The following is a 144,179-nucleotide window of genomic DNA, read 5'->3' as shown; positions in this document are numbered from 1 at the left end:
CAGACTTTCCAACAGTGAGATCCAAACTAGATTAGGTAACTCCATAGTCCAGCAAATTACACTTCTCTATCCAATGAAGTTGCACTTGTTTAGGAAACACTGATTCTTACACAGTACTTATTATTTTAGAACCACACATTCAGCCCATTGTCCATTCTTCAACCTTAGTCCACATCCCAGCAAAAAAGTGGTTTTTGTAACTCTCAAAGTTTGGCCTTATTGCTCCAAAGCAAAATGAAGATTCTTAATTTTTTCTGCAGGCTAGAAGTCAGGAAAGGAGAGAAAAATTTAGTTCCTATTTGCTGTGATTTAGATGTGGGCTCCACGGATTAATGTACTGGAGGGTTGGTCTCTGGAGGCAGGACTGAAGAAGAACCTTTAAGAGGTGAGACCTAGAGAAATGTAGTTAGATCATGGGGACACAGGCTTCAGAAAGAATTAATGCTGTGTCTTGTAGAATGGGTTATTTCCTGCAAGAGTGGGTTGTCATAAAGGCCAAGTCTGGCCCCTTCCTAGTCTTTCTTGATTCCTGTCTTACCATGTGATCTTTATGTACATATAAAACTCCTGTCATGATGCCATCCACTGTGTTGTGATTTAGCCAGAAGGCCCTCATCAGAGCCAAGCAAATGCTGGCACCATGCTCTTGGATTTTCAGAACTCCAGAAACATCTTTCTCAAAAATTAGATTAAGACCTGGCTCTTCCTCAGTTTGCCTCACTTCTCTAGACCTTGATTTCTTTCCTCTGCAAAATAAATAGGCTAAATCTTTACTTAAGGTTCCTTCCAGGCTTGCTAACATAATATATTCTTAGCTGCATGAAGTTCATCATAACTCTGAAGACAAGAGGAAAATAATTGGCTCTCAGGTCCACTGACTTCTCTGCAGCATGAATGGAAACTATTTTCAGAGGACCTTGCAATGTAGTCTTAGACATGGAAGGAGGGTTGTTGTCATCAGAGAAAGCTGTGTTCCAGTCCTGGCATAAGTTCCTCTTGAGAACAGTAGGATCGATAGAAACCAGCAAGACTCTTCCTCTATAAGTATCATCCCTGCCCACAACTACCAGTCCACTTCACTACACATGAAGCAAGCACTTCCATGTAGACTGTTAGAAAGACAAATTAATTAGGTAAGATAATTTTACAAATCAAGCTCACAATATTTGGTAGAAGCAAAGATCCAGCAAGGTAAAAACCCAAGGGTCCTAGCTGAAGAGTCTTCTAATTCTCTTTTCACCTGCTCAGGAAGAAAATTAAGTAGAAATCTGGAATAAAACCTTTGAAATCAGACACACTTGGATTCAAATCTGAACAAATTAATCTTTCTTGCTTGTTTTCCCCATCTTTAAAATGGCATACCTTCTCAAAGCATTAGTAAGACAATACATGTAAAGCTTCTTCACTATCTTTCCACAAGTACATTTTGAAATGGATTTTCCAATCAGTTTGGAAAATAACTAAGATACAATTGTGAGTATAAATGTGGACTCTCTCGCTCATGGATTTTGTAATGTGGTGTTAACATTAACTAGATATTATACAATAAGTTTATAAGCTTAAATAACGATTTGTGTCATTTTGGGTCCTCCCAGGAGCAGATGCAGAAACTGAAGCATGAAAGATTTATTGAGGGTGAATATCTAAGGAAGTTAGGGTGGAGGAGGCAGGATAGGAAATGCTCAGACTGCAATGCTTTTATCAAGGGCTTGGCCAAATCAAGAGGGACTTGGGAACAAGTATTGCCCATTAGAGGAACTTCACATTGAGCAGACATGACCAGGGGCTAGGACCCACACACACACTAGGCCCAGTCATTAGATTAGGGCTGTCTCAGATAAGTGTGGCCAAGGCTAGAAAGCTAAAACAGGTCCTAAGGGAGCCAACATCTTGGGCAGTCAGGCCACTGCAGTCCTTGCAGCTGACTGGCAAGGTCTCTATGGGAAGTCCACTCAGTGTGCCTCCATGGCTGTCCATACTTTGAAGGAAAATCACAAGAGGTTAATGCAGAACCCAACCTAGGCTTCCCAGAAAATGTCATTTGAACAGAGATGTGAAAGAGAAAACAGTGTTAATCATGTCAAGTGTAGATTGGAGTTATGCAGGATAAGAAGAGCATGTGTGAAACATCAAGCCAGAAGAAGGCAGGAAGCTGACTTCCAGAGGCAAAGACTGGGTAGTGGGAAGTAGAGGGAGAAGATGCCAGTAAGGAAGTAGGATTTAGAAAGTCTAGATGATACTTTTAAGAATTTCTCATGTTTCTTCCCCATCTCCCTAAGAAACTTTAGTAAAGACTTACATTGTACTTTAGAATTTTCTGCTTTGGGTTTTCTTTTATTTCCAATGTGTCTAATTTGGTCTTGAAGTAAGAGCTAGATAGCCCATCTCATTGAGGATTACCCAGAAGTAAGATCTCCTGGGATTTTTGAAGGATGTGTATTATAGGTATTAACTTTAGACAAAGAGACAGCTATTTTTCTAGATTTAGAGGCTAAAATGAGAGACAAAAGATAGGAAGGGAAAGGTTTTTTCTATGTTCAGGGAAAAGAAATCTTGAAAGAGCAAACTCGTGTAGAAAGATGCCAGTGCTATTTGCTGAAACTCAAAACAGGGACCTGGACCAGAGGATTCTAAAGAATCCTGAAGTTTATCAAACAAATCCAAAGCCTGAGTCTTCAGGAGACTGAAGAGTAGAGGCTTCGTTGAGGCCACAGTGGAAAGGGAAGAGCCTGAATTGGGCTAAATCTCCACTGTTCTTCATCTTCCTTAACATTCTGCTTATTGACATACCCATCAACCCAGGAAACACACTCTGTCTCCTCACCCTCAAGTTTCTGGTGGCAGAAAAAATAGCAAGCCTTTGTTCAAAGAAGAGCTATTATAACAAAATAATTATAATTAGTGTGATAGTGCAGAGAGATAAGCTCCATTTATCCTGCAGAATCCAGGGCCTTATTTGCATTTGAAAAACAATCTCATTAGAGTAGTGTGTTAGATTATAAGATATTTTCCAGGAAAGTATTTCAGAAGAACCATAGCAATCTTTTGTGTGTGCATGTGCACACATATACATACTTAATGTTGCAATTGAAAGTACATATACAATTTTTCAATTAAAAAGCACTCAAATGGTAAGATAAATTGATCAGCAGATGTTTCTAAATTTAAAGGGGGAAAGAGTTGTGGAGTTTAAAAAGAGTTGGGAGTTAGAGGAACAGGCATTAGAGAAAGCTATATGGTTAAGAGAATTGTGGAATTAATGCTACTTAGAAATAATTGCATTAAAATCTTTCTAATGAGAACTAGTGCATTGCAATGCATTGACTTAGGTGATTATAGAAGTGACTCTTTTTCTTAGGAATTTTAATTGGGCGGTCACAACCAGATACACATGAGGAGTCATTCCTGATTGCTGGAATTGCAATCAGCTTGTTCAATTCAACAATGGGGTTCATTTTTTCAATCGGGACAGCTACTCTGTCCATAAAATCACCCCCTTTAATGTTCCTTACTTTTATGTTCCTCTTCCAAATTTTTTTTACTCTTGGTAAAATCTCTTCACATCTTAAGCTACTTGTCTGCTTCCATTCAACCTCGTCTTTACATCTCAAGACATTTCATAGCTTTTTGTCTTGGTTCGACGATTATAGGAAATAAAACTTCTTAGATTGTAAAGGATTTTAATTATCATCTTGTCATTTGCACCCCATTTTCTGTGTAAGAAAACCAAGACCAAATAGATTAACTTCCCCAGAACCATGCAACTTGAGGAAAGGCATGGTAAAAGGCTAAGAACCCCGTCTTTCTCCTGCAAGTTTCCTACTTACGCTACTTTTTCTTCATTACTCTCATGGAGTAGCTTTCTCATCTTCTAATTTTCCCTCCTGAGAGCCTTGGCCAGCTCATTATGGCTCCTTTCTGACATGGAGATCAATATTACACATACACAATATGTTTGTACAAGATCAATCTCACATGCCCTGGTTTGTTTCCTTAACACATTTTGTGGCCTTTTAGCCTAATTTGCACATTGGGCATATGTCTCACTTTAAGTAGGCTGGCCCAAATGCCTTCCCTCTACAAGAAGGCTTAAAATAGGAGAAAGAAACTCAATAGGAAAGCATTTACTTTTTAAAAAGAAAGTTTAAAATAATACAAACACATAACAGAAAATTAGAAAAGTCATGATCCAAGGCTGGAGGTGTAGCTAGAGTGCTGGTCTGACAAGGCCCTGGGTTCCATTCCCAATACAGCAAAAGAAAAAAAAATCACAATTCCATGTTCTTATCCAACTGTAATTGTTATTATATATTTACTCCTGGCTGTTCTCAGGAGTTCTCACTGTTATCTTTCCTTAAATCTAACTTAGCTAAAACCCAGTGTTGGAATAAGCTGTCTATAAACTGTCTTACCTTTCCGTCCTTAGAATCAACAAGAGGATATCCAGAGAACCAGAGAATACCAATACATTTAGAGGCTCACCTAACACATAATGTTAGGGAATAATGTTTTGGCCCATTCTATGGTTTGTGGGTTGTTACAGAGACAGCCACATGCCTGTTTAGTGTTCATAATATCCTTTTATCTTGCTAAGGGAACTCCATTTTTAAATTTTTGTGGTAATGGTGTTTGAGCTTTGTGCTTGCTAGACAGGTGCTCTACCACTTGAGCCATTCCACCAGCCCTTTTTGCACTGGTTATTTTTGAGATAGGATCTTGCTTTATGCCTGGGCTAGTCTGAATTTTGATCCTCCTATTTGTGCTTCCCCTCATAGCTATGATGGCAGGTGTACGCCACTGCACCCAGCTATTGGCTGATATGGGGTTCATAGCCTCTGTCTTAGTTAGGATCTGTTATATTACACGCAGAAGTGCTGAAAAGATGCAAGTGGAAATCTCAAGATGGAGCATTGTAAGAAACACTGACTGGCTGAGTCAGTTGCTATGCATATGCTCACCCCTCACTCTTCCTTCCTCCTACCCATGTGCTGGATGTGATGGTTGCAGTGCAGCAACTAACTGACCATGATGCAACCTTGGCAGTGGAAATGACATGCTAAAGATGTTGATATCTGAAAGAATAAGGCTGATTCATAGATAATATTGTGATGCTACTATGCCAGCTCTGGACTACCAGCTTCCCAACTTCATGTTATTTAAGAAAAATATATTTCTATCTTGGTTAAGTCACACTTTTATCATATCTTTTTTTACTTAAGGCTGAAAATTAATTGATGCAGGAACCAGACAACCCTGAAATGGTCTCAGGAAGAATTCCCTGGAACCTCTCTTTGGATGTTCTAATTGTTCCTCTGAATCTGAATCTCTTAAGTATCTGGGGATTCTCAGTTTTCTCTACACAACTCTACTTCCCACACTGGTACCTTGTCAAACCTGGAACATCCGCCCTTGTACTCCTGGAGCTTGACTCTCTTGACTCCTCATGTTAGGCTTCTTTCCCCTTACCTTATCCTTATTTCTAATTGCATTCCCTGAAATGTCCTGGTGGTCCCTGGGAAGCTGCTGCTGCTGCTAAAACTCACTCTTCCTTCACTCCCATCCATACCCTAAATTAGTATCTGAGCCCCCTAGGGGTCTTTCTGGCCAACTTTCTACCAAATGCTCAACAGGGGATTTATATGTAATACTTCTTTACAGAACATTCGGCAAGATTTTCTCAAGATGATTTATATCTTAAATTTCTATATTTTCTTTTTCCCTTCTGAATAGTCTCTATCAAGCTCAATGTGTATTAGTTACTTTTAGCATTAGTTTGATTGAAATACCTGACTGAAATAATTTAAGGGAGAAAGGATCTATTTTGGCTCCTAGTTTCAGAGAATCCAGTCCATAATGGTGGGGAAAGAATGGTAGAGCAGCTCATATAATGGTGGGTAGGAAACAGAGAAAAGGGAATATAAGCAGAGAAAATGGAATAGAGGAAAGGCAAGGGCAAGAAATAGTCCCCAAGGACATACCCTCAGTGACTTACATCTACCAACTAGGCCCCAGCTCCTATCTTTCATCACCTCTCAATAAAGCCATCATATTATGAATCCATCAGAAGATTAATCTATGCATTAGGTCAGAACCTTCATGATCTAATTGTCTCTGGGAACATCCTCACGGACATACCCAGAAGTGTGCTTTACAATCTTCTGAGTGTTTCTCAACTCAATCAAGTTGACGAGATTAACCACCACAAGTCAACTCCTTATCAGCTTGACACCCAAGCATATCTCCTTAAGCCATAACATTCTACTTCTGACCTCCAAAAAGACATATGGCTATTTCATAATGCAAAATGTATTCAGTCCATCTCCATGAGTCCAGCAGTCTTAACTGTTCTAACCTTGTTCAAAAGCCAAATTCAAAGTCTCCTCTGAGACTCAAGGCAAATTCTTAGCCCCTCTTAGAGCACATAAAGACAAAAGAAAATTATATACATCCAATATACAATGGCACAGGGTAAATATTCCCATTCTAAAAGGGAAGATTGAGCAAATGGCAAGGAAGGATCAGGCTACAGTAAGACCAAAATCCAGCAGGGCGAACTATAGCTCTATATCCAGTATCTTGGATGTGATATGAGCTCCAATGGGTTTGGGCAGCCCAACCACTATTGCCTTGCCATGTGCAGCCCACAAAGCCTCTCTCTTGGGCTGGCTCCACATATTGCCTATGACTTTCCTGGGCACATGTCCCACATTCCTGGTAATACTATCTGGGCAGGGGGTGTCTGAGCACCTCTTGGTTATAAGTGTTCCAAGTTCTTGGAAAATTGAAGAAAGATTTGGACAAAATGCACAGAAGTAGCAGCAAGCAAAGCATAGATTTACTGGATGTGGAGTACACTCCCAGAGATGGAAGCAGAGCTAAGTGAAGAAGCGCAAGGTCCCAATTATCTATCAGGATTGTAAATTAAGGCCAAACCCTGCTGAAAGGGGCATCCCTTTTAAGATTGAAAGTTTTGGTTGACAGGAGGATGTTACATAATTTATTTTTGACTGTGCATGTCCCTACCCATAATGCACTCTGTTACAATTACAAGCATGAGATGCACTCGGTGTGTATGAAGCTTTAAGTAGGGGTGTATCTCAAAAGGTCATCTAAGGACAGGTTCCCCAGACCTCGGGGCATGTGCTAGCTCTGAGACCTTCCCTTCTGCACAAACATAACATCCTCTTTAATCATGATGTAGCTGTTATTGAGTTAACCACAAAAAGGGGGTCCCAAGGAAGTTCTCAACCAGATGTCTTCTAAAGGGGGCATGTCTTCAGTGGGACTTTTATGACATTTTGCTGATCAGTCTCCACTCCCTCTTGACCACACTATACTTCCCTCTTCTCCTGCTTCACTGGTATCTCCACCATCCTGGAATCTCCATTGTTATAGGGAAGTAATCTTTTTGGTGTGGATTCCCTGCTAGTAAGGCATCCACAAGATAGCTGGCTAATGTGATTTAAGTTAGGTCACATGTGCTACCATTTTCATAGGAGTCTAACTGATACAGAGAAACATGGAAAAGACCACTATGGTTGCTCCGGGGAGAATGGGCCACAGAAGAATGACTTGGAGCTGATAAAGGGCTCTTGATACAAGTGTCTTGGGTTCAACTTTCAGAGATTCATTATTACTCTCAACAAATTGAGAACTGGTATAAAAGGTATCATTACTCTCACAGGAGCAGTTGTAAGACTCAGGACCCTCAGTGAACACTTTCTCTGTCTTTGGAGACTTCTTAGAAGGTCTAATTCAGGGATTAAGTCATTTCTCTCCTGGGGGTTCTTTTCCCTTTGTTATACAGAACAATTTTGCATTTACCCACCTTTGTTTCTATCTCCATATTTTATCCCCATCACCTATGATAACTAGGCAAGCAAAGAGTATTCTCATTACTACGATCTCCTCTCAGATAATGAACAACAACAAAAAACACTTTCTCTTGTATAAAGATAAAAGATAAAATGAAAATAACTCAAAATTGGTTCAAGTAGTGGAGCTATGTACGTTTTTTTTCTTCTTTCTAATTTTAGTCTTCTAATATTTTATTTGATTCTAATACATACTAATGAGTGCAGATATTTCCTGAATGCTGACTCTGGGCCAGGCACTCTGCTAAGTACATTACATATTTTCTCTCTCTTAATGCTCTTTAATAATCTGTGAATTTATAAAGCAAGGAAACTAAAGAAATAAATTAGTGGACTTAGCTACTGCACTTATTTTTATAATTGAAAAGGTATATGTTTGAATCAGATAGGCTGGAGCATGCCTATAATCCCAGAACTTAAGAGGCTGAAGCAGGGAGAGCTCAAGTTCAAGACCAAATTGAGCTACAGAGTGAGACCTTGTCTCAAAACAAAACAAAAAACAAAAGCACAATAAAAACAAAAACCATGCATTTTTTTAAAAAGAGGATCATAAGATACTGAAACTAGAAACTTTAGTTTAGATTTTAGTTTCATTTAGATTTTAGATTTATCTTAGGGAATGGAACTGCTGTAAACGTATACAGTAGTATGGTGGTTAAGAGCCTGGATTCTGGAGCTGGAACTCATAGAGTCCTGTTCTACACCCAGACTCCTCCCTTGCTAGCTCTGTGACCATAAACAAGATATATAACTTCCCTATGCTGTATTTTCTTCCTCTATAAAATGGTGATAATTATAGCATCTACCATTGGGTCATTGTGAAGACTAAATAAATTATAATATGTAAAATACTTAAATAAGTTCTGCCACATAGTAAGTGCTATGAATGCATTTTTTATTATTATCATTACTATTTAAAGGTATTTTAAAGCCAAGCTTGTATTCGCTTGTGAAATGTATATTTGTTCTTCCCCACTTCCTGACACATCTCTCTCAAAACCCTTGGCATCTTCAAAGTGATAAGTACCTTTCTGTATACTCCTGAGATGACTAGCTGAGAATAGGGTGGGGTTGATCCTCAGTAGCCTTGGAATGGGGGCTGGTTGCTAGAGGAACCAACCAAGTGATTACAGGCTGGAACTTTCCACTCTACCCTAGACCTCTGGGGGAGGTGAGAAGGGATAAAGGTCAAGTTGATGAATAATGTTACCAGTAAGTTAGTCAATCATGTCTATATAAGAAAGCCTCTATTTAAAAAAAAATGATTGATAAAGCAGATACCTTAAAAGCAACTGAGGCCAATAGGAAAAGGGGACCTGGAACTAGAGAAAAGGTTAGATCAAAAAGAATTAACCTAGAAGGTAACACACACGCACAGGAAATTAATGTGAGTCAACTCCCTGTATAGCTATCCTTATCTCAACTAGCAAAAACCCTTGTTCCTTCCTATTATTGCTTATACTCTCTCTTCAACAAAATTAGAGATAAGGGCAAAATAGTTTCTGCTGGGTATTGAGTGGGGGGGAGAGGGAGGGGGCGGAATGGGTGGTAAGGGGGCAGGGAGGAGAAATGACCCAAGCCTTGTATGCACATATGAATAAAAATAAAATAAAATAAAATAAATTTTAAAAAATGATTGAGTTTAAGGAAATTCTGGATAACTGAACACATGAAAGTGTCTGGAGGGTAGGGTGGTATTCCTAGAGGAGGCATGGGAGCTCCCATTCCCTTCTTTTTATACCCTGTCCCATGCATTTCTTCATCTGGCTGTTCATCAGTGTCCTTCATAAAACTCTTTATAATAAGTGGATAAATGTAAATACACGCTTCCCTGAGTTCTGTGAGCTGCTCTAGCAAATTAATTTAAATGGAGGAGGGGATCATGAGAACCCCAATTTATAGTTAGTAGGGAAGGATCATAAGGTATGACCTGAGATTTGCAGCTGGCATCTGAAGTAAGGGGCAGTCTCAAGGACCTGAGCCCTCAGCCTGGGAGATCTGATACTAACTTCAGGTAGATAATGCCACAATTGAATTATAGGACACTCAGCTGGTGTCTACTACAGAATAGCATGTGACAAAAGAAAAACAACGTGCACATCTGGGGTCAGAAGTGTGTCGAATGTTCAAGAGTAGGAAAAGTGCTTTGTTTGTGTGTGTGTGTGTGTGTGTGTGTGTGTGTGTGTGCATGCACGTGCTTTGGTTTTTCCAGTCTCTTACAGCTCCTGAAAAGAAATTTGAATTGTAACTCCCTGCTCCTGGATCAAGGATTTTAGAATGAGATTGCCTGTCTTTCCTAATGGGAATGCTTTAAAGGAAGGGAGTTCCAGGACATGGGGCTGAATACACTGCACTTTGCAGGGAGGACATTGGAGTTTGAACTCAGGGCCTTGCACTTTGAGAAGCACTCTACCACTGTACCCATGCCCCAGCTCTTTTTGCTTTAGTGTATTTATATTTCAAGTATGATCTTGCATTTTTTTGCCTAGGGTCAACCTTGGACCTTGATCCTCCTACCTATGCTTCTTGAATAACTGGGTTATAGGCGTGAGCCACCACACTTGGCCCTTTAGTTGGTTTTTTTTTTGCAATACTAGGGATTGTCAGGACTTCGTGCTTGCTCTCCCTCTTGAGAGGGAGGCCCCTAGGCCTCCCAGTATCATTTTTAACATCACAGTCAAGTCTCAGAGAAAAAAACCTCCATATCTTTTTTCTCACATTATCGAAGCTTTGTCATCATTTTTTAAAAGCAGAGAAAAACAGTGTCTAGAAATTGCCAAATGAAGCCCCCAAAATAAAAGCCCAATTTATGGGATAATAAAAAACATTTCTGCAGCAGAAACAATAATTGCTTAATACATGCTCAAAAGGAAAAATAAAGCAAATGGATGAGTATAAGAGCCTGAATTTCTCTGTGGGGAGAATTTCTAAGGACTGAGTTATAGGTTCAGGTGTTACAAAGCAGTGGTCCCTGCTCAGAAAGTCATGAGTTCGAACCCTCAGGCCTGGTTCTTCAGATAATGTTGGTGGCATCCAAATTTGGGATACAAAAATGTATTAGAACTATTAGGTGAAATAAGAGTAGTGAATCCAATCAGGGAAAAGAAGACACAGTGGTGTTTCATTTGGTCCAGAGAATACAAATCAAACTGATACTGCTTCTTTACTTCTTACCTCGCCTGGCCCAGTGAATAGGTCTCCTCCAAGATGGCCATGGCTGTAGTGCTTCTAGATGATAGGAGTTCTTCCAAGAATTATGGCTTTTATAAAAGCTCTTACTTAGGCTGAAGTGAAATCTGCCTTCTACAACTTCTGTTCTTTGGTGTAGCTCTACATACTGATAGGAAAGAACAAATTTATTCTGCTTGTCACACAGGAGTTTTTTTTGTTTAATATTTGCAGACAAAGATCTTGTATTCCTTTGGATGACTATGTTTCTCCCTCTCTAAGCTAAATGGGACTATTTCTATTGCGTTTCCTGATTTCCTGACCCTAATAGCATTTTAATAACCTTATTCTAGTTGGCCAATACTCCTAAGAATTGTGGTAACTACCACAGAACCCAGTACTCCTATGTGGTCTGACCACAGCCCACTGCAGCGGGACCATGGCTGTCTCTAATCTTCACTTCACTTCCCTTCGTGCAGTCAAAGATTAGATTGGTTTTTCTCAGCAGATACATCATAACGTTGGCAAGTATTCAACTTGTGGATAATTAAAGTCCCTAGCCCTTTCATCTGAATAAGCTCTGTCCAAGTAATCACCTCTAGTTAGAATTTATATGGCTGGTTTTCTTTTTACTCTAAATATAGAATCCTGCAATTATTTTTGATATATTCCATCTTATTGAGTTAGACAAGACACTCCAGACTGTCTAGACAATTTCGCATTCTGATTTAGCTTTGTAGCTGTACTTTCCAGCTTTGTGACACCTGTAGGTTTAGTAAAAATGTCATTTTACTTATTGATGCATTGCAAAAGTAAAGCAAACTTTCTGACATTATTGAAAGTGTAGGCTTGAGTACATGATGCAGAATGACTTCTAAATTAGCTGGAGCAATTTATAGACAGCCTTTTTCAATTCTTGCCAACCCACCTGTGCAACATGACGAAGCACATAAAGAAGAAAAAAAAGCCTATTTAATGCCAGTTGTGAGCAGAAAGAAAATGGAAAGAAGCAATGACACTATGTCCACCACCTTCTCCATTCTATGTCTGCTACCAGGATTGGACAGTTTTGTGGTTTGGCCCTGGTATTAGCCCTTGGGAATGAATGAGGTTGATGATGTGTTTATAGCTCCTCCTTGACTCACCCTACCATCCAAATTCCCTGTCAAGGGAGATGACAGACAAGATGGTATCAAGGGATCATTTAAACAGGATGGTTGTGTCAAATGTAGCAGCCCCATTCTGTACAAGAGTCAATTCTTGAGGGGAAGAGGAGGGAGTATACAAACAATGTATACACATATGAGTAAATGTAGAAACGATAAAATTAAAAAAACTTTAAAAAGAGTCAATTCTTTAACAGTTCTCCATCTCCCTATCAGCAACTATCCTGTCCTCCCTTTTCTGTTTACCTCCATGGAATCAGCACCAGCCAGAAAAGGAGTTCTTCTTCTCTTGATTAATTCTTTCTATTTAGACCTCATCAGAGGAAATGAGGTCTAACTTTTATGACCTAATGTAAGGAAAACAAAGCTTACTAATAATACGATGGAACAGAAATAATTTTATGGCCAGAGCCTGTTGACCAGTATAATGTTTTCTCTGATACAGTTGAAATGAAAACACTCTCTGAACCTGAACATACTCATGACTTTTACTGCTCCCTTTCTCAAGGGAGATAAAAAATCATAACAATATAAGCCCCCCTTACTGGGACTGTTACGTGTTCTCCTTTATCCCCATTCCCCCAAGTCAGGTCATTTCAAATGGAACTTTTAATGTCTTATATCATTATCAGATTGCAAGCTATAAAGCAAGAAAATAGAGGATCGGACCATATAAGAGCTGTTTCTAGAACCAGGCCTGGATCTCAGTATTGTCTTCTCCATATTCCAGCCATATGGTCTTGAGCAAATTACTTACTTCTCTGTTCCTAAGAGATGGATAAATAAAAATAGAGTTTATGTGATAAGAACTAATTGAAATAAGTTATATAAACTAGTTATTATAGTCCCTGGTGTACATATATATATATATATATATATATATATAGTGCTCAACAAATATTAGTCTTTAGAAAATAGCCTTTTAATATATGCGTTTGGCTTTATTCCTTTGCTTTAATCTAAAACAATTAAGAAGCATGGTAAAAGTTGTCCCAGGATCTAGAATTCTAATAAGTTGGAAATCTAGTCCAACCCTGTGACAGGTGATGGAAATGAGGTCCAGGAAAGAAAAATGGAATTTCTCATGGTACATAGTGACTCCCAATCCTGCATCTAAGTTACAGTTGTATAACCAAATACGGAATTCACTGCTAGTATATTGTATATGTAAGAATGTTATTATGGAATATATTTTAAAGATGTGTATTTATATATGTAATTCTGCAGAGAGAAATTATGAAAATTATCTACAAATATGTATACATAGCACAATGAAACTCATGTCCAAAATTCCCGCTTCTAATCCTTCATGCCTACTAAGCAGTTGGAATTATGAAAAGAACACAGAACTTTGGAACTGAGTGAGCTTGTATTCAAATCACAGTTCCATCACTTACTGCTTCACTTAATCCTTTTGAGCCTTAATTTCATCTGGAAAATGGGGCTATAAAAACCCATTTCCGTGGTTTTTATAATTCATATAGTCAAATTATGGGAACACAATGCTGGGTATAGAGAGATACCCATCATACACTAGCACCTTTCCTTAGATTATTCTGATTTTCTTCCTTGATTTTGGTGCTCTGTTGGAAGCAAGGGACTGCTGGGTGCTAGTGAGGTGGGAACCATATTCGAGAGGAAAGGCATCTATGATAAGATGGAGGTCATGGTACTTGGAGTTGCCCAGAAGACCATTTGGGAGTATAAGGTTGCTTCCTAGAGCACATTAGCTCAGGAAGTATGCCAAGATCTAGGGTTACTTACCACAGGGACGTTGTCTCTGGATTGTTCAATGTCAGGTCTTAGTTTTATTATCACCTTAAAGCAGCTTTTGCTTTAGCCACAACCTCTTCTTGTTAAGCTTACTTTTGCAGTAGTAGGTATTTATAAATGTTTATTAAAGTGAGGTATTGAGGAAGGAAGGAAGGAAAGAAGGAAGGAAGGGGAGTAGGGGGAAGTAGTGAGGGGAGGGAGGAAGGTTCAAGAATGCAACAATGATTGACCCCTGAGAATTAGGGAACAACATTTTGTTCTGAGAGTTAATCTATATAATCAGACCATAACAGACCATATCAAAATACGCAGTCATTTTAAAATGATAGTGTAGATTCTTAGCGAAATAAGACTTTTATATCAGTGGTTCCTTGACCTGATGATCAGCATCACTTGGGATACTTGTCAACATGTAGATTCCTAGATGCTTCCACAGACCTAATACTTTAGAATTTCCCATAGAGCTAAACAAGTCTGCAATTCTTTACAAGATCTTGGGGGTTTTTGTGCCAACCAGCCTCACACTGCTCAGCAGACTGACTTTGGGACCCACAGTTCCACTACAGGAAGTCTGAACAGGATTAAGATGTAGAAAGAACAATGTGTGGAGGAGAAGTCTATTGGTCAGTAAGGGAATGTGAAGAAAAGGACACTCTTGGCACACTCCGGCTCATGTAAGCATGGTTCTAGAATGGGGCTCTTTACCAGGGTGCCTGAAACACCTAGGGCATCTGGAATATGGATTCCTGTTGAAGATACAGAGGCCCAAGAAGAGGAAAGCCTGATGTTGTTAAACATTTGAATCATCTCACTCCCCTTGTCAAAGTTTTTTGTTCACTGAGCAACCTTCTTATGATCTCCTTTCCCATGCAACTGGCCTATAGGGAGAAAAGGGGCAGATTCAGCCAAATGCTTTCCACTGTAAATTAATAAACTGGCATGCTTATTATATATCAGTTTCTTTGGGTTAGCATGAGTCAGCATCCCTGAGTCTGATCAACCCAGTCTCTGCCAAGATCAATTTCCTGATGCTGCAGAGCTGAGCTTAACCCTGGATCCCAGTGAATTCTTCAGAGCAAATGTGTCCCATTCAGGCCTCCAGAAGCCAGCCAATTAGTCAATCTTGGAGAAGGGAGGTGAGAAGGAGCCCATTTCCCTGGGAAGCACACTGTGGAATACCTTCCTGATACCACGTGTGCTATATTGGGTGCATGGACTGGGGTTGGGGAAGTTTCTTAAAAACAAAGTTCTTTTTTATTTATTTTATTATTTGCAGGGAGTACAGGGGTACATGATGACATTTACATAAGTGCTTATATCTTGATTAGATTCACCCCCTCCATCTTTCTTTTTCCCCCTCCTCCCTTCTTAGAATAATTTCAAAAGGTTTCATTGTTCTATTTTCATTCGTGAGTACATAGTGCTTCCGCCATATTCACCTTCCTGCACCCTTTGCTTGCACCCTCCCCACTCCTGCTGGTACCAATCCCCAGACAGGAACTGGTTTACTGTCATATCCTTCATTTTTTTAAAAAAGACATTTTTGTAAGTTTATGGTAATTATACGAGTGGTTTTGTTGTGACAGTTCATCCTCTCCACTATTCTCCTTCATACCCCAATCCCTTTCTATGATAATTTCAAGAGGTTTGAATATTCCATATTCATACTTGTATAGAAAGTGTGTCAACTATATTCACCCCCTTATTTTCTTCATTTAACCTCCTCCTCCCCTTAGCATGATCTGTTTTACATTCTTGTCCTTCAGTGTTTAAGTGTCTGTTAGTTGTTTAGTGGGATTTTTACCTTGATATTTTACCTGTAAATATATCATGCTTAAGTCAGTCTAACCCCCTGCCACACACACACACACACACACACACACACACACACACTATTCTTCCTCACCCTTTTCCCCCAATCCTGTGTTGTTCAACAGTTTTCTGTGTGAAAAGCAAAGTTCTCTACAAAGCTTTTTCTACTGGGTGTGGTGGTACAGGACTATAATTCTAGTACTTGGGATGTTAGAGCAAGGATGATCTCAAATTTGAGACTATTCTGAGCTACATAGCAAATACCAGGCCAGAAAGAAAAGCTTTTTCTGTTCTCAGAAGGTTCTTTATGTATTGGCACATTTGACACATGCAACAACCTTGGGAGGTAGGTTAGGCATATATTCACATTTTTCTTATATCTTAGATGAGGAATCTAAGCACACAGTCACTTACCTAAGAACCAAAGTAATGGCACCTCTGGGACAAAAACCCAGGTCTTTTGACTCTTACACATATTCTTCTCACTTCCCCTCTCATTTAATAAAGAAAATACCCTAAAAAGATCCCCAAGGGAGCACTAGAAATACCTTAATGGGACAGAGTAGGACCCTGTTTGCATGTGCATGGCAGGGGGACTTAGTTAAGCACACAGATATGGCAGGGCAAGTAGACAGAAGAGCAGAAACCAAAGCAGTACTGGTAATAAGAAAGCACACTCTTGTTATTGTTGTTAACCAAGAGAAACTGGAGACTAATTCAATTTAATTGAACAAATGACTAGTTGAGCACCTACTGTGGGCAAGGCCTCATGTGCTACCAAAAGGAACAGAGCTTAGAAAAGAGCATTTTAAAATTTGCATTTTTGTGTGGTAAGGAGTGATCCTGATACCTTTTTCCTTCTTTAATGGCACCAGCAAAGAGTGCCATTTACAACCATGGCATTTAAGGGGAAGTGAGAAAGGTGAAAGCTGACTATGATGAGGACTCTGGAAGCCAAGACCATTTGGAAATTCAGTCAGTCTTGAAGACGTGTCACCAAGGACAAATTTTTGTTCAAAATCCTTCTTGGGGAATAAGAAAGGATGCAGTGTTCTCCACACTTCCCCATCATTGTATTTTATCTTAGTGCTTTAAGTCCTAGGTGACTTCACTAGTGACAGCTCTCAAAATAAATTGGTTTTTAAAAAATGCTTCATACAATTGCTTGAAAATAAAATCAGGAATTGTGAAAGGGGAAGATCTCTGGACTCCTCAGCCTCCTGCTCTGACATAGGCTTCAGCAGATTCCACAGCCGGGACACAGGGCTCCAGCCAGCCCTCTGTTAACTAGCCCAGATGCTGCCCCATGCCTTGCTTTAGTCGTCACGTTTTGCTAACTGGTCGACTTGGTTTTCTCTTCATAAATCTGTACATTATGGTGTGAGCACACTGAGGTAGCAAAGGGAGAGAGAGCTAGCTGCTTGTTCCTCACCGATGGGTTCATGTCTGGCTGGATCAGCCTCCCACCTCTTTGGCTGATTCATCAGGCTCAGTCTATTCAAACAGATGGAACTTTTATTTGGGTATTTTAATAGCATGTATTTAAGATACCCTATTGAGAATCTGATCTGACAGAGGTTTGACAAAGTGTTGATGTGCTAAAAAGCCACCTCAGCAGGCAAATTACTTCATCCCCAAAACTAGGTAATTTGAATCAACTCCAACAGGTATTTAACTGGGGCCTACTGTGTGCCAGTGTGAATTCAGCACTGAGTTAGAGAGCCAGAAAAGAGAACCGGAAACAGTGGCTTAGGCTTGTAATCCTAGCTGCATGGGAAAGAGAGATAGGAGGAAAGCAGCTGTGTAGGATAGTAGCAAAAACCCATTTTTTTTTTTTTTTAGCAGTAGTGGTTTGAATTCAGGGCCTCACACTTCTAGGCAGACACTATATCACTTAAATGCCCCCCACCCCCTTTTTGCTTTTTGCTTAGGTCTTGTGTTTTTGCCTGGGCTGGCCTTGAACCATGATCCTCCTGATCTCTTTCTCTTGAGTAGCTGGGATTACAGATACATACCACCATGCCTGGCTTGTTTTTGTTTTTTTGAGACAGAGTCTCATTATGTAGCCTAGGCTGGCCTTGAACTCATGATCCTCCTGCCACCACCTCCTGAGTACTGGAATTCCAGGCATGCATCACTACCCCCAGCTCACAACATATCTTTTATATCAAGTCTACATCAAGCAATTCAAGGAAAAATGGCTCTCTATTGTCTCTTGTGATGAGAAAAGTGAAGTGCAAGTGAAATACATTTATTGAGCCTCAATTAAATGTACTGAGTACTCTTCAATGTACTATGATCCTTCTTTACAACATGCTGTTTCTTCTGTGATGGCCCTTACTGCAGTGAGAGCCACTCCCAACTCTGCTATGCTTATTTAACTCTGAGTCTTTTTTTTTTTTAAGATCATTTTTGCTTCTTCCAAAAAGCTTTTGCTCCCAACCTTCAGGCAATAATGCTCTTTTTCCTTCATAGCCTTAACTGTTAGTACCATGCCCTTGGAGTCTTCAGTTCAGTAACTAATAGCATATACTCTCTAGCATTGTTCTTGACTTTCTCAAGTTTGTGAGACTTGGGTATTCAACTGTAAGCTCTCTAAGGCAAGCACAATTTATATTTGTTCAGTTAATCGCTATGTTTTCAGCACCTACTTTGCAGTTGCTGGGGAAACAACTATAAATAAGAAAAGATTCTTGCTCTCACAGAGTTCACACATACATTTGCCACTCTGAAATGGAATATAATCTCTTTCTTTCTGGAAAGTACTTAGCGAAGTGCCAGACTATAGTAACTCTTTATAAATGGATGCCATTGTTACTGATTATTTCTTTTTGACTGATGGGAGAGTGAGAAGTAGAAATAAAATTTGAGAAAGAAAGTTTAAGCTGTCAAGATGCTTTTGGAGGTAGGTAATAGAAAGCCCAACTCAGATGGCTTAAACAACAAAGGTGATATATTGGCTTTCCTACCTGAAAAAGTCCAGAGGTAGGGTAGCAATTGTTTGTGATACAGTCATGGCTTTGGCTTCATTTCTTTGTAATTCTTTTGGTACTATTCTCCCTGTATTTTGGCCCTCAGTCATCAGCAAGATGACTGTAGTAGTAATTCCAGGCTTCACATTTCCATAAGATCCAGAGAAAGGGAGAATTTATCTTTTCTGATGGCTCTCTTAAAAGTGCAAAAACTTTCTTCTTAGAAGCCCCACCAAGGCTTCCTTATCATTTCAGCATACCAAGTGAGTGACAAGCCTTTTTCTCAAACCATTCCTTGGGTCTCAGAATACTCTGGATTGCTCAGCTTAGGCTATGTTCCTGACCCAGGCTATGTTCCTGACCCAGGCATTCATAGGAGAATAAGATTACTCTATCAGTCAGAATGGTCTTCTTACACTGCTGTTAACAGCCAACTTAAAATTTTAGCAGCTTAATACAGCAGAAATTCACTTCTTGCTCTCACTACATGGTGGTGTAAGTTGGCAGGGGGAGCTCAACCATTACACTCACTTTGGGACCCCAGGATGGAAGCTTCATCTTGACACAGGGTTTTAAATCACTACAGCAGAGGGGAAGGGACCTGGTAAATCATACACTGACTTTGAAAGCCTTCTGCCTTGAAATGGCACATCATTTCAATTCATATTTTATTGACCCAAGCAAGTCACATGGCCTTTCCTAACCGCATCAAGCTAGGAAGTACAGTCCTACCATGTATCTAGGAAGAAATGTAGAATATTTGTGAATAATTTAAATTACTACTATAATTACCCTTGGCTCAGTCAGACAACTGTAGGCCTAACTAGAGAGTTAACTTCTCCTCAAGTGCAGATAGTTCCTTGGGAAGGATGTCCCTTAGCAAAAATTAGGTTTTATCAGGAAAGGAGCAATGGATGCTGGAGTAGACAACTAAAAATATTTACTGTAGAAGTTGTATGAAGGCAAACTGATTGCAGACATTAAACAAATGGAGAAAGCAAGATCATGAACATACTGGCAAAGGTCAGGGAGAACAGAAGTAACCACTGTAAGAACCTTCTGGAGAGCTGTATCACAAAAGGGCCCAAGTGAAAACAGGAAGCAAGGCCAATGGCATGTGCATTAGTAGCTTTGCTGTTAGTAGCCCTGGCATGGAAAGGAGTGCATAAAAAGTTATCAGGAAGATATGAAGGGATGATAAGTGACTCAAGGAGCTTTTTGGGAGCTCTTGCATTGTTGAAGTTGGGAGCTGAAGAAGTTGAGTGACTCACATGGGCAGCAAGGCCAAAGTCACAGTACAACCTGGAATAAAAGTCCCAATTTGCACTAGGATAAATCCTCAAGAGGTAACCTATAACAGTACTGAAGACTTGGGGAGTTGGTACAATGAAGTGGAATTCACGTGATGGAAAATGGGGACAGCCAATCTGAAAGAGATATTGAAACAAAGATGAGGCTTCTGCCCCAGTGGGCCCAGAGGTGTTAGAGAAAGGAGGTATCCACAGGAGAAGACAGTGTAAGTTTACATTAGAGCCGTGTTTCCACCCAAGGGAGGCAACACAGTATAAAATAACTCTAGCTCTGCAGTCAGGAATGCTGAGTTTGAGTTTTAGCCGTGACTATAAATAGCAGGACATGTGTTATAAACTTATTTCAACTTGTTTCCTCAGCTGAAGAAATGGGATTGCAATGCCTCTCCTCCCTTCCCAGGAGCCTTATGTGAAGATTGAATGAGATGGGAAAAGCCTCTTCATGGACTAACAAGAAGCCCTAGTGTATGTATGGAATTATCACACAGATGTGGGTCACTGGGAAGAGTTGAGAAGGTTTAGGAAATGAGCGGAATTCTACCTTTAGTTGCATAGAGCCTAGAGAGAAGACAGATGTGAAGATGAAATGGAGATACCAGTGGGTTGATAGGCATTGTTTTGTACAAGACTTAATTGCAAGGGGTAGAAATCCAACTCACATTGGGCCAAGAACAAAATAAAATGTATTGACTCATCTACTTGAAGGAACTTTAAAGGGTATAACATAGCTGCCAGTGTGGCAAGATTCAGGTGTTTTGGATGGAAGTACTTCTCTCTATCTCAAGTCCCTACCTTTCTTGCTTTTGGTTTCATTTTCAAGTAAGTTGTCCTCAAATAGTAACAAAGACTGCTCCCAGAAACTACCAGTTTTGCTCTACCAGTTCAGTAGCCCTTATAGCATTCTCTTATTTATTTTAATAAAATAAATTCTCTTATTTATTTTAATAAAAACACTGAGGTAATTCTCATTGCCTGACCTGCATCATATACCATTCATTGAATCACCCACAACAACAGGCATCAATCTGAGCTGAATCATGTGGACAGAGTAGGAAAGGAAAGGCAAACAGTGGGAAGCAAGTGAAAAACACCCATGTCCACCCTAGGAAGTAAGTTTAACAGGCTGGTTCCAGAAGTGATAATTGTGGAGCAGATGATAGAGGACAGAGGAGGGGAAAGAGCAAGGGAAGATTCAAGGCAGAGGGAAAATACCACTGATAGAGGAAGGCAAGTTTAAAAAAGGAGCTTATCCACTTCCCTTTAGGGATGGGGAGTGGTGTAATGAGACAGGCACCCTAACAGAGATTGGTGAATCGAAGAAGGAGAGGACAATGAGGACATGTTGAAAAATTCCCAAGATGATTCAATACACACTTTGGGAAATAGTTATTTTGGAGGGAAAAGCAGCCACTGTCACATACTTTCATTCAGACCTTTGCTTGTTGGGTGCTTTTGTTCCTGTTGGTCGGGGAGGGTGTGAGGGTGAGGTAATAAGTAAGAAGTAGGAAGGAGCTAGACAACTAGACTGATGCTGGAACCATGAACATAGGTGCCCCAAACACTGCAATAATTTCATAGCTTAATGAGTCTCAGTGGAACAGAGCAGTGAAGAAATTGTCGCAAAAGTTACTAGACATTACAACCTGTCACAGCGATGTAAAATGTGATTGACAGCACCACATGCTAGCTCCTCCCCACCCACACACTAAACATACAGGCCCACCATGTCTTGCCTTTTTCCACCTCCTACATATGCATTATGCCTGCACACAGGCACATAACAGCAGGGAAGGATTCTCTTGGAACACTGTCAGAATCATTCTTCAGACCTCCTAGCTAGGTCACCACCCTGAAATGAAAAGTTGCCAACTTCCCATTTCTGAAGCTAGTGGAAAAGGGCTGATTAAAGCTGACTTCATACTGAGCAAATACTGTGAGAGACAATTTAGTTCCAGACCCATCCTCTGGATGCTAACAATTGCCATCGCTGCCACCCCTGGTACTGGTACAGTTCCAAGCATGTTCAAGCAGAAGGCCCTTACTTTCATGCTTACCAAAGGAGGACACTAGCTCACCCCTGGCCCTGGACGTGAAGGTTTGTGTGATGCAGAACTGGAGCACAGAGATAGTTCCAAATAATGTGCTGGAAGACCAGGATGAGTCCCAGGTCATGATTTAGAGTCTGAACTCTAAGAATGAATAGACAGGGCAATTTAGTAAAGCTAATTCCTTCAGGGAAAAAAAGTCAGAACTTCTGAATTCTTACTTCATATACACAGTTCTTATGAATTGTCCTCCGTCATTATTGCCAGAAAAGTTCCTCCAGTCACAAACCAGAGTTCCCTTGGGATTGCCACATCCAAAATAGACATCTTGTTTACTAGTCCCTGGCTTCTCCCCAGTGAGTGACAATCACTGTTGTACACAGTGCAGGAAGAGGTATTACTTTAAAAAGAAAGAATGCCTAATCACAGTATTACTATAGAGCCCAGCAATTCCCAGGTATATACCCCCAAATTGGAAATAGGTACTCAAATTCTTGTTACACACATGTACATAGTAGCAGTATTCATCAAAAGAGGGAAACAACCTAAATGTCCATCTACTGCTGAATGGATAAACAAATTGTGGTATATACATAAAATGAAATATTGTTTGATCATAAAAAGAATATTGACTCATGTTACAATGTGTACAATCCTTAAAATATGCTAAGTGAGAGAAGCTAGACATAAAATGTCACATACTGTATTTATACAATATACTGTATTTATATGAAATATTTAGAAAAAGTAAATCCATAAAGACAGAAAGAAAACAGGTGGTTGCCATGGGCAGAGGTTCGGGAAATGGAGAATGGAAACAACTGCTTAGTGGGTCCTTAGTTGGGTGGTGACAGCGCAGTATAACCGGGTAGAAGTGGTGGCTACACAATAGTATGAAGACGCCGGATGCCATTGCATCGTTCACTTTCAAGTGCTTAATTTTGTGTCTCGTGAATTTCACCACACACACAAAAAAACGGCAGAGGACACTGACTGAGCTGACATACAATTATCCTCTTTGGGGATGGGACTATAGCTCAGTGGCTCACAACACTTGTGTTGAATGTGCCAGGTCCTGGGTTCTATTCCCAACACACAAAGGAAGAAAAAGAGTTTTCCTTTTACCTTCTCTTCTTTCCAGCTGATAACAAAGGTAGATCAGCCATTACTCAGTAGCACTTGCCAAGGTGGCGGAGCATAAAGATAAAAGGAACTGGGTCTTTGTACCGGCAACCACAGAACCATCAATTTCATTATGAGAAAAATAAAAGCCTTTTGGTTTAAAAATGAGAGACAAGAAATAGCACAATCTTTGTTCTTTACAAATTTAACGTAGATTAAACAAATCTTAACATAGATGAAATAAACAAATTCATGCACATGCCTGGGATTGGATGTATTTGTCAAATATATTTTTGGTTAGGTGGCTTGACTAGTTGCTGGGAAAATGCCCTTTGCTACAGAGATCAGCATTCATCATTGGAGAACATTTTGAATAGAAAGTTCTGGACAGGTAATTAAAATAGCATCTAAGACATTAGGTATACAAATAATGACAGAAATTGAAAAATAGCTACTGCAATCAGTTAAAATTTGTTTTTAAAAAGGGGGAGATAAGAAAGAGTAATAGAGGGGGCAAATTTGATCAAAATACATACTATGCATGTATGGAAACATCACAATGAAACCCCTTTGTACAATTAATTCACCTTAATTTTAAAAATCACATACAAAAAAAATGAAATTGAAATTAACAGCCTTTTATATAGAGGGCCATAGTTCAAGAAGCTGCCACATAATTGCTTATTCATTTGACAAATATGTACTTCTTATGTGCCAGACCTTGAGCTGGGGATATGAACCAGAAAACAATAGTGAGTAAGAAAGATACATTCTAGCAGGGGTAGAGGAGAGAGCAAAGACAGACAGTAAACACATAGCAATTGAATGAATGTGAATATAATACATACAGAGCAACACACTGAGCTTCCTGCTATCCTCAGACTTAACTCTGGCTCTCAGCATCTCTACCTTTGACATGGCTTCACAGGTGCTCAGATTTCTCCACTACCCAGAAGTCAGCAGCTTGTTCAGTATCACACCATTGTTCTCAGAAGTTAAAAAGTCAGTTTTTCACCACCATTGCTACCAGTTTGCCTCCATTCTATTCTAGTTCAGGAAAAAAAAGCAAATGAACAAAACATCCCCCCCCACCCCGATCACCTCCCATTTTGCCCAAAGGGGCAAAAATAAACCAGAAGCAAAAAACCATATGGTTTCCAATAATCAGGAGCCTATACACAAAACAAAGCCTACTTTTCTGGTAGAGAGTGGGAGAGAAGAGGGTGGGAATATAGCATTTCCTCATTCAAAAACATATGAATGAGGAAAAATGCAAGTAATCATTAAGTATAACACATAAGGTTTTGTGTATAACTCTTGAGCCTGAAGAAAATGCCCTTGACTAGTGCTGTCCACAGAGATCTATAACGCAAGCTACAAATGTAAGTTGTTTCTGCATTTCAAATGTTCTAAAAGCCACATTAAAAGAAGTAAAAAGAAACAGGTAAAACAATTTCAATAGTATATTTTTTAACCCAACATACTCTACACTGTTATCTTTTCAAAGCATAATCAATATTAAAACATTAAAATGTCTTACATTCTTTGTTCCCTTTTTGAGTCTTCAAAACTCAGCTTATATTAGTTATAGCACATTTCAACTTGGACTAGTTACATTTCAAGAAGTCACATGTGTCCAGTGACTACTGGTTAAATTCCCTTTTCCATAAACATTAAAGCTAATGGCTTCCAGAGTTAAATCTTCTAGATGTCTAGTTGTGCCCTACAACTATATTCCAGCACCCCCTACTGATAGTCCTGGAGACATAGCCGTAGGTACCATGAATCACAAGTGAACATAATCAACTAATTAAGTACATAATTAACTAATTTGCAGTGCAGGCAGGAATAAAATGATAGCCTTGATGGAAAAAAGGTCATGTTCCCCTAGTGCTAATTCATCTCCATCCATCCATATAACATTTACTGACAGCTTACTATGCAACAGAATTAATTCTATATGCAGTATAATTCTATATGCTAGACTATAAGCCCTCATGGGGGTTATAGTCTTTTCAAGAGAGGAGCTGATAAAAACAATAAATTCTACAGTAAAAAATAAAACAGGAAATACAACAGTGAATGGGGGATTACTTTAGATAGGAAGGACAGAGAGGTGACATTTAAGTTAAGAATGAAGTAACAGAGAGAAGAGTGGAGATGAATGTTATATGCAGACAACACAGCTAGGCAAAAAACCTAAGGCAGGAAAAAGGTTGGCCTACTTGAGGAAGAGAATGTCAGTATGGCTAGAGTAGTTAGCAAGGAAACTAGGAAGAGATGCAGGCAGCTAAAGGCCGGACCATGTAGGAAATGTTGGAAAAGGTAAGAGGTTTGGAAGAAAAATCAGTGAAAGATTTTAAGCAATGGAGTAAGATCATCTGACTTTTATTTAAAAAAAAAAAAAAACTCCCTGTGTGCATGTGGGAAATGGCTAAAATCTTGAATGGAAGTAGGGAGACCAGTTAGGAGGGCTGTTGCAAGTAACTAAGGCAAGAACTGATGTAACTGAGAATAGGGTGGTAGTGGCGGAGGTAAGAAGTTAGACTTACAATCTATTTTCAATTTATCAGCAAGTCCTGTCAGCTCTGCTTTCACAATTATATTATAGAAATTAGATTATATTTTCAGGCTTACAGGACTTGCTGATAAATTTGATGTGCGATGAAAAAAGGAAGGATGGACAACTGTTAAAAAACTTTTGGCTTGAACTTGTAGGCGAAATACAGGTGCTATTTCCTGAATCTCCAACAGGAGTAAAATCTTCTCCTGTGTTTCCGCCCCTGGTGAATGCAGCTACCATCCACTTAGAAACTTGAAACTCATCTAAGGCATTGCCTTATCCAAATCCTACTAATTCTCCTCTTCAAAGTTTTTAAAATCTATCCCCCCATTTTCAACCCCCACTGACTCGGACAGGCCTTTAGAACAAAATACTCACCAATAGTATTAAATGGCCTTAGTAATAGTCAAGTTTAAACTCCAATCCAATATTAATACCACAAATTGTTCCTGTTCTCAATAATCAATTATTGTTATCCAATAATCTTTGGAAGAACAATTCGGCAGTACCTATTTATGTTTAAAGTGGGACATGTCCTTTCCTATAGTTTGAATGAATGTGTCCCCCAAAGCTTCATGAAGGCTTGTCACCTGTGTGGTGGTGTTGAGGCAGCAAAATGTTTAAGGGTAGGGCCTAGTGGAAGGTGGTTAGGTCACTGGGGGGCATAACTGTCAGAAGGGGTTAATGTTGGTCTCAGAAAGAGCTCCTGCAAGAGTAGGTCATTATAAAGCAAGTTCACCCTATGTACTTGGTCTCTTCTGCACATGGTCATTTCCATTTTCACTTCTTTGCCATGTTCTGGCGTGGCCAAGTGGGCCCTGATCTGAGGCCACACAGATGGGGCTGCCTGACCTTGGACTTTCAGTCTCAAAAACTGTGAAGTAAATAAACCTCTTTTCTTTATGAAGTATCCAACTTCAAGTATTTTCTTACAGGAACATAGCAGACTAATATACCCTTTGGCTATTTTGTGTTTATGATTCTATCTTATAGAAATAAAAGAGAATGAAAATGTAAGGGTAAAACTACCGATCATAAGGGAATGAAACAGAAGCCATCAAACACTATTAAATTCTATCTACTCCTCATTTTTACAAAAGCAGATGGTAAAGTATATGATTACAACTCCATTTATGTAAAAATCAGTGTTGTATATCTGGGGGAGTGGGGGCTTAAGACCTAGAAAAGGTCCTGGATGATAGACATTAAACTGTCAGCAATAATAAGTGAGGAAGGGGAGAAGGAAGGGGGTTAAGTACATGTAATAAAGGGGTGAATTTGATCAAAGTGCACTATTTACATGATGGAAATATCACAATGAAATTCTTTTGATAATTTATGATAATAAAAACCACTTATTTCTGCTACAAGGCAGTATCTACATCCTTTGAATGGAGGTTGAATGAAAAAATGGAATTAACTTTAAATAAAAACATTGTACGTAAAAAAAAATAACATTATATGTAGTAGGATGAATAAGCCCAGGTCTAAGGTACAATATGAGAGTGTGATAACTATAGTTGTATTGTATACTGGAAATTTGTTAGGAAAATAGATTTTAAGTGCTGTGCCATACGGGTAACAATGTGAAATGATGGGTATGAGTTGATTTGACTATGTACATGCATATAAACCAAAACATCATGCTGCACACATTAAGTACCTAATAAAAATTATACAAAAATTTGTAAAAAAAACAAAACTATCCAACAATGGTTACCTCAGGGTAGTGAGAAGGGAAGGGCTGAGAACTTTTCAGTTTGACCATCTTATGTTGTGTTATCATGATTCAAGGGCCTGGCACTAGCCCTCTTTCCAGATTAATTTTTCAGACTTACTTACATTAAGTAGGTGAAATGTAATTTCGTATGATGGGAATCATGGGTTGATTGCTGAAACTGGTCATGCACTAGGCTGCTTTGCAACTACAACAGGAAAGGCTGCCTCTGGTACTCAGGACATAGAGCTCTTTCTGAAGAGAAGGTACTGTATTTGGTCCTGCCCTTAAGGGCATGCCAGAATTAGCTCATTCCTTTAGCTTGTGAAAGGAAGAAGTTAAGGTTTCATGACTTTTCTCCTTTTCCAGCCAATTTTGCCTTGCAGGTTTTAAGAGTACCCACACCTATCTTGTTTAGTTTATTTTACTTCTTTTATAGCAGAAAGAACAAAATGGACAGCAAATCTACCACAATGCGTTTCTAATAATCCTCCTCATTTACCCAAGAGAATTTTAGATATTAAAAAGTGATAGCAGCCCCAGCTCTTAAAGACAACACCTATGAAATAGCTTCAGTGAAAACAAAATGCTAAGCAAAAGAAAGTAGAATTACACCAATTCCTAAATTCAGAAGATTTTCCGATTTGTTGTTCTATGTGTGTGCTGGGATTGCAGCATGTATGTGCTGGGCAGGGGCTTTACCACGGAGCTGCACTCCAGCTTCATATTTGACTTTTGTCATTTCCTAGTTCCTTACTTCACACATGGGAATAAGAAGGTATGTCTGTCTCTCCATTGTGGTCCTAGCTGGACATCTAGCCATAGAGCCAACTTGTAGAAGAGAAGAAAATGAACTTTCTCTTCTCAATCTTGATCCTATGAAGTGTCCAATTCTCTCAACACCAACAGAGAGTTATGAAAGATTCCAGTACTTCAGTCACTCAATGACTAGAAGTAAAGAACCTTGGCAAGATGGGGAAAGAGAAACCTAATTAGCTGTTACTTAGGCTGTGGTTTGCTACATCCTCAATCCTAAACCTGCCACTTATACTAATCCTTCAATTAAAATACCCTTCACCTAATCCTAATTACTATAGCACATCAGAAGCCTTTTGGGATTTTACTTATTGGTTGGTTGTTATGAAGCTTCATTTTAACATGTATTATCTACCACTTGCCATAAAATAGAGCTTAATAATTCTTAATAATTGAGTTAGAAAATCAAGTGTTTATTCAAGGAAACATTGAACAAGGATTTAAAAACAAAAAAGGGTTACATCTAAAAATCCTAGCATTAATCTAAAAAGAGCTTGTTTTTGTCACACTGCTATTTCTTCTTTTTTTGTGGTGGCACTGGGATTTGAACTCAGGGCTTCATGCTTGCTAGGCAGGTGATCTTACCGCTTGAGCCACTCTGCCAGTACACTCTGCTATCTCTATAAGTTATTCCTACATGAAATTCATTAATTGTCCACTTGATTTTTTTTTTCCCAAAATGGGAACATCTTTCCCATTGTAATACATTCAGATCACTGTAACTCTCATTCCCAATATTTTTATATACATATACTTACCTCACAGGTTTGTTACAAAAGATTAAATTAGTTTATATATATAATGTAGGATCTGCCACATAGCACTATATGTTAGGCAATTTTTCCTTTTCACACACTCCACCTCATCCCACCCCACTCCCTAGAAAAAAACTAAATACTTCCATACTTAACACATTATGAGTATTTTTTCTTCTCAATATATTATTTTTTGTTTTGTTTTGTTTTTGAGACAGTCTTACTATGCAGCCCAGGCTGGCCTCAATCTCATGATCTTCCTACCTCAGCCTCACAAGTGCTTAGATTACAAGCACCACACCTGGCTCGATAATATATTTTTTTAAATGGCTACATGGTTGCAAGGAAAAATATTTAATTCTTGATTTTCACACATTTAGTGACCCTATCTATCTTTCTATTCTATTTCACACATTCCTGAGATGAGTACCTTTATACTTCTGTCTCCACTTGGGACATTTTTCCATAACACAATTCCACACTTATATATATACATACTCACATAAAATTTTAAAAAGAACAGATAGTTTTACAAATTAACCATGTTTAAAAAATTAGCATCTGGTTATCATTTCATTTAAATTAACCTCTTTCTAGAACTATAAAAGTTTAACAATGTTTAAAAGATGAATAGACTCATGTATAAGAGATACATATATAAAGGTCGTCGTTCTTAAGGCAACTTATTGCCAGAAAAAGTCTAGATCACATACAATTACACCTATTAAATGAAATAAGATGACTAGTAGAGAAAAAAAGTCTTTAACATTTTTTGATGGGACGAGTACACATTTTAATTTTGTTCCAAGATGTTACAAAGCTAGAAATTAACAAGTTTCAGTCAGTATAAAATGGATTTATTCTCAATATTCAGTCACTAATACAACCCAAGTAAATGAAACATCACTTTGTACAAGGCTCAGATAGTCTAAAATACTATCTTAACTTAACACATGTACTCTAAAATGATAAATACTTAAAAATTACAATGCAAGGAAAAATGATACAAAAAATACAATTGTTAGAATTAAAAAAAAATATAATTGTTGCAGACCTTTTATTTTTAAAGTTCTGCCACCAGGAATAATACCATGCCACATACATATCAGAGCTCAAATAAAGCATGTTCTTTGATGTTACAATATTCAACAATATACTGGGTGCACTAAAGTATGTTTGACAACACTCAAGAGACACAAAGAAAGTCTTTAATGATGTTTGAAAGTGAGAGAGATAGTGGAATAATCAATTATTCTATGCTGATCTCTGCTGGAATGGTCTCTTTAATTTATAGCAAGAGATCTATAGAAGCAACAGAAAAAACTGGGACCAATCTCAACTCTACATAAAGGATTTCCAAATCAGAACCCAGGCAGTCATAAGGCACTGTTGCCAATGCTCTCTTATCCTCAGCACTTTACATGGACTCTGTCGTTTGTCCACATTTTTTTCTAATCTCTTCATAAGGATTTACCAAGCATACTTTTGTTTTCTAAAACTCAAAATCTAAACCAAAAAGCATTAAGCAAAACAATAGAATCCACCAATCTGATCAGTTCTAAAGACACAAATTCTGGTTTAGATATTAATCACAAGATTTCGGTATATATATTCCTCTTCTACACACACCATCACCTCCCCTTACATACTGACCCTAACCTTAATTTGAGGGAAGATGAATTGTTAGGACTTTTCCACCTCTTATCAGAGATTTGCCTATTGACAAGCTCCTTTGATTGACAGCAATATAAGGAATTGTTTGGAATACTTGGGTCAGAACAGATAAAAAGGATTTCACTAGCAAATTACCATAACATTCATAGTGGGCTTCTGTAGGCAGGCAAGAAGAATTTACCTTACGGACTTCCCCCAGTGTTTTAGAGGGAGAAAAATGTGTCTTTTAAAAAGGAAAGGAAAAACTGAGATAAGGAAATACAGTAAAATATGAATAGCAGTGGTAACAGGGAAGGGAATGCTTAGTCAACCTACCTTTCTGGGAAGTTTCTGGCATAAAACCCAAACTTTCTCTCCTGTTAGCCTTTGCTCTAGATTAACAGGTGCTTTACATAAAGAGGGACAAGGAGCCACTTAAACACTTTTCTTCAAAGGTAGAGAGTTTCTTTTTGAAATTAGCATTACAGAAAGCAGCAAAATTTCACTCAAAGAGGTCCTCAAACATGCGCTGTCCCATTGCTATGTATGTTTCTTTCTCTTCTGGTGTCATTTGGGTCACCAGCTCTGGCCGCTGGCCCACTTCACTGTAGGAGAATGGACGGCCAGCTACCATGACAATGGGGTCATCTGCTACTTCCTCAAACTCATCGTCCTCCTCCTCATCTTCTTCCCGATGACGCGCAGCTACGGCTGCAGGACGTGGCAGAGAGTCGTCATCTGACTCGCTGGTCTCACTCTCTGAGTCACTGCCATTGGCAGCAGTCACAGGAGCAGCTGCCCCCACTGAGCCAGCTGTGGCAGAGGGAGTCTTCTTCTCATGAATGAGGAGTGCTCGCATGACCTCCTCATTATCATCAGGCGCTGCACGGCCCTCCTCATGCTCCTGAAATGTGTCCATATCTATGCCACCTGGGGGTGAAACCCAGAAAGATCCTTAAATCTAGAAAGCATTTCTTTGTGACTAATGAATTGTATAATTTAATAGATAATAAGAGACACAGCCTTCACTGCTTTCATTCTTGAGTTGCTGTACTATAAAATATTAAAATGTTTCTTGCAAACGTGAGCTTGAGTAGCTTAATGGTCGGTATGTGGGTTTTACGGGTAAAATAGCACAGATCTGATCTGGGCTCTTCTATACTCAAGAGGTACCTACTACGTTGAGCAAGTTATTTAATCTCTAAACTCCCATACTTTTTCTGTAAAATAGGGTAATAAAAGGATGCACCTTACAAGGCTCTGGATAAGAACATATGAAATGATGTCTATGTAGGACCAAGTATAGTAGATGGCAAAAACAGAAAATCAAAATATGGCTCCTCACATGGCTCAGAGGAAAGGTCAAAGGCTTTACCACAGTCTCTATGGTTCTACCTCATCTGGAAGCCCTCCTGACCACCTAACCTCTTACCTATTTCTCCTTTCTCTTACTCATTCAGCTCCAGCTATAGTAGCCTCCACTGTATTCCTTGTATATACCAGACACATTTCTACCTCAGGGCATTGTACAAATGCCCTGTTTCCTCTGCCTGGAATATCTTTCCAAGTCTTCACTCAAATGCCACTTTACCAATGCTCTATTTTTCCCCCCACAGCATTTATTTTCTAACATAATAAATAACTTATGTCTATTATCTTTGTTATCTCCTTTCCAAGAATGTAGACTTTATAACACAGGCATTTGTCTTTTTTTATTTACCGATATCCCATGTGCTGAGATAATACCTGCCACTTGTTAGGCACTAAGTATTTGACGAATGAGTGAGTAAATGGCAGTTTTATTTTCCTGAAGCAAACTAAGCATACTTTGAACTTTTTATAAAAAGGTATCTAATTTCAGGAATAAATCTTCTATCACCACACACTTCCTATCATTTTGTGTGTACATCTTGACTGACATACTGCAGATGAAACTTTTTTTAAGTTTGTATTTTGCATTCTGATAATACCAAACATACTACCATTTAGAATTGATAAAAGGATTAAAATTGGTGCTTGAAATCTGACTCCTTGATTAAATTACTAACACTTATTAGTTGTGTGATTTTAATTAAGTCACATTTCTATTTTCTCAAGTTCAAAAAAGGAAAAAAAATTACTATTTACTTCACTGAATTACTGCGGAGATTAAATGGATGTAAACTGCTTAGAACAGGACTGGCACCTAGGAAAGTGTTATCTACTGTCATCATCAAAAGAAGGCTCAGAAATGGTCAATTTTGGCCATGCATGAAGTGAAATCATCTTTTCATTAACACAACAGCATGTATGAGCCAGAACATTTTGTAAAGAATAGAACTCCTAAGTGAGATATTGGGCACATAAGAGAGAGAGAGAGAAAAAGAGGTCAAAGAACAGAGACTCAAGATAACATAGATGTCAAAATGGGAGTTAAATCAAATTTAACTACTTCAAAACATTGCCAAAGGCAGAACCTCCTCTCCAGAGCTCTTACTGCCATACAGTGTTACAACAACAACAAAAGGGTAAGGAATTGCATGTGAGTCTCTAATCGCTGATGATGCTAAGCAATTGTGGGGGCTCAACAGCTTTCCTACAGCAAAAAGTGCAAGAGGAGCTAAGGTTGTTTAAGGTAGTAGGTTTTTATATAGACAAGTACAGGACAATCTGCTTATAGAAAAATAATCTAAAAGAAGTTGAAAGACATGATCCAAACTATCAGCTGCAGGTTAGGAGAGGGAACTGATAGGTCCTTGCATCTATTAGTGCTAACATGCTTCCAGAACCAAAGCAACAAAGAAAATCAGGTAAAAACCAGCAAGATACAGAAATAAAACTCAAATCACTAATGACTGGTCTATATATAAACACCATGTACCATTTCTAGTCACTAAGTCTCAAATGAAGTATTTTATTAGGATTAGATATGGTCTTTAAAAAGAAAAAACAAAACCTAAGGGTGGAGGTGGCCTTGGGAAAGAGGCCTATTTATAAAGGAAAACAGAATCAAAAGGAATTACCTTTCAGTATTGTATGAGGACATGATTGAAGTGTTTAAAAATTCAAGAATGTATCAATATAAGTTGAAGTACTTCATACATTCATTGGATGGGGCCTATTCAACATCATGAAATTTAACAAAGACAAATCTAAATTTGTCTAGTATTAGACAAATGCTATCCTATTTTATGGAGAGAACTTGAGTAGACTAACTTACTTAAGGTCCATATAAGTCATATTCTATTCTAGAACTGTAAATATCAAATTTAAGAGCTTAACACTATAGAATATTGATTGATCAACAACAACTTTGATTCTTTTAATTTTGTTTCTAAGTTCAAAGTAAAGAAGGTTTGGCAATAAGCCAAGTTGTGGAAAACAAATCTATTAAATAGACAGCCTAACTTCTATATAAAGTAGAACAACTTGAATCAAAATAACTAAACATAGCAAGCTAATTAGTGAGGAGGAGGGAGAGTAAAGTACAGTTGTCAGGGAACTTTTCTTTCTTCCTTGACTGGAACTGAAATATCAAAAAGAGGGCTGCAGTTGTGGCTCAAGTGGTAGAGTGATTGTCTAGCAAGTGCAAGGCACTGAATTCAAACCCCAGTACTACACTTTCTACCCAAAAAATCAATAAAGATCAAAGAGAATCACACTAGAGGTATTATCTGCTTTTACTATCACTACCTAAAACTTCATGCTATTTTTACAAAAAGGTTAAAAAGAAACAATCCCACAAGTGGTTTTTAGTTACTGATTATTCTTTAGCATTAAAGAATCACACTCAGGTAATGTTAGTGGTGATACATAATCTGGAAACAGAGAATGATGAAATCTAACCAGAGGTAGACACTCACTGTCACCTCTGCTTTTCTGTTTCTGAGTAGCCCTTGTCCAGACTTAGCCTCCCATTTCTTTATCATCACCCAAAGTCCAAATCCAGTAACTTAGACTAGAATTTAAAAAGTAAAATCTTGCAGTTTTCAAAATTGTGAAGATGATAAAATTCTCAACCTGTCTGGCTCACAGAGATTTCCAAAATCTTCTAGAATAAATTTCTATCAATCTTTTTGGGCTGTCAGAATGCTCAGTCCTTTATCATGTGGTATTCTTTGCATATATTTCAAGCAGCACAAACTCCTCAGTATTTATAAGGAAATAACATTAAAAAGTTTGGACTACTGTACACTTATGGCTCCCAATTCAGAAAAATAAAATGCATATAAATAAGGCCAACAGAAGATTACAGGAAAGGTAAACTTGGCCACCCTGAACACAACAGACTTTTCCAAGAAATGAAGATAGCATGGCAGTTTTTCAAATCTAAAAATGGAGCTCTAAGTCAAATTCATTTTCCACTGAACCCAAGACATTCATTTTACTGATTCTACTCTTACCTTCCTTCATCTCTTCAGAACTATATGCCCCTTGGACAGTGCTCTCTCTCAACCAAATGGGTCTCTCTTTGGCAGATTTCCCCTCCACAGAGGTGCGATAAACATCTTCTTGGTCGTCCATGTTAATGACAACATTCTGAGTATATAAGTCCTCATAGGAGGGGCCTTTGCTGGTCCATGCTTCCCGGTGGTGCCCACCTGCCAGGCTAGCAGATCCAGCAGTAGTTGCTGCACGGTCCTTGCTATATAAGAAGATTAAAGAATAGGAAGAAGAAAAATTAAAGTCTCGGTGTTAGAAAAGAAGAGACAGCTGGAGTATTACCAAAGTATTATGAATAAATGCTATCTAGCAATCAAGCACACATTCTCTAACAATTCAGAGAGATCTCTTCTTTAACTGAAAAGCTGAAGAGATTAGAACATCATATTTTTTTAAGGTTCTCAAATACTGGTTCCTCTGGTACAAATGACTGAAGTTTTATAGATTGAGAGGTTTTGATAATACTTGAGGCAGGGAAAGAATAATGTGATATAATCCACTTAAAGACACTTGTCTGGCAAAAATAAAAACAAAAAGTGTATCAGTAATATCTTCTACAAGAAATTTGTTAAAAAGCAACAATAACAACATAAAAAGTTTTATTTTTAAAAATATTCTCTTAGCTCAACCAAGAATAATCCAAAGTTCTTCTGTGTGCCAACCATGGAAGGTGTTAGAAAAGCATTCCACAAAGTCAGGCCTCAACTTAGCATTAACATCTTCCTCCTGTCATTCACTGAGCAAGGCAAAGCCTTCTGCACAAACTAGCTTCTTTTCTATCAAGCTGTATCTTTCCATTTCCTTAACTGTCCCCACCCACTATTTCTGTCCCACAAGGACTATGATGTGTTTCTTACTCTGTTTTGTTTTGTTCTCTACTCCCCATAAACTTATTTGCTGTCAGCATGTTGTGGGCCTCATCATTCCTTATCTTTCTCAGGTCACTTAACATTCCCCTATCTCTGTGAGTGAAGCCAAGTTTTCCATCTTTTTGCTGCTTCTTGTTTTCCCTGGTTCTTTCACTTTCAGTCTATTCTAAATTCTTTTGAATATATCTGACTCTCTGTCTGAGCTCATGCCTTTTCTTTCTCTGCCTGCTTTTTTGCAGCAACTTCTACACAGGACTTTCCCTACCTGTTTACACAGCTGTTTTATCCCATAAATTATCTTCATGTTTCCTGAAGTACCTGCTCACTCCACACCTTTTGTTATGCTCTTTTCAGTGTCCACTGACTCGAATACCTTAGCCATTTTTCCCCTTGACTGCTTTCATTTCTCTAAATCTTTTCAATGGATCCTGGATTGTCTTCAGTGTGCAGCCTGTCTCATTCTGAATCTAACTAATACTTCATTAATTTTCTCTCCTCATAAACCAATTACTACTTTTCCTTTATTTTAGCCCCTTGTCTTTTTTGCTTATTCATTGCTCTTCATTTCTTTCTGAGCCCACTTCATAGCTACTTGGGCTTTTTGTCTCATGCTTAGTCATGGTTTCTCTGTTGTGTATTCTGTTTATGTATCTGGCTGGCCCATTATGTCTCTCCCTTACAATACTGTTTCTGGTCATCTTCTGTAAGTAACCTTAGTATTATCCCATTCCTCTTGTCCTACTTCTGGATATCTACTACCCCACTGGTACTTTTGCAGTCAAACAACAAGCTTTCTAGTTATTGAATCCATGTTGATCCAGTCATTTAATCCATGCCTTCCAGCTACTGCCTCTGTACTACCCATGGCTACTTTGTACACCACTCTTTCCCAAATCCTTTTCATCCTGGCATCTGCTCTCTGTTACGTGTCTCAACCATTTCTTTGCCTCTTCTCTGTTTGTCTCCTTGCTCCCATTCTGTACCAGTTCCTCGCTCTCCCACTCTGAGTCTTTCTAAATATATCTAATTCATTTATTTGTCTTGTTATATTTTGAGGTCTCATGCTACAGCTGCAAGTAATTGGTTTCTTTCTACCTTCTATTTCTTTCTGCATTCATCTGATGTTACTTTTTGTACCATTTACAGTGTGTCTCAATTTAACCGTATCTATCCCTGGCCATTATATTTTCTAAAAAGCTATGTGGTTGCCTTCACTGTAATCTGACTCTTCTTACTTAAGTGTATGTTGGCTTTTTGAATTTTGGTCTCCTCAGCATTCACTTCTCTTTCTTTCCTCTTCTCTCCTGGCCTGATATGTTTTAAATGGTTTTGTGCTTTTTCTACACTCTGAGTCTCTCCTCCTTCACCATTTGTCTCCCTGACTCTTTTTCTAGCCTCAGTCAGTATCATTATCCTATGTGCTAAGCCTGTTCACTATACTGTCTGCCTCAAAATGTATCTCCCTGAGTTAGCTGGCCTCATTTGGAAGAGACAAGAAAGGCATGGTTCTCTAGCTCTAACCTCGTCAACAACATCCTTATCTGTTTTTCCTTCATCTGGACTATTAAATGATCATTCACTCTTTCTGAAGCTACTCTGTTTCTTTCTACACATAATCCTGAACTCACAGTTTTCCTATATGCTCTATCTTTAATGTCAACTCTGGGGACTATCCCATGAAAGCATACAACATACTTGTAGACTATAAGAAAAATAAGATTGTTTAGAAGACTTTTGTTTTCAGTATTGTGTTACAGAAATTCAAGGTAGAGTTTACTTCCGTTTGAAACAATACAGTTTATTTTACTTTTTTTTTTGTTTACTATTCTTCTTATTATTATTACAGTACTACCATGTGAGCCATGACCCCAGACCTTTTTGCTTTAGTTATTTTTCAATAGGGTTCTGCTTTTTTTTTTTGTGCCAGGGCCAGCATGGACTATGATCCTTTTATTTATACCTCCCACGTAGCTGGGATTACAGCTACAACACAGCACTCCCAGCTTTTTTTGTTGCGATGGGGGTCTCACTTTTTGCCTAGGCTGGCCTCAAACTGCCATCCTCCCACTCTCTGCCTCCCAAGTAGATGGGATTTCAGGCTTTACAGGTGTGAGCCACCACACCTGGCCTAAAGCAAAAGAAATCTGAACACAAATCAAACAAATTTGAAAAATTTAAAGATGCCATAACCATAGGGATATCTCTACAAATTTTATTTTTACCTTCACTACAGACACAAAAATAAATCACTAGCCAATGTGATGGTGACACTAAAGAAAATGTAGATGAGAGACATGTAAGTTCATTCCTTCTGTCTATTTAAATTTCTTCTATGGAGAGGATATACACATTTTCATTTAAGATGATAAAAATGGCAATTTATGCTTGAATCTTTTCTGAATTATTTAAGAAATTTTTACAACTTTCAAAAGATGAAAATTAAGAGAAAGGATTACTACTTTAAATTAATTTGGGGGGAGGTCAGATGTGCTGGCCTTGTACATGTTAAGCACATTGCTCTGCCACTAAACAATGTCCCCAGCCTTCCAAGACTGATTTTTAAAAGACCGTTAAGGCGAGTGCTAAGAGATGATGGAAAAGAGAAGATTAGGGCAAGGAATTCCTTCAGAAAGACAGTAAAACTTTACCTATCACCAAAGGGCTGACTTGCAAAAAGGCTAGAACTGTCCATCAACTCCTGAGTTAAACTACTAATTACCGCAGAGACAGCCTCTGATTTGGGGATGTTATAATTTAGCTGATTATAGATCAGTAATCAAACTAGGTTAAAATAAAAAAAAAAATCCATCAACTATTGTCTCAGAGTTCTCATACCATTTTTTTTTTTTTTTGGTGGACTGGGGTTTGAACTCAGGGCTCCATGTTTGCAAAACAGGCATTCGACCACTTGAGACTCAACTCCAGTCCACTTTGTTCTGGCTATTTTGGAGATGAATTCTCATTAACTATTTGCCTGTGCTGGCCTCAAACCTCGATCCTCCCAATCTCAGACTTCCAAGTAGCTAGGATTACAGGTGTGAGCTAGTGGCATCCAGCTTCATATCACTTTGGATGCTTCTTTTCTTATCCTTGGGGCAAGATGGGTTATTATATCCTTGAGGCAGGATGAGCTATTACAGAACTTTATGCTCCCATAGTACAAAAAAGCCAAATCAATACCATAGAATGCTATATCCAGGCAGTGAAGCTTGTCAGATGCTTGTTGGGGCCATCTTAGTCAGGGTACCTTCTAACCTAGCTCCAATAGTTTCTTCCCTGACCACATGAAACCACTGTACTTTGTTATAACTGGCAGCTCTAGGAATCCCATTCTGCCTTTCTTGCCTATCTCTCCCCTCCCCCTTCTTAGTGACCAGGATGTTGGGTTTCCTCTTTCTTAATCAGGAAATCCTGATTCTTCTTCACTCCAAGACTCACTATTATTCCTGATGAGAAGGTGACTTGATACAGCATACTGCTGTTGGGCTTGATTGCTGCACCACTAAGACTTGTACCAGTCATGGAGTAAGGGTTATCTAACAAGCTCCTGGAATGGCAAGTGGACTGTGGTAGGTGGGCAACACTAGAGGCAGGATGCCAGTGGTGCTGGTGGTGACTGAATGCTACTGTAATGGAAAGCTTCCTGATAAACAGGACAGATAACTAAAGGTAGAAGAAACAAGGTTAAGTCAAAAAGTACTGAAGCACACTTCAACATAAAATAATACACAGGTGTAGAAAATCATGTTTTTGTAAAATTAATTTTCCTCACAGGCTTCTAGGTTAGAACTACAGTATAAGTTAAGTAGATAGAGGAAAAAAGTATCAAAAATTAATTCTTGATAAGTGACCATGTAACAGTAATAAAAACTTAAGGCTATCTATGAGGTAGATGATAATAGTTTCCTACCAACTGTGGCTCTTTTCTGTCTTGTTTTACTGATTTTATTCACATACAAGAAGACAGTTGGTCCAAAGAAGTCTTGGATCTTCCCCAGCCTTATGGTCAAAGTTTAACTGGTTTCAGCACCAATCATGTGATCTCACTTCTTTTGCCAGATGTTGGCTTAAAAGTTACAAAATAGTGGTAGAGTGCCTGCCTACTAAGTGGGAGGCCTGAGTTTAAACCCCAGTACCACCCTAAATAAATAAAAAGTTATTCTAGCCAGTGAGACACTGGGGAATAGACAGGATAAATGGGCACTCTGGGAAAGCTTTCTTCAGTCTTAAAATAAGACACAGGAAAGGACAGTCCCTTTTTCTACATTTTAATAGTTTCATCTGCAGATAATACTCTAGAAACACATGAACACCTTAGGTTAGTTCCCATCACAGTTCTAAGAGGACAACGAACAGGCTGAGTTCAACAGAGTATAAAAATAGAACAAATCTAGTTCCTTTAGGATATAATTTAGTTATGAAATTAATAAATTCTGAACTGTAATTCCTCAGGGTTTTTTGTCATGGAAGAAGACAAAATTTTTTTTACTGTTCAATCTACTCCTAGTTGGATTTTCTGTTATCATAGACAAAAGCATCCTGTTATACAGTGTTAGATTAGAAAATTCACAATAAGTAATATAGATGCAAATGTTTCTGTAAAATTGGATTGTTTTTAACCATTTGAAAGAAATTCAACTTTCTCAGAACTCACTATTCTGTAACATAAGTACCAGAGGAAATAAAATACTAAGAGAGTCTATTAAAAATTATACAAGTACAACTGGGACTGTTGTGCTCTACAGAAGGAAGTAGATGGGTATAAATTCATCTTGAAAGGAGGAGAGAGAAAAGGTGCATATAAGCTTTTTTAAAAGAATATAACCACTTATTATGGCATGGTAGAACTAAAGTTGCCTCTGGAATTAAAACAATGGAGCACACTGACAAAATCAGGGAGCCACTGTTAGTAGTATTAATCTATAGGTAACACTGAAAATTGCATTTAAAACTAAGGAAGCCAATAATGTGAAGTTAAATGTTTCAAAAAAAAAATTGCTCTATTCTGAAGGATTTGGGCTTTTGAAAATGCAAATATCCCCAAGAAGCACAACCACTTTAGGTTTAGCTAACAACTGGCTGAGTAGCTGCAGGCCCAAAGTGAGTAGCTAAAGTTAAAGCTGACTAAAGTTTTATGCAAACAGCACATACTGTTCTTCATTCAGTACAAATAAATTCCATCACAGGCACTAGTTGGTAAGTGTAGCATGGCTTAGAACCTATGTGACATTAAAGTTTTAAGCTCCTGGTAGGTTACTTATCCACCCTTGCCCTCCAAAGTTAAGACAACTTCAAGTTTAAAAGGACTCTGGGTAAGGGCACAGGGCCTCCACTCACCTCTGTTTCAGGGCTGGAATTTCTGTGGGTTCTGGCTCAAGTATTTCATAGGCCAAATTCACATCCTCCGTTTCTCGAAGCAATGCATAAATGGGCTCAATTTGTTCATTAAACCTTGCCAAAAGTGTGCGTGCATCTTTTTTGGGCATTGCTGATTCATCCTCTTCTACCTCTGTACGGCAAAAAGTACAGTGGAAAGTTCCTACAGAGAAAACAAAAGCCTCAGGTCAGGGAGGTGAAATCTTCCAGCAAGCTGTTAGCAAACAGTTTATATCTCTATCCCTCCCCCAATGTTTTATTAAAACTTTCAAATATACAAAAAAGAATTTTACAGTGAGCATCCATGTGCCTACCATCTAGATTCTACAATTAAGATTTTTGCGGTAATTATCATATATTCATCTATCTTTCCTTGTGTCCATTATTTTTATGTATTTCAAAGTATTTTCACTCCTAATAACAGTTTTAATCATGTTTCTAAGATATTTAAACCTATAGCCAAATTCTTTATACCTTATCACTTTATGAAAACTGACTTCAAACTACTTTAACAAATAACTATCCCTTTTTTGAATTTCACTAAGCATTATAAAATTTAAATTGGTTGTTCCCAAATCAGAAGGGGCGGTGGGCTTACAGAGAGGGAGGACCAGGGAAACTGAGCACATACTACGTCCTGAGCAGAGTGATGGTGGGAAACACGCAACAAAAAGCCTGTTATCAAGAAGTTTAAAGTTTAGTAGAGAAGCAAGGTATCCAGAAACAAACATGATCAGGGAACGGTGCAAAAATATATAAATATTTTAGAGTTCAAAGATGTATGACTTTTAACTGAGGGCACAATGGAAAGCTTATGAATAAGGTATCTATCTGAGGTAGAATTCAGAAGATAAAAGACTGTTATAGAGATCAAGAAAAGGGGTAAAGGGAACTGGACATTCTAGATCATCATAAGAGAAGTAGGTGATTGAAAAATTGTGTGCTAAAAGGCAGTTGCAGTGACTCACAGATGTAATCCTAGCTACCTGGGAGGCAGAGTCTAGAAGGATTGTGGTTCAAGGCCAGCCTGGGCAAAAAAAGTTTGAGAAACCCCATCTCAACCAATAAAAAGCTGGGTGTGGTAGTACACATCTGTAATCTCAGCTATGCAGGAAGTGTAAATAGGAGGATAGTGGTCCAGCCTGGCCCAGGCATAAACACAAGACAACATCTGAAAAATCACTAGTACAGTGCCCAACTAAGAAGTACAAGGTGCTGAGTTCAATCAAAACAGGAATAAAAAAGAAAGAAAAATGGTGCTAACCTGTAATTCACTTTGGTAGGAATATAGTTATCAAAAAGAATGATAAAACCAGGAATTTACAAGATAAACTAGAGTGATCAGAGTGGGTCTTGAATGCTAAGCTTCATTTTGACTCTATTCTTTAATAGTATGAAAGCCACTGAAGGATTTTGGGAAAGAACATGAGGTCATCAAAACTAATAAGTACAAATGCTGATCTGTTTTAGTGGCACTTATACTCAGGCTCTACCCTACAAATAGTGATTTAACAGATCTGGGAGTAGGGCCCAAGAATGTGAATTTTAAAGTTCCACAAGGAATTTTGATGCATACACTTGGTGCAGAATTGCTACTTATGTAATCAATGATAAGTATCCCAACTCTTCCTCTAACTAAATCACTCTGTGAGTTGTAGTCACAGAATTTACTACTCAAGGACCAGAGAAGAAATCAGAATTAAAACTCAGTGCCTTATGCCATCTTTGCCACATACAAGACAAAGATAACCCCAGGTGTGGTAACTCACACCTGTAATCCTAGCTACTCAGGAGTCAGAGACTGGGAAAATCATAGTTTGAAGTTAGCTTAAGCAAAAAATGTTTATGAGACTGCCATCTTAACCAATAAAAGGCTGAGTGTTGTAGTATGTACCTGTCATCCCAGTTACAGGGGAAGCATAAATGAGGGTGGTGGTCCAGGGCAGGCCAGGCATAAATGTGAGAACCTGTTTGAAAAAATACCTAAAGCAAAAAGGGCTGGCATCATGGTTCAAGTGGGAGAGCACCTGACCGGCAAGCAAAAGGCCCTGAGTACTGCCAAAAAAAGAAAAAAGAAAAGGAAAAAACAAAATAAAAGGATCAAAGCAAAAACCAGAAAGAGTGAATCTAAGCCACAAAAGAGAGAACATGCAAGCTAGATCTAGAAATGTGGAAGCAGAGAAAAAATAAAGGTACAAAGATTCTGTACATAAAGCTTGACAAATCATGGGATTAGGAGGAAAAAACGAGTTCAAGGACATTGTATTTGTTTATACTCACAAACTATCGAAGAAGAAAGCTACTTTACAAATATTCCCATGTAATCATCAGAGGCAACTCTGCACTACAGTACTATCTAAATCTGATATACAAGGTAATGAAGACTTAAGGATATTAAATTTATCAGAACACAGCATGAAAACAAAAACCCCTAAACCTGGATTCAAATACAAGTTTGTCTGACTCAAAAGACTAAATTCACTGTACCACCCTGAGTAACACTACCCTTTCTCAACCTATTTTCCTTTCCACCTACAACACAGCAAACTTTCCCCAAGCATATGCTGCAAGTTTTCTTTCTCTTTTTAAAGAAGGAACAGAAAGGGAAAAGAGTTGTACCAAAGAATTTATTAACAAACATCGTTTATTACATGCCTTGAATTTACTTGACTTAGGACTCTTCTAGTGACAATAAGTTACCACTCCAAAGGAGAAGAAATTACACACCTAATTGTGGGGAGGAAGAGGAAGGGAAAAGGGGAAGAGCTCTATATCGTTTTAATTTCAACTTTTTCTCAAAAATGAGAAAACAAAAATGAATTGGGAGTGGAGATATAAACTCAGAACAAAAGAAAAAAATTCAGAAAGCACAGAAGAAAAGGCTAAATATATTTAGCTTATTCTGCTGGGCAAGGCCTTCAAGTTAACACACATGTTATTCATATTAACAAATGTTTGTTTATTCTTTATTCTGGTGATACTGGGGTTGGAACTCAGGGCTTCATGCTTGCTAGGCACATGTTCCATGACTTGAGCATGCCTCCAGCCCACCCAACAAATGTTATTTTAATTATGTGAGTATTCAGTCAGGAAAACAATACGTACATATTATATTATAATAATAAATACAAATAAAGCCAAAGTGAAAAAACTGTTTATCCTCTTCAGTTTGACAAGAAAGTGCTTTGGAAATTTGTAATTGAGAACAAGGACAGATATAAAATGAGACTATGGGTAAAATACATTATGAGTCAAATCTCCAAACAATTAATTTTTTAAGATTGTATTTTTCCCTCTTCATTCCAGTATAGACAATGAATAGACTATCAGCTAATGTCCACAATCCATTGTCACAAGATTTGTCAAGGTATTAGTTCAACTGGAATATTATTCAGCCATTCCTCCTCAACCCTCCCTCCCAACCCCAACACAAAAATCAAAATAAGCTCAACTGCTCTGATACAGCATGGTGCTGCAGTACTGAAGTGGGAGCCATGTTGCAACCCATGTTCTCAAGGCTGGCCAAGGAAATAGGGAGGACCAAATGCCTGCTGCTGCACAGCCCTCACCCTGAAACAACAGGCTTGATATCCCAAGGGATTCTGATGTTCTGCTACCCTAACTTGACAATCTTCTGCTGAGCTGCTTTCCTGGACCTCACATTCTGGTAGAGAACAGTCAAGACCAAAAACAACAATCAGGTGTTGGGGAAGAATTATGGAAAAAAAACAGGGAAAGAAGATAAAGAAGGTGAAAAAAAAAAGGATATTGTTCCATTGTTCAGGAAATTCACAGGAGACCTCTCTGATACAGATATGAATGGAAACTTCAGAGAGTGAAAAAAAAAAGAGAGAGCAAGCTATGATATTTGGGCAAAAGGGAAAAGCATGCAAAGAAGTAAGCAAAGTAAGGGCATGCTTGACGCTCACAAGGCACAAATAAAGTTAACTGCTGCAAACATGGGAGTGAGTGGTAGAAATAAAAGTCTCCCAGGTTTGAAGGTGAGGTGAGAGAATCAATAAAAGACCTTATAAATTCTGTTAAGGGCTTGTTTTCTGAATGGTAGGAGAAACTTTTGAAGTTTTGAAGGGACATGAAGTGACATGACTTGATGTGCTCAGTTTTAAAAGGGTCACTGACTACTACCTACTGTATAAAAGCTTAACAAAGTTATTCTTACAAATTTTGTAACTCAGAATGTCTAAGGGGATATTTATTAAAATGTTAGTAAGTCAAATGTTGAAGTCTCAAAAAGTCAGTCACCTTTTATTCTAATTTTTAAACTTCATTTTCACAAAGCAAATGTCTTTAGTTTAATTGGACAAGGGAAAGATATATGGAAAAAAGAATTAGTATTGTGTAATTGTAAACACATGACAGCAATAGTTGAACATAAAATAAAATTATTTTACCTATAATAAAGAATTTGAAAAACCATCCCTTAATAATTCGCTGTAGAACACATAACATGCAAAAATACTCATATGCATATAAAGACAAAAATAGAGTATGTTTAATAGTTTTGGAAAACAAAAGAACTCAAGTGTATATTAATAAAGTATACAATAAAACCCCAACCCCCAAATTTAATTTATCAATGAAACTGGCTCTGTTCTCCCTCAAATGGACATTTTCTTAGATTACATTTGGTCTAACCATCATGCATTATTGCTAAATTCTAGAACTCATTAAAAAGGAAGGAACTGGGGGCAGGGCAAAGAATGACAAATCAAAATTTGGTACTTGGATGAATACTAAGAGCTTGCAATAAGTTTTCCAAATTAGGCTTAAATCAAATTCATCTCAACAGGTAGTAGGCAGGCAAAAAGTCTGTGGCTTTGACATGAATATTTGAAAGACAATTTTGGTATGCCAGAATCAAAACTAAAAAGCAATTCTTCACAAATAAGCTAGCTTTTTTTCCATATCCAAAAATAACAAAGCCACAACAGTTTTTAAGAAACAGCTGGGCACTGGTGGCTCACACCTATAATCCTAGCTATTCAAAAGGCAGAGATCAGGAGGATCAAGGTGGTGGTTCAAAGTCAGCTCCAGGCAAATAGGCCCTATCCTGAAAATAGACAACACAAAAAAAGTGGCTCAAGTGGTAGAGATCCTGCCTAGCAAGAGTGAGCAAGCATGAAGCCATGAGTTCAAACCCAAGCACTGCCAAAAAAAAAAAAAACAAAAAACAAAGCCCTCAAATTCTTAAGAACAAAAGCTGCAGCCCTGAAGGTTCCAGAGCCAGGAAAAAAGTACATTTGTTCCTTACTTTCCACAACTTTTTTTTGTAGATTCTTTTAACTTAGTCTAATAATCACCCCTTCCACCCTCCCTCCCATCTACCCAAATCCATATCTTTGAGCTTTTGGGTATAATCTTGTAATTGATTCATTCTAGATTCCAAAGACAACAAAAGATTTGGCAATTGAGCAAATAATCCTATATTTCTGTATTTGTCTGTGCTCTCAGCATTTTAGGAACTGAAAATACTGTTTATAAGGCATCTCCTGCCCTAAGTATTAAGAGATGAAGGCAGGAACAAGTAGTCTGGCCTACTAAGGTAAACATCATTAACAAATATTTGAGAGTCTCACAATGTGGGACCCTAATAATTTAGATATCAAGTTTATGTGGATGTTCTACATAACTTAAAACTTATCCCAGGTGGAGGTCTATTCCTACTGTTGGTTATTTTTAGAGTTATTTATTACAGACTTCGTTATGCTAATCCTAAAATCTTTGTCTCTTTTCCAGGAAGTAACACAGGGTGAATCTTCATGAAGGCTATCACATTCTTCCCTAATCTTCACTCTAAAACATCCTAGTAATCTATATACCCCTAGATTTATGTGATTATATTACATTGTAAGAGCCTCCACATTCAAGAGTACAACATAGGTAAGTGAATGTGACACCCACACATAAATTATTTGGTGAGTCAAACTAGATAATCTATAAATTAATAGCTTTAAGATTTTATTAAATACATATTTATGTAATTCCTTTTTTAAAAAATTCAAATTATCTCTTTTCTCAAAGTTTATTTATAATGGGATTATGTGGTCTCTAGTTAAATTGAGTAACAGGGGCTTCCAAACTATTTTTAATTCAAAGACCTAACAATTTTATTGCACTCATAATAAAACCACAGTGCCATATATGCACTTATAGATACTGTAAACACTCATTGACAATATTCCTACTACTGAGAAATCTTAAGGAAAACCTTAAGCAAGAATAAAATGCAATATACAAAGATATTCAAGCATCTTATCTACAACACAGCAAAAAACAGATACCACAAAGTAACAGAAGAGTTTGGCACGTTAAAGAACCAAGAAATCACAAATTATTCTAGACTATGATTACAACTAGAGGTAACATGTAAAATTCTCATGGTTTTATGGGTGAATTTTTTCTTCAAAAATTTCTGACATATTTATGGTTGCATAATTTTAAAATTAAAAGTAGAAAACGTAACGCTATTTCTACATTATCTAACTTTAATGTCTAAAAAGAGAAAAACACATGTTGCTGAACTTAACTTACAGTTGCCATTAATTAAATCACCAGTGGCTAAGACTGCTAAAATAGAAATTATAAGTACAGTTACATAGTCAGAAAGCTTGCTAAATCTAAAACATGCACTTATGAACCACAAGGTGCTATTGTGCTTATTTGAGGAATTTCATGTCATGTTGTCTTTATTTTGATTATATAAATCCCCCATATTTAAAACTAAAATAACTAGTTTTGCCTAACTAGGCTTTTAAAACCAGGACTGGAAGGCAAAGGCTAGGTTTCCATTTTAAGGAAATAAAGAAAGGATCTAGAAATGCCATGTGTCAAATATTTAGAGTTAAACCCAATGCCACCAAAGACAAAATCAGATGGAAAATATGGAGAAAGTCTAAAATCTTTTATGAAAAGCAGAGATGGGTAGGAAAAAGCTGTAAACTGAAGTAGGAAGATCACTGGCCTACACATGAATTAATGCTGGTAAAACAATCCTCGCTGGGCTCAAGTTTGAATCTGTAATTTCCAGGTGCTCCTCAGGAACTTACCTAGAGCTACCTATACACTTGGTGTATCAACTTTTTATCAGAGAAACAGAAGGCTTCAAATTTAATTTCTGAATGTTCCCTGATAGCTAAGATAAACCACAGCTCAATCTAAGAACTGTTGAGAAAGAAATGGAGACACAATCTTATCAGTTATCCCTATTTGGCCAGAAATATCAATCTCCAATATCAGCCAGAAAATAGGATGGGTTTGAACAGAACTGAGGTTAGAATGAAACCTCAATCTACCAATTGAGACAGCGCCTAAGTATTACCAGAAAAAGTTCACTCCTATCTTCTTCATAATGGGGGAAGAGTTGATAAAAACTGAACAAAACAGGAAGGAAGCAAAGAGAAAAAGATAAAGATTTCTGAAGAAAATGTACAGGTAAAGGTAGGTTTAGCAAGGTATTAGTAGTCAAAAAAAACCAAAAACACCAGAATTGACAAGTAGACAATATCAACTCAGCACATTTTGTTTTTAAAGAAATGTTCAATGAAAGCCAAATTATAATCAAATACATTCTCAGAGCCAGGATCCTTAATTATAAATTTTCAATTATGATAACTCATGCTTCTCTGTGTGGAAAGAACAGTCAATTGAGTATTATTATACTTTGGGTTACCCTCCTCTAAGTAACATCAAGGTTAAGTGACTTTTTCTTGCTCTCCAGCACCAATGCTTTCCACCCTCATTAATGACTACCTCATATTGTTCAGACTGGCCATAACAGACCTTTAGCTTTCTTTCATAAAATGTTTCATGCCTGTTATCCTATCTCAACTCACTGGTTCAAATAACTCTCGCTGTATTTGGGTGTTAGGTCAGCTTTTCCACAGGCGATCTGTTGATTATAACTAATTTCATGCAGACACTAATCCTAGGTGAAATTCAAAGAGCAGCATAGATTAATCTCCTACATACTGATATACAAGTAGTGGAATTACCTTTTAGAAAGATTCATAAAATTAAATAAGACTCAAATGATGAATAAATATAGAAGCATATTACTTCTGATTATCCTTTCTGAGAACACCACCTTCCACTGAGGTCAAGAGTGATGAAAACAGGACCACTGTAGTGTCAACATATTCAACAAAACCAAAACCTAGAGCTCCTTTAAAACAATCTACTAGAGTAAATGCCAAAATTAATACGACCTTTCCGGATATATTTTATCATCTTCCTCTAATACACTCAAGCAATTCTTACACTCAAGCAAATCTTATGGTTAAGATTTTCTTACAGCCAAGATCTTACCTAATTAAGCTCTATTAAATAGTTAGGTTCAGACAAATATTTAATAACAAAGAGAGAACTCTTTACATGCAAAATAGCTGTTTTACAGTAAATAAGGAGCACAGGCTCTCTCTAGCTTTTTTTTCATAATAATCTAAATTGACACTGGGGCTATTTCTCATTTTAAAAATTTTAAATTATTTAAAACGTACCATACACAACATACCCCAAAATTAGAAAATGAAGCATGTACACAAATATGTAATTTTTAAACAAAATAGTTCATGTGTTAAATTTTTCTAAAAAATAACCTGTATCTTAAATTCCTTCATAACAAAAGATTATTGTAATTCAAGAGTATCAAGTCCTTCCATAGATTTTTTACCTCTAGAAAATAAGACAAAAATGATCCACGGAACAATTAATAAAACTCGTCTCTTCCAGTTTAAAAGTAACAAGACAAAATAGCCATACAACCCAGCATTTTAAAATTTCTTGTGTTAAGGCCAGACATATTGTATTTTTAGAAAATACTTGTTTGGTAAATTATGTTAATGAAAATCCTTAAAACTAAAGTATTTGGCTAAATGAGACAAATTATACATGTTGTTGACAATTCTCTTATACTAATGAATGGCTAAGAGACACTAAATATCTATCCACTTGTCAACTTGGAAAGGACTCCCCCTCTTATTTTATCCAGCCAACTCTTACTTATCTTTTAGATCTCAGCTGTTACTTAACTTCTTCTGCAGGCCTTCCCCAAATCCAGACTAATCCCAATTATATGCCTGACTTATGTTATGTTACTGTTCGTCTTTTTGATTAAAAAAAAAAACAAAAACATTGCTAACTAACATTTTTGTCCAGGCTAACCTCATACAGTGATCCTCCCATATCTGCTTCCCAGAATGGACTCAAAGGGGTAGAGATGTCAATTGTTCAGATTAGGCCATAGCAGTAAACAAGGGCAGAAGCAAGAGAGCCAGGGTGAGAAACCCCATGGATGAGTATACTCCCTTGTAAAGGAGAAAGGCTATGCAAAAGCTTCTCAAAGTAGTTTGACAACCAACAAAGACAGTAAAAGACTGACTGTTATGTTGACTCACACTTATCCATTCACTTTTAAAATAAGGTATATGGTAGGCTTAAAATTGAGATGAATCAATTTAAGAAAACAGGTATACATTTTATTTTGCTTGATTAGAAAACTGGGTAAGTCTCACCTGTCATAGGATCAAAGAGCTGATTAGCTTCTAAGTCTGTGAAAGTACTACTACAGACAGGACATTTGAAGGAAGCCCGATTGGTTGAATCTCTCTCATCCATTTCAATCCTTCTTCTCATGTGGTCCAATTTGTATTTTACCACATTAACAAGAGTACGATAATTGATAAAATAGTAGTTATGGCGAGTGGTTTTCCCATCTGCAGCAGTCTCTACCCTCATTCTGCATTTGATGAACTTGTCTCCCTTTAAATTATTCAAAACTGATCGAAGTTGCTTCCGGTCAAACTTGAGCAGCTCCAGCATATCCTCCTCTTTCACACAAGGGTTCCGGATCAAGATGTCCAAGGCCAACACATGCTCAATGCCATAAAACCCCCGGATCACATACTTGGCTAACCTCTTCAAGGCTGCCGGAACCTCAGTGAGGACATCTGGGTCTGCCATCTTTAGCAGCAAACTTCAACCTTAAATATACTGAATTTAGAAAACAAACATACAAACCCACAAGATTAGTACACATGAGGACATGCAATAATTTTAAATCTAGAACAATCAACCTGTTACTGGTAGCTAGTAGCTACCACTATTCTTGGAGTATCACAAAGGTACTCAAATATTGTTTTAAAAGACTTCTAATACCCAACAGAGAAGAATAGATTTTCCTCTAGAGTGCATAAAAGATTATACCTAAATAGCTTCACTTATTTCTTAAATGACTACTTTCACAATCAAAGGTGTGCTTGATTTCAAAAAGCAACTTATTATTTATAACAATGATATGTTCATCAAGACCACATTATTTCAGAAAGAGAAACACAAAAATGGTACAAGAGGTGCTCGTTATTCTTAATGATACAGATCTCTGGGGAAGCTAGAAACTTCCTGAGAAAACTAGCAGTTAGCATATTCTTAAAGTGTCTTTATTTCTTTTCTTAAGTAAAAATTTTCTACCAAGATTTTAGGATATTTTAAATAGTCAGGCATTCACAATAAAATCACAACAAATGAACAAACACATGTAATCATCACTTGGGGTATTTGGCAAAAATTATTAACTATTGTTGTAAATCTAAAATAAATTAACACTTAGATCCAGACTGCCTTACCAACCTTAAAAAGTTAAAGCTGATAATTAAGTAAACACCATTCAGTCTTTAAAGAGAAAAGAAGGGAGGAAGGCAGAAAAGAAAAATAGCCCAAGATATCCTGAAATACTGGATTCCTTGTAGGACAAAGCAAAAGCTAAGTGTATTTAATTTACATGCCAAGACCAAGAAAGCAGTCCTCTCAAAGCCTAAGCTGGCATGTGGCTGTTAGACTTACATGTGACTGTTCAAAAAAAATCTGGGGCTTTGGAATTCAGAGTCTAACACAGCCTGTGTTTTGATAACTGTGTGTGTCTGATCAAATCCTATAAACAAGTTCAAACCACACTTTACTCTCTAAGGACAATGGGGGAAGAGAGTTGTTAATGAGAAAAGTGATTAGGACATCCTTAATAACAAGGACAGCTTCTTTATCAATTTAATATGTTCCAAATTAAAAATGGCCAGGCTGACAATACAAACTAAAGTCAGTAAAACTTCCCAATAAAATAGGAAATTTTTGAGACATTCCATTGAACTATTTCAATGAGTCATACTCAGTTATTAATATTAGTTTCAATTGAACCTTTTATTTGAAATCAGGCATTAACCCCTTTTTAGTACCCCTTTTTATAAAAAGTGCTTTTATACACAGTATTATAAATATAAAGAAATCCCTAAATAACCAACCTAGACACATATGAGAGGAGGGATTATAAAGCCTTACCTGTAATAAAAAATTAAAAGGAAAGTCAGTTACAATAAAACATATAGACTGTAAATACCCAGGCATAACTATATATGAGATACCAAGTCGCACCTTGATTTATCTAGATTCAAACCTGTGTACTATTGCCTTTCTGTCACCCCAAAGCTTAAGGATGCCTGGGTTCATCACCAAAGTAGAATCACAGCATGGTACTGCACACATTTTGCTCTCCCTTCCAATTTGGTATATATACTGAATATAACCCAATTTCAAGAGTTTTGTTATGGTGGAGGTTTGTTGTTGTTTTACAGGTTCAACAGTTGGCAGAATACAACATATGGCTTCAGAAACATCCAAAAGACCAAAGAAGGGCAGGTACAAGTCAATATAATCTATTTTTCCAGTATTATCTCCTACTATTGTATTTCCTACCCCATTACATCCAATGCTCCAGACCAGTGGTTCTCAACCCTGGCTGTAAAGCATAATCACCTGGGCAGCATCTTAAGAATACCAACCCTTGGCCCCATTCACAGAAATTTGGCTTCAGCTGGTATAGGAGAGCTAGATTAGGCATGACTGTAATATGTAACAAAAGTCCCTTGACCACTGTTTCAGACAACCTGTGTCCCAGCTATTATACATCCTGCCAATGCACATCCTGCATAGAAAACGCTCTGTGTCACTTGTTCCTTTGCATGAAACACCTTAGGGAGCCCTCAAGATTAGAGCAGGGGAGTAACATGAGGACTCTGCAATCCAACATTTTGGGGTTTGAATTCCAATTGTGTTTCTTAGACTGTAGTCCAAGAAAATTCTCAGCTTCCATTTCTTCATATATAAAAAGTGACTTAATAGTGCCTTCCTCATACAGTTATGTATGAATGAAATGAGATAATTAACATAAAATGTTCTGCCTCCTCCAAAAGGAAAAAAAAAAAAAAAGCAGAAATGCTCACATCCCTGGCCATAAAAGAAATGAAAATCAAAACCATGTTAAGATTCCACTGCTCTCCTGTTAGAATGGATATCATCAACAATACAAACAAAAACAAATGTTGGTGAGGATATGGGGGAAAAGGGAATCCTCATACACTGTTGGTGGGAACGTAAATTAGTATAATCACTATGGAAAACAGTGTGGAGGCATCTCAAAAAAATACCGGCTCCTGGTGGCTCACACTTGTAATCCTAGCTACTCAGGAGGCAGAGATCAGGAGGATCTTGGCTTTCGAGACCCTATCTTGAAACCCCCTTTACAAAAAATAGGGCTGGTGAAGAGGCTCAAGGTGAAGTCCCTGAGTTCAAGCCTCAGTACCACACACACACACACACACACAAACCCCAAAAATAGAACCGCCATATGATCCAGCAATTCCACTCCTAGGGATATACCTGTAGAAACATTAAGTCAGTTTACAATAAAGGCACCTGCACACTCATATTTACTCTAGTATTATTCACAATAGCTAAGCTATGGAAACAAAGATGCCCCACTACTGATGAATGGATTAAGAAAATGTGGTATTTATGTACAACGGAATTTTATTCAGCCATAAAGAAGAATGAAATTTTATTGTTTGCAGGGAAATGGATGGAACTGGAGAACATTATCTTTAGTGAAGCTAGCCAGGTTCAGAAAGCCAAAGGCCATATGTTTTCTTTCATATGTTGAATACAGACCTAATACAAATACAAGCAATATTTTGAAAGACAAGCCACACAAAGGCGAAGTTACATATGAGAGAGGGAGGGTAAAAGAAGGAAGTTAAGGGATTGGCAGAGTGGCTCAGGTGGTAGAGCGCCTGCCTAGCAAGCATGAGGCCCTGAGTTCAAAGTAAAAAGGAAGTTAAGAAGGTGAATAGGGCTGATGTACTTACACAAGAATGAGTGTAGAATTTTTAAACCTATTGAAATCACCATAAGAAGGGGAATAAAGTAGAAAAGAGAAAAATAGAGGGGGATGAACCAATTCCAGTTATAACACACACACACACACACACACACAGATATGTCACAATGAAACACCCTGTATAATTATCTCAAACAAAAAAAATTTTTTTTTTTCAAAAACAGAGAACACGATTGGCGGAGTGGCTCAAGCAGTAATGCCTACCTATCAATTGCGAGGCCCTAAGTTCAAACCCCAGTGCTGCCAAAAAAAAAAAAATTCCATTTGAAACCAGCCTTCCTGACCACTGCCTTCTCTCCTCCACCACTTCCCCACTCATGCTAAACCACCTTACTCAATATCTCTGGATTTCTTAAGCTACTTAGGTCAGAGGTCTAAAACCGCAGTCCATACACATTGTTTCACTCAGAGTGTTTTGAACATTTTCTGAATTGATTGTCAACATTCAAAAATCATGACAGTTCACATAAATTTCAACTTCCAGCTTCTCTTGGCAAATGGAAATATTTGAGCAAACAAGTGAGCCAATGTTCCCACAAGGAAATAATAAGCCGAGCTGAGTAACAGTTGACACTTTTAGAAAAACGGTTTAGCTGATCTCTGGAGACAGGAGTGTGTGTTCTCTCTAAGGGCCCTTGGATCCTTTTTAATCATCATAAGTCATGTCCCAGTCTCACCTACCTCTCTACACAGTCCAGACCTGCAAGTATTCCAGTCACACAAACATTTATGGACTGCTGGGCATGAAGTTGGAGAAACAAAGTGGAAGAGAATTCACTCTGCTGCATTTACAGGTATCCAGTCACACTGGCATACTCTCAGCTGTATGAGCACCATACATGTTCCCTCTGTCCCCAAAGCAAGGTCCAAACTCCTTTCTCTTAATCCTTCAAGTCTCAAGTGACATTTCCTCATGGAGGCCTTCCCAGATTCGTCATAGTAGCACAGAAGAATCTCTTTTCACATGTCACCTTAGATTTTTCCCATTCCTATACTTTCTCCACGTATATCTCTATGACCAGGGACTTTGTCTCGCTTATCAATGAACTTCCGATATCTAGGACAGCCAATCAAGTACACACAAAACTTTCAACACACGTGTTGAAAACGTGTTCTTCCAACATAGCCATCCTGCCAGTTTCCCCACAATTCACTTGCTCCACGCCTGCTTTCACAACAGAAGAAGACAGCTATAAGCCACCTTCGTCCTCAACTTACAATGCTTTGAAGCAGTAGGTGACCGGATCAAATTTGTGATTTTTAAAAAGACTATACTGACCGCAAGGCGGAGAATAAAAGGGAAAGGGAGCGGATGCAGGACGCCCAGTTGGACTATCTCTGTATACTACTATTCCAGTTCTAGAAGCTGGAATGTTACAAATCTAACTGCAGTCTTCTCGGTTACAGCATGGCATGGCACTTTCCACGCCTTTCTACACAAAGCCGCACACTGCTGACGCGGAACCTGGAGCCTGCTGCCCTCCTTCAGGGGCGTTCAGTAGTGTTCCGTCCTCCCCACTCTGGACCCCATACACTCCCTCAGACGCTCCTCGGTGGGCTTGGGCCACAGTAGGCGCAGCCAAGCCCGAGGTCGTACAAGGACCGCTTCGGGGTCAATGGCTCTTTGGGAGACCCAGATGAGGACCAAGGCAACAAGGTGGCCAGAGAGGACAGTTAAGGCACGGATTAAATAGGGGAAACCATGAAATACGACGCCGGGCCAGGGAACTGGAAACAAGGAACAGGGAATAAGTTTACCGAAGCGAATCCTCGAACACTCCCACTACAGCTTCCCTCGGCACCTCAACTACCGGCTTAGACCGGCCCACGCCACTTGTGCGACAAAGAAAACGCCTTATCCCTGCGACTAGTTTGGAAACGACCCGCTGCCTTTAACAAGAACAGCCAATCAGCATAGTGAAGCCTTCAATCAAAACAGTCACACTCCGACCGGCCAATGGCACTAAAGGCTCGGCCCTCTGTGGCCCGCTGATTGGCCTAAAATCCCGGAAGAGGCGTTAACTCCGGAGACGGTGACAAGATGGCGTCCCTGGATCGGGTGAAGGTACTGGTGTTGGGAGACTCAGGTGAGCAGCTTAACCCACCTCTGGGGATCCTGACACTTTTGAGTTATCCAATAACTCCACTCTTCTCACTGTTTTACCCCCGACTTCCTGGTTCTTTGGTTCATGGCTGAAGTTTCTCTTTAAAGCCTTAAGACTACACTTCCCAGAGGAGTTTGCTCCATTTGCCGGAGTGGCGGTGTAGCGCGGGTGGGGGGCACGGAGCCCGGGCCTTCTCCGCCTTCGAGTCCTTCCACGTCAGTCTTCAGGACTACCCGGGCCTGGAGTGTATGATGAACTCCTTTATTTAAAAATATATATATATATACAGACTTTGAGTATTGTATTGGGCGCCTTAGTAAGCACACAGAAGTTAATAGTACCGTGCCTTCAGGAGATTTTGTTCATTTAGTCAAATGTGCACTGAGAAGAATGACACTGACAAGCTATTAGCATACAGTAACTCATTTAAATCTGAGATCAGTCCGTTCTACGGTAAATCTGAGATCAGTCCGTTCTACGGATGAGAAAAGTGAGGTGGAGAGACGTAAATAGCAGAACCGCTTTAAACCCAGAGTCCACGCACCAAAGTACTGAGTTATACGGTGAAATAATGGCATATTGTTTCACTCTTATGAAATACTGCTTTACTCTTACCTGGGCTTCTTGACTTCCTTGTTTTCATTTAATCAGTTGAAAGTCTAGTATGTGCTAGAATGTAAGCAATAAATTAAGCTATGAACCACACTCTGAAGCAGCTAGGATGTAAATGCTGAACCTAGTTTAATTCTAGTGTCATAATCCTTTTGACACTTTGGACATTTTAGAACTGCAGTTGATTAAGTCCACACACACACACACACACACACACACCCCTCCCACCTCATTCCGCTCTCTTTCCCATCATAAACTGCAGTCTAACTCTCCACACACACACACACACCCACCTCATTCCGCTGTCTTTCCCATCATAAACTGCAGTCTGACTCTCCTTCAGAACTTGACTAAATGCAATCTAGATGTGCTTTTCTGTACTTGACTTTTGAGTGTCTCTGACTTGACCTTGTCTGTGCCAAGAGCAAAGACATTGTGCTCAATGTTTGGCGGTAGAGAGGACAAACTCCAAAGAGCTTGGGAACTAGCATTATATGTTGTTACGTTGCCTGAAGATTATTTACATTACAAAATGTTTTATTTCCCTAAGAAAGTTGCACTTGTAAATCTGTGAACATAATCCCAATTTATGTCAACTTCATTTCTTCCATCATATAACTTGAAGTGGTGCTGAAGTCGATTTAATAAAATGGCTCAATTTTACAGATGAAGAAAATTTGGGGGTTCTAAGACACTTGGCAAGAGGATCACCAAGTACCAACACTGGAATGCAGAGCTAACAGTTCTTCATGATGTACAGTTCTTCATTCCACAGTGTGGATGTTCTTTGTCTTCTAGAATTCCATTTTCTTTTTCTTTTTATAGGGGGTGGGGAGATAGTGCTGGGATTTGCACTCGGGGCCTCAAGCTTTCTAGGCAAACTATCACTTCAGCCACACTTCCTTTTCCATTTTTCCCCTCCAGGGTGACCTTAAACCACAAGCCTCCCTTGTAGCTGTGATTACACATGTGTCACCATGCTCTGCCCTATTTTCTGTTACATTATATGTAACATTTTCTGTTACATATAACAATCCCTTCATTCTTATGTACAATTGGAATAGTAAATTTGTTATATTTTTCAGCAGGCACTACACAAGGTGCTAGAGTTGTAACTGTAGAATCAGTGCATTGCATAACAGGTAGAACTGGCTGTAGCATTGGATGTGGAAAAGTGGTTAGGCAATTACTAAGCTTTCTTCTCCCCTTTATGGTTTAGTTGTAAAACAGAAGACACAGCTGTGCCCACCAGGAAAGTAACTGATCCTGCCACACATTCACTGTTAGACTATATGTACAAAGTCAGTTATTGTCTTTTTATTAATCTCCTTTTAGCAGTTATTTTCTATCTGCAGGTTAGAATGCACTTTTTATACTTCACCTTTACAATCAAACTTCAAAGTTTATTTTTGAATAAAGGCTTATTTCCTCCTGTGAAATTTTGAGTTTCACAAATATTTAAAGGAATGACTTGAGTTTAGAAGCTTCTTTTGTTTCCTTAAGGAAACCCAAAAGTCTCAGTAACATACATGTACTGTTTTCTCTTTGTTCTTTCAGAGATTATGGGGTGAGCTTAACACCTACCAATAGCTATATTTGTAGGTGACATTTATTTGATTATATTTGATCTTTTTCCCCAAAGAAATCAAGTGCATTCTTTTGACCTAATTTAGTTCTAAAGGTGAAAACATAACCAGAACCTCCCAAATTCTTTAAGAAATGAGTGGTTAGCAACTATTCCCTAGCACTTCAGTTGTTCTTACTGTTTAGCATTTCATCTAATGTTGGCTAACACTTACACCCAAAGCATTTAAATCACTGCTTAGAGTTGTTTACCCTGACAGGATGAAGCTAAACTCCTGCCAAAGCCTTACATCAGACTGATAACTGAGTGCCTCCAACATAAACCTGAAAGCAAAAATCAAAGTCTCCAGTATACACTCAGGACCATAAGTAAGAGATGCAATGTAATACATACAATGACAAAACCAAACTTTTTTAATAAAATAAACAAAATGATAGATTCATACATAATAATGTGCACAGTCTATGGTCATACCATCCTGAGCACACCCGATCTTGTCTTACAATAATGCTCACAAAGAGATTGTCTAAATTTTTGATGCAATTGATAGTTCTTAAAATTCCCCAACTGTGCTTGTCATAATGTAATCCCAAAATGACATGAAATGAATAAGTGACTCCACAGATGGGATATAGGAGGAAGAGTTCATTCCCTTTCCTCTTCAACTGTATCTCCAAGTACTGCCTGTTAACATTAATAATGATTGCCCTAAGCTCAAGGAGCTAAAAGGAGATAAAGAGCTGCCTCAAAGTAAAGGGCCATGATGTAGAAAAGAGAGTAGAATTGTTTTTACAAAGTGTAAGTCTGAACCAAATGCTTAGCTGCTTTTTAAAAATCATTGTGTATGAGCCAGGTGTAGTGACTCCTGGCTATAATTCCGGCTGCTTAGGAAACAGATAGCAGAATTGTGGTTCCAGGTCAAATCAGGGAAAAGGTTAGTAGGAACACCTGAAGTGGGGGTACACACCTGTAATCTTAGCTATAGGTAAGAGGATCATCTTCTGAGGCCAGTCCAAGCAAAAGTGAGACTCCATCTGAAACATAAAGCAAAAAGGGCAGGGGCATGGATCAAGTGGTAGAATGCTTGTAAGCTTGAGGCCCTCAGTTCAAACCCCAGGACTGCCAAAAAATAAAGTAAACATTACTGTATGGGAGAACTGGAGTGTGGTAGAATCATGACATGATAAGTTTTATCACTGACAAGGCATGGAAGGTGACCTCAACAAGGGTACGTAAAGTAGGAGGATAACCTCTAAGATCTGTTAAGATTCTATAATTCTAAACTAGACTGAATAGATTAAATCATTTTTTAAAAAAGAATTAGTTAATGTGAAATTGCCCTAGACCAGTGGTTCTCAAAGTGAAGCCCTGAACTAGTAGCATCAGTACTACAAGGGACCATTTTGGAATTGCAGAAATCTTTGATCCCATGACAGACCTGCTACATCAGAAAGCCTAGGGGCAGAAATTAGCATTCTACCCTTTAACAAATCCTCTGATTCTCATGCTAAATTTGAGAGCATTCACTTTATTCAGTGGCTTATATTCTTGATATGGTGTGAACACCCTTTTAACAACCATGCTTAAGTGTCATTATTCCTACATAGTCTCAGTCTTACTTTCACCACATCGAGTTCAGTACATCTTATATATGACTAGAGTTCTCGAATCTTCTACAGGTGTTGGAAAGTCTTCACTAGTCCATCTTCTGTGTCAAAATCAAGTGCTAGGAAATCCATCGTGGACTGTGGGCTGCTCAGTGGATGTCAGAGTATGTGTCTTCTGTTACAGTTTTTTATTAATCATACTAAAGATAACTCCTTCAAACTGCATGATCAAATTATAGCATTGTCATCAAGATTAACTAATAATAGTAATTGGGATTGCATAATTAAATTACAATACTGTAGTCAAGATTAAGAAAAAATGATAACTGGGATTTACTAAGCTCCTACTGTGTGCCAGGTACTATGCCAAATATCTTTGCTTATTTAATATTTTTTAAACTGTGACATACAGGTGCAGGAACTAAGACAAAGAGAAGTAACTTGACTAAGTTCACTCAACTCACAAAAAGCTCAGTCAGTATTTGAACCCAGTTTGTCTGACTCAATAGACTTCAGTTTTAATCACTGTGCTATATATTGAGAACTAACCTAACATGTTCCACAAAGAATTGTGCTCACATCCATGCCACTAAGACTGCCAACTTTTGGCCAGAAATACAGCGTTAAACCAGGTTTCTGGAGCCTTCTGTCTAGGTCATCTGTTCTATGTCACATTTAGAAATCAAGTACAGTTTTCACTAAATTAAGTATCGTCCCAGGTATTGCTGGTCTTTGCTGATCTCAGCTAGTTCTGGGCAAATCTGTCATCTGTTGACATACCTTTCACCTTTGAGTAAGAACAAATAGGGAAGGAATGGTAATTAGCTAGATTGACAGTTATTTTCCCTTTGTTTTTTTGAAGCTCTTGTTGTATAGTCTCTGACTTACATTGCTATTGGTTAAAAGTATTCTGTCTGATTAATTATTATTCCTGCTTAAAGTAATTTCTTCTTCCAGCTGCTCTTAAAAGATTTCTTTATCTTTGATGTTCTACAGTTAGGCTAACCTACATCTAGGTACAGCTTAGTTTGTATTCATCATCCTATTCAAAAGTTATTATGCTTCTTCTATCTTCATTTTTCAAAACTTTTAGCCATTGTCTTATCTCCCCCTCATTTCCTTTGTCCCTTTCTCTGAATTTCTATTAGATTTGCCTTCCATATCTTTCAGTTGCACCCTATACATTCTATTCTTTATTTCTCTTTGCCACATTGTGGATGATATACTCATATCTTCCTCCTAGTTACCTAATAATCTGTTCAATTAATATCTAATATGATTTTAAATATATACTCTCAATTTTTCATTTCAACTAACTATAATTTTTAATTTCTATGTGTTCCTATTGGTTCATTTCCAAATGCTACAAATTTAGAAAATGTTCTCATCTTTCATTATGGACTCACTTTCCGCATACTTACTTTATAGTTCTTCTATGTGGTACTATTTTTTTCAGGGATGAGGGCAGAAATCCTACTTGTCATACATGGTATTCTACCTTATGGAAATGTATCTTCTTGTATGGTTAATAATTCTTGGAAAATGTTCATATCTCCCACAAGATTTGTTTCCTTTCTCTGTGGAAGTCCTATATGCTGTGTTGTGAAAATATACCTGTATTTTGTGGCTCTGTGTTGCCAGGACCTTTGGAAATTTCAGTGGTCCTTGTAATTCCTCACCTAAATACTATAAATTTTCTTAGCATCTTAATTGTAGAACAGGCCTGTTGAACAAGCTGGAAAACAGGTCTGGATAAGAAGGAAAACTCCAAGCACCAGCCCCTGAAACTGTATCTCAATCTGTATCAGTTCCTTCTTCTAACTCTGATTTTAAATTTTCTTTATTTCTACCATCCAGGGATATCCCTTTCTTTCTCTTGAGAGTCTCTCTCTCTCTTTCTTTTCTCTCTCTCTCTATTTCTCTCTCTCATATATACAAATGTGAATTTTTATGAATTTGAAGTGGGAAGGAACCTGTTTGTCTCATTTCAGCCTACCATGTTCCTAAATTCTTAGACATGAAGAAAAGCAAGTTCTAGAAAAATTAGTTCAATGGAAACTTTACTTAGGTTTGGGAGACCCAATAGCATATTTTAGGCAAAATTTTCCTTTAGAACTTCTCTTATCTCCTTTTCTGGGAAAGAACATAGCATATTAAAAGGAAACTTAGATTGAAACCGTTACTTCCTGAATCAATTGCTTTTTTCTTTCTTAAAGAGTGACCTTGGACTAATCAGTTTACCTGCTGAGGCTTAGTTGTATCACCTACAAAACAGAAATAGACAACACAGTCCCTGCTTTATCTACCCTACAGATCTGTAGGCAGAATCAGAGAAGCTTAATAGATACAAAGTTGTAGTCTAGTGCTTTACAATTTGAAGTTGAAATTGAACTTTTGTCCAATTTTCTGTCTCTCCTTTTACCCCTGTGACCCCTCTTTCCTGTTCCCACCCAGAGCCTGGTCTACTCATGTGATTCACCTTTCATCTTACTCTTTATCCCCCTTTGTCTTACTGAATCAGCCAAAACTCAGTACAATGTAGAATACAAGTGTCAATAACAAGCATCTTTATTTCATTCTTAATTGCAGGAGAAGTTTTTAATATAGTACCATTAAATAAGGTGATTACTATAGGAGTGTGTGTGTGTGTGTGTGTGTGTGTGTGTGTGTGTGTGTGTGGTACTGGGTATCAAACACAGAGCCTTGTGCATGCTAGGCAAGTACTTTACCACTGAGCTACATCCACAGCCCAGCTGTAGGATTTTTTTTTTGTAAGTACATTTTATTAGCTTAAAGAAATTCCCTTCTATTCCTATTTGAATTAGAGTTTGTATCATGAATGTGTATTGAATTTTATCAGTTGCATTTTCAAAATAATCATGATTTTCCTGCTTTATTGTTACTGTGTGAATTATGTTAGTTGATTTCTAAATGTTAAACCAACCTTGAAATCCTAGAATAAATCTAGGTTGGTGCATTAGTCTTTTCATGTATCACTAGATTTGGTTTGCTAATATTGTTCAGATATTTACATCAAACTTCATGAGAAAGATTAACCTATTACTCTCTGTTCTTCTAATCTTGTGGTGTTTTGGTATCAGGCTTATGCTAGCCTCTTAAAATGGGTTGATAATTAGTATCTTTGCACTTGCTTTTAGCCAAAGACTGAAAAGGGACTCTGTATCCGTTCTCCTAAAGAGTTTATATAAGATTGGTATTATTTCCTCCTTAGATATTTAAATTTACAGGTAAAGTTAACTAATGACCTGAGGTTTGCTATGTGGGACATTTTGAAGTAACATTAAAGAAAATATGAAAATTGCTGCATTTCTTCTTGTGTCCGTTTTGGTGGTTTCTTTTTGAAAGAATTCACTTCAAGTAAATTAACAAAAAATTGTTTTCCTTTCTATTGCCTTTCAGTAAGACAATTGAACAATAAGACTATAACTGAAAATTCTGTGGATTTTTTTTTTCATTTCTATTATGGGTAATTTGTGGCTGTGTGTGTGTGTGTGTGTGTGTGTGTGTGTGTGTAGCTAGAGATCAAACTCAGGGCCTTGCACATACTAGGCAAGTATCTAATCACTGAACTATATTCTCAGCCTCTGGCTTTGCTTTTCTTTCCTTCTTTTTTTTTCTTTATTTTTATGTATGTATTCTTTTTTTATTCATTTATTTATTTTGCATACAGGGGTTTGAACTCGGTACCTGATGTTTGCTAGACATTTAAACCACTCCTCCTGCCCTGGCTTTCATTTTCTTGATCAGTTTTGCCAGAGGTCTAACAAAGACCAGTCCTTAGCTTTGTTGAATTTCTATATTATGTTTGTTTTGAATTTCATTAATTTCTATTCTTTATAATGTCCATACTTTCTTTGGGTTTAATTTTTTCTAACTTCTTTTTTCTAACTTCTTAAAATGAGTAGTTGCTTTAAGTTGATTTTTTTCAGGCAAATTTCTTTTTTTTATTATAAATTATTTATTAGGATATATTTATTATACAGGAGGGGGTTCATGGTGACAGTTTTGATTAGACTTATGTTGTACATTATTTACATTGCCCGCCCCCATCATCTCTCCTCCTCAAACCCTCTTCACCCCGCTTAAAGCAACTGCAAGAGGTTATTTAGTTTTGTTTCATATAGGTTTTTGAAGGCTATCAATCATATCATCACCTCAATCTCCTTCCTTCATCCTCCCCCCGCCACTAGTACTTCCACTCACACACAATGTGCCTGTTTTTCAGTCCTGATTTTCATTATTAATATTTAAGTTGACATTCAAAGGGGTGTCTCAGTGTATGCCCTCTGTGGGTGTGCTTTACTTTGTCTGTTCAATCCCTTCGAATACTCTCCCTTACCCTTTACCTCCCTCCCCGCCATTTTTCAACAGTTTCCAGTACACATCCTTTTATCTCTACCTTTACATCTTATGGTATGCAGTATTACTGATGCTCTATCATTCTCTTTTCCTCTCCCACTTTTCCCGAGTTCCATAAAGTAGTGCCACTGTTACAAACATATTCTACATTTGAGTTTGTATATGCTTATTTTTGTATACATGTTTATCTTTGGATCTGTCTTCCCCATATGAGGGAAAACATGCATCTTTTGTGTGTCTGATCCTGGATAACTTCACTTAACATGATTTCCTCCAATTGCATCCATTTACCTTCAAACCCCGTGTAATTATTCCTTGTGGCTGAGTAATACCTCATTGTGTATATGTACCACAATTTCATGTGGTTCATTCATCAGTTGTAGGGTATCTGGGTTGTTTCCGAAGCTTAGCTATTGTGACTAGTGCTGCAATGAACATTGGTGTACAGGTGTTTCTACTGTATCCCATCTTACAGTCTTTTGGGTAGATGCCTAGGAGCAGTATCACTGGATCAAATGGCAGTTCTATCTCTAGTTTTTTGAGAAATCTCCATACTGCTTTCCATGTGGTTATACTAAATTGTATTCCCATCAGCAGTGTACAAGAGTTCCTGTTTCACCACATCCTTGCCAGTACTTGTTTATTATAATTACAGTTGATTATAACCATTTTAACTGGGGTGAGATGAAATCTAAGTGTTGTTTTGATTTGCATCTCTTTTATAATCAGGGAAATTGAACACTTCTTCATGTACTTACTGGCCATTTGTACCTCTTCCTTTGAGGATTCCCTGTTTAATTCATGTGCCCATTCCTTCACTGGGGTGTTGATTCTTTGGGGGCTGAGTTTTTTCAGTTCCCTGTAGATTCTAGATATTAGTCCCTTATTGGATGAGTAACTGGCAGAGATTTTCTCCCTTTCTGTTGACTGTCTCTTGAGTCTGGTGACTGTTTCCTTTGCTGTGCAGAAGCTCTTTAGTTTGATGCAGACCCATTCGTTCATTGTTTCTCTTAGATGCTGAGCCTTTTGAGTTCTGTTTAGGAAGTTATTCCCTATATCTGTTCCAGTGTATTTCCTACTGCTTCTTGGAGTTGTTTCAGGGTTTCAGGCCTTATATTGAGTTGATTTTGGTACAGGGTGACAGATAGGGATCTAGTTTCAGTCTTCTGCATGTGGATATCCAGTTTTCCCAGCAGCATTTGTTGAAGAGGCTGTCTTCTCCATCGTGTGTTTTGGGCTTCTTTGTTGAAGATCAGTTGGTTATAGATATGTGGATTTAAGCCTGGATCTTCTATAGTGATCCATTGGTCTTCCTGTCTGTTTTTGTGCCAGTACCATGCTGTTTTTATTGCTGTGGCTCTGTAGTATCATTTGAAGTCGGATATTGTGATATCTCCAGCACTGCTCTTTTTGCTCAGTATTGCCTTGGCTATTCGTGGCCTTTTGTGTTTCCTAATGAACTTTAGGATTGATTTTTCAGTCTCAGTGATGATAGTCATTGGGATTTTTAGTAGTTGCTTCAAGTTGATTTTTTTTTTCAGGCTTCCTTTCAGAGATCTAAGGCTCTAAATATTTCTATCTAGTTACAGCTTTAGCTGCATCCCTGAATTTTGTTCATTATCATTCAGTTCAAGATGATAATTTTGAATTATGAATGATTTCCATTGTGATTACTTCTCTAACTCATTTATTGTTTGAAATGTGCCTCTTAATTTCCAAACATTTAACAGTGTTGATTATTTAATTACTGATTTCTAGCTTACTTTCATTGTGTTCAGAGAATAGACACTGTATGATTTCATCCTTTAAAATTAGTTGAAGTTTGCCATATTTTGTGGCCAATTTTGGAATGTATTTCATGTCCATTTGAAAAGAATGCATATTCTGTAATCACTGGGTGCAGTGTTCAAAGTATGTTAATTAGGTCAAGGTTCTTAACTATTTTGTTAATTCCTCTCCATTTCTATTGAGGTATTTACTTTTGTGTTACCTATTCCATCAGTGTTATAATCTTTAGCTATAGGTGTAAATTTGTCTTATAATTTTGTCCGTTTTTGATTTGTGTATTTTGAGGTTATATTAGTAGGCGTTACTATTTTAAAATTATTTAAATTTCCTGAATGATTTAACCTTTTATCATTGTAATAAGACCTTCTCTGTATTGGGTAATACATTGTACCTTGAAGTTTATCTTCTCTGATATTGAAATAGTTAAAACACCTTATTTTTAGTTAGTTTATGTTGTGTATCTTGTTTCCATCTTTTCACTTTCAGTTTTCTGGAAGCTTGTAAGAAGGCACAGGAAAGATGAAATATTCTTATAATGAATACTCTTATAAGGAGCATATAGGTAAATGTTTTGACAATCAGACCAATAATTTTAGTCTTTCAAGTTGGTTCTTGGACTGCCCCCAGACATTCTGATTCAGTTATAATGACACCCAGCAATTAGCATTTTAAGAAGCATCTGATATGATTTGGTTAGAAGAAAATAGTACTTTGAGGGACTCTTGGTAAAATGTGGAATAAGTTTTCTAGGTGAATATAGACATGGTCAATGATAGGACTTAAAGAAGAGATGCAAGAATAAGAATCATATGTTCATAGGAAGCTATGAAGTATTAATACGAAACAATCAGGGAAGGGAGTATAGCTAATGGTCCAGAGCCTCCAAAGAACATAATCATAAAGTAGAAGAATAACACGCAGGAAGTAGCTGTGGGAAATAAGGAAAGCATTTCCTATTTCTTAAACACCAAGATAATTAAGAATGCTGAAGAATGAAGAACACCTATCTGAGACAGCATAAGAAAAAGTGTGGTTTTCAGGCTAGAGGCAGGTATTAATTAGTTAATACAATGAGTGTGAGAATAAGATGTAAAGGAATTTTGTAACCATGGAGTAAGGTTCCAAAGGAAAATGGAAGTATTTGGAGGAAGGAAACAATTGGGGAGTTGAATGATGAGTAGGGTAAGCAAAAAGATTAGAGACAAAAATATAAGATACCATTTAAGGATCCAATATGTATGATAAATGAGGATAACAAGTGTGTAAAATGTCTTGAGTATAACTGGTAGCAGACTTTTAAAAAGTAACTTTGTCTCAACAGTCCCCTGTAGGCTTGAGTGGAGAGTTGATTATTTCTGCAATTGATGCTTTTGCACAAGTCCCAGAGATCAGGCCAACAGAAAATGAATTAGTTCTCAAGGGTCTGACCCAAGTTTTAAAAGAAACAGCAGTAATTCCTATAGAAACCCTTGTTTTTGACAATAGCAAAGTTAGAGTTACCTTGCAGTTATCTTATGCTAGGCTGTAGAATATTTTTTTTTCCTATTACATAGTTCTGAGAACTCTGGATGGCATAAAAGTGCCCAAGAAGAAACTGAAATAAAAACTATAATAGACAAAGACAAATGTCATGTAATAATGTGACTGATTATACTAGAATGAGTGTGGTACTAACTCCTTTAAAGCCAGTCTGACCTGAATTGCATTGTTGTAGAAGAATGGGACATGTGGGACTGAAAATGACCTTGCCTTTATGACTGTTCGTTGTTCATTTCTGTCTTCCATCTTTGAGAAGAATGCATTTCGTGAATGACAACAGAAGTAAAATGAATTTTTAAACTATAATCTTAAGAAAAGTTGTCATAGAAATGTAAATCATTTTGACTATTGTTATAATAAAATGAACAGTACATCACTCTAGAAGAAATGATTAAAGCTTACAAAGTTTTTACCTAAATATCTTGGAAGAACACTGTCTTCTGTAGCAGCTTTTGTATTGCAATTACAGTTTCTTTGTTATTGAAACCTGTGAGAACTGATCTCGAGAATTAGTGTAGATCCATGAATACTCACTCTTTAAAACTCTTAGAAACAGTTGCCCTATTTAGCTCATTTTAGATCTGTTAAGAGCCAACTAAAAATAGATGATAAAGGTGATAATGTAATTGTTTAATTTCAAGTATGGGGTGAAGCTAATGAATTTAATGTGTTCAATAATTATTAACATTTTAGACTTAATATTCTGTGTAGAGCTGATCATAACTGAATTGAAGGAAATAGGAAGAAAGTTTTATTTTGTGGTCCTGCCTTCTAATTTTATCTCAAGTCTAATGGACTAATATAAATGCATGGCTACTCCTAATTATGAAAACAAGACTTTCAGAACTTAATCTTTTTACAGATTATAAATGAGGAAATTTGATTTGGCATTTTTATCTCACATTAATGGGATTTTAACTCTCTAATTTGCACATTTCAAACAATAATTATTGAATTCTTTGGACAGCATAACAATGTGTAGGCTCTAAGAAGAAATAAAAAAAGGTGTATCTTTATCTTCACTAACAATATGAGATGGATCTAGTAGGTGGGACAAGTGACATTAATAATAATAATAGCTAACCTTTTCAGTGCTTGCTTTGGCTAGGTACCCATATACATAATACTTCATTTAATTCCCACAACAGACTTGTGAGCTAGGTACTGTTTGTGTCCCTCTTTGACACATGAACCAATTGAGGCATGGAGGTGTCACATGATTTATCCAAGGTCACATTGCTAATAAGTGATAGTTAGGATTCAAACTCACACAGTCTGGTATAGAGCCTATGGTTCTTGATCACTACCATGTGCTACCTCTTATTCCAGAACAGTATAAAAATAATTATTCTGATGCTGTTCAATGCAGTAATGACTTAGCCTCATGTGGGAATTTAAATTTAAATGAACTAAATTAAAAATTTAGTTTCTCATTTGAATGAGCCACTTTCATTGACTCAGTAGTTACCTGTGGTAACTATATTGGGCATTTCTGTTATTGCGAAAGTCCTGTAGGACAGCACTAGTAAGTAAATATTACAGTGAAAGTGAACTATGTGTGGAGAATGTAAAATTCTACTAGGTGTTAATAGGGTAATGATTAAATAGGAGCTTGGGAGCTGGGTAGATGGACTTATTTCCCCCCAAAAAAGGGTTACATCATAGGTGAAAGAGAAGGAAATGATGAGAAATTCAGTTCTTGACTTGGTAAAGGGAGATACCTGTGATCTTTCTAACTGAAGCTGTCCAGAAAGATTTGGAAATGAGGTTCTGAGGCTCAGGAGAAAATTTTGAATTGGAATCATATGTATAGAGATAATCCTGAATCTTGAGAGTTGACTAGGTTTTAAAAAACAAAATTTAGAAAGAAAAGGAGAACCTTGGGGTATGTTTAGAATTGAAGGTGACAGAAAGGTCAGAGAGAGATTTATCAGAGAGGTCAAAGGTAGCCAACAAGATGGATCACTACAAAAGCAAAGAGAGATGAGAATTTCATAAAGAGTGGTTGATTTTTAGTGTGAACTGCTTTAGAAATATAAGGACTACCAAAGAACGCTAACACATGCTGGATTTGGTGACAGTGAAGTTAGTGTTAAACTTTGAAAGTACAACTGCATGTTAATGGCAGAAATGAAATTATGTGACTGGGCAAAGACAAAGTAGAGGAAGGGGTTTAAATCAATCTTTCACAAAAATTGGATATTAAATAAAGGAAAGAATGGATACAGAAGGTCAATTTTTTAATAGAAGTAATGAGCTTGACTGAAGGCAAAACAGAAGTTACTAGAAAGGAAGAGGCAATTAGTAACATTTATAGTATTCATTCATTTTTTTCATTCAATAGTCATGTCACTGCTGGATACTAGATACTGTTCAATGACCTGAAGTATATCAGTGAATGAGACAAATTAATTCCTGATTCCCAGCTATATTTTCCTAGTTGCTGTTTTTTATCTCTCTCTCTTCTCCCAACTCTCCCCTAAGATTTCCTGCCTTTCTCTCTCTAATAAAAATTCTCAAGGCACAGATACTAAGCCAAACTTACTAACATCTACAATATCCAGTGTTCTTTCTTGATGTGTATCATTTTCTTTTCAGTACTGAGGTTTGAACTCAGAACCTTGGACTTACTTGCTAGGCAGGTCTACACTGTCAGGCCTTTTTGCTTCAGTTATTTTTTGAATAGGGTTTTTATGCCTAGGCTGGCCTAGACTGTGATCCTCCTATTTCTTCCCATGGAGCTGGGATGACAGGCATGTGCCACTATGCACAGCTTTTTATTGGTTGAGATGGGATCTCACTGACTCTTTGGCCAGACTGGCCTCAAACCACCCGAAATCTTCCTGATCTCCACCTCCCAAGTAGCTAGGATTAGTCGTGAGCCCCTGGGTCCATTTTTTTTTAATTAAATTTATTTCCTTTTAAAAGTTACAGTGAGCTCTTCAAATGAGACAAAAACATTTGTATGTAGTCTTGATTTTGTTTCCAATAAAAAGTCAACAGGTGAGTAAATCAGAAGATTCAAATGAAAAGGCAACAACAATGAGCAATTTGATGATTAGTACATAATATTGCTTCTTATTGAGAAAATTCTTCCTTGTGTATTGTAAACACACTTCTTAAGTTTAGCATTAGCCTCTATCATGTTGGGCTCTTAGTACAGCACTAAAGTGCCAAATACTACATCAAGAGCAATACCTATTATAATGCCAAGCTTTCCCTTGGCAATTACTCACCAAGATGTAATGTCATAGCTACTGGTTTTAAGTTCTCAGGACTCCATTCCACATGAATTAAGTTAAACTTAGCCAGTATTAGTTGAGCAAGTTGAAAAGGCAGAAGGATACCTTCTCTTCTAAATCTAGAGAGAAACATGAAAAGATTTGTTAAGTGGGTTAGTCTGACCTGGGAGTATGCATAGCCAAAGGTGCTGGCTATCAGACATGGTACATTGCAAGGCTAAGAAGATAAGCTCCCTAGGAATTGTACTACATGGCGAGATTTCTCAAAGGAGTTATAACCTTTCAGGGAAGGCAATATTTGACACTTGAAATCATTGTAGAGAAAAAAGTAGTATACTGAAATTATTTCCAAACTTAATTATATGTCATATGGGGAGCTTACTTATTTTTTTTTTTAATGCTTGGGATTGAAACCAGAGTCTTGCACATGCTAAGCAAGTACTCTGTCAGTGAACTATACCCCCGTAGGGAGCTTTAAAAGAAAGTGTACAGATTTTTGAGCCTCTTCCCAGAAGCTTCAAGAATAGTCCAGGAATCCGTTTTTTAAAAAACAAAGTTCCTGTTAAGTATGATTTAGTTTATTCCCAGAACTGTACTTAGGAAGATCTAGAATTTGGGCTGAGGGTGTAGCTCAGTGATAGAGCACTTGCTAGCATGCAGGAGGCTCTGGGTTCAATCCCCAGGACCACCACCACCAAAAAAAAAACAAAACAAAACAAAAAAACTGGAATTTAGTAAACTAATAAACTGCATAATAAAACATTGAAGGATGAGGTATCTTAAATTTATTAACTTATTTAGCAAACATGTTCAAGTATCTAATATGTGCTAAATAGGGATACAAAGATGAGTAATAGTTTGTGGTCCTTGCTGTCAAGTTCAGAATCTAATAGATTATGTATCAGGAGATAAATAAGACACTGTGGTCAGTGAAACAATAGCATTGCATAGGATGTAATGGGAACAAATAGGAGGAGGATGTAACCACCTCTGTTTGGGGCAGGGAGAAAAAAGCAGCATCAGGAATGCTTCATGGAAATGGCTGAGCTTTTTCATAACAGGTAACTTGCTCCTTATAGCATCAGGTACTGCTTTTTTCAGTTGTTTACTTTAGGAATCTAAGCTAATACTATTCCTGCTTTCATAAACAAAACACATGTAATGTAACCTTTTTATTGATGATTTGGCATGGTCACATGTTATCTACCATTTACGCTGTAGCAAAGTAGTGATACTTTTTAGTTCAGTCTTAATTTCTGCTATCCATAATGGTTCTCTATGGCTGTGTCTTTGTTATTCTCATTTTTCTATCTTATTTTCTTTGTTTTTACTCTGATCCTTTTAATGTCAATATGACTATCTATATAGTACCCTATTTATGTATTTATTGAAATACTTCCTTGACCAAAAGAATTTGGATACAAAATGTAAATAAAGTAAAAGTATAAAACATTCTGTTGAACATGCTATGTGAGGGTTTTTTTGAGGGAAAGTTAAGACGGGTCCTTATTTGTATAGCCAAGGCTGGCCTGGAACTCGAGATTCTCCTGCCACAGCCTCCTGAGTACTCACTAGGATTACATGTGTACACCAACATGTCCAGCTATTATGTGAGTTTTAGTGTATTTTGTGACATACACTGTGTTGTTGTTGTTATTATTATTACTATTATTACTTCAAAACCAATAAATACTTTTGAAATTGTGTAATATAACTCCAATTTTCAAAGAAGCAGAGACTCAAAGATATCAGGAATGGTATCTTGGAAATCAAAAAATATATTTTAGGCCTCCTAATACCAGAATAATTTCATTCTATAAAATCAGTGATTCTCAACCAGAAAGTTAAGACAGAATCATTTGGAGAATTATATGCTTATGATTCATCCCAAAGAACCTGATTCAGTAGGTATGGCACATTTATTTCTCAAACAAAAACAAAAAAAAACTTAGAAGATTCTCATGTACATCCTGATCCATTATATTTTAATCTGGCTTCTGTATGTCAGAATTTGTCTCTGAATAATTAGTAAAATGGGCAATAAAAGCCTAAGCCATGCAAAAGACACAGTCTTTGATGTTTACTATGAGTAAAAAAGTTATTGAAAAGTTTTGAGCAAAAGGGTAAGATGATCTCACTTGGATTTTAAAATGATTCCTCTAGCTGCTATTTGGAAAACAAATGAAGTGGGGGGATGCCTTAAGTAGTAGATTTATTTTAAAGGTCAAAGCAACAGGCTTTGCTGACAAATCAGATGTACAGTATAAATGAAGTTAAGAATCCCTCAAACTTTTAGCTCAAGTAACTGGAAGGATAGAAATTACTTTTATTGAGACAGAGAAAACTTCCTTCCAAATAGGTTTGGAGGGAAGATTGGAATATTGTTTTAGGATATGTCAAATTTGAAATGCCTATTTTGACAGCCTAAATGTAGTCTGGCAGATATGGTAGTCTGAAGTTTTCTAGGATAGATAAAAATTTGGAATTTATCAACATGAAGATGACATTTAAAATCATAAAAGTGGGTGGAATTGACAAGAGAGCAAGTATTGACAGAGAAGGAAAAAAAATTAAAGAACTAAACTGTGGGACACTTTTAACAATTGGAGAGAGAGAAAAGAGGCCAAGTTAAGACTGAAGGACCAAAAAAGTTTCTTCCTGGGAAAAAACCCAGGAGAGTGTGATATCCTAGAAGCTAAGTGAAGAAAGTATTGCAAGGCACAAAGGAGTGATTGGTTGTGTCAAATGGTGGAGTAAAATGAAAAATGGTACTTGACCACTGGAGTTAACAAAGTGGAGGGAATTGGTGACCTTGGCCAGGAATAGCTCAGTAAGGTGATTCATAGAAAGGAGTTCAAAAGAGAATGTGAAAAAAGTTAGAGCTGAAACTAGACAACTTTTTGAATGACTTTTCTGTGAAAAGGAACAGAAAAGTGGCTTGGTAGCAGGAGGAGGAGGTGGCATATTTGTATGCTGGTAACAATTACCCAGCAGTGAAGGAAAATGTGATGATATAAGAGAGAGAGGGAAGAATTGGTAAAACTACATCTTTGAGTAAGAAAATGGAGATGGAATTTCATACACAGAGGAGAATTTAGCCTTAGAGACAAATACCCTAAAGTAATAGCAGGAGGGAAAACAAATTATATAGGTTCCTATGCAGGGAGGTAGATAGCTTTGGGAAGATTTTTTTGGGGGGAGGGGTTTGTTTTGTTTTGTTTTGTTGTTATTCATTCTGTCCTAGGAAGTAAAGTTATTGAGTTTGGGGAAGAGGCATTAAAAGTTTGAAAATGAAGAGAAAGTAGGAAATAATTATCAGGGAAAGGAAATGGGTAAATGGACTATAGAACTGATGGAAGGCTCCATAGGTACAGTTGAATTTAAAATGAATCTAGTCTGCCTGAATGTGTATTTTCTGAACTCCACATTCAGGTAGCTAGGTTGTAGGTATGGAATAGTGGAAGCGGCTATAACCAGGGTTGAAATATTGTTAAATAAATACAATGTAAGAGGGGGGCAAAAGAGAAACTGTAAGGGTGGATCATGGGATTTACGCTTAGCTAGGAAGGAACTGAGGCTTTAGAAGTGGGAAGGGGAGCTGTAAAAGGTGTTAGCTTCAATTAACTAACTACAGGGTCCTCTAGTGCCAGAGATTATTAGAGTTATAGTATTAAAAGAATAAATGTGAAAGATAGGAGAGTTTGATGCTAATACAGAGTACCCAATCCTTTACACTGAATAAGGGTGCTTACCAGTTCGTTTAGGGGCTCTAACAATTATTTTAATTGATTTATTTGTTAGATTCATGACTACAAAGAAGGAACTCCAGAAGAGAAGGCCTACTATGTAGAATTATGGGATGTTGGAGGCTCTGTAGGCAGTGCCAGCAGTGTGAAAAGCACAAGAGCAGTATTCTACAACTCTGTAAATGGTAAAGCACTTTTTATTTCTACCATATTTTAATGATCTAGGTCTAGGATCATCTGCTATGAAATGCTGTGACATGCCATATACACCTTAATATGAGAAAGATCTAATATACTCACAATTCTAGGTCTAAATCTGCATATCACATTCCAATTTATGTTTATAGATTCTAACAACAAGCATCTGCTTTGTCTAAATCTTTCTATATTATTAACATAAACTAAAAATTGAGAATTAAAATCATATTTTGGGTACTTGACATAAAACATAGAACTTTTGAAACACTGTTCGCTTGGATGCTGTTTCTCCAGTCAGTTGAAAAAGGAGGAGTCCCATAGTCTTAAGCCAGATGTCCAGAGATACAGGGATTTCTTTTATCTGCCCTTTAGAGAGATTCCTATGTAATTATAAAGTGCTGCCTAGGGGTAATTTTAGGGTTGCAAAAATTTCATCCAGCTATAAATATTCAGGTGGTTGAACCTCCAGACTTCCAGATGGAGGTATGTAATAGAGGACATAATTACCATTCATAGAGTGCCTGCCCTTGTCAAAGGACTAAACCACTTGTCTTTGTGATTTGCCTCTAAAGTGTCTTTCTTCATTTATTTTTCATTTTAAAAACATTTTTTCTGTGAAATATAATTTTGACTTGTCTTTGATTAATACCCCAAAAGATTTGGCATCTCACCCTTTCAGTAGGACCTCATGCCATGCTTAGATCTCATTCAGTATTAGATAAGAATTGTATTTATTCAAAACCTAACTTCCTTGTATTCATCTTTCAGTATCTTCCCATATCATAAGGTCTTATGGATACTACTCAAAGAGGTAGAGAAGGTTCTTGGATATATATTATAGAAACATAAGTTGTTTTTCAGATCCCATGTCTCATTTAGGTCAGAATTCTTTCTGAAATGTCATAGTCTAATTGAAGAAACAAAACATTCATAAATGAAACAAACTAATTAAAATATGATATTAATATATGCCATCATATGAAAAACAGTAAGACTAGTATAGTGTGAGGTAACTTCTTAAAGAAAAGAAGGAATGGAACCCAGTTTAGACTTAGAATCAAGTGATAAACTTGTATTAGTCAAGTAATTTGTCAAGGTAGATATGAATCTGAATTACACAAGGAAGTTTGGATATATACTCTTATATACCAAAAGAGATAGGATAAAAATTATAAGTAAATAGTACAGATAAAGACCATTTGAATTCTAGAAATATGGAATTCTGAGTTGTAAACTTTTAATGGCTAAAGAAATCCAGTGATACTCATATTTGATTATCTCTTCTGCAACTACTACTTACTAGCAATTTGTCCCGTCCTTTAATATCATTGAAAAAAATTCCATATATCCTATTTTGGTTTTGCCGATAAGACTGCAGTATATTCCTTTTTCTTAAAATTAAAAATGCCATGTTGTTTATTGGAAAATCTGTTTCTATGTTCTTTCTCCCTAGCTCTGGAACATTTCTCCTGATAGAAGCACTGGAAATTCCTTATCTACTACCCTAAGAAATAGAACATAATACTCTCTCCATTCAAATGCACAGTCTGTCTTAGCAGTTACTTTCTTCCCTCAGTACCTTACCTTCTTCCCACTCTCAGGAGCTAGGCTATTAATCTCAGCAGGAAACCTATGGAAGTTTCTCTGCTTCCGTCTCTTAAAATTAGAACATGTGACTCCTTTCATCTGGACCCCACTTGGCTTCTCTAGCTCATATTCTACAAAGAAAGGGTTCTCAGCCTAAATGCAAAATGGAGAATTAGAAAAGGGATGCTGAAATGTCCTTAAAACCTCAAAAGCCTCACTTAGAGATCCTCACAAAAATAAACTTTCTTGTCCATCTGCTAGCCAACCTGGGCCTTTGTAATCCTTTCACTTTCTCAGTCAAAAGTCTCACCTATACTTTTGTAATATTTATACCTGAGAAATAGGGAAAGCAGAAAATATCTGCCATTGTTTTGCCATAAACCAAGATGTTATTATGCTTTCCTTCAGTCTTTTACTGTCAGAATAACTGAGTATATGGGATAAGGGTATAGCTCAAGTAGGGAGAGCTATACTGGGTTCAATTCTCAGTATTGCAGAGAGAGAGAGAGAGAGAATATCTGAGTGCAAATTCTGTCTAGCCTACATGTGACATGTAGGGAAAGTTATTCAACCTATTGATCCTCATGTTCTTGTGTGTAGAAAGGATATAGTAACAGTCATAGGACTGTTCTGAAATTTTTAATTAGATAACGTGTAAAACACAATATTTAGCACATAAGTACTAAATAAATTTTAGCTATACTCTTTATTTTCTTTTCTTTTTTTTTTTCCTTTATTATTCATATGTGCATACAAGGCTTGGGTCATTTCTCCCCCCTGCCCCCACCCCCTCCCTTACCACCTACTCCCCCCCTCCCTCTCCCCCCCACCCCCTCAATACCCAGCAGAAACTATTTTGCCCTTATTTCTAATTTTGTTGTAGAGAGAGTATAAGCAATAATAGGAAGGAACAAGGGTTTTTGCTGGTTGAGATCTTAAGGATAGCTATACAGGGCATTGACTCACATTGATTTCCTGTGCGTGTGTGTTACCTTCTATGTTAATTCTTTTTGATCTCACCTTTTCTCTAGTTCCTGGTCCCCTTTTCCTATTGGCCTCAGTTGCTTTTAAGGTATCTGCTTTAGTTTCTCTGCGTTAAGGGCAACAAATGCTAGCTAGTTTTTTAGGTGTCTTACCTATCCTCACCCCTCCCTTGTGTGCTCTCGCTTTTACTATGTGCTCAAAGTCCAATCCCCTTGCTGTGTTTGCCCTTGATCTAATGTCCACATATGAGGGAGAACATACGATTTTTGGTCTTTTGGGCCAGGCTAACCTCACTCAGAATGATGTTCTCCAATTCCATCCATTTACCAGCGAATGATAACATTTCATTCTTCTTCATGGCTGCATAAAATTAGCTATACTCTTTAATGTAGGCCTTTGTTCCCTTTTTTGTTCCTTTGTCTAAATCTATGCTCTTGGTGCATATAAGAACCCTTCACTGAAAAGGTAGAGTGGGTTGGGAGCAAGTGTCAGATATCTCTGTTCCAGACAGTAGGAGAGACACTGGTGTATGTATAGTAAACTATAGCTTGCATACACAAACTTGTTATGCAAATGGAGGTAAAAACTAGAGGAGTCAATTAGTTGTACCTTTTCTGCTCTTCCTTAACAAATTGATGGATCCCACATTTGAAAATGGAGGAAATCAGTAATTACATGTCCTGTTTCACAGTAGAATCGGTATTATACTGTAGGAAGAAGTTGGGAGTTTGAAACACAAGATAATATTCTAAATTTCACTGGGCATTAAAGCCTTTCTTCTTTTGTCTTTATCTTATTGTAATAATTGCCTCCTTTGCCTTTCTGTCTAGGATCTTATCTGATCTGTTTAATTGTATTTCTGAGCCTCGTTACATTTTGTTATTTTTCTCACTCTCAAAAATTCATGTATTTTCTACTGTTCATACTTCTTAATGACCTCTTCCTACTGTCTTCTAATGCCATATTTCTTTTGTACTTTCAAATGTCTTATAGGTAGCAAGAACAAAAAAAAAAAATGAAACTTTTGAGTTGATCAGGTCCAGGTGATAACATAGGACAATATTTTGTCTGTTAAAGAAAAGCAATTGTGTTAATACTGGGGAGCCTGGTGATAGAGAATAAGTAAGTAAGTGGGTGGAGGTTAATTTGATCAAAGCATGATATATATAGGCCCAAAGTACCAAGGCGAAATCTCTTTGGACTATCAATATACGCTTAAAAAAATGAAGGGCAGGAGGGAAAAATAGGTCTTTTCTGGGGGGTGAGTACCAGTGGGAGGTGGGTCAGCATAAGGAAAGAGTAATTGAGAGTAAATATGGTAGATGTATTTTTAATCCATACGTGAAAATAGAAGAATGAAACCTATTAAAATTGTTCTAAGAAGGTGAGGGGGAGAGAAAAGGGAGAATGATGGGGTATAAATCTAAGATGTATTGTAAGCACATATGTAAATATCACATTATATCCCCCCACACAACTATTAATACATTAATCAGAAGTTTTTAAATGAATAGCAGTTGTACATATTTAATCAATAACATTTCAATAAATTTTATTAGTATTGTTTTCAGTGAGTGTAAGTACTATTATATTCAGTGCAGAAGCAGCATAACTTTTTTAATGCATATAATTTCTTATTACACTTAAGTGCTTTTTTTGTTTTGTTTTGTTTTTTGGTGGTGGTACTGGGGTTTGAACTCAGGGCATTGTTTTCTAGGCAGGTTCCCTGCCACTTGAGCCATGCCCGCAGCCCTTTTTTTTGTATTTTGGTTTTGAGTTACAGTCTCCCTAATTCTGCCTGTGCTAGACTCAAACTCATGATCCTCTTTCCTCTGTCTCCCAACTGGCTGGGTTTACAGTTGTGCACCACCATGCCCAGCCTTGTACTTAAGTACAAGAAGTGCCACTTGCAGAAGTGGTTCTGCAAGTAAGGCCAAGCATAGAGGAAGCACTTGGGAAGTGTTGAATGACACTCTAAATATTTAATTACATTTTGTTAAAATATTGTAAAAAAATTTTAAAGGTATAAAACTGACAAATTTTATACTTATTTGTCAATATTTTTAAAAAATAAATGCCTGGGTTTTGTTAGTCAGATTTGAATATTAGATTCATTAAGCAACCTAATGCTTGCTCTTACTAAAATTCTCCTTGCCAATTGTGAAGTGAAGAGGTGTTGTTAGAGTACTGACATTATTTTCTGTGATTATTTTAGGTATTATTTTAGTACATGACTTAACAAATAAGAAGTCATCTCATAACTTGTATCGTTGGTCATTGGAAGCTCTCAATAGGGATTTGGTGCCAACTGGAGTCTTGGTGACAAATGGGTAAGCCCAGAATTACTTTACAATAGGCTTGAAATTCTGTAGCAATGATAGGAATGAACTTCACAAAATAACACTTTATAAGATGTTGCTTTGCAAATATTTTCTCCCAATCTATATTTTGTCTTTTCATTCTCAAATTAGTTTTCATTTTGATGAAGTCTGACTTCTCAGTTGTTCTTTTCTGAATTACCCTTTTGATATCATGTCCAAGGATTCCTTGCCTAATCCCAGATCATATAAATTTTCTTCTATAATTCTTCTACAGTTTTATAGCTTTGGGTTTATATTTATATCTATGATCTTTTCTCACTATATTTTATATAAGGTATGAGGTTTTATCTGAGGTTAACTTTTACATTCAAATGTCCAATTATTCTAGCACCATTTGTGGAAAAGATTATCGTTTCTCCATTGAATTGCTTTGTTCTTTTGCAAAAATCAGTTGACCATATTTGTATGAGTGTGCTTCTGGATTCTTAATTCTGTTGATCTATTTTATCAATTTATTGAGTTTTATTAGGAGACAATATATTCATTTCAGAAAGAAATTTTCATTGGTGTCAAGGAATTTAAGGTGGCAGTAAAAATTATAAGTACCTTCGTATTTTTACTCTATAGCTTCATTTTGATCCTGTAGATGAACCTGCAAATGTATAAAGCAACATAAATACATTAGTGCTTCAACGGTACATTATATGTAATAGCAAAAGATTTAGAAACAAACCTAGGGTCTAACAACAGAAGATTTATAAATAAATAATGGTATGGCCACATACTGAAGTATTATCCAACTATTTAAAAATAATTGGGAATATCTCAACTGGATGTGATGGTGCATACCTGTAATCCTAGCACTTGGGAGGTGGAGGCAGGAGGATTGTGAGTTCTAGGCTAGCCTGGGCTGCATGTATAGTCTCAACAACAACAACCACCACCACTATATATATATATATATATATATATATATATATATATTTAGTATATATATGTAAATATTTATACTAAAATAGAGATCTGCAGAGGATATATTAGTAGGTTTTAAAAAATGGAGGTATAGAGAACAAATATATCAAATAACTTCCAATGTATAAGAAAGGGGGAAAATGAGGCTATGTACTTGTATTTGTATAAAGAATCAGTGAAAGGGGCTGGAGATGTAGCTCAGAGGTAGAGCATTTGTCTAGCATGGGAGACGCCCTGTGCTAGATATCCAGCACTACTTCAAAAAAATAAAAAGAGAATCAGTGAAAAGATAAATCAGAATAAAAATGGTTACCTGTAGGGGGCAGGGGAAATGGGTAGACAGAAACAACTAGGAATAAGACTCTTTAGCATATATCTTTTATATCAGTTTAAATTTTGAACCATATAAAAAATTTAAGTAAAAATTTTATTACTTTTTTTTTTTTTTACCTATTTTCCTTTTTTTGGCAGTACTGGGGTTTGAACTCAGGGCCTCCCGCTTGCTAGGCACTCTGCCAGCCCTATTTTTAAACTTTTTTACCACAGAAAATTTCAAGCCTACATAAATATAAGGAATAGAAGCTGAACCCCCATGTACCTGTCAACCAGTTTAGACAATTATCAGTCTATGGCCAGTCTTGTTTCATCCATACCTCTGCCCACTCTTCACCTTTCCACACACCCAAATGCATTATTTGGAAGCAAATAGACATCATGTCATTTCATCCTTATATACTTCAATGTGTACTTTAAATGATAAGGACTTTTTAAAAACATAACCAACATAATTATCATACTTAAAATTTTAACAATAATTCTTTAATCAAGTATTATTTTAATTTTCCCAGTTATCTAAAAAAGTGTGCCCAGTTCGTTCAAAACACTATCTAAATAAGGTTTACACATTGTATTTAGTTTCTTAAGTTCTCTCTCTTTTTCTTTCTTTTTTTTGGCAGTACTGGGGCTTGAACTCAGGGCCTTCACCTTGAGCCACTCCACCAGCCTTTTTTGTGCTGGGTATTTTTTTTTAATTTTTATTTTTTTATTATTCATATGTACATACAAGGCTTGGGTCATTTCTCCCCCCTGCCCCCACCCTCTCCCTTACCACCCACTCTGCCCCCTCCCTCTCCTCCCCACCCCCTCAATACCCAGCAGAAACTTTTTTGCCCTTATCTCTAATTTTGTTGAAGAGAAGTATAAGCAATAATAGGAAGGAACAAGGGTTTTTGCTAGTTGAGATAAGGATAGCTATACAGGGAGTTGACTCACATTAATTTCTTGTGCATGTGTCTTACCTTCTAGGTTAATTCTTTTTGATCTAACCTTTTCTCTAGTTCCTGGTTCCCTTCTCCTATTGGCCTCAGTTGCTTTTAAATTATCTGCTTTAGTTTCTCTGCGTTGAGGGCAACAAATGCTAGCTAATTTTTTAGGTGTCATACCTATCCTCACACCTCCCTTGTGTGCTCTCGCTTTTATCATGTGCTCAAAGTCCAATCCCCTTGTGTTTGCCTTTGATCTAATGTCTGCATATGAGGGAGAACATACGATTTTTGGTCTTTTGGGCCAGGCTAACCTCACTCAGAATGATGTTCTCCAATTCCATCCATTTACCAGCGAATGATAACATTTCATTCTTCTTCGTGGCTGCATAAAATTCCATTGTGTATAGATACCACATTTTCTTAATCCATTCGTCAGTAGTGGGGCATCTTGGCTGTTTCCATAACTTGGCTATTGTGAATAGTGCTGCAATAAACATGGGTGTGCAGGTGCCTCTGGAGTAACCTGTGTCACAGTCTTTTGGGTATTTTTGAGATAGGGTCTCGTGGACTATTTGCCCAGGCTGGCTTCAAAATGTAATCCTCGTGATCTCTGCCTCCTGAGAAGCTAGGATTACAGTCATGAGCCACCAGCGCCTGGCTCTCTTTTTCTTTTTTAACTGTTTAGAAATTTATTTGTAGACGATGGCTTGTTTATTCTATATAGTTTCCTGTATTCTGAATTTTGCTAATGGTATCCCTGTAGAGTCTTTTAAACTTATTTCCTGAATCTTAAATCTTCTCTCAATTAGATAGTTAAATACAATGTCTAAAAGATGTAGGGTTTTTTGTCTTTTTTTGTTTTACCAAAGTGGTATTTACATAAAAAATGGTACCTGATTGTCTCTTTGTGGTTTTAAGTTGTCATCCATGTTAAAATTCCCCATTAGTTTTTCACTTAGTGGTTTTTAAAAAAAATTTCAAGATCAAATTTGAAATTGGATATAAGATTTGATGAAAGTAATAAAAAGGAGAGCTAAATAAAGTTAACATGGTATGATTTTCTTTTTAAATTAATACTTTAATTGATAAATCATAATTGTATATATTTGTATTGCAATGCATGTGATGTTTTGCAACAAAGGAAAGCTAAAAAGAGAAATGAGAAAACAAATATATGTGCTGTACATATGGTAATATTTAAGAGATTGTGCATGACTTTAAGTGACAGAAATGTATGTGTATCAAAGATGGCATTTGATAGAATATATACGGAACTTTTCTGAGACACTATTAGTGAATATAAGAAAAAGAAAGTCTTAAAGGAGAATACTCTGAAAATTTAATTCTCTAATACATCAAATGTCAGTTTCACACCATGCCTCCTAAATCAGGGTTAATGTCGATAAGAGCATATTGAACTTGAACTATTACTGAATTTGATGTAATGAATACAGTGATAATATTTGTATGAGACAGGAGCTTACGTAGCTCAAAAATAATTGTGTAGCTGAGACTCTGTAAGATTATTGTGAAGGGCATAATGATTTAGTAACATCTCCCCTCCACCCCAATTTAGATTACTCTAAAAGAAAGAAAAGTAGTAGAAAAACCATGCTCAACTGGGTTGTAGTGATTGGATTATGTAATGCTGATTTACTGTCATAAAATGTTCAAAGGCAGATTTTGCTGACTGTTGTAAATTGAGGTTATAACATATCAGAAAGCCAAATTTGCTTTACTTCTAATATGTGAATAGAATTTAAATTAATTCAATAATCATGGACTTTATGTTCCTTTCAGTAATGAGAAATGTCATTTATATCACTATTCTATCCTTTGAATAAAAATAAAAGAAGGAAGTGTAATAGCCAGTGACCCAAGGCTACTAACCACTAAGTGATCCTGATTTTCTGTCCTCGGTCTCCATGGCTTTCGTGTCATTATTTGTTATTAAATTTGTTCCTTTTACTATCCATTTTATATTTCAGCTGTTTCCTCCTATTTCTATTTGTTTAATCCATCTTTCTCCAGACTATAATAACACCTACATCCAACCTATTTAGCCTTCATCTTCCATTTTGCTTTTCTGAAATGATCCATTTTTTTAAATATTCATAGATAGAAAAGTGGATGATAGCTATAGAGCTTATTCATACTCCAGAAGATAGCCAGAAGCTTGCCATTTTCCTCTCTAGCATGTCTGTGTGCCTTGCTAGGCTATTCAGTTTTCCCTACACTGACGTTTAAATCCACTCTCTGCTTCTATACCAGAAAATTTTGAAGCTCTCTGTCATACAAGATAGACCTTTGAGAGAAGTCAAGACATGTAATCGTGATGTACTTGGGCACTCAGTTGTTCGAGTCATCTGCTATAAAGATACTCAGGAACAAATTTTGGGTAGTTAGATGAATAGTTGGAACTCAGTAGATAATAGTGGATTGATAAATGAACAAGTAGATTGAAGACATTGGGAGAAAAGTAGACTTATAGGTGATGATGAGCAAAAATCAGTTATCAGTAATAGCATAAGCTATTTGCATTTAACTATCAAACATCTGCATTGAAAAGGTAAACATTGTTATTTATCACAGGGATTATGATCGAGAACAGTTTGCTGATAACCAGATTCCACTGCTGGTAATAGGAACTAAGCTGGACCAGATTCATGAAACCAAGCGCCATGAAGTTTTAACTAGGACTGCTTTCTTGGCTGAGGATTTTAATGCAGAAGAGATTAATTTGGTATGTATTTTCACTAATATATGTTTATATTATTATCAAATAAAGGCAAAAACCAAAGACTTACAGTCAAGTTATATATTCTAGAGAAAGAAGCTTTATTCTCACAGTCAGGCAGTTAAGGTTCGAGTTCAAAGTATAGTCAAGATTAAAATCAGCATGTCTAGACTCAAATGACCATAGTCACTTTTGACTTGTACAGTGATCTGTTGGAATGTTCAAACTTTTTTCTAAGAACAATACAAATCATGGACTCTTTCTTGAGAATATTTTTTAAATCACTCCAAAATCAAAATAATTAAATTGATTAAGGTGACACTATACCTTGATTATTCTTGTTTTAGAAAAGCCTCTTAGCTGCTTAAACAACAAAATTTACCTTAAAAGGCAACAAAAAAAAGACGTGAAAATTTCAAACTGCAAACTAGGAGTGTATCATAAGGACTAATTTATATAAACTTATGCATATACAGAGGATTGAGTCCTTCCTAAGATAGCTAGCTTAATTAGAATCAAGGACTGAAAAGGCTAATAAACCTACTCATATAAGGCCGATTGATTTTCACAAAAATGAGTAAGCCAAACTTCAAAGGTTTAGTAACTTAAGCAATGTTTCACAATATAGGAATATTGGCACAGATAATCAAATTCAGAGCTTGCTGGCTTTGAATACCCCTGATTTCCCTAATACTTCATGATCTTTGAAACAATTTTTATAATCTCTTTGTGTGGAGGGCATGGGACACATTTAAAATGTGATCCTTGTAATGTTGTGAATGGATAAGATAGGCAGTTGCTACTAAATTCATTAGAAAGGAATCATGTAATCCTAGACATCATAACACAGAATAAATGCCACAGTGATTTCAGTAATTTCTCAAGGGACAATGAGGGCCTATAGATACAAACAAGACACATACATTGCAAAGGCACCTAGATAGTATCTTTATAGTTGGGGCTTAGGTGGCATTTGAGGTAAGCATCAAAGTGTACTCTGTCTATTGAGATAACAAGCAAAGACAGTGCAATAGTGGAATTCTAGAAGGATAATAAGGTCTGTACAAGGTAGTATAATGATTTAATATTCTAGATTGTTTTGTCTCTTAAAGGTCCCATTTTTTTCTTATTTTAAAGAATCCTATTAAATAATAGCAATGTATTTATTGTTTATTACTATTAAAAAAAACTGTATATCTTTGTGACTTATAAAGAGATGGATAAATCCGTGGCCACGATTTGTTCTTTGTTCCTCTAAATGCTTATTTTCATGTTTCCTACTATTATATAAACTGCATAGAACTTAATTAGTTGAGTACTAATGAATTAGTAGTCCTAAAAAATGAAGTGTTCACCGTAATTACTTTATTTCTGGTTTTCAGGGTACATGTAGGCATATCTTCTGATTAGTACCTTGATTTTTTTGTTAGCAAACTATTAGCAATTCTGTTTCCCTTCATAAATTATTTGATAATGAATACATTGATTCAGCATGCTCTAAAATTGCTTAAATGACAAGGAATAAATAGTCTTATCTTTCTTTGATACCTTTGTATTTACTTTGTACATCATAATTTGAACATTGAATATTTTATGAGAGTATTCTAATTGTTGAGTATAGAAATGTGCTACAGGAACAGTTAGAACTAACAAAGTGCTTTTGCTTTCTAACTTTTATTTGTGGATCTGTTTTCTAGGATTGCACAAATCCACGGTACTTAGCTGCTGGTTCTTCCAATGCTGTCAAGCTCAGTAGGTTTTTTGATAAGGTAATGGCTTCAATTAAGTTATTTTTAAACTTAATTTATATAAGAATTTAAACCCTTCCTAGAATGCTGTGTTCCTTTTTTCCCTCGTCCAAAACTTCACAGCCTGAACAATACCCGTTTTGATCTTCCTTATCTGTTGGGATAATTGCTCAAGGCCTGCTGACGTATTTATCTCCGTCACCAGCGTTCTCTAAGCAAAGAGTAAAAGCTACAGAATTTAAGTGGGGTTCTTAAGATACTTGGTTTCTGTCCTTAAAATAACTTATGTTTACCCATTTTCTAGCTCTTCGTGTACTTATTCATACTTCTCACCTCCAAAAAGGCAACAAATGGAGAAGATTCTGCTTAAAGACCTACATTCTTGTTCTCTCAGCTATTAGTATTCTCCATAGAAATGCCACTATTACTTTGTAAAGTTATGTTGTCTTCTTGATTCCTTAATGTTTCCCTATCAGAAACTTTTGCTATTATTGACTCTTTGCTAGCATCATCTTGTCACCAAACTAGAATGAAAACATAGAATGATTTAGCACACTGGTAAATTAGAGCACTGTTTGTCTTTCTTTCACAAGGCCATATTGGCTTACATTGCACATAGTATTGCCCAAGTTTAAGTTGTTTAACCCATGTTGACATTGCATAGTGAAGTAAAATAAGGTGTTTTTCTGCAAGTATTATTGAAAAAGATTAATTTCTATGTTAAGTTTCTTTTAAGTATAATCTAAGACAAATACTTCCCTCCTTATAGATTTTCTTTATGAATCATTTTTCTATTTTAACTATTTAAGGATCTAATATTTGGTCCTTTTTTAAATATGTCACAAGATAAAGTCCCACTACCTTCTGTGTTTAATATTAGTCCACTGGAAAAATTTTGCCTCAGTCAGAACTTCTTAATTGGGGTGTGGCAAATAGGGTACAGGTACACCCAAATATTGATTCTCATAATTTTCAGAGCAGTCAGAGTTCCTAGGCTGGGGACTGGGATATTGGCAGTCTCTTCCATTTGTCCCAGGTGCTGTACAACTATTAGCATTTTCTAATTGTGCCACGACATGAAAAACATTGGGAAGCACTGCTTTCTCTCCATACTGTTTCAAATTTGAAGTTGTAGGAACTTCCAATTAGTTTAGGTCCATGTTCTCCACCTTGTAGAAAATTCTCTCCCCTAAAAGCAACATTTTATATATGTGTATCTGACTTGGAAAGGTCCCATCATATGTTACTTTAAATTTTTAATTATTTTTAAAATAAAAAAATATAATAAGTTATATCCTAGAGAAACAATGGATTTTAGACTGGCATAACCCAAGTTGTCATATAGGCTTTTTTAAAAAAAAATCAGGAGGAATTTGTTTGGTTTAAGAAAGGATCAATATTTGTAAGAGAGGACATTGCAAATTGGAGGTAAAGAATATCAACAAAAGCCAAAAGGTAACATCTTTCTTTGTTCGCTACATCTCAACAAAAGGTATGTCAATTTGGAAATTAGCCAGACCTCCACACTGAGATGGAGTTGCCTAAAACCAAGACACCTGGCAGTTAAATTTTTCCCAGTTTTCCGTATGTTAAGTCCTCCAGAATTTAGGGTCAAGACTTCTTTTTCCAAGAGGAAGTCTAATTCTTTCTCTAGACTCTTCTTGCCTATTAGTAATCCCACAGGATAAAGTATTCCTGTCCTGTCATGGAAACAGGAAAAGGCATGAATCCCTTTTTGGTTTTTGTGGGGTCACTGTTTTGAAATGTATAACTAATCAGGAACCAGCTCTTCTATCTCTGAGGCCAGTGAATGTGCTTTTACCTTGGGTCTCTTGTGGCTTAAAGTAACCTAGACATAGTCTCCAAGATAGAAAAAATCTGAATAGTGCTCTGCTCTCATTCAGAGAAACTCTTCATTTTCTAGATTTGAATGTCTTTGAGTTCATCTCCAGCTACCCTGTATTCTTATTTACTTATCACAGCAGCTCTGTGCAGAGAAAATAATACTGCCTCTGCAACCATCGCAGTTTCTCAAGTTTTAGAACTCAGTTTTTTTTTTTTAGAAAAAGAATTCATTCTGTTTGAAAAATGTTCTTCATCATTTGAAAACATGATGTTCTTCAACGCTTTACATTAGGGCTATATTTTGCAGGTTTCTTTTTAATAGCAGTGATGGATTTATATGGATGCATTCAGTGCTTTAATTTCTTTCATCTACTGACCAAATACAGACAGTCCTAAAATAATGAATTAAAAGTGCCAATGAAGATGATTAAGAAAGCTAATTGCTTTTGATATGTCATCTTTGTACATTAAGAATGTACAGAATTTTTCACTGTTTACTATTGGGATGTGGCATTTCACTGCCAACAGAGACCCCTCTTTAAGGAATAGCTATACTGTTGTAGTGGGCAAGTACTTTGATTTTATCTTATAGATTCTGTTTGGTACCTTTTGAGGCTAACTGCTAAGAAACTTAGCCAAATTTGTTGCCATACTGTAGGAATTGTATGGGATCTTGGACCATTCTGTCATTATTTAGTTTTTTTGTTTTTGTTTTTCGGGTTTTGGGGGTTTTTTTGGTTATTTTTGTTTGTTTTCTGTTTTGAGGCAGGGTCTCACTATGTAACATAGACTTGAATGAAACTCACTAAGTTGTCCAGACTAGCCTTTTTTTTATATAAATTTTTTATTAGAAAATAATCATTATACAGGGGAGATTCGTAGTAACAATTCTGATTAGACTTATATTGTACATTATTTACGTTGCCCACATTGTCTCTCCCCCTCTGCTTCCTCCCCACCCCACTTAAAGCAACTGCAAGAGGTTATTTGGTTCTGTTTCATATAGGTATTTGAAGTCCATCAACCATATACCATCACCTTAATCTCTCTCCATCACCCTCTTCCTTCCCACTAGTACCACCCCCACACATACCGTGCCTGTTTTTCAGTCCTGGTTTTTGTTATTAATATTTAAGTTAACGTTCAAAGGGGTGTCTCAATGTATGCCCTCCGTGGGTGTGCTTTACTTTGGTCTGTTCAATCCCTTCGAATACTCTCCCTTACCCCTTTACCTCCCTCCCCACCATTTTTCAAGTTTCCAGTACACATCCTTATATCTCTACCTTTACATCTTATGGTATGTGATATTACTGATGCTCTGTCATTCTCTTTTCCTTTCCCACTTTCCCCGAGTTCCATAGAGTAGTTCCACTGTTACAAACATTTGAGTTTGTATATGCTTGTTTTTGTATATATGTTTATCTTTGGCTCTATCTTCCCATATGAGGGAAAACATGCATCTTTTATGTATCTGATCCTGGATAACTTCACTTAGCATGATGCCCTCCAATTGTATCCATTTACCTTCAAACCCCATGTCATTATTCCTTGCAGCTGAGTAATACTTCATTGTGTATATGTACCACAATTTCATGATCCATTCATCAGATGTAGGGTATCTGGGTTGATCCAGAGCTTAGCTATTGTGACTAGTGCTGCAGTGAACATCAGTGTACAGGTGTCTCTACTGTATCCCATCTTACAATCTTTTGGGTAAATGCCTAGAAGCACTATCACTGGATCATATGGCAGTTCTATCTCTAGTTTTTTGAGCAATCTCCATACTGCTTTCCATAGTGGTTGTACTAAATTGCATTCCCATAAGCAGTGTATAAGGGTTCCTGTTTCGCTGCATCCTCACCAGCATTTGTTGTTGTTATTATCCTTGATTATGACCATTTTAACTGGGGTGAGATAAAATCTAAGTGTTGTTTTGATTTGCATCTCTTTTATAGCCAGGGAAGCTGTACCTCTTCCTTTGAGAATTCCCTGTTTAATTCATGTACCCATTTCTTCATTGGGGTGTTGATTCTTTAGGAGCTGGCCTTGAACTCTCAATCCTCCTGCCTCTGCTGCTCTAGTGGTGGTATTACAGAGGGCTGGGCTTACAGGTGCCACCATGCCTGGTTTATTTATTTACTTTATCAATCACTCATGCTTTTTGGAATGAAGCAGGCTTTTTTGGAAATAGTTTCACAATTCCAGATTCATTAGCACCAGGCTTTAACTCAATGTACTCAATATCTATAGCTACTGAAAAAATTCTTAATTTGGACATTTTTTGTTTTTGTTTTTATTAATCTAAATTAATTATACAAAGGGGTTTCATTGTGATAGTTCCATATGTGCCTACAATATACTTTGTAATTCACCCCCTTTATTATGCTTTCCTAACCTTCTCCCATCCTCCCCCATTTTTAAACAATATTTAGTGGATTTCGTTGTACTGTCTTTATATATGTCTATACGATCATGTTCACCCCCTGGTATCCTTCCTTTCTGCCTCTCCACTCCTCTGGTTCTCTCTGCCATACAGTACCCCTTTTACACTCATGTCCCATTTTAGGCTTTTTTTTTTTTTTTAATAGAACTGGGGTTGAACTTGAAGACTTAGGGTTACTAGCCAGGCATGTTACCACTTGAGCCATGTCTTCAGCTCTTAGTTACTTTGGGGTAGGGTCTCATGTTTTTGCCTGGGCTGGCCTGGACCAATATCCTCCTATTTATGCTGCTAGGAGGTAAAAGACCTCTACAGCCAAGCCCTTAAAAATCTTTATTTGTCTCTCACAGGTCATAGAGAAGAGATACTTTTTAAGAGAAGGCAATCAGGTTAGTATCTATCTTCTCTTGATAAAGTGGGTTCTTAAATTTGGAGAAAGATGATTTCTAAATTTATTTTCAGAAGTGGTTTTAAAAAGTTGGTAAAAACCCTCTGTAGGCAGAAGCAACGTATTTTCTTCTTTTCTGTTAAATACAAAAGGAAAAATCAGAGCAAAGGTAAAATAAGGATCTTAGATACAAGAATCTAGGGATAAAGTTATATTAGAAAATAATAGAAGAAAACCATTTGCTTGAGACTTCAAAGGTTTATGTCCAGAGTCTATAACAATACAGGTAATTCATATAAAAGTCCACATGGTTATTTTACAAGTTTCACCTTCATTTTTCTGATTTAGATGCACTGTTACCAATTTTTTGGCAAATGTTTTCCGTTTTGGTAGAATTTTTTATTATTTAATATTTTATGGTTTTCTGAGGAAAGCCTCAGAAAGACAGGCTGGCATACAGAAAACAGAAAACAAAGGAAAAATTGTATTGGCATTTGAACTCTTCCTGCTTGAAACTTAATGTGACTTTTTTTTTTTTGTCTACAGATTCCAGGCTTTCCTGATCGGAAAAGATTTGGGGGAGGAATGTTCAAGAGCCTTCATTATGACTGAATATACTCATCCTTTTGAAGCGAGCAAACAGTGGCAGTTTTCGCAGCTTTCCTCTTGTTGTGTCAATTTTTAACACCTTAAAACATCTTATTAAGCATCTTAAAATGCTACCCTTTAGCCTCACCCTTCAATGAAAAAATGAAAGGAAGCGACAAAGTGGGAGGTCCAAACCCAAACTTTGTTCCTGTCCTCTGTGTTCCTCACCTCTCTTCTGTCCCTGTTTATAGATTGTATAAAAGCCTTGCGGAAATACGAGATTTTGTCACAATGATGCAGTAAATGAGCAATGACAGAGTACTGCAGAGAAAATTTGCTCTTGCCAGGAACTGAAGGGTTTTTATGGGTCTGTAATTTTCCCACACTCATTGCTGAAGGCTTAATTAAGTGCTTCAAAACTTTATCTCTGTTGTTTTACCTTCTTAAAGGGAAATGTTAACCAGTCCTGAGTTGTCCACCCCAAATAATCTCTGTCATTTTCAAAAGAAGCCAAATGGCGTTATTTAATTGTCTCTACCCTCATTACACACAGGAATGCCTAAGAATAGCAACCCTTGTCTCCCTCTTCTCTCCCTTACAAATGGCTTGGTGGCTAAGAGAGTTGGACTAATAGCTGTAGTTAAATATAAATAGAGATTAATAATACATAAAGAGCAGTACTATCAGAAAAGAAGAATTATGCAAAAAATTGACAGTTTCTTCACTCTTTAGGTTGTAACTGTCTGCAGTGTCTTACTCTTTTCCGTTTGGAAATAAGTAGGGTGAAATGCAAAACCTGCACAAGTGCTGTAAGAGAGATTTACAGCCTCTTTGATATTTACCTTTTTTAAGAAAATTTAACTCCTGAAATATCCCTTTAGCTATAGTCAGCAAACTAAGAATATGATTCTTATCAACAGTGTATTTATGGGAAAAAGTAATAATAAGTTCCACAGCAACACATTTAATGAATTATGAACCAGGATTGTTGGATTTCATAATCACTAAAAATTTTAGGGGTGTATATATGCATAATTGTTCAACTTTTTTTTTGGTACTAATGCTGAACTCAGGAGCGCGTGCTTGCTAGCATTATCTGCCACTTGAGCCATTCCTCCAGTCCCATCATTAGTGTTTTAACCATCTTTTTTGCTTGTTTAATTCTCTTTGCCCCAGTTCTTCCTTAATATATAAACTGGTTTCAAAAACTATAATTTTCTACCACATTCAGCACCTTATATCTATATTCTCTTTTTCTCTCTGCTGCAGATAATCTGCTCCCCTAATTTTGTTCCATATTAGAAAAGTAAGAATAATAAATACACAGTTTCAATTCTTATTTTAAAATGAGATAAACACTAAATTCATTTTCTGTGCCATTTTAATTAAATTTTGGAAGTACTTTAAAAGTCAAGATATTCTGAAAGAGGATATTAAAATAAGAATGTTAGTGAGTACTTTTGGAAAAACAGTCTTGAGAATTTGAAAAGACATTTTTAAGGTACTTTTCATTAGCTGAGCTATTATCCGGTCTTTCTTCACTTCCTCACTGGTTTCTCTTTTGACATGGAGCTATGTAAATCATTATCTGTATGTGGAATTTGGCACAAGTATGGGAATATAGTTCAATGGTAGTGCACTTGTCTGGCCTGTGTGAGGTCCTGGATTTGATCCCCAGCACTACAAAAATAAAAGATTAAATTAAAATTTTAAAAATAAGCTAAAACCCATTCTTTCCCTCTCCTTTCTTCCTTTTTTCTTTAATTAAAAAAAATCCATCCCAAATTTATTTTCCCCTTTATTAAAAAATATAAAAGTGGACTAGGGTTATAGCTTAGTGGCAGAGTACTTGCCCTGGGTTAGTTCCCCAGCACCAAAAGAAAAAAAGTAACCAATTAATGATGATGCTAGGGTCAATATTGAAAAATTAACAGTATTCCTCAACTCCATGTCTTCTTGCTACCAATTTAATTCTCTTAATTATAGTTTTCTAAGAAAAAAATAATATATTATCTAAGGTAAATTTGCTGCATTTTTAGCAAAATAAAGGTATTTCCCAAAATGAATTTTATTGGCCAGACTTCTTCAAAAAGAATGTTTTTGAAGTATAGTTTTTAAAGAATTAGTCATAAAATTGCTATTAGATGCTAAACAAGTATAAATACCAAAATAGTTCTTTAATGTATTAATTACTTAAATCTAAATTTTCTTACCTGCTTGATGGGTCAAATTGCTATCAATAGAAATTTTTTTCTCCCCTGTATAATTTAGAGTTCTAAACCAACTTTCTCTCTCATTGTAGAGGTAACCAGGCATATAAGAATTCATCTGTCCCTCAGGTGCTCAATACCCTTGGCTGGAATTCAATTATGGATTTGAACTGCTGTCTTCATCTTAATGCTGATGGGTTTTAGGACACACTTGCAAAATGTTGCACCTTGGCATTTGAGAAAACAGCAGAAGCAGGAAGGTCAGTCACATCTCCCACTTGGCCCTGCTATCCTAAAGCAACTATAAAAACTAGCTGACTTTCCCATAAGGGAAAGGTCACAAAACCTTTATTCCAGGTATTCTCCCTACACTCAGAGGAAAGAACTTCCTTGTTCTCAAAAACAGAGATACCAAGAATCTGAACCAATAGGCCTTACCTATTTGTTCATTACCATTAGACACGCCCTTCTGTCTTCCAGTCATGTTTCTGCACAACTGTCCTGTAAAAATACACAGGTTTCCCCATTTCTTGGCGTCTTCAAACTTAAATAAATTTGTATGCTTAATCTGCCTTTTGTAATAGGCACCTCAGCCATGACTTTAGGCATAAATGAGAAATCTCTCTTCCCCTACAGTGCTCTAGGAAAAACTATTCCCAAAGGGATTGATCCATACTAGATTTAGCTCAAGTTCTCAGAATTCCCCATATTTGAGGCATTCATGGTATAATTCACCTGACCCACACTGCTGCTTTTGTGTCCATTTTGAAAATGGACTTCCTGGAACTGATGTTCTGGGCTATTGGATTGAGATGAAGAGCTCCTAATTGCTGCCATCATCAGTGTTTTTAAGTTTCAGTGGTGTGTCTATTAGCACCCAACGTAAGTAGGGCTTTGTATGGGTATTTAATAGATGGTGGTTTAATTGAGTTTTTAAAAGCCCAGGTAGCATCTTATTATAAGAAGTTTGGAGGTCTGACAGGATGTCTCTTATTGATTTAATACCTATTAAAATTCAAAGGAGGATACTGTTTGGGGTGAAAAGAGAAGAAAGTTAAAAATGCATTTCTCTGTTGTTGCAAGACTGAGCTAAATCACTGCAATGGGAGAGGAAAAGTTCCAGGATCTCAAATATTCCACAGTATGTTTGCCCATGCAAGATATGTGGGGCAGAACTTGCCAGGTCAGCTCCATCATGTAGAAAAAAGATGTGACTTCCAGTTATAGTTAATCTGCACCTCCATTTAAAAACTCAGATCAATTGCTTTCTACTTGAAAGTGTATAAAAATCTCCTGAAATGCTGGTCTAAAAATGCAGATTCTAGGATTTCATCTCTGCCCCCTCCCCTGCCCCCAACCTGATTCTATATATTTGCAATATGGCTGGGATTTTATTTATTTACTGGCAGTACTGGGGTTTGAACTCAGGGCTGAGCACTTGCTAGGTATGTGCTGTACTGCTTGAGCCACACCTCTAGCCCTTTTTCTCTGGTTACTCTGGAGATAGAGTCTTGCTTTTTTTGCCTAGGCCAGCCTGGGCTGCAATCCTGTTTTACACTTCCTGCCGTCACTGAGATATCAGGTGTGCGAAGCTTTTTACTTTTGAGATGGGGTCTCAGCTGTCTTTGAACTACAGTCTTACCAAATCTCAGCCTCCCAAGTAGCTAAGATTACAAGTGTGAGCTACCTGTGCCCAGTTTAGGAATAGACATACATCCACACGTACATATTTTTTTGCAGTACTAGGGTTTGAACTCGGGACTTTGCACTTGCAAAGCAAGCACTCTACTGCTTGAGCCACGCCTCCACTCCAGGATTTTATATTTTTTGACAGGCAAACTAAGTGATTCCCATGAAGGTATTCAGGATCTGGTGCTCTGAAAGACTAATAAACTCATAAAAAATACATAGATCGTAGACTCTGTACTTTATAACCAGCAGTATAACAGTTCATCTTTGGTTGCCTTTATATGAGCTCACCTTGGTAAACTGATATATTTCTGCCCTCTCAAAGCCACATAGGCCAAGGTGAACATGAGGTCACACCACCTATTGGCAAAACAAGAAGTATTTGTCTTTAGTGTACTATCATTTTTGTTGCTACCACTTCTTTCCATGTATAGCTGTTTCTAATGCAAAGATAGCTATTTCTAATCAGTGCCTTGCCATCTTATACATACCTCCTCTCTTATGCCATGTTTGTTTTCTCAGCCGGTTAGTTACAAAAGACCAGCTTTACCAAGGTTGTCAATAAGTAATGATGAAGAACACAACCTCAAAACTCCAACCAAGGTGTAATGCCTTGCTTAATGCTATCTTTTTCTTAGAGAGATCTGTGCTGGAGTCTGTATCCTCTAATCCCATCCCGGAGTGATTGCTCTGTGAGCAACCACTCTACTTCTCATGACCCTATAACAATCCCCAGCTTTCTGGAAGTAATGTTTTCCATTTTCATGGTGAGGTGTCTTCAAATTGGGATAAGTACATTTAAGCATAGATAATTCTAAAGGAATCATTTTCCAGATCCCTAATTTACATTTGTATCTATTTTAAAACTGAACTACTTATGAATGCAGCTCAATACTAGTTCTCGCTTCCCACCTCTACTTCCATACTCACCCTTTTCCACTGCTGAAAAGGAACAACTCACTTGTAGTACAATAGTACTATGGCATATTGCCCTAGGGTGTAAATGTCTTCCAGATGCCAACAAAAGGATAATTCTAATGTTTGTTTTATTTAAGGACTTTGCCTGTCCCCATGATTATTTTTAAGCATATATAATATGCATATATGAAAATGTCACAATGAAACCCATTATTCTGTACAATTAATGCATACTAATAACAAAAGACAAGATCTGAAAATATTAAAAGGCAGTCAACAATTTTTAAAAAAATAAAAGCAGTACTCCTCAAAGCAAAGAGAATTTGGTAAGAAATAGCCAAGGTTGTGGCACATTCTTTTATGACAAGACTTTTGTCTGGTCTACAAATATGAAAAAAAAAAACCCTCAAAAATGACTATACAAGTCATGCTTGGTGGTACATGCCTATAATCCCAGTACTCGGAAGGCAGAGGCAGGAGAATCAAGTTAGAGGCCAGCCTGGGCTACATAGGAGGCCCTATCTCAAAGAAATAGTTAAAAAATTATTAGGCAGAGGTATAAAAAAAATAGCATGTTTATTTCCCCAGTCCTTGATGAGTAAATGAGTTAGGTAAAGTACCTCTCAGTGAAAGTGTAATGTTTAATTAAAGTAAATGATTCCAACAGCTGGGTAATAAAGCCTTTTTCACTCAGGTTTCCAATTATTTCAGCACAAAGAAGAATCTAATTGAGTTGCTCACTTATAGATAATTAAAATCCTATTTCCAGAAAAAAAATTATCTTTTGTATTTAATAATTATCCAAATGTATAATATCTACAGAACACTGTCCTAGAGAAGATTCCTCCAGTCTCAGATCTGGAGAGTGAAACAATTGCTGATAGCTGTCTGGAAATGCAATGAGAGAAGGCTGAAGGGTTTTTGTTTCTGTTTTGAAACAGGATCTTGCTCTGTTGCCCAGGATGATCTCAAACTCCTGGGCTCAAATGATCCTCCAGCCCAGCTTCAGCCTCCCCAGTAGCTGGGACCAGAAGTGCACACCATAGCATTCAGAAGGCTGGAGGTTATCACCACTTACTGCTCTTGTTTTTGGTCCTACCCCCACTGCCTGTTGTCTGAGAATTTGGACTTTTACTCTGGAGCTTCTAAAGGGTAAAGCTCCTGTCTTGTCTTGTAGGAATCTGTGAGAGGCAGACACCTGCTCTCCCTGATTCCTGCTGCTTTTCTACTTCTCTGCCTTACATGTTCCCCATATTGGTTCACCAAATCCATCTTGTTCGGCCTGGCTCTAGCCACTTTGCTTTGCTGCTCACTATGTTGATACACTGTGACTGCTTTGCTTCAGTATGCCTTTGGCTTCTCCCTACACACAATCTACTCCTTCTGAGGGTATCTCTTAGGATGCTAATGATCCTGTCCAGGAGGTCACCTCTGTTTCCCCTGCTTCAAATGCCTGCCAAAACTCCCCTTCTGGAAAGGCTTCCCTAACTAGCCCCCTCCACTCTGCTAAGTTTAGTCACACTACCCTAAACACAATATACTGGATGCACTGCACTTTCACTTTTCTGACTTTGTACACACTGTTTCCTCTGCACACGCCCTGTTTTATTGTTTTGTTTTTGTTTTTACCTCAAACCCTGTCTATCCAACTCTCATTCTATGTGATGTGGCTTAGTTGTCATTTCCTCTGGGAAGCCGTCCCTGCCCCTGCTAGTCTGGGCTAGGTGCCCCCTTCTCATGACACCCTGGGCTCTTCACTGTCTCAACATTGTTGTAATGGTCCTCAAAAATTGCTAATAAATGAATGAATGGGTACTAACATTAATTAAAATGGAAACCCACTACATGTTTTCCACTGTTTTCTTATTCTCATATTATCCTCTTGATGTACAAGACCTGGCACATAGTAATTTTGAAGCAAATACTTGTTTTATTCAATCGTTGTTGCAAAAATAGAAAAAGGTGGGATATAAGCACCTAGGAGGAATCTCTAAAGTCTGGTAATAGGTTAATTAAGATTTAAATCTTTTCAGGCCCAGTCAACAATCTGTTACCGCTTTCCTACTCCTTCAGAAGTCTTTCACACCTTAAGAAAGAACTGAAACACCTCTTAAATTTGCCTTCAAAACTGGCATGGTAGAAAGAACACAGAAAGTTTATGGGAAAACAAAGCAGTAAAGCTTTTCCTTTATCTTTTATTGACTTCTGTTCATTTTTTCCTTCTTTTTGGAACCACCATTGTCCAAAATCAATAGAGATTCAAGACCCAAGATACTCATAAACTCCGATATGTAAAAGATATCTTCCTTGAGTTTACCTTCTACTTTGAGTCTGCATACTGCACAGATAGTGAAGACTTAGCCTCAATACCACAGGGGCCTCCACCCTTGCTTTCTCCCAAGTTTTCATATAAATTTCAGAAATGCTAACATAATACCACAATGTCATCTGTCTATGCTGACTTATGCTGAGGTGTCCTGTAAATTGCCTGTCCACAGGCATCAATCCACACGTATGTTACTTGTTTTTGTCATCATGGCCCCTTTAGTCTGGCCCTCTGTGAGGAACACCTCACTCATAGACAAATCCTCCTGCTGCTACTACAGTATGCTATAGCCTGAGGGCCTGAAGGTCGCTTAGACCCATTATATCTAAAGGTGAGGGTCTCAAATGGGCAGCCTGTAGCCATTTCAAACCTGCACATGTTTTTTGACTATAAGGTTGAATCATTTATCACTGCTTAACAAACTACCCCAAAACTTACTAGTGTAAAATATGCCATTCTATTAGCTCACAATACTTGGTCAGCCATTTGGGCTGAGTTTAACTGATGGTTATTCTGTTGACCTCAACTGGGATCAAACAAGTATCTGCAGTTACCCAGCTGGCAGCTAGATTGCCTCCTTCATATGTGTGGTGGATAGTGTTGGGCTGATGGGTATCCCCTGGACCCCTAGAGGCTAGTATTGCTTCTTTGTAAATTGGTCTGAGGCTACAGGAAATGGACAATTCTTAAGGAACAAGCACTTTTCAAGCCTCTGTGTCATGTTTGCTAAGATTCAAAGAAGAAAAGTCTCCATCTCTCCCTTTTCTTTTGGCTCTGTGTAGCCCAGGTTAACCTGAAGCTCTCTTTCCTACCTCAGCTTCTTAATGCTGGGATTACAGAAGTCTACCACCACACCCAGCTAAGACTCTCTTGAAGGGAGAAACAACAAAGCCACATTCAAGGGAGCACAAGTACAAGATAGAAAGAGTTCCAGCTTTTTGATGTGTGTGTGCAATTTACTATATTTCTTCATTCTGCCTTCTCTCCCTCCCTCCTTTTCCTCCTTCCTAGGAGAATCCTGACATGTCCTAAGTCAAATTATAGATCAGAAAATAGAGGAGGAAGAGAATGAAGCCATTTTAACATTTCATGGTTAATCAACAAAGAAAAAGAAAAAAACTCTTCTAAATTCCTCGCCTGAGTGCTGAAGATCATCCCTGAAGGCCACATTGCATTCCAGTTTTGAACCATCCAATAAAAGATTACACACTCTTTTTTACATAAATAGCAAAAACTCTTTATGGACTAACCTCCTATCCTAGGACCTTGCTCACTTCATGTTGTCCTGCCCCTCTTATTAGTGTAGGTTCAGTGTAAACAGTTTATGTTTTATTATAAAACAACCTAACCCTTTAGGTCCTGTGGACATCTTTCCAACTGCTTTCTAGCTATGCTGGTGGTAGCTAGATTCTAGAACCAGTCCTTCACCTTTTGACTAGCATCTGTGCAGCTCAATAAACCCTTTATTTTCAGAGCTCTCAATCTCAAGAGTTTAATATTCCCATTCTTTTGCCAATGTTTAACAATTGGAGCTCTGAGGCCTAGAGGTGGAGCTCAAATGATAAAGTGCCTAATAAGCACAAGGTCCTGAGTTTAAATCCCATACAGCACACACACACACAAAAAGTGGAACTTCATTTTATCATGAAAAATCACCTAGACTACTTTTCTCATTTATAGTGCCCTCCTGGTCTGTTGCCTTTGAGCTTGTGAATACAGCTCCCACTACAAAATTTTTTTTTAAATTAAATGAGATAATGTGAGAAAACCTGCCACAAGCAAGCACTCAATTTATGTTCCTTACTGAACATCACTAGCCAAGAAGTTGCTACCTTCCAATGACTAAGTAGAGTCACCAAGATGAAGCGTAGGAAAACCCTGTAGAAGAGAGCTGGAGACTAAGCCCTTGGTCTGACTTTAAAGGGATTAAAACATTACGAAACAAAATTCTTAAAGGCTTCTGAAGAAAACTAGTCCATCTCAGGCAGCTCTGTGGAAATACGTGGGTTAGATCACAGTTCATTTCTCACTGCTCTTTAGGGTGATCTGAACACTCTGTCCTGTTCATTACTTCTTGACCTGAGCTAGACAGTGAGACTCCTCTGCTACATCCAGCACACACTAACTTCCAAGTTCCTTTGCCCGATAGCTTTAAATTCCCTGCCTTTTGTAAGAAGCTTCCTTCTTTTAAGTGGAACAATTAATGGCCAATATTTACCTCAGGTGAAGAGGAACCAGACCTCTGCAAACTCTTTTAGAAACAACCTGGGTTTAATAAAAAAACAAAAGCAGTTGTGTAAGAAGTTTAGCTATAAACTTGCTGTACTTTCTCCTTTGTATCTCAGTTAGGCAATTCTTCTGGCTACCTGAGTGACCTGTTGACCAAGGAGAGATAGTGAAATAGTGGGAACAAAAACAGCCAGAGAGTGAAACAGAAGCATTTTGGCTTCATACTCTCTCTGGCCTGGGTTTCTTGAAGTCATCACACTTGCAGCTGAAGAATGGCAGAGTTGAAGGTAAGAAACCATCTGGCTGGGGCTTGGATTAAGACCAAAGGATTTGGCTAGGGATGTAGCTCCATGATAAGAGTTATGTGCTCAGTATGTGTGAATCCCTGGGTTCCATCTGCTCCACACCAAAGGGAGGAGCTTCTTCAGTTTCTGAGGACTCCTGAGTGTCAGAGTTGAAACGGACTTGGAGGGGGACCTGGTCCAAACCCCTGTGTTTAGAGGCTTCACCATAATGTCTGTGAGCATGGCTGGGACTAGGGATACAAGAATAGGTGATAAAAGAAAGAGATATTGGCCATCTCCTGCTTTTCTCATTTCAAATATTGTCTTTGGGGATCTGTGGACATCCTAAGGGCTTCTTTCCATCATGGACCCCTCTACTGTCAGACACGGTCCTTTAGCTGCAGATTCCTGGACTGCTTTAGCCAGCCAATCAGATATGCTTAATCTAGTCAGTTATTTTGAGGCTCAGAATCAGCGTTAGTCAGTATAAGAACTAGTACCATCTTGGGGAAATAATTCTTTCCCTATATTTAGCACACAATTGAAAAGTATGAGTGGGTTATTTACTATTAGGTGCTAGGTACTTTAACTATGAATTACTCATGTTGTAATCCTCACAATAAATGTAGGATGTAGATACTCTTGTTTCTATTTCTTCCAGTAAGGAAAGCAAAGCTCAGAGAGACTAATTGACTTGCTTAAGATCACTGCTGGTAGGTGGCGGAGACCACACTAGAACTGGGTTTGTCTGAATCCAAAACTCAGTCTCAAAAAAGTGCCTTCATGTCATGGAAAGGAGTGTGTCCCCAGTGTTTAAAACCATGCCTAGTACCTAGCCCATGCTTGTGTCAGTGCCCAACACATACAAGTAGAACTGCATAGAATAGCTAGAACCTTGACTCAAGACTGGGTGGGCCATACCCCTCCAGGTTTTTTCCCAGAATGCAGCAGTTGAAAATTGCTTCAGGCACTTTGCAGAGATGATTCAAAGCCTGGTTGGCACAGCCTCCCCATGGGGTGCCTCCAAGGAATTCTACAGCTCTGTGAAATAGAGTTCCAAAGCCACCAGGGTAGATGACATGAATTTAATATAATGATATTTAATATTCACACAAATCCTACATGTAATAATCTAGAAGTTTGTTCAAAAAAAATTTTTTTTTTCTGAGACATGATCTCACTACATATCCCAGGCTGTCCTCAAACTTGCAATCCTCCTGCCTTGGGCTCCAGAGTACTGGGATTACAGGTATGCCCCACATTTATTCTCAAAAACATATACAACTACCACTTTAAAACTCACTTTTACAAGTAGAATACACACTTTCTGATTCTTCTTGTCTGGGATGACCATGATGACAGGACACTGCACTCTAGCCAACCATGGTTTGCAGGCAGCAGGTTCCCCTAGCACAGTGCATATCAGGGGTTGTTTTGTCAAGTAAAGCCTGCCATAAAATTCTGAGTGGATCTCTGGTTCTACAGGTTTTCATCCTGCCACATTCAGCCCAGTGACAGAACAGGCTTGCCACCACAAGTTTGTAGGATCTCATCCCTATGTAAGAAGGAGAAAATTCAATCTGCCAAACAAAAGCCAGTTATGCCACAGGCTACAGAAACATGGGAAGAAGTGAGGTCTGCCCCTCCAAGAATTCAGCAAACAGATGCACAAGACAGATGCACCCCAGTATCAGAGAAGTATTCTGAACACCTACAAATACATTGAAAAAAACTTCATTATTTTGTATGAAATAGTACAAATTCTAATATGTAGGATATTTGTTTACATATAAATCAATGCATTCTAAAGCAAAATAATGGGAGATTAACCAATATATTCTGATTAGCCTTTATATAAATAAACTGTCCCATGATTGATAATGTACTTTGTCCATTATACTGGTTTATAATTTTCTTAAGAAAGATGTAATTAGTTTTTGAGCATGTAGTTACTTTGCAAATTTTTATTTTTTGCTTACTAACATTAAGCTTTCTCCATTTTCAATGTGTACATCCTTTAGAGAAGTGTCTGAATAAAATTTTAGATAAAATAAAAAGAAAATTGCTCCAAAGCCTTTCAACTGATGTTGAGTTTGAAGAATCAAACAGCTCCCTTATTAAAAGGCATCCTGGAAACACTCAACACCAGAGTAAGGAGCTGATTTCTTTATCTGTATGCCTGTCTAAGTGTTAACTCTCATTCTTTCATACAGCAAATATCATGTCTAGTGTATAATACAATGAGTTAATGTAGGATAGGAAATGACTCTGGGCTAGATAGCGTTAAAAGGAACTTCCTGAAGGAGAGTGTTCTTGAGAGCAAAGTAGGCCTTGGTAGAGTGAAAAAAGATGGTGCCAGAGGAAGCAGCATGTACAAAGATACAAAATATGCAGAAAGATCCCTGCATGCTCTAGTATTCCAGTGTTTTAGCCAAACTTTTGTTGCCAGAGGGACAGACAAATGAATATATCCAGGAAGTGGTTGGATGTATTGATCTAGATCTCAGGGGAGTGGGAGGGCAAAGGGAATAGATACAGGGTAATCATGCTAATGGCAGTAGTTGAAGTTTTGACAAAGGAGACAGAAAACTTTATTTTCTGATAAATTTCAGCAGGGGTTGGTAACATCCCTACCATTTGTAAATAAATCATATTTAAAATCCTATCCTGCTGCAGTTTTTAAGCAACTTATTATTCAAAGCACCACCACACTAATGTAAATTGTATGCTAGTCTTTGTTCTTTCAAAGGCATTCCCAGCCTGCTGTCTAATCTTTAGAAGAAAAGGTTAGTTCCAGAGGTCAGGAATCTAAACACAGAAAGGAAGGTTGCATCATATCCATTCTAATCAATAAACATTATGCAACTTTTAAAAAACGTGTCTCATCTTTTCCCCTCCTTTTAATGGCTATGCCAACACAAAACCTCAAACAAAACCACATTTACATAAAAACACATCTGAGGAAGAAAATTCAAAAGAAAAAATAATAAAATTAAATTGAAAATGTACTACCCTATGTTTTTGTGTAAGTCACTTCACTTCTCCAAGCCTTGCTTCCCTCATTTATAAAATGAAAAGCTGGTTTTACATGCAGACTCTGCTCCTGCCCACTAGCTTTGGGTCTGAAATTATTCTAATGATTACCCAGAGATGGAACCACCTGGCCTACATAATTAGTTTCCTTTTGCTACTATAACAACCACAAATTTACTTGCTTTAAACAACACAAACTTACTCTCTTATGAACTATAAGAGTGTAAGAACTATAAGAGAGGTCAGAAGTATGAAATCAGTTTCACTGGGGTAAAATCAAGGTGTCAGCATGGCTGGTTCCTTCTGGAGGCTCTGTGGGAGAATCTGTTTCCCTGTCTTCTCCAGCTTCTAGAGGATGCCCACATTACTTGGTTTGTGGTCCCTTCCTCTGTCTTCAAAGTACATCATTCAGATCTGCTTCTGTCATCACTTCACCTTTTCCTCTTCTGCAGTCATATCTCCCTCTCTTCTGTCTTAACCTGTTAACTTGTAATTGGGTTTAAAGTGCACCCAAATAATCAGGAATACCCCTTTACTTAATTGCATCTACAAAAGTAAGATTTTTCTGGTGTTTTAGGCAACGCTCTCAGGTACCAGGGACTAAGACATATCTTTCAGGGCCATTATCTAGCATATAGTAATAGTCTGCAAGTTTCCCTAACAATCTATACTCTGTTTTCCTTTCAAGGTTAACTAAAAATACTAGACTCTGCACAGGAAAAATAGGTAGAAGTAGCTCCATCTCTACCCTGACTTTTCTCTCTTTCCTTCATGACCAGTAAAAGGAAGTGAGGTGTACCATCTGCTCATCCCATCAGGTGTTACCTAGACTCTGACTCAGGAGAAAACACCTCATAAAACTACTCTGACAAGTTAATCATATCCTGGAGGCCAGATGAGAATTAAAAAGCTGTATGCTAGTGAGCAGCCAAAGAACTGATGGTACTAAAATCACATGGACCTCAGTAATTTATTCTTTCATTTAGAAAGTAGGCAAATAATTCTCTTGGAAAGAAATAAAATCATATTTTTATGTAGAATCAAGTTATTCAGAAATCTGAACTGAAGAAAACACATAAACATACTTGCTTAACATCAGATTTTATTTATTTCATTTTTGGATAAGGTATATCTTAACATAACCACTGAACCAGCTGGAGTTGAGTGCTTAAATTTTTCACAGCTGAAGAAAGCACAGTTCAGATTCTGTCCTCAAAGCTGTAAGAAGGCAGCTGCAAAATACAGTCTCCTCAATTCAGTTGCCTTTAGCAGTAAGAGACATGGCATTTTAAAGCTCTAATAAACTCATCTGTAATTTTGCTCTCAGAGATTTAGGAAAAACAACCAAGTCAATAGTGACTCAGCAATTTCCACCCTCCTCTAGAGCCAGCATACTAAGATGGAGACATGGACTCAGAATTCACACCTTCTCAGAGCCTGGGTGGCTTCCTTCCAAACCACCAGCTGTTCTCTCTGCTTTCCTTTCTTTTTCTTTTTCTTTTTTTTTTTTAGAGCATACCCTGAACCAAATGCTTCAAAATCACATATACTAACTCTTATTTTTCCATGTGCCAAACACACATATAGCTTCTGTTCTGAGGCCAGCAGTTGCAAAAAATGGGGAAGGTTAATGAGCAAATCCACCCGGGCCTGCCAGAAACCTCAGCTGATCTGGGCAGCTCTCAAATCTTCCTTCATCCTTACAGATATGAACAATGCAGCAGCTGCACAAAGGGCAGGCACTATAATACTCAGTGGCTTCAATCACAGGCTGGCCTAAAATTCCATTTTACAGAATTGAAGATAATTTGGGGTCATTACTGATTCCCAGCAGTTTGAATTCAGTCCTATTGATGGTGAGCTTGAGGTTCATTTTGAGGGAAGAAAATTGTATTCCATGGAGAAACAAGATATTGGATGGCCTCTGCCATTTCCCCAAAGATGGCTGCGGTTCCAAACTGCTTGATGCTGCTGTGAACAAATGTGGTTATAATATAGCCTGCTGGAATTTTTGTGTGTGATGATAAATTTTCAAACAGACAAAAAATTATGGGGGCTGTTGCTGTAATTCAATGGTAGAGAGCATGCTAACAGGCATAAGGCCCTGGGCTTAATCCCCCAGTCCCCAACCCCATACCCTCCTCGCCACCCCCCCCCAAAAAAATATGCCTGAAGGCAAAAGAATAATTTTACTTCCATTGCTTTCTAGGTCATAACATTTCACATTTCATATTCCTTCCAAATATAGACACTGATCACTCACACAACCAGGCGTGTTACATATAACTCATCCTTTCCCATGCTGCCAAGAACTCTGGAGGCCCTACCCTCCACCCACATTCAGCCTTCTTATATCTCTTAAAGAGCTGTGCTCAGATGGTGGCATTTCAATCACCCAGTAAGGCTTCACTCTCCTTAGTCTGGTCTAAAATCAATTGGTGTTTAAGTTAGAGCAAAGAGGGTTCTAATCCTACTTACCACAGCAAACATACTAATAGAACTGGCTCCAAGTGGAAACTGGATAGCTTCCATGGGCCAAAGTTCAGGGTACACGAGGTAAATAAAACTGACTTGGTCTCAGCCTTCATGAAACTTATGGGAGAGCAAAGAAGCCGGACAGACCTATGACAAGAGTGACTTGTGTTAAACATTGCAAGAGTAAGTCTCAAAAGGACTGGGGCATGGTTCAAGTGGTAGAACATTTGCCTAGCAGCACAAGGCCCTGAGTTCAATCCCCAGAACCATACTAATAATACTAATACTAATAACAGTAATAATACTAATGTCTCAATTCACACTTGCTGAGCAGGAGCACCAAAATGCTGCAGAATCTGCTGGCTCTTCATCAAATTGCACAGAGGATCATGGTACTGTCTCATGCAGGCATTTTGAAAATAAAGTTCAGAGAAACAAAAGCTATTTCAGGAGGATAATGAAATTCCAATGCATCTAGAGAGTAGTGAAACTTGATGCCATCCTGTATAGAGCTACCATAGTTCTTACAGTTGGTGGAACAGCATATGCCATGTGTCAGCTGGCTATGGACTCGTTTCCCAAGCATCAGGATTGACTTAAAACTAGCAATCCTTGTTCCATTTTATTCAGTTCTCTGTGGACCAGTAATCTGAGAAACAGCAGAGCTCTTCTTTGGGGATCAATATGTATTGACTTATACCAACTGCCACCAACAAATCATTCTTTTACCATAGAGGGAAAAAAAAGTAAATGTCAAGGGATCCCCATAATTTACCTTGTTAAGAAACTTGTTAAAGTTTTCCTAATGGATATAGAGCTAAGAGATGGCAAGAACAGTAGCTTCACTGTTCCATTCTGAAAAAGATTCTGGGCTGGCACATTTACTGAAAGCCACCCCTATCTTAAACTTCCTTTTCAAGTATCCACACAGGTACAAATACATATACAAGTGCTCCATAGATGAGCCAGATGACATAGGCTTCTTCCTGCAGCAAAGCTAGTTTGGAAAGAGCTCTCTGGCAAGGATTTTACTGTCAGTTTAGGTAAACACACCTCTTCCAAGTTGCTTTTTTTTTTTTTCAAAGTTAGGGAAGGGGATTGGAGCCCCAGGGAAGTTGTAATCTAGGTTCAGCAAGATCCTACTAATCTTGAGTTGGAATTCACAGATGGAACCAGAAATGAAAAGCATGTAGCTGGGTGCCTGTGGCTCACACCTGTAATTCTAGCTACTCAGGAGGCAGAGATCAGGAGGATCATGGTTCCAAGTTAGCCCTGGGCAAATAGTTCACAAGACCCCATTTCAAAACTATCCAACACATAAAAGAATTGATGGAGTGGCTCAAGTGGTAGAACACCTGCCTAGCAAGTGTGAGGCCCTGAGTTCAAACCTCAGCACTGCCAAAAAAAAGAGAAAAGTTTGTAGATAGCGTAGGATCAATAAAAACAAGCCTATAAAACCAACCAAGTACATGCAGCTAGGGGTAGAGAAGTCCATGCAATATCCAGATATCCAGCATTATTCTTCTGATTAACTGCAAGTCTTTAAAATTCACACAAAGCATATTGTCTTTCCTAAATGACTCACACCCAAGACGTAGAAAAGATATTACATATGAAACATCATACACAAACATATGTCCACATAGAAATCATTACCTGCATAGATTGCCAATATTATGAAATGCACTTTAATTCCTGTTAATGATGGCATTTGTGTGTTTGTCACATGTAGTACCTTTCTGGATTTGGGAACGAATGTGCTTCAGAGGACCCTCGCTGTCCAGGTTCCCTGCCAGAAGGACAGGTAAGAGTGAATGGAATGCTTAGAGACCTCTGAATGCTTGGAGACCTGCATGACTAGCTCTCAGGTCCAACAAGGCTTTTCTAATTTGTCAGGTGAACTGTCTAGGAGTTTCGCAAGTCATTAGGACAATTGGGACACAGAACAATGACAATGAAAAGTTTAAAATTAGATTGGTAGTTACCTATGACAAAGCTCCCAACCCAAATTAGGAAGATTAACTGTTGGACTTTCAAGAGGTGCCCCCAAGTAGAGGGTTCAGGAGACTTCCTGGTAGTTCCCTCAAATAGCATAAGATATGACAATGATGAGAAAATAAGTTACTTTAGAAATGTGTAATAAAGACATTCACACCAGGCCCTATGCCCTTTTGAGTAGTGGCCTGCCATCATCTGCCCTTTTAATGATGTCCTAATAAATCTTTGTTTTCCCTAAAAAAACAAAAAAAAAGAAAAATGGTATTCACACCAGTGTTGGTTATAATAGCAAAACTATAGCAAACAAAAGTTTTTTTCAAAACTTTTTAAAGAATATTTCATGGCATGAAAAATGCTAATGATACAATGTTTCCTTTAAAAAAGAATGTTTCAATTATTATAGGATCACACATTCATGAGATTCCCATTTTGAGAATGAAAATGGAAAGAAAGATGCTAACATATTAACAATGGGTTATTTCTGGTTGGTATTATAATGATATCATATGTTTTATATATCCTCTACAATAAGCACAATCAAGGGAAAATCACAGTAAAACTTATGTGAGTATATGTGGATTGGCTGCGGTCATGTGCAGTGGCCCAGAGTGTTCCCATACAGGACACAATTCTCCCCTGATTTGGTTGATAGAAGGTAGGATGCTTTCTGTATAGAAGTAATTTTGTTTATTACCTCCTTTGTTTTAGAATAATCCTCAAGTCTGCCCCTACAATCTGTATGCTGAGCAGCTCTCAGGATCAGCCTTCACTTGTCCACGGAGCACTAATAAGAGAAGGTATAAAGACTGGATTAATTCTGACCTGTGGACTGCAGGAACTATGGCCAGAACCTTATGATGTCTCCTATCTAGTTCCTAGCCTTCCAGGACTACCCAAAGTCCATCTGGTGTACTGTGTTTTGGTCACAGTCTGGCATGACTGAGACTTGTCCCCATCTGGAATCAAGGGACTAGTCGGAAAGGGTGAGGGAACAGCTACATAGAGCCTGGAAAACACACAAGTCCAGTTCTGCTTACAAATTCTCACCAGGACTCAGAAGGAAATATTTCTCATACTCTGGCTTTCCTCCAAAGATTTCTCCAGTTGAGTTTTGGTCTTTGATTAACTTGATTTGTTTTTAGTGCATAGAGATTAAGTTACAATTGGAGAAGATTCAGAGCAATTTCTTACTCAGCTGACTAGGAGCATTCTTTGTGTGAAAATGGATAATCCAAGCTGGGGTAATTAAAGGTCATGTATTTTGACCCCTTGTGGTTTGAATTAATAAGGTTTTTACTCTTTGGAATTTGCCTTTGCTAGAAACTAGCACATTCATTAGCACAGTATGTTATATTCTATGCTCACATTAATTCCACAACTCAGGTCAATGGACTTGCTCCCTTGATTAAATCCTTTGGGACAAGTTGGATGCAGCAGATGTGGATTCAAGAGGAAGAAAGTGTTGTGATTTTCTTGGGGAGAGTGGGACTGGGGTTTGAACTCAGGGCTTCACACTTGCAAAGCAGGCACTCTACTGCTTTAGTCATACCTCCAGTCCATTTTGCTCAGATTATTTTGAGATGGGGTCTTGTGAACTATTTGGCTGGGATGGTCTCAAACTGCAATTCTCCCAAACTCAGCCTCCCAAGTAGCTAGGATTACAGGTGTAAGCCACTGGTGCCTGGCCAGAAGTGTTGTGATTTAAACAAGTAGTAGAAAATTGTAAGAATTTCAAGGTGAAGTGTTTGTGAAGAGGGATGCTACTGACATTGGAAATTTGGGGTAGAGGGCAGGTGATCTTGCACTGCTTGGAAGGAAAGAGTGGGTTTATCTCCATGGGGTCCTCCTGGGAAACAGTTGAGATAGTGAGTACGAAAGCACAAAGAGCCACACAGACAATAAAAAGCCATGTGCACTCTGCAGTCAGGCCCCCCTGAACTTAAGTCTTAGCTCCTTCTTTTCCAGCTTTGTGACCTTGGGCAAATCATCTACACTCTCAGAATCTCTAGTTCTTCATTTGTAAAATGAGATAATTGTAGGACCTATTTTAGTTGTGTAAAGATCAAAAGAAAGAATGTATGTAAAGGGCTTAGCACATTGCCTGGTACATGATTAGTGCTCAATTAATTTTGGTTGTTATTAAAATAATCATCATTACTGCTACCAGAGAAGAGTGTCTTTTTCTGTACCTCCTTTGGGAAGTTGTCAGAGCTGAGCACAAGATATGGCAGGTTCTATGTTATAATGTCAGTATTAATATTGTTTCTCTCTTGATAGATACATATATAGAGGGATGGGGAAGAGACTGAGTTTCTATACATGTCAAAAATCAAGGGTCAAGAGCTACGTATGGTGGCATATGTCTCTACTCTTAGTACTTGAGGGTCAGTGGCAGGAGGATTGAGTTTGAGGCTAGCCTGGCCGACATAGGGAAACCCCTCCTCAAAAAGAAAAAAACAATCAGGGATATTGCTTTAGCCTGAATAGACAGGGTCAAGTAAGCCATGGACAATTCATAACAATTTTAATTAATGATAACCTGAGCTCCATGACTATGTTCTTGACTTTATGACCCATCCACTAAAAGGCTACCTGGTTTCTGGTTGCTGCCTGCCCCCATTATTCAGCAATATCTTCAGCCAGCAGGAGCTGAGCTCTGTTCCAGGAGGCTGAAAAGGAGCTGTTGACATTTCATTAAGAAGCTGGCAAAATTCCCTGAATCAGAATTAAATCTCTGTCCAGGGCAATATAATGCTGCCTAGGGAGTTTTAGAAACTCAGCTTAAAAATGAGGGATAGTAGTGATGGCCCACCTGTCTGTTCAGAGCACTCTAAAAGTATCCACAAGGATTTTTGTGAAAATGTTCAAAATTCACACTAGGAAAATGGGCCTAGCCCCATCTATTAGGTTGGCCAATCTGAATCTCTCAGTCACTACTTATTTAAACCAGAGTACAGGGAACTATAAAACTATTAAAGATTCTGTCTATCTCTCAGAGATTAATTATTGTTTTGTTTTGGGTTTTCGTTGTTATTGTTTCATTTTGTTTTTTTGGTAGTACTGGGGCTTGAATTCAGAGCCTCAAGCTTACTAGACAGATGCTCTATCACTTGAGCCACTCCACCAGCCCTTTCAGGGGTTAATTTTTATTAGATTAGTTAGCTTATCCCTTGGATCCTGAGAAGATGAGAGATAGGATAGAGACTGTCCTACTGGATAATTGTAAAGTTTAGACTGTGATAAAATTCCAGATTATCTAGAGAGGACAGACAATTCAAGTATCTACTCTGTGCCACACATTTTATGTACATGAACCCTTTCAGCCCTCACAACAACCCTAAGAGACAAGTCAAAAGAACCCAGGATCCAGGAAATAGAGTCTTGCCTAGACTCACACAGCTGGTGCTAAGATATACACACATGCTCTCAAGCCCATATACTACTGGGTGTTATACAGGCTTGGTAGGTCAAGTCACATCATCAAGAGTTGAAGGAGTCAGATGGAAGCAGAAAAAAACCTAGTCCATTTATCTCCCATATGACTCATTGTTGGCCTAGGTCAGCTCCAACCCTGAGGGAGACTGTCCTAAGGCCAAAAAGGTCAGAGTCTGTTAAAGCAAATCTGGTCTTTCATGGTCAGAAGTAGTATCCTTTCTTCTGTATCCTGTCGGGGTGTGGCCCCTGGAAAGACTTGGGTGCCTCTTAAGTGAGTTTCAATGTTCCTCTCAACTTCTGGAGGACTCTCTTCCTGGTGACCTTTCAGGATTCCTTCATCAGTCTCTTCTTTTCTTCCTGAAGCCTGAGATCTGATCCTAGCAAAGAGACCTTTGGCTCAGGCCTTGACATGAACAGACAGTAGAACTTAGAAAAGAAAGGAAAGAAAACAAAAAAAGAGAGCCATAAATATACTATAATGAAAGATAGACACATACTTTTACAATTTCTTAGAACAAAAGTGTTAATTTCTAAAATTTCTTACAAATTAATGTCAAAAACACAACCCAGCTGAAAACAATAAGAGACTTATACAAAGTAATTCATAGAAAAATTACAAAAAAGTCATAAATGAGTCTCAAACTTATTTTATTCATAAAATAGAATGAAGCACTATTTTTCACCTATAAGACTTAAATTATTAACAACACCTCAAATTGGGAAAGATGTGAGAGATCAGGCATTCTCATATATTATTCATATGAGAAGAAAGTGGTACAACAATTTAGCAATTTTGCTTATGTATGCATTGGAGATACCTGAGAGAATATAGAAGATTGCTAAATTCTCATGTCTCTGAGGAAAGACTCTGAAGAAATTGGAGGAGCCATTTACCTTTGAGGATCTTTTGAATTACTTCAATTATTTTTATCATTGGAATGTATCACTTTATACTTTTAAAGGAGAAAATTGATTAATATTTCAAAAATAAGGAAGATGCCACCATATTCTTGCAATCTAGGTCAGTATAATGCCTTCTCGCAATGCATTGTCCTAACATCGGAGAAGAAGGATTAGCATTATATGCTATAATTAAGCTAATGTTTTTCTACAGATTTCACTACATAGATATCCCTCAAGGTGCTTCCTCTTCCCTGGTGGTTGTCAAGAAAGACAATCCATTTTTTTTGGCAGCATGGGAAAAACTCAGAGCCAGAGCTTCAATTTGAAGAGTGATAGGTATAGTGGAAAGGAAAGAAAAGGCTGGAGCTACAGGTGGCAAATGGCTGTAAAGAAGTGATACTGTGTCATTACTTTTCACATTAAAGCCCACAGATCATGTTGACTTGTCTTCCCAATGGCACCTCCTGAGCCAGTCTGTGTATCACTCAGAGCATTACCCTAAAGTAATATATGTTCTTGTTTCCCCTCTAGCTGGCTGTACAGGATTCTACCTTCAGTTTCTCACAAGCCCTTTGAGGCCATTGACCAAGGCCATGTCACTCACAATTGGGATGAAATTGCTCCTGATCCTAACCAGGTAATCTAGACCTATGAATTGGAACATACCACGTATCCTAAACTTTGAATAGGAATATTTAAATCAGGGTCAAGATCTTTGAAAATATTAGAATGATTTTTAAAATAAATGCTAGGTCTAGTTTTTGCTCAAACTTGGATAGGGATTTTGAGTAATTGGTTTTTTGGGGTTTTTTTTTTGTGTGTGTGTATGTGTTATATGTGTGTATATAAGTTTGTGTCCTTCTAACCTAAAGCACATAGACAGGCACAGGAATGGTTCAGACTTAAGAGCCCCCAGGAGAGTTGTTTTTCAAGGAAATTATATAGGCTGGTCAAAATACCTATATATCTATGACTTTCTGTTTTGTTTTTTTTAACCTAAACTTAACCACAAAATAAAGAAAAACATCCTCAATACTGACAACCCTGATGAGAGGTCTCTGAAATCTGTTATAGGCATGAGAGTCTTGCTGTCTGAGAAGAATTCTGTAAGTCTTGTGGTGTCAGATTGATGGTACTTTCTTTTCAGCCCAGGAACTTCCGTTTTTTATCCAGCAGTTTCTTCCCTTTGGTTCAGTAATAAGTGGGCTTTTCTTTGGGGATCAGAATTATCTATATACTCTGCTTGCAGCAATGAGATAGAATGAAGCTCTTTTTGTTAAAACTTTTCAGAATCGAATGTATTGCCTTTATCTTTGAGTTTAGGTACATGTCACTGATACCAGGATATATATAATGCAGAAAGAAAAATAGGCCTGGCCTTATATCTCTGGCTCCTCTGCTATGTCCTTGAACCCATGATGCTTCACTTATAAAATGTGATAACAGCATTGGCCTTGAGGTGCTATTGTGAAGATTATGTGAGAGAATAGGTGTGAACATGCTTCACACAGTGCCTGGCAGACAGTAGGCACAAAACCATGACTCTGATGCAGCCATTTTGAAATAATCACTTAAAGGCAGTGGTGATAACTGTGCATCTCAGCTCAGGAAGGTAATTTTTGTTTATCATTTGAAATTATTTTTCATTCTGGGGTCTCCATCTGCCACTCTCCCTCTCCCATCTCTCCTCAGCTCAAGGAAATCTCTTGCTTCTTCTTTGTTTGCCAAGATATTTTGTCTATTCTTACAAATCTATTTAAATCTACTTCTCCTAAATGCTTAGGCTTTTTGCAAAACAAAAGCCAGAATAATTCATAGTCACCTTTGGTTTCCTGCCTTGTTCCATCTCTTAATTATAGAAATCTCAGAGAACTAAGTACAACTTGAATGCAACTCACCCCCTTCCACCAGGGGCAGAAAGGAAAGCATTCAGGGTGGAAAAATGTAAGTTAACATCTTAAAATGTTATCTATCTCACAGCCATTTTGAAACTGGGATATTTTGTCTAAATAATACCTTTAATTTATGTGAAGTTTAATGGTATAGCTGACGTCCTCCCCTGACTTCTTCTGCTCTGTATATTGCCTTGGAGCACATTGGAGGAAAGGCAGCCATGCTCCAACCTCAGCCCCACAGACTCAGGTCCCTCACAAGGGAACAAGAGCCAGGCTTTCAGCTCCTTCCCTTTTCTCCTTTAGCAGGACAGGGCCCTTGTTCAAGATACAACTTGCACAATAAACTTGGGGACCTGACTTCATGTTGTCCTCTAGTGACAGACTGCTAACTCCATGACATTTGCCTACTTTGTCTCTCACACTTGGGTTAGTAATGCATCTGTCAGGACATCCTCAGTAAATCATTTACCTCCTCACTTACTTCATAAAGCTGAGAGAAACAGATGAATCAGGAGAAAGGGATGTAAATTTATTAACATGGGGGCAGGAGTCTAAGGACAGTAATCACCCAATAACCCAACAAAGTTCAAATGTTTACATATCCTTCTTCACAGAGTACCAGAAAGGTGAGAGGAGGAATCGCCCTCAGAAAAATAGATGAAAAACCTGTCAGGGTATGGTGATGACTTATAGAACATAAATTATGGAATTTATGGTCTCTCCTTTCCAGTGGTTAATCTTTCCTGGTTATTTGATGAGATTGCTGAAAAGAGAGTTTTTGACAATTCCATTTCCTTTGGAAGACATTTTCTCAGTCAGATAAGGGAACTTCAGAGAGAGGCCTTCCCTGTGACTGGGAGAGAAACCTGGAAACAGACCTTGACTAAGGTATTTTCAGCTCAGCATGTCAAAATGCCACACTTTTAGAGTTTCTTTTTCTGAGCCCCAAAAGTTACATCTCAAATTCTCTAATTTCTCCCTTAAAGTACAATGGTCATCCTCATTTGTTTTTATTTTTAAAAATCTAATTGCTTAATCTTCCACTAGAAAATAGAAAAAAAATGCATACCTGTGCTTTCATAGGATTCCTGGTCAGCTAAATGCCAACTCAGCATTTATTATATATGAGTATTGGAAGGTTGGGAAATTATTTGGACCACTATAAGTCTTCTTATTCTTTCTTAAAGTGGCATAGAAAATCCTCAGTTATGTGTCTGACAGTTCTCTCAAGTGGAGCCAAATCTCGTATTATACAAAGGAACAAAGTGGTTGTAAAATCACCAAGAAAGATAAAAAATAAACACACACACACATACACAAAAACCCACAAACAAAATTATCTCTGATAATCCCTTTAATTACCTATAAAGTATATAAAGGATGTATGGTTTTGCTTGTGCTACCCACTATGGTATTCCTTATTCAAACTAAATTCAGGAACCACTGAACTAGACCAAATGAAGGATTACGGAGAAAGTCAATAGGCAGATAAGGATTTAAATCATGTGACTTTTAAGATAGGAATCAAATCACTAGTGGCAAATGGGGTAGGCCAGGGAGTTCCAGTGCCCCTGCTTTGCTCACATTGTTCATAGCAGTTGTCTCAGTCTCTAAGTCTTAATGCACCGTCTCAGATTTGTTTGTGGTTGTGTGGGCAACCATGGAGTCATTCTTCTTTTATATGATTTTATTTATAGTAGGGGTTTTAAAGCTAACCTTTACAGAAAATATGGGACTCTATACTGTGAGTATGATATGTAATGTGCTCAGGAATATGTTTTTAATGCCTATTATTTTTCCATGACTACTGCTGCTACATTTTATTTAACATGAACACATTCTTTTTGAAAGGTTATTTTAAGGTACAGGTGATATACCCATGGAAGCTGTGAAACCACAACTCTAGAGATCAACAGATCACTGAAATAAAAGTGGTTATTGAGCCATTACAGATGCTAGCTGAGTCAGGTTCCCGAAACTCCTAGCAACAGGCCTGGGAAGTGAGTAGTTGGCAAATGTCTGCTAGGCCAGTGATAAGAGCAATTTAAAATAAACTTTAGGGAAAGAAAGCACTGTAACCTACACTGGCTATAGCTGGAGGACATGGGAGGTGACGTTGAACAGGAAATCTTTGGAATAAGAGGGCAGTCTATAAGGAGAATAATTGTCCCTTCCAGATTGGTTGAGGTTAATAGTCCCAAAAAGTTAATATGCAAACAGGTTATGGAAGTCCTGGTGGTCACTATGATGGGATTTAATCAAGGCTTCAACATAAATGGTCTATTTGTTGGTTTTGCTTCTAAGCTATTATTAGCTCATTAACTTCCCCTGTCTCTTCCCCACTCTGCCCTCTGGTTTTTGACATTAAATTTGGAACATCTCAGATTTTTTTTTCTTATATTAAAGCTAAAGCTGTTGCAATCAAATTTTTCAGTTTTATCTTTTTTTATTTGTTTAGTTTGGTTTGGTTTAGTTTTTTTTTAAACAAGTTCTCACTATGTAGCCCAGGTTGGCCTCAAATTCATCATCTTCCTGCCTCTGCCTCCTGATTATAGGTATGGAACACTAGGTCCAGCTTTGCCTTGTTATATGAATTATATATACTTATAAAAACTCAACTTATGTAGGAATTAATAAAGTAGAAAATGAAAGTCTCCCATCTTAAGCCATAGCTATACGTATATTAGTTGTGTATACTAATTCATTATTTCACAAATAGCATAGATTTTGATAGAGAATGTTGCTGGAGTTGAGAGCAGAAATCTTAGCTTCAGGAGTTCCAACAGAGTAGGTCTAGCCACTTGTCTGATACCAATTAAAGAGAGTAGTGGTGAAAGACAGAAAAAAGAGATTTAAAGGAATGTGGCCACATTGGGAAGAATAAATAGGGAGGAGGGCAGTGACCCAAGTCATTTTTAGGGGACTGACACAAGCTTCCAGATTATACAGGGAAGGGCAGGCATTATGTCAGGATTAGTTAGGTAGGACCTTAACATGATAAGAAAGTCATTGCTGTGTGTGTGTGAGGGGGTAGATTCAACTCTTGTCACAAGATGTTTTGATCAGTCATGTTGTTCCCAGAATGCAAGGTGACTGCAGGAAAGAGAAAGACTCAAAAGGAAAAAGACTCAGAGGCAAAAATAGAGCTAGAGGGGGGCAAAATGGAGTCAAGAAGTTCCTGGCACTGTGTTAGAAAGCTTGAGCTAATCAAAATTACTGTATCAGAAGTCTCTGCTTACTTTCTAGTAGATCTTCCATTCATTAATGTTCCCCTGCACCTTTGCCATGTTTTCCTGCTAACATTGCTTTGCATTTGTCCTTGTTTTGGATCACTTGAACCCTTTCTATATGGCAATGAACAAATGACTTCTCCATTACCACCACTGCTTGTTTACAACTCTGAATTCACACATGCTGGGAGAACTACACCTCAGAATCCCAAAGTACCTCTCTGAATGGCAGCTCCACCAAGGAAGTGGTTTACCATCCTTCTGATCTGTGACTTATATCATTGGCTATCTGCTTCCCTTGCCCTGATACACACACTCTGGCTTTTCTTGCAAAAGTCTATCCTTTTGTCTTTTCATTTACTTCTTTTTGACAAATTAAAAATCTCTTTTATGCTTCATTAATTAACCACAGCATTATGCATTCATCCCTCCCCCACCCATAACCTCTTCCAAATATGTACTCCAAACTCTCACTGAGAAAGTCTGAGAAAATTATATTTAGTTACCTATTTGACAGTCCTTCCCAGTTAAAACTTCCATGATAAGTATGTCTTCACCTGTCAAACACCAAATCCAATACTCTCTAGGTACCACTTTCCTCAGTGAACTCTCATTATTTCTCAGGGTATCTGAGAGTAGGATCTATATCTCCATCATCTCCATCTAATCTGTAGCACCCAGCAAATACATTCTTCCAAATTGAAAGACTGCAAGCATTTGTCAAATTTGTTCCCTGATAGCTTGGATCTCATCGCCCTATAAATAGACTAGATTGCATTTTCCTAAATGCATCATTTGGCATTTGCCAGCATTGTAGTGCACATTGCCCTGTACTGCCCTTTTGGACAGCTTGCTAGATCCTTGGTACAGTTCATCTCTATCAACTTACATTTCACATCTTAGAAAGATATTGGAGCTGTCTGCAAACCAGATGATCTCCTTGCTTGTATCTCTTATTTTCCATGTTTAAGAATGTTAAATAGGCCCTGTGCCAGGACTTATTCCTGAGGGAATATTCCTATTTACATCTGTCTTCGAAAGTCATTTCCACCATCTCTCTCATTTTTTTTTTAACCAGGGAGTCTCCATACTTCCAGGGTCATCTGTAATAGGTTCCCTGAGGGCAGAGACTTCATTATGCTTACCTCCAACACATAGCATAAAACTTGGCACACACAGAGATGATCAATAAATATTGTTTGAATGAATTAACATAAGGAGATTAGACAAGGATGCTAATGCTGAAGGACTTTAGCAGGGGTAGGGTCCCAGAAGTCAGAGTGGGCTAGGGTGACTCAGCACTGGAAGAATAGTAAATAAGAATCAGACTGAAAGGCCAATATAAGATCATTAAATGGAGGCATAGCCTAAGTTCAGGACCAAGGAAATCAGTCATAGTTTGGGAAGCACATCATGACAGCATATTGGACAAAGTGTTCAAAGTATAGGTGAATAGAAGGGACTAAGAGCATCAATAGAGAAAATTTAACTGCTCTGAATCATCAGTTTTCTCACTTCTAAAGAAAGGGATGATTATAATCATAGGCGCCTCCGAGAGTTGTGAGAGTTGTCGTCTAACAAATATTTATTGAGTGACTTCTATGTTCCGTGATCTAGGTGTTAATTGTCTTTTTTTTTCCCCTTTTACTTTATTGTTTTTACATTTACTTACATGTGTATACATTGTTTGTGCCACCTCTCCCCAAACCCCCACAAGGTGTTAATTGTCTTTAAGCCATTTTTCCAGTGCTGGGAATCAAGTCCACAGCTTCACACATGCTGTGCAAGCTCTTTACCACTGAGCTATATTCCCAGTCCTCTTGGTCCATTTTCTGGTACTATAACAAAATACCTGAGAATGGGTAATTTATAAAGAATAGAGATTTATTTAGTCCAATGTTTTGGAGACTGGGAAGTCTAAGACCATGGTGTTAGCATCTGGTGAGGGCCTTCTGGTTGTGTCATAAGATGAAGGGGGCATCACATGGCAAGGCAGACCAACTATTCTAACTCAGGCCTCTCTTCCTCTTCTTATAAAGCCACTAAAACTATCATGGGGACACCACCTTCATGACTTTATCTAATACTATTTTCCCAAGGCTCCACTTCCAAATACCATTGACATATGAATTTGGGGATTAAGTTTCCAACACATGCACTTTTGGGATACACATTTGCTATGTTTTGGATGAGTGTCTCCTAAAGGTCCATGTTTTAAAGGCTTGGTCACCAGGATAGCACTATTGGGAGGTGGTAGAGCCTTTAGGATGTGGGGCCTTGTGGGAGGTTCTTAGGTCAGGATATGTGCCCTGAAAGGGGATTGTGGGCCCTGGTCACTTCCTCTTTCTCTCTTTTGCCTTCTGAATCATGAAGTGAACAATTTGCTCTGCTACGTGCTTCTGTCATGATGTGCTGTCTTCACCAGTGGCCCAAAGCAATGGAGCTACTCAATCTTGTATTAGAACCTCCAGAACCTTGAACTAAAATAAACCTTTCTCTTTATCAGTTAATTACCTTAGGCATTCATTATAGTAATGGAAAGCAGATTAAAAACCATTTAAACCATAGCACTGGATAATAAATATAAATCCTTTCAATTCAAGGGCAAGGTCAAATGGGAATCTAGATTTCTATCCATCATGGCTCATCTTTGTTTTGTAACCTCATGAAAGCCTTTAGGACATCTAAATAAAGTGTTGTGACTTGGATCTTCCTTACCTGTGCTCTTGTCTGTTACCTCAAAGAACTCCAATTAGTCAATCAAAGCCTGATTTCTTTCCACATACATTATGCTTCCTTTTCCCCTCATATCACTAGATTTGCTAAAGCATTCAATGAGTCACTGTTTTATTTCATTGTCTGGACTGAAATTCTCTCCTTCTCTGGACGAAATTCACCACTACCAGTTACCCTGGACCTCTCCCAGCCATAGCTGCTACTAACAATTCCTTAAACATCATGATCACTTGACTGCTAATGATATGTCTAACTCGAACAAGCCAATGTTGGTCAAAGAATCCAATTCATCTATGACAATTTTGGGATGGAATCTCAGTAAATCAAAGAATCTCAATGTTGAAAGGGATACTCAGCTCATTCAGTCAACCCCCAAGCTTCCAACTTTGAAAATATTGAGGCTACTTCTTTCATATTTCCTTTTCATCTCTGAGCATGAATTTTGAATCTTAATCATTAAATGTTACCATGAATTCTCTGTCTTCCTTCTTTGGTAATGTTAAAGAATTTTAATCCTAACTTTGGACGTGCTTGAAGATGCTTTTCAATTTCTTTTTACCACCTCATTTCTAGTAAGTAAAAGTTTATTTTCTAATAGAATTTGCAGAATACAACTATAAACTATGTGAAGCAATGATACAACTGAATGGAGAAACATACAATACACAATTCTATTTTGAGATTTCAACACCCCTCTCTCAATACTTGATAGAACAACTGGACAGAATGGATACAGAAATGATCATTTTGCACCTACATGAAGAACTGACTTAAATTCTGGAAATACTCTTTGGACTTTTAGAAATACTTGTTAATTTACTAGCTGTTGCCTGAAGGTCATCTTTACTTCTAAAAACTCTCACAAATTTGATTTTTTTCTTATTCTTTGAAATATAAGCAATATTCTCAGTGCCTTGTATTTATTCATCCATTCAGTCATTCAATAAATATTTATTAACACCTACTATAATCAAGACATTGAAGTCAGCATTACATTTTTAAAAAACATTTAATAATTAAATTCTAAACAAGAGGAGCTATTTATCAATAATATAGTATGAATAAAATAAACTTTAAAAGCTGTAGGATTATATTATTCTGACTGACTGCCATAAAAAAATACCATAAATTAGGTGGGATAAACATCAGGAACTTATTTTCTCACAGTTCTGAAGAGAAAGTCCCAGATAAAGTTTCCAGTCAGGCAAATATTTGGTAAGGGCTCTCTCTTTGGTTTGTATGTGGCCACCTTCTCACTACAACCTCACATGTCCTTCCCTCTGAGCACATGTGGAGAGTGAGGTCTCTTCTTTTTATAAAACCATTAATCCTATTGGATTAGAGCTTCAAATTTATGATTACATTTAATCTTAATTACCTCCTAAATACTCTATTCCAAAACAGTCACATTGAAGGTTAGAGCCTCAACATATGAATTTAGGGGAGGACACAAACCAGTCCCTAACAAGGACCATTTTAAAAAACATCCTTTACTCCTGTCAGAAGCTCTTCTCTAAAGAGAACCACGGAATTAGAGTCCTCACCAGTACCCCTTGTGACTGGTAAAGAATAAGTACTGGTGAAGTAAAGAGTAAGTATTGGTGAAAGTAAGAACAACAATCCAGAGAACATGACTTGCTTGAGGTCACAGAGTAAGTGGGAACAGAGGCAATAGCAGGAACCACTGGTTCAGCCCAGGTTAGCCCAGTACACTGCCCTCTTGATATGGCCTTGGATCCGAAAGTTCCTGTTGTACAGCATCCGTACAATGAGGCTAAGCCTCTGGCTTTAGCAGGAGGCGTTTCTACCCTGTACTCCATGGGCTCCTGCTGTTCATCTTATCCCAAATCCCCCTCCTCACTTTTACATCAGAGGTCCAGACCAAAATCTCCTGCCTGAGGATGCAAAGCTAGATTCCTTTTATGAGTACTTAGATTATCAGAACTACTTTGGGGTCATAAACAGTCTGAATATAAACTCTACAATTGACTGCCATCAGATCCAACAGATAAATTATTCCTCTCCCTATACATCTACCATTTGAAGGGAACCATTTTTTGCATTAGAGAAAGTTCATCAAGGCCATTGCTTCACCTGGGATGTGAACCTACTGAAGGCAGGCTTCCCACATCATCACATGGTTGCCTTTTCATCCTCCACCTGAAGCTTTCTCTTTACATGACTTGAGGGCTGTGTACTAACATAGGACCTTGAAAAACTAACCAGAAGACCTAGCCAACTGATCAGTCCCTCTGGTTCAATCTGTCACTCACAAAAGAACCTCTTCTCTGCAGGCCAGGACTTTATTTCTATCCACAACAGGTATTTTAACTTCAGGCAGATCTCGAAGGCAGTGTTAAACTTGTATTATTTAAATGTCCCTGCTATTTGGTAACTGGCATTGTTATTTCCATATCTGTCCCCAAATGCCACAATTTAGTTAATTGATTGCCTGGTTGGTTTGTGACTTGGTTGGTTGATTGAGTGAATTTTTCTATGTATGATGCTTGATTCAGCAATACAATAAATATAGAATCTCTGAGTTGACCATGCTGATTCTTAAAGTCTAGCTATACATTAAAAGAGATTTTATAAAATATACCTAAGCCTTATCTTCATAGATTCTGATTTAATTTGATCTTGGTTTCAAAGGCTCTTCAGGTGATTCCCATGGGTAACCAAGGTTGATAATCTCTGGTTAGAGCTAAAAGGTTGCCCAGGTAACCATTGATCTGATACTTAAATCTCTTCCATTGGGAATCTAAAATAATGACTTTGATGGGTGGGGGGATAATCTCAGGGCCTTATGCTTGCTAGGCAGTCACTCTACTACTTGAACCATGCCCCGTATCTCTTCCACTTTACTTATTTTCTAGATAGGGTCTCACATTTTGTTTTGTTTTTTGTTTTGGGGGTTTTTTTTGGCCAGGGATTGCCAGCCTCAAACCATGATCCTCCTGAGTAGCTGGGATTATAGGCATGAGACATCATGCCCAGCTCTAAAATGATGACTCTTTTTCATATGATCTTCCTGGATGTACAGCCTGTGCACTGCTACTATACAGGGAAACAGTAGGGACTGGTTAGTAATGGACCAGCACCTCACCTTAAGACTTCAGCAGTTGAGCTTGTGATATGGCTGAAGTGGTAGAGAGCCTGCTTTGCAAGCATGAAGCTCGAGTTCAAATCCTAGTCCCACAAAAAAATTATTAGAAAAAAAAAAAGACTCCAACTGTGCTCAGGGCTGAGGCATGGCTCAGTCAGTGGTAGAGCACATGCTGAGCACACACAGAACCTAACAGTGCTCATTGTGGTCCTTCCTGGAGTCAGGGGAATATCTCCTTCTAGGTCTGTAGTTTTCAACTAGGGGAAATCTGACCCCCAAGAGACATTTAACAATGTCTAGGGATGTTTTAGGTTGTTACAACTTGAGCAAATGCTACAGCATCTAGAAGCCTGAGGTCAGGGATACTGCTAAACATCCAGCAATGCACAGGACAGCCCCCAAATTATCCATCACAAAATGTCAATAATGCCAAAATTTGCAAAACCCTTTCCTAGACCCGTGCTCTCAGTTCCCTTCCTCTCCCAAGAGATATCATCATTGAGGGAATTAGTCCTGAAGAATTTCCTTTCTTCTGAAACACAATTTCACCATCTTTTTCAAATCCACCTTTGCAATGGAAAGTGCATCGGAATAATCCCAGCGCTGCACTTTCCATTTGCTGCTTCCTGTCCCATCTGGCTGTCCTTCTGAAATACAGAATGAGCTGAGCCCCAGGACTGGTGGGGACCTAGCCCAGCCTGCCCTCACCAGGCGCAACAGCCAATGGAGCCAGCCCCGAGGTATAAGTCACCCCATGAGATGTGCCTGGGGGCTGCTGGGCTTATAAGCAGCCTCCTTGCTGGGTCAGCCCCACTGCCAGGTTCATTAATAAAGTGGTGGGCTGACACTTTGAGCGGGGCCTGAGTCTGCTGGTTTTTCTCCCCACTTCCTCAGATGAGTTCATTATTAAAGATTGTTGTGATTTAAACTGAACCATCAGGCAGCCTGGGGACAAACATGGGGTTTGGTGAAGAAATTGAACCCGGTACTGCATTTACCAAATCCAATGTCAGCTGGATGCTTTTTCTTTCTCTTAAAGAAATAATTCAAAATTCCAAGGGCTGGAAGTAGAAGTAGAACCTTCTCCTGCAGTGTCAGGAGCCCACACAGAGAGGCTGGCATACTGGGGAAGAGAGCGGAGTATAAATAGCATGCAAAGCAGCATCAGTCACAACTCACTGACGTGCCTGAGCAAAATGTTAAAGGAAACAAATAGCTTCTGAAAGAGGAAGCAATCGTTTCTTTTTATTTTTATAATTGGACATTCTAAGGAACAAAGGCAATTTATATTCATATAGATTTAAGCACATAAACACACATACTCACATGGAGCACACACAACACACACACACACACACACACACACACACACACACACACACACACACACCCCAACAGAGCCCCTTTAAGGAATGATGGATAATCATTAATTTTACAAGAACAAAATCACACCGGTCAGAACCTCACAGAGGGAGCAGCTGTCCTTTTTCTTCTATGTAATTGATGCTATTTATTTAGAAGGTCTATGGTTTCCCCTTACAAAGTAATTTTCTTGTATGTGTATTTTTTTTTCCAGCTTAGATGGAAACCATTTGAGATTCCAAAAGCATCTCAGAAGCAAGTGGACTTTGTGAAGGTAAGTCAATATTCTCTGCACCTTACCACTGCCCCTCCTCTCTTCTGCAGTGAGTGATTTAACCACTGCAGGCTGACTGCCAAGCAGAAGCAGCCTTATTGGGAAGCAGCAGAGACAAAGTCACCTGCGTGTGCCATGGGGGCTGGCCAAGGGATGTTCTACATACTCACCATATGGCACCTGACACCAAAGGGCACCCATGCGCTATGTACATCACAGAAAGGCCGAAGGAAATTGAACATTTTCCTGCCTCAAGCTCCTTTTCTTGGTTAGAGCAGGGCTCTTAACCCTTTTTGCTCCATGAACCCCCTTTGATTGTGTTTATAAATGTGTAAAATAGATTACATCAAATTACCAAGAAGCTAATTATTCTAATACACAGTGATAAAAATATTTCAGAAAAAGAAATTGTATGTGGTTTATAGTCATATCTATGCTTCCTTATTAACGTACCAAATCATAGTCTATGGAAAAATCTAATAACTATGATATGAGCATAAATGCTATTTTGAGATATCTGTAACAACTGTATTGTGATGTAAATATATCCATGATTTCATGACAAGGTTATGAAATCATGCATTTCTAATACTGCCATATTTTGTTGTCGGGATTCATATTAATTGAAGGAAATGATAAATTTCAGTCAGAGATTAGTAAAAAGTAAATATAAAAGTTTTTCCCATCTAACTTCATGAACCTCCTAAAATGGATGTCTGGGCTAGATTGGCACTTACTCAGGATGGCAATTCTGGCTACGTCAGTGCAAACTGGCAATGTCTGTGGATAATTGCAAGTGCTGGGAGTACCAGGACACCTGTGTTCAGAGCAAGGCGTACATGGGTGAGAGGAGTGGGAGCTATCAGGAGCTGGGGTTCAAAAAGGCCAGTGGAGGGTCTGCAGATCAACTTAGCTCATGACTTACTTCAGGACAGTAGGTGTCCTGCCATAGGTCAAATTGTTTCAATCACTTTGGAGTCTTTATGCTTATTGCTTGCTCCAAATTCTATGCAGACTCACTTCAATAGACCCCAAACTTGCAAATTGGGTGAAATACAAAAATTCCCCTTCCTGTGTGAATGTCCATAGTTCCCTTCCTAGGGAGCAGAGCTCCCTCCTTTTGGGCTCTCCATCTTCAGGTAAGGGGGCTGAGAGTTGTTTTGAGAAGACCCTATTATTAAGGCTTCTTGTACTATGGATTATCTGGTTACATAGCAAAAAACAATGACAGTCAGTCAGAATGTGTTTCTCCATCCTGATCTGGTGATGAGGTTGGCTTTCTTCACAGCAAAGGGCTTCTCATAGTGTGGAGAATATTGAGGGGTACTAACTGGCACCTGAGCCTCTCTCCCCCCAAGTCTTCCATGTACCTGAAAACACCTCCAACAGAACTTGTCCTGCAGTTTGATCTTAAGGATCAAACTGATAAAATAACACTTTTTTTATTTCACTAAAAGTAATGACTTTATGCTCTGTAAATTCACCTAATGTAGTCATTAAGACAATCCAGATTTAGTCCATCATTGGCAACTAGGGTGAACCACAACCTATCAAAGATGTCAGTAAATTCTCCAGAGGTAGCCTAGATCCCAAATGTCTCATTGGTCCCAAAGGGAAGACCCTGTAACTGGGGACATGGCTCAAGTGGTAGAGTGCTTGCCTAGCAAGCATAAGGCCCTGAGTTCAAACCCTAGACCCTGCTAGAACCTTGCCTGGTGACCCTCAGGGGCCAGAGGGCTGGTCTCTTGGGTACTACTCATATTCACACCTCCCTCTTCTCCCAGGGCCTGCATACCTTGTGTGGAGCTGGAGACATCAGGTCTAACAATGGGCTTGCTATCCACATTTTTCTATGCAACACCTCTATGGAGAACAAGTAAGTGGTTCAGTGCTGGAACAGGATATCCCCAGTGCCCACTGGCTGTTGGCCAGAGGGTAAAGGCCAGGTCTCACTCCTGTAGTCACATATACATGAACGTTGCTGTGTTTATTGTTTCTTTTTCTTCAGTGCAATATTGATAAATATTTATCAATAATGATAACAAATAAGCTTTTCTATTTTGATTGACTCTTATGGCATAAGCAAGACTGTCACTTAACCATGCAAACAGAAAGAGAATATTGGGTCATGGAATGAAGGAATAATTCAAGAAAGAAAAGTTTAGGGAAATGCTACTTTGGGGAGAGAACAAGGTTTGACTTTAGGTAGATTTAGGTTCCCCATGGCTGTTGTTGAATACAAGGTCACATGCATGAACAGCCATTAGGGCCACCTGTTGGTGGCAGGTCAAGCTGACAGACTTGACTTCAGCTAATAGCTGTGTGTGAGCTTAATGTTCCTGAGCAGAGAATTTTATATAGTGGCTTTTTTTTTAATAATAAAAAAGTAAGTAGAATTCCTGCCTTTTCTTTGGGAAACAGACTGTCTACCTCTGGATCACATTGTTATGCCCAAAGTCAAACTCCAGTCTTGCTAGCTGAGTGAACTTGTGTGAGCCATTTAACTTCTCTGAGCCATGAATCAAGGCCAAGAGCATAGCCCTGTGACAAGGCACTGAAGGTCTCCATTTGGGTTCAGCCTCATATTGAACACCTCCTCTCATATTACCCATGCCCCCTCTCTCCACTCAAGTCACACTAATTTTCATTCACAGGCCCTCTTGCCTCAGGGCATGTGAAACATGGAGTGTCCTCTCCTCTTGTCTAGCTAGATAATACAAACAGGTCCCTGGCCAAATGTCCCAAGCCTTTGCTGCCTCCCCTAACTAGTACAGGTCTCTATTCTTTTATTCCCCTGAACTTGATTGTCATGGTGACATAATTTATGATGATACAGTTCTGCAATTATTTGATTGCTCTCTGACTCTCTATCAGACACTAAGCTCCATGAGGGAGATTCTGCTTTGTACCAAGCACCTGGTAGACAAGAGGCACTAAACAATAATTTGTAAAATGAATTAATTTGTCCAGATAGTGTTAAAACTGAAATCACAGGAAGTACTCTGTATGTTTCAGATGCATCTACAATTCAGATGGGGACTTCCTGATTGGTGAGTTCAAAGGTTTCAGATCCCTTCACTGCTAATTGATCCCTAGCCCCAAGCTACATTCTAATTTTCTACAGATTATTTTCTTTCATTCTCTAATCTGTTCTATTTTATTTAGTGCAACCTATAGACTGAAGTCTATTCTTTTTCTTTATTAATTTATTCATATGTGCATATGTTGTTTGGGCCATTTCTCCACCCCACCCACCCACCGCCCCCTCCCTTTCCCCTTACCCCCCACTTCCGGGCAGAACCTGTTCTGCCCTTTTCTACAATTTTGTTGAAGAGAAGACATAAGCAATAATAAGAAAGACACAGCATTTTTGCTAGTTGAGATAAGGATAGGTATACAGAGAGATTCCTAGCATTGCTTCCATGCACAAGTGTGTTACAACCCAAATCGATTCATCTCTACCAGACCTCTTCACTACTTCCCCGTCACCTTCCCATATTGACCTCTTAGACTGAGGTCTTGAGGCCACTGGTGGTCTGAAAAAGATTCCTAGCATACCTCAAAGTTCCTACTCTATTTCTTGGTCTCTCTGTCTTTGCCCATCTCTTCTGGGATTTTCTGATGTGGGAGATTTGGGTAGCTGAAAAGAAATAAAGAGTGATACCAAGATGAACCAACTTATTAGATAACTCCATTGGCCTTCAAACTCACCCAAGAAAAGCCCATCTATCATTGATAACTGAAATTTAAATACAACCTGTCATGAAACCATCTAAAATGTAAGGTTTATCAGAGATTGTTCTGGTCTTCCCATTCCATTTGGTGATTTTACTATCAGTATTTTGTAGTCAGAATTTTGGCATGGATATTAAACATGCAAATGCCATCCTCTTGCTAAAATTGTCAGAATGAGTAGTTTTCCATCCTATTTCTGTGTTCCTTTTTTGTCAGTTCACAGAAGTGTGCATATGCGAGCTCCTCAACTGGCAACCAAAAACAGAGTTATTTTGAAGAATTTCCAAATTCTTCTATATAGTAAAGTAGCTAATTGAAATTGTCAGTATTTGCTTTACCCATCAAGAGACAGAATAAAGTTCTTTTCATTTAAGATAAAAAACAAATACAGCCTTTAAGCCTTCATGGAATGGTTCTTGCATGAAAAGGGTTGCTCAAAACTGCCCTGTTTGTTTTTTGGGGTTTTTTTGTCAGTTCCCCAGAAAGGGAAGCTTCTCATTTACACGGAGTTTGGCAAGATGCTTGTGAAGCCCAACGAGATTTGCGTCATTCAGGTTGGTAATGTGCCCCCTCTCCTCCCTGTCGCTCCCTAATTTGGGAGCAATCAGATGTTTCAGCTGCTGCTATTTTCAACTCTAAAATGTCTTTGTCATGTCTGGGCAACAGGGAGGAGTTTGAGTTACACAGAAGTCTGCATGTGCTGAAGGGTAAGCAGGCTTGGTGCCTGTTTTGTTTTAACATAGCACATAATCACAAAGGAAAGAGTATTTATCAGTTCACTTCCCTAAATGTTTGTACCTGCTCTGCATAAGGTTGTGTTGGAGATAGGAGGCAGTGAAGGTGCTTTTAGAAAAAATGGTTGAATTAGGACATCCGTTATCTCTGGACTCAGTGAGAGGTTAGACAATTATTGGCTTGAGTCACAGATGTAATTAGGAGTTAAATTTTTCTTTTCTTTAATCTGGTTGCCTCTCAAACATAGCTGAAGAAACTACAGCTTTACTTATGCATGTAAGACTATTTGTGACTCTGGGAAAACTTCTTTATAACTACAAGTATGATTTAAAAGGGTACACCTATGTGTCTGTCCATTCCAGAGAGGAATGCGGTTCAGCATAGATGTCTTCGAAGAGACCAGGGGCTACATCCTGGAAGTCTATGGTGTCCACTTTGAGTTACCTGACCTGGGACCCATTGGTAAATCTTCACTCTAAGCCTCTAATCCTCACTTGAGATATAAGACCCAGATCATTGCATGAATGTTAAACATCCTTCTCCTCTCACTGCCTCACTCAAATTTCAAATTTCCTCTCCAGTCAGCTTCCCTAGACCAAGTGTCTTCCCATAAATAGAATATGACCCAAATCATATAAAAGTCAACAGAAAATGACCAAAATCAAGCCATTATATATGTTTCTCTAGAATAATATATAGACCATTGAAGATAAAGATTGTGAGTAATAGGTTTCTAGTTATACAGTATACACTGCAAAAGATATAGAAGTTTGGGTTACTATGAGCTACCGTTACCAGGAATAGTTTATAGAAGAGATAAGATTTGACTAATTCTTGAGGGAAAATTGAAAAGAAGTAAAGAGGAAAGGGAACAGTATAAGCAAAAGTATACAAGTGGGAATGAGCCTTGTGAATAATTGTGGTTTTTTTTAAGTCAATGGGTTGTATATAGACAATAAAGTGGGGTGAAATGCCCAGGGTTCTAGTCCTATGGAAAAAGGGAGTGAACTGGGCAACACATAGACTTTGTACTTTATACACTGCACATACTCCACAAAATTCACACACTTAGCAGTAATAAAGGTATAGCACTCAGTGCTACAAAGAAGCTAGAAAAACGGCTACTGTGAGACAGATTAAAACATTCAAATATGAACCAAGGTCTTCCAGTCCTGGCACCTGAGGCAGGAGATGCCGAAGGGAAGTGAAGGTGTTAGGAGCAATTGTTCTCAAATCTTCTTTCACCCTTGGAGTGAAAGGAGAGCTGGGGAAATTAGCATTGGTTTCATCTTTGGCCACATCTTCCAGTCTTCCCTTCCTTGTCAACAGCTTTTCAGAGCAAAACAGGGACAGGGCAGCATGTGCCTTCTGGTCACTCCCCTGGGAGATCCAAATATTCAGAGGAAGGTGGGAGGCAGCAGAGAGGCAGCTGGAGCCCTGGTGGGCCGTCTGTCATCCTGTTCACCACCCACTCTCCCCACTTTGGTCTGGCTTCCTGCTGCTCTGCAGGCAGCATAGCCTCCAGGTTCCAGGGAACATGTACCCTCTGGAAAATATATATAATTTACTAACCAGCTGGAGGCTTATTTTTTTTTAACCCTGGGAACTGAAAATGATAAAACACTCCCCAGGTCTCTCCTCTCAGAGTTAAATTATGTTTTTGCACTTATGGTTTTCATATTTGGTCTTTTGATTTATTTTCTTTCTCTAAAGGGAACACTCACTCCTAAGCAGGGATAAGTAGGCAAGTCCTGAAAACTTTCTCCCTGAGTGGCAGATAGATTTTTCAGGCTGGACAGCAGTTTTATAGCTCTGGATTTTGAATTCTGTCTAAAGAGCACAGGTCTGTGTGGGACAACAGCATACAGTCCTTTCTATCAGAAACCAAGGACTAAAGATAGTCTTCAGGGCTTCCTGGAAAGGCAAAGTTTTGGTATTCTGTCAAATCATACTTTTTCCTCTTTTCTAGTCCCTTCCCCCTACTTGTAATGCTTGTAAAATGATTTTGTTAAGCACAGATACTCCACAACTTTAGGAAATGGTGATGATGTTGGTGATGATAATTTTGCGAATCTTTTTGCAACTAAATTCCTTGGGTTCTCCTAAAAAGGCGTCAGACTGGGAATCCAGTGAATCTCTGAGCAATGAAAACAATTTGTTGTGTGGTTCTTTGACACAAAAGAAGATCTTTCTCTTTGTGAGCATCTTTTCGATGTTATTTCAGAAATATCTGAAAGGTTTTGGGGTTATATGTTCTAGGAGCCAATGGCTTGGCCAATCCTCGTGATTTCTTGATACCTGTTGCCTGGTATGAAGATCGTCAAGTACCAGGTGGTTACACTGTGATTAATAAATACCAGGGCAAGCTATTTGCCGCCAGACAGGTAAAGAAAAAGGGCTGGTGGCCAGGGGAGGGAATGAATAGTTACTTAGCACCCTACTGATGGCTAAGGCCAGTGTTAGGTACTTCACAGACATCCTTTCACCACTAAAGTACTACAAATAGTGTACTGCTTGCCTTATTCATAGTTGTGAACACAAGCCAGCCAGTGATAAATAATTTACCAATGTCCCAGTAAGTGGTAGAATCAGTATTCAAATCCTATGTGACTCCAAAGGTTGTGTTCTTCTACTCATCCAGTAATGGAAACCCTGGCAATATGTAGATATTTATAAATAGTGTGGAAAACATACAGTGTAATATGTTCTGAACAAGAAAATGACTAACAAGCAGATCAACCAAGACTGATATTCCTCAATCACCACCTTATTTCAAATATAAGTAATGGTTGATACAAAACAGATACAACTCAGTTAATTATCTTGGCTGGGTTTATATCACCAACCTGGTAAACTCAGAACAAAAGCAAAGGTATAGGTAATAATAAAAATAATTTTTTAAATGATAACATACCATATAATCTATAATATAACAAATGTGTTACTATTTAACATATTGAGTAATGTGTTAGAATAAATTAATCACATAATAAAAAGAACCCAGATATCTCTTCTGTTAATTATTTGTTTGCTTTATTTTATCTATCTGATTTACTGCTTATATTTGCCTGGGCATGTTATTTTCCTTGAACATCTAGAGGTCATGCCAAACAGCAGAGGCCAACAGGTTTGGCACTTAAAATTAACCCCTTTGACAAATAAAAAGAGAATTATGCTAATGCATATTATAGGATCATGGCTACAAAAACATTACATACTAGGATCATTCTTTCCTCCTTTTTGTGATTAGTATTTCTCCCCATTCAATGTTGTGGCCTGGCATGGGAACTATACACCCTATAAGTACAACCTGGAGAACTTCATGGTCATCAACTCAGTGGCCTTTGATCATGCGGTAAGTCTGGACCACGTAGGATCCGTGGGGATGAAGCAACCCTCAGGTAAGAGGGGTCCACAGCTGGCCTGTGGCATTTACAGACCTAACATTTCCAAGAGCTCCCTTGGAAGGCCTAGGTATACTCATTTGTCCTTTACAGAAGGAATAAATAACAGCTGGTAAGGAAGCCAAGTCAGACACTCAACATTACCCATGAACACAGCTTACTTCTGTACAGAGTAATCACAATAACTCTCATAGATGAGTTAAAAACTTAAAAAAAACAACAACAACTAAGTACTAATGTTTGAGTCAGGAGAAAAGAACACTTATGGATCTGGAGAAGTGTCTGTCCTTCTCACAAACTTCAGGAGTCTCCTCCACTTTCTCTGGCCGCCTACCCAGGTACCTGTGCTCCTGGCCGTGGTTAGCAGTGATGGAGCAGACACCCCTCTTCTAAAGTTACTCCTGATGTTCAGCTTGAACTCAAACCAAAAAATCCTAGAGTATGAACTTGCTCACATTTTTCAGTCAATTAGGGAGCCACAAATAGGTCCCTGGTCTATAGTGCTGGCCCCATGGCCTCACATTCTTGATAAAGTGCTAGATCTAACATCCTGGGGGTAATTTCATTTTGCAGCCTAGTTCATAGTAGATTAACCTTACCCACAAGTTGAGGGATAATTGGCACAGAAGACAGAGAATCAGAGACAGAAGGATTACTTGGATCCTGTTCAACTTATCTCTAGGGGGACAAAACTACCTTTCTGAGCAACAGCAACTCTTAATAAAACCAAGGGGAAAAAGAAAACCAAGATCCCAAGCCCAAACCAACACAAAAAAGCATACTGAGATGCTGATAAAGGTTTATCTGAGCCTTACTACCTTTTCTTTAATAGTTTCAGGTCATGTCCCATGACAGATGAAGAAATGTTAACTTTCCTAGCAATAAGGGTTGGTTTTTGTTTTCATTTGAATTTACACGGGTTCAGTCTTCTCTGAACTGCTGCTATAGTTATTTTCCCAATTTAGATCCAGTCATCCCACCACTGCGTTAGAAAACCTTTGCAGGACCCCCGTGGTTTAGGATTAAGTCTAAGCTCTGAAGTGTGGTATTTGATGCTCCTTGCCTTCTGGCCCTAGACTGATTTTCAAATACCACATCTTGCTCCTCTTCCATCAGTGTACCCTGGATTTTAACCTTCTCTCCTTTTAACAAAATCTCTGTCAACTTCAATGTCTTTTCTATTTTTCCTGATAAAAATGCCTTTTTTTTTCTTCTCTCCCTCCCTTCCTTCCTTCTGCCTTCTTTCCTTTCTTCTGTTCTATTCTTCAAGACCTGACTTAAATGACACCTCTTCTTTGAAATCTTTCCCAATCTTTTCTGGTATGGAAATAGCTACTTTCTCCCCCCACCCATCCCCACAATTAATATTATAGGACAGGTAAAATATCCCAATCATCTTCAAATCCCTAGGCATCTGAAAGCAAACATGGTTTTTTATGTCAGTTAAATTAAAACTCAATCTTTCCTCTGAAGGAGCCTAAAGTTCTTTAAAAAGCATAATCTTGTCCCTCAGCCTATCTACAACTACACTACCACCACCAAGACTAGTGATGTAAATGGTGTATTTTAGATCTGAGAGTCATTCAAGGATCAGAAGGCATGAACCAGTTCTTAGACTTGGCTGCCCATGGACACCATCTGGAATCTCTGATTCCCTTAAAGAGAAGTATGTCCACATCAACACTAAGACCTAAATAGCTATTTTATTTCTATTGCCACCTTAAACCAAGCATCTCTTCCACCAGAAGCTCCCTGCTGCCCTGATCTGAAGTTGGAAGGCAGGTACCCTGGCTCTTGGAGCTGTGGATGGTAGGGTGTGTGTAATATGGGCTCAGCAGGGTGAAAAAAACCAGCTGGTGTAAATTAGTTTTGCTTCAAACGCAGCAAGGGGACAGTCAAATGCTCCTCAACCAGAAGTCCAGGCTATGAAACCTGAACTGTGTCATTTGATCTGAAATTAAACTGTCACTTGAAAACACCTTCATGTGTGGGATATGTGTCACTGTCTAGTCACCTCCCTTGCATCTTACATTCAGTTTCCTTGTGTATTCATAGGACCCATCCATTTTCACAGTGCTGACTGCCAAGTCTGTCCGCCCTGGAGTGGCCATTGCTGACTTTGTCATCTTCCCACCTAGATGGGGAGTTACTGAAAAGACCTTCAGGCCTCCTTATTACCACAGTAAGTCTCTTTTATCAAGGCATATTTGGAAACCAGAGACAGCAAGGCAACGAGCATTGTGCATTGAGAATGATAACCAGGTTGTTTCTGGACACCCCACCCTGCCCTGTATTGCATTCAGGATCTCCAGGCTGCTACTGCTGCCCAGGCTTTAAGCTGCTCAGCCATCACAGCGCTTGTAGGGATGGCAAGGCTGCATTGACCTCAAGCCTAGATTCTTGTTTCTCTGGCTCTGAAGAAAGAAAAGCTGACAAAATGTGCAACAAGAAGCTTCTGTACATTGCAGATCTTTGTTTTTTTTGTTTTATTTTGTTTGGGTCTTTTTGTGGCACTGGAGTTTGAACTCAGGGCTTCACACTTGCTTGGCAGGCACTCTTGCTGTTTGAGTCATACCGCTAGCTCAGATCTTTCTTTTAAGGCATGGGGAATGGTGGTGATATGGTTAGTTGTTTGGGAGAAGCTCATAACCTAAGTCTGATTCAAAAGCCAGTAAAACGTGCTTCTCCAATTATTTTGGCAGGGCAAAGCAGATTGTAGTCTACACTAGCGGGTAGACTATTCCAGAAGGGGGTTCTGCAGAGCATTTGTGCTTACAATAGGACCTAACAAATCTATTTTTATTTTATTAATATTATTGTGAGTAACAGCTAATGATTACTGGTAAGTTTGTAAGACCCTGTTATAAGTTCTTTAAAAGTATTAACTCATTTAATTCTTAATCAGCTTTAAGAGATAGGCAGTATCATTATCTCCCTTTTTATTTTCCAGAAGATAAAACTGATATAGAAAGATTAAGTAACTCTCAAGGCCTCACAGCTAATTAAGTGGTAGAATTAGGATTTAATTGCAGACTCTCTGATACCAGAGCAGACATAGATGAACTAAGTGATGTGGCTATCGTAGAGTCTGGTGTACCATACATGTCTAGAAAATACTTATTCAATATGTGAACACATTACCAAGAATAAATAAGGTATGTCATGACTATATTTAATTAGGTTTTAAATAGTGATTTAAATTGTGCAATAGCTGACTGAAAATCAAACCTAAAGGCCAATGCAGAATTCCACTTCCCAGAGATTGCATTTTTTTTAACATGGAGTTCTAGAAGGGTTCTAATATGCATTTCAGCTGAACATGCTAGAGAACAAATTCCTTTCCATAGTTAACTGTAGAGCCTTTTGTTTATTTGAGATTCATTTCTCTATTTAATAGTTCCCAGGTGCCAGGGCTCAACAATGTACAACTGTACTTAATGGATAATTTAAGCATTTGTAAAGGTAGGAAAGTAAGACCTTCAGGATGAAAGAAGGCTACTTTATGGTCAAATGCCAGCCAGCATCCCCATCAAGAGTGCCTTTTCTTTTTCAAGTTGATTCTCAAGGCTCACCCAAACAGAGTTGAATTCACTGGATTAAAGTGGAACCTCAGCATCTGTACTTTGAACTAGCAAGCCAGGGTATCCTGAACCAGAAGGTCTGTGGACCTTATGTTTAGAAGCAGTGGCTGAAGGTTTGTGGGTACAATAACAGAGTAGTCTGACTTGGACAAATGTGCTACTTTGCTCTAGGTGCCCAACCCATTTCTTAATTTTGTTTTATACTTCAGACTGTCCGAAACAAATGGCCTTGTGAAATCCTCCTATGATTTTTATCTCAAAGTAAGTTTGGTCCCAAGATACATTTCATAAAATACAGTTGCCTTGAGTTTCTGGGGAAAAAACACAGAATCTCAAGTTAGACATTAATTTTATTGGAGATATTAAAAATATTGTTTTAGAAATACTCAAAATCTTTGTTACTCTGATGTGACTTTAAAAGAGAAGCTAGGAATAATTTCTGTAGAAATATTGCCTCCAGTCATTTTAATGCACCTTAGTCAATGAGATTCAGCTTTAATCAGAAAGGCAAGGTCTACCCTCCCACCATCCTTTGAAATATTGAAAGTGATGTAGAAATATCATCACCAAACTCATTGCTACCTAAATTCATATTCAGATCAAAGCTGAATTCCATCTTGCTCTCTTTTTAAAATTAATCTGTGAAGGTGACCCTTGAGGACGTATACTGCAGTGAGGAATGTGACAGCAAATTTAAGTCATGAGCAGAACTGTTTTTTTCTTTTTTAAATATAGACACTTTGTGTTTCCATTTCCTTCTTTTTCTCTATTTCTGCTTCATAGAGAAATTAGTAGAGCTGTGATCTGGGTCTCTCAGACTGTTGCAGGGGCTGTCACACTCTTACTCATTTTGTAGGGCCCTGAAGCAGCATTTATTTTGGGGGCAGGATAAGTGTGGCTGCTTAGTTGATTATAGAAGTATTTGGGCACTTGTTTATACTTCCCATATAAGGAAGAGGGCAGGGCATTAACCATGTCAAGTGTTTGACTTTGCAAGTGTTGCCACTGCCAGCTCTCTACTCTGTCTATGATTTGCACTCTCCATACTATGACAGGACAGACTATTGAGTAGCTTTGAGCAGGGTATTTCTTATTCCTCTCTGTGCTAAGTGTCACTTCCCTGGTGTTTAACATACCCATGCATTTAAAAAACATTTTAAATACATATTCAGTATTAATTATGGATATGCACATTGTTTTTGTATATTTTTAAACATTATGTAAATGGCTAACTGTCACAGCACTTAGCATACTATCTAAGTATATACATTGGATGAATGGAAAGGCAGATAGGTAGAGTGGGAAATGGGCAGATCAATGGAGGGATGGGTGGATGGGTGGATGGAGATGGTAACACTCAGGTGTTATATTTCTTTAATTCTTGCCCTAAAGGTGTTGTTATTGAATAAGGAGCTTTATTTTAATAGCAACGTAAGATTGAAAGAGTAGAAGTATGGTGGTTTTTGTCAAATTTTATGTGACTCTAGAAAGCACAACTAGGGCCCATAAATTTAAATTATGTGAAAGCAAATTTCCATTTAATATAGAAAGAGCTTTCTACCACCCAGAACCATTCAGTAATGTGATAGGTTGCTTTGTAGAACAGAGAGCTTCCATGCAGGCAGAGCCCAGGAGGTAATCTGTTGGGAATTATATAGAAAATTCTTCTATATGGAGTAGAACAAGTTATCCTTTCCACTTTTCAGATTTAGGATTCTAGAACAGAAGAATAAGATTATATTCAATTCAAATTCAGAAGATAATATCTGTTATGATAAATAGCATTTATGGTCTATCTGTGTTTACACAGATCAAGATTCTATTATACGGATTATCATTTGATAATGGTCTATAAGTTCAGGGCTCCTTCTATTACATCAACTTCCGTCAACACACACGCACACACCACTTCAGCTTCCCAGACTGGGAACCAGAAATATGATCATCCCATGTGCTAGTATAAGTTATTTGGGAAGAGGTTCTGATCTGGAAGAGATGACTCTGATATGGGACTTGTAAACTTAGAGGATGGTATATATCCACTCTTTACTACAGTTTTCATTTTTATAATTATCTTGTCTAGACCTGGTTTTCTTTAGATCTAACTTAGTTTCTTACACTGGAACTTTAGTCCTCTAATAATCTATGTGACTGTGAAGTAGAGCTTTGCCTAACAAGAATTCTACACTGATGAATGTTTTTGTAGTTGTTCTTCAATCACTCCATACTCTCAATTCTGTAAGATATATCAGATTCTCCTGTCTTCTTGGCATTGTGCAGAAGTAATGTTTGTGAGATCTCGCTGTTTTACTGGTCTTGCCTTGGATAATAAAAATAATACTGCTTCAACCTTCCCAGGGAACTGTATGAGTGAATTCATGGGACTCATCAAAGGTCACTATGAAGCAAAACAAGGTGGATTTCTGCCAGGGGGTGGCAGCCTGCACGGTGCCATGACCCCCCATGGCCCTGATGCAGACTGCTTTGAGAGGGCCAGCAAGGCCAAGCTGGCACCTGAGAGGATTGCTGATGGCACCATGGTAAGCAAATTAAACACCAGGCTCTGGTGGCATTTGGATTCCCCAATATTATTGAAAGAAAAGCAGCTGTTATTATTATTATTATTATTATTTTCTTCAAAGTCATAGAGGTAAAATGAAAAGAGTTGTATGTCCACATGTATATGTTTACATATATGTATACACACATCCTTGTGTAAATACTAGGCTCCTGGTATGGACTTGGAGTCAGACCTGGGTTTAAATCCTAGATCTTAGTACCACTGTGGCCTTGAACAAGTCACTTCACTCTCCATCTGGAGATTTTCCCCATCTCCAGAATGGGTCTCATTTATTGACTGTATAAATGCAAGGGAATATTATTAAAACTATATGAAGGGTCTCCTTGTATCCATGCACAGCCCTGAGTGTACTCTGTTTCAGAATCTTCTGCTTTGGGAAGTAATCTTGGAGAGACACAATTGCAGGGGAGGCAAATGTCACCCTCATTGGGTCTCTCAAGCCAAGGAGGGTCAGAAAGCTTTTTCCCACTGTAGTCAAGGCTTGTGAGCAGCAATCCTCAGCTGTTTCTCATTTTCCTTTGTTCTGCTTTGGCATGGGATGAAACTGATGGGATTTGAAACCTGTTTTGTATTCCTTTTGTCAGTCTGTAAACATTGAGGCTGAACACAATTGCAGTTGGCTGCGGTACTTGATTTTATTTTATTTTTTGCATTCTTGGAGGTAGAGTTAATGGACCACAAGAAGTAATTTCATGCTAAACCATATGCAAATTTGCTTTACATTTTTCAACAAACTCCTTTAATGCTACCTGGTTTAAAATCTATAACACAGACCTACTTGACTCCATGCCTAGCTTGTAAACTGCCTGAACAGTGAGCATTAGCTGTCCATCTGTATACTCTGTGTGCTTCCAGTCCCAACCCCAAAGCCAGTTGATAGAGCGGCTCTGGAGGAGGAAGAGACATGGAATTATCTCCATGTGCTTTGCCTTGGTGCTGTTTCTCCTTGCAAGGGTCTCTGGAGAGTTTCTGTAGGACTCTGAATCTCTGTAAGACCCAGTTTGACTACTTCAGTTAAGTTTTTACCTCTGACAGCTACTGGAAGTGCTCAAGCTACCCCAGAACTGCCTCTCAGGTACCTTTGGTGCCCCAAACTGTCTTTGGCTAGTCATGTCACAAGCTAGCAGTGTTCTACAACAGTGAGACATAGGACAGGGCTATTTTTATGAGTAATGTTTAAAATCTGTTGTTTTGTTTTGTTTCGTGGTACTGGGATTTTGAACTCAAGCCTCCTGCTTGCCAGACAAGCACAATACCACTTGAGTCATGTCTCTTCCCAGCCCTTTTTGCTTTAATCATTTTTTCGAATAGGATCTCACATTTTTGGCCCAGCCAGCCTTAGACTGCAAGATATGCTCCTGCATATCTTGTTTTGGTGAGATGGGGCCATGCTTACTTTTTGCCTGGGGTGAGCTTGAACATGATCCTCCTAATTTCTGTCTCCCAAGTAGCTGGGCTTGCATGCATAAACCACTGCACCTCACCTAGGATGTTTCTTACTAGTGAAAATGAGTTATCCTGTATAGTGGGATAAGGAAGACAGGAGATCCTCTGTGTTTGGGAACCCAGAATACCTGGTGGGGAAAGACACAACACTTTACCTAGATCTAGCTTTGGGTCTCTGTCACCATTTCCCGTGATATAATATAGGCTCAGTTCAACCTAAATGCCTTATTCTTATTCTATTTTGGAGTGATTAACTTGATTCAGTGCTGTCTTCAATGCTCAGCCAGTGAATCTCCTAAGAAGCAGTCAGCAAAAGATAACAATAATAATGGTTTCTTACAATTACCATGATAGCCAAGTGGTGCTTTATAACTTGCAGAGCACTTCCATATTTACTAGTCCTGACATGAAGCCTGTCATGGGAAATCAGCCAAAAACATTCATCTCCATTGTTTAGACCCCAAACATTAGTGTAGGTCCTCTGCGGCATATCATAAGAGAATTATATCATTTGCCTTTGGCCTGTCTATATATATTTATTTAATTTCCTAATATGAGCATATAATATTTTAATATTTTGGGGTTTTGTTTTTGTTCTTATTTGTAAAGGCCACTGTGAATTGAAAATCAGCAACTTATGAGCTGAAATGTCTAAGATGCACAAAATATTCAAATATTCTTTCTGTGTGGACAAAAATCTGCAGAATACAGTGGGACATTCATCCTTCAGACCCTATGGGATACAGCTGTTATTACAATCTTTTATTTGTGGGGTTTTTTTCTTAGACAGGGTCTTACTACATAGCCTAGACTGTCCTTAAACTTGTGATCCTCCTGCCTCAACCTCCTGACTGCTAGGCTCATAGGCATGTGTCATCACACCCAGCTAGGATATGGGTTTTAAAAGTGCTGCACCATTCCTGCTCTTTCCCTTAGGAAATTCTCTATTCCTCCTTTCCTTTTCCTAACCCATCTCTCAGAGTCTTAAAAATGCAAGCTCAAATCTCAGCTTTGCCATGACTTATCACCTTAGACAAGTAATTTTCAGCTCTGTACCTTAGTTTCCTCCTCTCTGAAAGTGGTAGTTTGCTCTCCCTCACAAGGAGATGGCCATGGTAAGTGATGGCCTCTGAGAAGAAGAATATCCCAGGATTTTCCTACCACTGCCCTTGGACTAGCAAATTTAGTTCCATAGTGCTCTAAGGACAGGTGAAGCCTAAGTATCTAATTCCTTTCTGTAGAATGAAACTTGACATCTTGAGTAGATAAAGGTCTTGAATAAGGTATCTCTAATTTTTAATGGTAAGACCAGAGTCAGGACCTAAGGCTTGGGCTTTCTTTCCTCACCATGTCAGCATACATGAAGATTTGGTTTGTCTGTATTTTCTTTTGACATCTAAGCAAATGCACTTTGTTGTTAGCTCATCTCTTCCTTCTTACCTCTTTTCTCATTTCCCATAGGCATTTATGTTTGAATCTTCTCTAAGTCTGGTTGTCACTGAGTGGGGACTCAAGATCTCAAGTTGTTTGGATGGGAACTACTACAAGTGCTGGGAGCCTCTCAAGAGCCACTTCACCCCCAATTCCAAGAACCCAACAGGACCTAATTAAGACTGGATCCTTGTGGCCATAATTAAGAATGGAGTTGTATGGTTTCCTCAAGAATCTCGTGCCCTTTGGTGACATGTCGGGGAGGGGCTGGTAAAAATGAAGACTCACTTTTTACAGTAAAGTAACTCAGAATATTCGTGGAAATGTCTTTGGAAAGTTCTATGGTTGTCAGCTTCATTAATCAATAAATACTTGCTGGTATTATGTAGAAGTGACAAATGATCATAATCAGGTCTTGATGAGACAAATCTATAGTGACCAGGACTGATTGGTGGACCAGGTAAGCCCATGAGTTTGGAACAAGGCTGAGGCCTCTTCCCATGTACACAGACTGAGAGCCTTTATTCTAGCAGCAAGTATTGATCAGAGACCAGGAAAGATAGAACAAGCATGAGGACCACAAGCTAAGGCTGAAGCTCAGGTCAAGATCTGAGGGGTCAGTCAGGGAGGGAATCAGCAGACCTCCAAACATCCAATTGTCAGCCTAAAACAGAGGGGCAGCTAAGACAGTAGGTATCTAATCATAGTATCACATAGCAGCCAGTACAAAGATAGTGAACAAGAACCTCAGTGACCAAGAAGAAAAAATAATCCATTTACTTCCAGTGACCAACTGTCCTGGTTTGCACAAGACTGCCCCAATTTTACAATGA

General features: G+C 37.9%; 3 protein-coding genes and 1 pseudogene across 6 annotated transcripts; 3 read left to right on the top strand and 1 right to left on the bottom strand.

The window, feature by feature from the left end:
• Positions 1 to 28,730: 28,730 nt before the first annotated feature.
• On the bottom strand, positions 28,731 to 56,569 carry Gtf2e1 (general transcription factor IIE subunit 1). The gene is made up of 5 exons (XM_020155740.2): positions 56,412 to 56,569; positions 50,944 to 51,421; positions 41,375 to 41,576; positions 35,129 to 35,370; positions 28,731 to 31,676 (listed from the first exon to the last, which is right to left on the bottom strand). Exons 2-5 carry the CDS (start codon positions 51,389 to 51,391, stop codon positions 31,249 to 31,251), a joined length of 1,320 nt encoding a protein of 439 aa, XP_020011329.1. The 5' UTR covers positions 51,392 to 51,421; positions 56,412 to 56,569; the 3' UTR covers positions 28,731 to 31,248.
• A 43-nt stretch (positions 56,570 to 56,612) lies between these two features.
• On the top strand, positions 56,613 to 98,991 carry Rabl3 (RAB, member of RAS oncogene family like 3). Of its 2 annotated transcripts, XR_012447964.1 has the most exons (9): positions 56,613 to 56,740; positions 60,635 to 60,726; positions 75,313 to 75,442; positions 80,242 to 80,356; positions 85,177 to 85,327; positions 87,019 to 87,090; positions 91,705 to 91,743; positions 92,289 to 94,800; positions 98,089 to 98,991. XR_012447964.1 is itself a non-coding variant. In XM_020155744.2 (8 exons), the coding sequence occupies exons 1-8, from the start codon at positions 56,695 to 56,697 to the stop codon at positions 92,352 to 92,354; spliced, it is 711 nt and encodes a 236-aa protein (XP_020011333.1). In that variant the 5' UTR covers positions 56,613 to 56,694; the 3' UTR covers positions 92,355 to 98,991. The 2 variants fall into 2 exon arrangements, 1 of the variants encoding a protein (XP_020011333.1); XM_020155744.2 differs by having other exon boundaries at positions 92,289 to 98,991.
• Hgd (homogentisate 1,2-dioxygenase) lies at positions 94,670 to 143,663 on the top strand. Of its 3 annotated transcripts, XM_020155742.2 has the most exons (15): positions 94,670 to 94,800; positions 101,819 to 101,989; positions 109,227 to 109,298; positions 110,201 to 110,289; positions 114,362 to 114,467; positions 126,374 to 126,433; positions 128,218 to 128,309; positions 129,449 to 129,483; positions 130,643 to 130,722; positions 131,266 to 131,365; positions 133,163 to 133,287; positions 134,154 to 134,258; positions 136,363 to 136,489; positions 140,247 to 140,428; positions 143,377 to 143,663. In XM_020155742.2, the coding sequence occupies exons 2-15, from the start codon at positions 101,975 to 101,977 to the stop codon at positions 143,524 to 143,526; spliced, it is 1,338 nt and encodes a 445-aa protein (XP_020011331.2). In that variant the 5' UTR covers positions 94,670 to 94,800; positions 101,819 to 101,974; the 3' UTR covers positions 143,527 to 143,663. The 3 variants fall into 3 exon arrangements, with proteins under 3 accessions (XP_020011331.2, XP_073929342.1, XP_073929343.1); XM_074073241.1 differs by lacking the exons at positions 94,670 to 94,800; positions 101,819 to 101,989 and adding an exon at positions 104,056 to 104,136; XM_074073242.1 differs by lacking the exons at positions 94,670 to 94,800; positions 101,819 to 101,989; positions 109,227 to 109,298; positions 110,201 to 110,289; positions 114,362 to 114,467 and adding an exon at positions 115,703 to 115,774.
• Positions 104,143 to 109,218, top strand: LOC141423246 (cytochrome c oxidase subunit 7A2, mitochondrial pseudogene; annotated as a pseudogene).
• Positions 143,664 to 144,179: the final 516 nt, after the last annotated feature.

This window comes from Castor canadensis, chromosome 5 (genome assembly GCF_047511655.1).
Source record: "Castor canadensis chromosome 5, mCasCan1.hap1v2, whole genome shotgun sequence".
In the NCBI taxonomy this organism is placed as follows: domain Eukaryota; kingdom Metazoa; phylum Chordata; class Mammalia; order Rodentia; family Castoridae; genus Castor; species Castor canadensis.
This window is presented reverse-complemented; position numbering and strand designations above follow the sequence as displayed.

Bases quoted from the DNA above. Each gene is read 5' to 3' on its own strand.
- Gtf2e1 (XM_020155740.2), bottom strand. From the start codon at position 51,391: ATGGCAGACCCAGATGTCCTCACTGAGGTTCCGGCAGCCTTGAAGAGG. The intron at 41,577-50,943 runs GTGAGACTTACC...TTTTCTCTGTAG, and splicing joins GCTCTTTGATCCTATGACAG to GAACTTTCCACTGTACTTTT. The intron at 35,371-41,374 runs GTGAGTGGAGGC...CTTCTTATATAG, and splicing joins ATTCCAGCCCTGAAACAGAG to CAAGGACCGTGCAGCAACTA.
- Rabl3 (XM_020155744.2), top strand. From the start codon at position 56,695: ATGGCGTCCCTGGATCGGGTGAAGGTACTGGTGTTGGGAGACTCAG. The intron at 85,328-87,018 runs GTATGTATTTTC...TCTGTTTTCTAG, and splicing joins ATGCAGAAGAGATTAATTTG to GATTGCACAAATCCACGGTA. The intron at 91,744-92,288 runs GTTAGTATCTAT...TTTTGTCTACAG, and splicing joins TTTTAAGAGAAGGCAATCAG to ATTCCAGGCTTTCCTGATCG.
- Hgd (XM_074073241.1), top strand. From the start codon at position 104,071: ATGTTGAGTTTGAAGAATCAAACAGCTCCCTTATTAAAAGGCATCCTG. The intron at 104,137-109,226 runs GTAAGGAGCTGA...TGTCACATGTAG, and splicing joins TGGAAACACTCAACACCAGA to TACCTTTCTGGATTTGGGAA. The intron at 136,490-140,246 runs GTAAGTCTCTTT...CAACCTTCCCAG, and splicing joins CAGGCCTCCTTATTACCACA to GGAACTGTATGAGTGAATTC.